This window comes from Ylistrum balloti, unplaced genomic scaffold (assembly GCF_031769215.1).
Source record: "Ylistrum balloti isolate Yb309-2 unplaced genomic scaffold, AGI_CSIRO_Ybal_v1 Utg370882, whole genome shotgun sequence".
Taxonomy (NCBI): Eukaryota; Metazoa; Mollusca; class Bivalvia; order Pectinida; family Pectinidae; genus Ylistrum; species Ylistrum balloti.
Window position 1 is genome coordinate 441805 of NW_026782502.1, and position 115886 is coordinate 557690.

A 115886-nucleotide genomic window follows, 5' to 3' on the forward strand; every position below is an offset into this window, starting at 1 on the left:
GGAAGGTCCAATGAAGGTCCGAACATCTGCCTAATGCAGTTTAAATCAATGGATGTCTCTGCGGTACATAATTATAAATTTACAATAAAAGGTGATATCAAATTGTGTCTTTTGTACAGTTGTCAAGATTGCAGATGGTAGACTCTGTTGATGGACTTTTAATCCCAGAGATCTGCCGAACCTGCATACCTTGTTTTGTTTCAATTGAATTGCGGCAAAATTCAGAATATACACAGGTGGTTGATGTAATTTTGATAAGGAATATACAAATTATAACATTTATTATTTAGCTATAGCGATGCTAATTCTATTTATTTATTGTGTGTCTTTTGTACAATCCTAGGGGATATGTCTGCGGCTGTTCTGCCCGATCAATATGGAACCATATGGTGGCAATTGTCAGGAGGTGATTACGAAAACGGATGGGAAAATATTAGATCTTCTATTTGAAGTAAACATTGGTTTTCTGGAAAACGATCCTTTTCTTAATGAATTTAATAGTGCCATATTAGAGATTGCAAAGGTGTTGAAAAATTGTATGACTTACAATGTTTATACACCGGCAAGACGCGCTGGCAAAAAGATTTTCTATGGTAGGCATGTGGCTTCTAATAAGACCTGTTCGATGGTTATGTTTAGATATCCACTTAAAAATTTATCAGGGACCAATTGTAGCACGGAATATTTAAGACATCTGGTGATGAGTGTCGCTGCAGATTATAACAAAACTTTATCCAATGACATTACAATTCAACATGTAAATGACGTCACAAACGCATCATGCCTATGTAATGTCTCTTTAAACAATCCTATGTATATAATGGAGCAATATTGGACTGAAAATCAGTCACCATGTCCCGCCGTTGAAGTTAACTTTCACGGCAACTTTTCGGATTATCTTCGTGACAATACAACTATGTTCAATATGACGGCTGTATCTGATACTTACTTTGATTTAAACGGAACAATTATTGATTCAACAGATGTCATTTTTCTTAACACTGGATTTTTTCTATGTATAAACACGTATTTGTCTAAATACCAAAGCATCACTCAGAAACACAACATACAGTACAGGAGGATCATCAATACAGTATGTACCTGTGTATCTATATCATGCTTGGTATACTGCATGGTACAATATTGTGTCATACCCTTCATGAGGAATGGTAAATCAGATCTGATTTTCGTTTTGATAGCCTTCCTACTGCTGGCCCAGTCTAGCTTCGTGACGATGTCATACTTGGACATTGTAGGTGAGTTTTGTGAGTGGCTTGGGATGGTTCATCATTTTGCATGGCTTGGGACTTTTGTATTTATGTTCATATGTTCCGTTCGATTAAATAGGGAACTGAAAAATCTAAAGAAATACAGTTTGTCAGAGAACGTTTTTAATACATTAAAATATGCAGGCATTGGTCTTATCACTAGTGTAATTATTGTTTCAACCACCAAGATAATGAATATGTATTTATCGCCGACAGAGACATGGTACGGAGGAAGAGTGTGCTTTATTTCGAATGTTTACGCTTTATTTTTTGCTTTCATTATTCCGATAGCCTTAATTTTGTTGGGAAACGTCGTCTTATTCTCTTTAATTATTCATTATGTCTCTAAAACCTCGATATCAACCTCATCGCATAAAGTCAAACAGAATTTGACTGTCTTCGTGAAAATTTCAACACTCATGGGGTTTAGTTGGATCATTGGAATAGTGGCAGTCTTAGTAGAATCAGAAATACTGCTGATAATATTTGAGAATATAGCAAGTCTACAAGGACTGTTTATAACATTTAGTTTTGTTTTTAATCGTCGTGTTTGGATACATTACAAAAGCTGGTGTCGGCGAAAAAATAACTCTTCTGACAAATCAAGCTCAGGTCGACAGTGACATTTTCAACGATTTGAATTTTTACAAGTACATTTCAAATGTTTAGAATTCTCACTACAAACATATATTGTGAAGACCGATATGTCTTTGAAACTTAGGTCTGTATAAATCTCTTTGTTTTTGTAAGTGCCTTTTGATTTTGTATGTTAGTACATATCATGGATTTGTTCCTAGTTATTGTATAAGGAAACACTAGAACGAGGAGGTGTGACAAGACAGGTTATCACATCCCTGTTCACATCCGATCGAGGAATCCAACGCCGGTCGTCTAGGTGAACGACGAGTATTCCCATCTTATACATAAAACACGAAGTGTAATCAACCTGTAAATGGCTAGGCATTTAACTTAAATTATATACAATTCGCAATAGTTTAATCAAACACTGAGGAAATGAACAAACATTTCGCAAATTAGACATCGTTATCAGATGACGAGCTGTTCAAATTGTCCTTCATTCGTCGAAGGCCTATGTCAATATACGGGGAAAGTGCAGAAACACACTTTCGACTTGGCGATTGATTAAATATAATACCATCACCTATAGAATATCTGTTAGTGAAGTCATCATTCATCCTTTCGCAAACCTTTACTTATTGCATTGGCTGCCCGTGCGATTCCGGTTACAGTACAAGATTTTGATGTATACATACAAGGCAATAAATCGAACAGCTCCTGAATATTTGCAGGAACTTGTCACCGTTTATCGGCCGTCACGATCACTACGATCGGAGACAGAGTCCTTGTTGTGCGTTCCGAACTCTCGGACTGTGACTTATGGTAACCGATGCTTTGGAAAGGTAGCGGCCACTTTGTGGAACAGCTTACCATCTGCTACTAGAAAGTCAAAATCTCTGGCCAAATTCAAGAGGGATATTAAAACCCACCTGTTTACGTCTGCATTTTAGACTCTCACGCAGACGTCCTGTATATACATACTTTCACCACTACTTACTTGATTTGGTTACTGTGTTACATATGTTGATTACTGTGTTATACATGTTCTGTAAATTTTGTAGTAAGATTATTATGTAATTGTGAAGCGCATTAGAGTATTTTGTCAAAATAGACAGTGCGCTATATAAATGTTGTATATTATTATTATTAAATCTGGGTAAAACAAGATCTACGGACGTCAATCTTCAAGAATTTATGTTAAAGATAAAACATACAAAGGGTCGTGAATGATTCAAACTAACATGATGAGTATATTACTATCAGGATGAAAAACACGCATGGTTTTATCACATTTGATATATAAGCTATCTTGGCTTTTTTCTAAATCTTTTCATGTAGTTGAATGTCAGGATCTTGTTTGAAGCAAACAATAGAAATTGAACTCAATTTGGGTTAAACATTGGACATAACCATCCTGGAGGTAGAACGACTGTCAAATCGAAAAAGGGGTAAATTATCGTTCTTCTATTTTTATAAACGTATTTTGACCAAGCTCGTTCTGAAGCATCCTTTGGCGAAAAAGAGCTAGGACGTAAATCTACAAACATTGTGAGCCAATCTTACAACCCCCGCCTCCTCTGAGCACAGTTTACGGAGTATAAAACGATAAACACAATAATAAATAGTTATAAATAGTTATAAATAGTTATAAATAGTTAAAAATCTAGAGCAACGACAGTTTTGATGAATTGGGATTCAACTTTATATAAATGGTGGGTCTCAATTCCTGGAGGCTGTAAAGTAGGAACACGAGTTATAAAAGAAAAGTGAAGGTATTGTGACAAACTTAGGTTCAAAACTTTCATGAAAGAAGGGTAAGCGGTCCTTGGGGCACGTAGTTTGAAGGATTGACTCAATTGGACCTATTCAGTCAATACTTTACATCCCTACATCTCGTGTAAAATCAAGGCGCTTTATGTTAATTTCTTTTTGTTATAAGCATTCTTCCGGAATCAATTTAGTATAATATGTGGTCCGAACCAAGGCTTTGATAGAAGGGCGGGGCTATTGGGCATACAGAAATAAGACTTTGAGTCCATCTTTTTTTAAAAAGGAATTTCATTTCGAATATCTCTGAGTTAAAGTGATGGTGCCCAATAAATTTGTTCGTTTATCTTTATCTATTTTTTTTTTTTTTTTTTATCTTTTTTCATTTATCTGAATATTAATTTGAATACTGAAATAATTTAAGGACATCGACATTTTTATTGTTTTTAAGATATTTCAAAATTTTCAAGAAAACTGTTTGGATATAATTCCTTCTTTTTACGTCCTCGATACTGCAGGAGTTACAATCACTTTCGCTCTCTCCATCCCATGTCATAGCAAACTCGAAGGTTCCATATGCGATACCTTGTGAACAAGACAAAAATATTGGTTTGATACTTTGATGTACATCAAACGAATCTCGAGGTCGCAAAACAGTATATTGTAATGGCTTTGAAGTTGAGTGTTGCTCCTTTGTAATCTTCAAAAGCAGCCTGTCATTGGTCAGGTATTTTTTCCCCTGGAACCAATCAAATTACTTTGCTTGTGCCTTCAATTTTTTGCATGAACTAATTTGACGTAATCATAATGCATCAAGGAATGCATGCCCACTGCTATTGATATAACTGCTTGTACAACCAATATACAAAAGATCGTAATTGAAAATTAACGCATTCCTGCACATGATCTCCATGGTTTTTATTTCATCGGGCAATAATCAATGAGTGAAAGTTTCGTCCGGCGTAAAAAGAATTTTCAATATCTAATATGATATTAATAAAATAAGGCTGAGCTCACGATGATGATGATGATGATGATGATGATGATGATGATGATGATGATGATAAGATGATGTAGACGTGATGTTAGTGATGAATGCATCAGCATGGTGGTGGTGGTGGTGGTGGTGGTGGTGGTGGTGGTGGTGCTGCTGCTGCTGCTGCTGCTGCTGATGATGATGATGATGATGATGATGATGATGGTTATGATAAGATGATGTAGACGTGATATTAATGATGAATGCATCAGCATGGTGGTGGTGGTGGTGGTGGTGGTGGTGGTGGTGGTGGTGGTGGTGGTGGTGGTGGTGGTGCTGCTGCTGCTGATGATGATGATGATGATGATGATGATGATGATGATGATGATGATGATGATGATGGTGATGATGATGATGTTGATAATGATGATGGTGGTTATGATAAGATGATGTAGACGTGATATTAATGATGAATGCATCAGCATGGTGGTGGTGGTGCTGCTGCTGCTGCTGCTGCTGCTGCTGCTGCTGCTGCTGCTGCTGCTGCTGCTGCTGCTGATGATGATGATGATGATGATGATGATGATGATGATGATGATGATGATGATGATGACGACGTAGACATGATATTGATAATGAATGATTAAGCATGATGGTGATGCGCTGCTGCTTATGATGATGAGGGTGATATAAGTATATCATGTATGTTAAAGTGAGAGCAAATTGATGTATAGTTGATGTACATGGTATGTATTTGAAAAGACTTGAAAAATTAAAACAAAATGTTCAGCTCAGCTGGTGCTCGTCTTATTGTTTCCAAAATTAACACTAAACAACTTCTGATGCGTCTACATATAATTGATGATCAGTAAACAAGCGATTGCTTTAAAATGCGATACATGTAACATGTAACATTGTTGGCATGTATAAATATCTGTATCGAATGATTATAATTGTATTTATGAAGCGAAACACTACTGAATTGTGTTATAAACATCACATTGATAACATTTAATAAGTTGTTTGAAGATTGTATATCAGACATAGTGCCCTTTAATACAACATAAATTAAGATACAGTAGAGCAAAATGATTAATTAAGCTGCATCATACAGCTGTTTCTTCCTTTTAGGACTCTTGATGCTAAATTTCCTAACGTTTGGTTAGAAGTATTTCTGGATTGATTTATTTCATTGAATCCCTTGAGGCAAATATATATTATCTTTCCACTTCTGTTTGGTTCAAACAATGGCGACCAACCAGGTGAGCGATACCGACCCAATGAGTCTCTCATATGTTTTATAGTAGCAGATGTTTTCATTTACTTTAACATCAATACAATACAGAATGAATACTGAACGATGTGATTACCACTTTGTTCCATCAAAATATAATGGCGATATTGCGTCCGTGGTTTCAATGTGACCTAAAGAATATTTTTAAGTTTACACAATAACGTGTGGAAATCATGAATCCAAACGAAATCAAAACAAGGATACCCTATGTTAAACTATCAAAGTCACATCCAAGAAGATGGTCTGTCGGCCACTTTGTTTTTCTGATTATTCTGAATCACAAGGGCACAACTAGGGACCAAAGGATAACTATAAATGAAGTCTGAAAAAGATTAATCCAGGACTTTTGAAAAAATGATAACTAACTTCCATAGAAAAAAATCTTAAGTCAGTCAGTTTGTTTTTCTCAACAGTTCAGAAATCACAAGGACACCACTAGGAAGCAAGGCGAACCTATAAACCAAAGTTGAGTAAGATCAATGTTGGAGTAGAAAGGGACAATATATACCGTTGTACGTTAGATCACATAACACAATGGAAAGTGGGGGGTTTAACTGATATTTCTAGCCTTCAGAAGACTGGACGTATGTTGGGAACGTCTTCACGTTAAACGCGTCCATTTATCAACATCCGCTGTTAAAATCATAGCTCTGTCTTAAATTCAAATTCAAAATGTTTTTTACTGATTTGAAACAGAGAACAATAACACCATTTGTCTCCAACACAACGTATTCTATTTAATCTGAACTTGTACACAACGTTCAAGCTATCATCGCGGACATATTCTGTTAAAAAATAATATAATGTTTCTTGTGCTTTTATCAACTTTTATTAACGTTGGTTTACATGAACAAATGATGTAGTGATAGCATATTCATATCAACAGTTACATGACATTAAGCCAACATTCAATATGAGTAGAATTGCTGAAAATTGATTAGTTACTGTCCCCAATGGTTTCACCATTGTATTTCTATGAGACAAATAATGACAGTTGTCTTACTCTCATTTTTCATATCATAGTTTAAGAACTCCAGCATGGATTTTCCTGTCTCAGTTCACATATTAGTGGATATATAACCCATCTGAAAGCAGATTGAGCTGAAAAATATCAACAACTCTATATCATGATAACAATAAAATGGTACATTCGCGATACATTTTACAAATAGTCGACCGTCGAATTTTCCAGCTGTTTGGATGAGGTACCAGTCCATCAACGCTTATGTATTTTCGGAGATGTCACTTGGGGCTTAATCTGTAGGTGGACGTACGTAGTAGCAGCAACACCCAAACTACTCAAAAGGTTAGTTCATGGACCGACCACTTTCGTCCCACTTTCAGTCAATATGCAATACGTTATGATAGCACTTCTCCCAGAATTCATCGTCGAGAAACGGTAGCATTTCCCTTGTGTCTCGAATGATATCTTCACTTTCACCTGCAGAATTCCAATACATCATCATGAAAATCAGGACATAAATGACTCACAGTGAGTCTGGGTGATGCACCTAAATTACTTTGTTGTATTGCTTTATGGTTCATTGACAATTAATACGACTTCATGCCAAATAAGTAAACTACGCTTACAAAAAATATTTCAAACAAAACTAAAACATTTTAACATCATAGTCTGCATTCAACGTTTTAATTTGTTCTGAAAACAAATGTATATGAACATTTTGAGGCTTAGAAAGAGACAAAGGACAAATAATGTGATCGAAAGAAAAGTCAAAATCTAGGACGAGAAGGTGCACTATCTCCATAATTCAATACATTTTGTAACGTCAATATATCAGATAATATGCGAAAAACATCAGGTACATGTGTATATTTTGAACCGTGCAACTATTTGAACAAATTAAACGTGACATGCTGGTTACGGGAACTACAACTTCAATAATGTCTACCACCTTCAATCTCGATTGCACAAAAGACCCACAAGTGAATAACATACTAACGACAAATGAAGCATTGGGAAAAGAAATTGAACATTTTGTCCAAGAAATAATGATGTTTAATAAAAAACAGTTTCATGTAAATGCGAAAGAATTTGAACATCAAAATTCAAATTACAACACTCGACTTTGCATGTATTTCGTAACACTTACCACTCAGCAACATGGTCAAGACCTCTAACGCTGTAGATTCTAACTCTGGGTGTGATCGTCTTCTTTTAAGAATGCACGTGACTGGATCCAGAGCCTCTGACCTTGAAAGGTCACACAATCTGATACCTGCACAAAGCAAATATTTTATTATTCTTTGTAATAACTTCCGTTCAATTTGTTTTAACATATCCCACTCTTTGTAAGAAATTTTAAAATACTTATTTTTTTTGTTTATTTTCCATTCGGACACACATTTAGGTTATTCGTTGTGATAATGAAAACTTTTGAAAAAATTATATACAAAATCTTAAAAAGCGTGAGAAGTACTGTTTCCAATTTGTACTAGTAGTTTGAGTAACATCGTCGAATTGTAATTAATGTTTGCTTTAAAACATTTTTTCTTTGTCAGCTGAAATAGGTTAATAGCATAGACATAGAATTGCAGGGTATGTACACATGACATTTGATGTATAAATCTATGTTCACATGTATAATTAAATGTGGCTATTAATTCAACAGTTAAGGAATCAGTGTCATATTAACTGAATTTTTGGATAGCTATAACGTAGCAGCTTTTGGGTCCGCTCAAGTGCATATCAGTGCTAATTAATAACCAGATAACGTAGTGGCCTCGCGCAGTCGTCACACCTGAGTGAAGTCAGCCGTGTGTCCTGTATCGACACCCATGTACAGTTAAGTTTCAATTATCTACAGGTAAGATTGACGAATAAAGTGAGTTGTTGTTATACGTACCTGCGTTCTATTGTTTTTTGAGTTTCGCATTACTGAACTGATTTTATCGATACAAAATCTTTGCGTTCTGTTCTGTCGTCGCCGTCTCATAAGCGGAAGGCGTTAACAATTAAAACCAAATACCAAACTATTTGTGAAGTAGACAATGATGAAAAGACTAAAAAGGATATTGCAGATAGCTTCGTAATTCCAACAACAACACTGGGTACAATTTTAAACAAATGAAATGTTTTAAGGGTGTGAAATCTCTACTTGTTGTATATAAGGCAAACACTAAAGCCTGGATGACATCTAACATGTTTACGGATTGTATTAAAACTCTGGATCGCCAAATGATAGCAAAAAAGACCCGTAACAAGATCTCAGACAGTAACAAAAAGCAATCTATTATTTTTCATTTTTTCAAGTAACTATTCGAGTTTTTCGGAAGCAATGTGAATTGTTGTTTATTTGGACATACTATGCATGTGTATATATAATCATGAAATAAGGCTCCTTTATTTCTAATGCATGTACAATTCCTATAACGAATTATGCGTGACTGTTTGCCAAAATTCGTTATTTGTGTATAACGAACTATGTGTATAACGAACTAAATTTCATGGTCCCTTGAAACCATCAATTGTTTGTCAAACTAAAATAATTGACAATTCAACTCTCTCTCTCTTGGGCCGTGAAGATAATAATAAGGGATTGAAGACAGAACTGGTATTTGCTCATACTTCTCAGAACTGTTTGATTAAATATCGATCCTCAACATCTTAGTCAAAGGTAACGCAGATCCGTGAGATTTCCTGGATATTTCCTGGATAATCTGGGACTTTGGGTGATCAGTTTAGTATGGAAGTGTTTTATATCCTACAGAACCGGATCTTTCATCGTTTACGTTTTTGTCAAGAAGGCATTTAAGGGAAAAAATTTTGTTCCGTCAATTTACTGAAATGTTTCATCCTCCAATATGTTACAATGATTTCCATTGCATAAACAAGGGATATCTAACGGTTTACCATTTAGTATCATATATATTTTATGAGCATGACAGAATATCTATCTTTAACGAGTACAGGACACAAGCAAAAACTATGGATACATTCTAACTTACTAATGAAATATAAACGATATGGGAAAATGAAAAAATTACCTTCCGTCACTAAAAGAAGCCAATCGAAAACATAAAACATAGCGGTGCCCAAAAAAATCTGGACAACTCACAGCGTTTTCTGACGTCAGATAGTTTACGTTACGCTTGATAAGAAGACGACGCCATTTTGAATTATGTTGTATTCTGTCATTTTATACAAACATCTTCCAAGAATCTCTATAATACCTGTCTTTATATACCACATTACATCAATCCAGAAATGATCATGAGAATCACTTGCTTGGAAATTCATTTAACGTTCGCTTCATTTGCTTCCGAGCATGAAAATCGGCGGATTTCTACGCAGTTTCTAGAAAGCCAAACTGGTTGATTACAACAACGAAAGTTATACCATCACTGGAAAAGAGATAGCACCATATAAAGTTCCTTATATCATCACAAACTGATCATTTAATATATTTCACTGGCACAGATTTAATAAAAAGGACGGACTCACCCTCTTTACCGACTGCAGACAGGATGTTACAGCTGTAAATCTGGAGTTCCACATTTTCGGGGTACCGCTTCATCATGCGACTAACAAACTCAATTTCCTTTTGTAATCGATTTGAATTTGTGATTCCTGGAATCCAACAAAACAGTCCAAGAAAAGATTTGTCTGAGAAGAGCGAAGAATATAATACTTTCATATCTCAACGGCATATAAAATTAATTTGCATTTCACAATGTGAAATTTGTATTGCAGTTTGCCTCATTTTGATGTTATATCGTTTTAATGATAAGCACATTTCTTACTGTTTTCTTAAGAATGAAGGGAATGTTACCGTAAGTATTGGAAAATGCAGGCTGTCAGCAGATTTCGATGACGTAACAATCTCCTAATGCAACCACGTAGTACAGAGTGTAAGATACATATTCCTACTAAGATAATTAATATAATCTAACATTCCATCTGAACTATGACCTCTTTACCATTCCAGAGAGACATTGGACCTGTGATCAGTGCTCAATTACATTTCCTCTTGTTTTACAAATAACTACAATCTGATTTTTATATTGACCGTTGACTTACCAGTGTGGGTTATACTGTCCAGCGCCATCAACCCAACAACTGCTAGCCCCTCATCATCAGGATGCTCGCGCAGGTTCGCCATCATCACGTCAAGACCCCCTTTTCTCAGAATATAGTCCTTCAGATTTTCTGTCAATATCAACTTTAACTATATAACATACCGAAACGTATTTACTGGCAATCATGTAGTTATCATTACTAAGAAAAAGATAAATGATAAACACAGTAATTAACTTCATGTTAAAGATTTAATTATTTGCTCACGAACTAAATACCAGGTACCCTTATTTTACTTCCCTTATATCTTTAAAGAATATTCGTGAAAATATTCGATTCTATAACTTACTTTCGTTTTATCAGTTACAAGTTTAAAATACGGATCCTTTGACATGACGGAAGTATCGGGCTGATAATCATGACGTCCATTAGTAATTTTTGGCAACATCCAATCTGCTTCTTTTTCAGTTGTAAATGGATGATTCCAATATATTAACCCCAGATTATATAATCAATAATCCAGAATATTGCATGCAATATGCGAAAGGCAATTTACCTCTAAAACAGACACAATTACGGTAAATGTCAATTAATTGGAAGGTTATCACTTTCATGACATATGTAAAATGACGACACATGGCTAGAAGTGCCCGTATTTACCGATATACCAATTAAAATAAGTTACACTGTTAGGTGACTTACCATTGTGCTCCGTGAGGTAAGAAATGGCACCACAACACACAGTTTGTATACTGCTGCAAGCATGAAATATCCTCATTACGTCAAGGACGAGGCTCACACATAACTCTCCATTCTGAACCGAACTGTTTTTGTCTACAAATATGAATAACCTTATCTATATATCAAAATAAGTTTAGAATATTCACATATACATGTACTTCCTTTCAAATAATTCCATATTGAAAATTAACAAATCTATTTAATTTCAGAGTAAATGCACGTTCACTATGGTTTTTGATATTCCTGACGGCCAAACTTGTAACACAAGATATAAAAAAATTTAGGTTGATGAACGTGGAAGTTTTACGGTCTTTATACTGACCTCATTGAGAAATATTCTATTCGTTTGCGTGACATCAGGCTTGACATGTTTGATGCTCATTAGTTTGCCTGCAGGTTCCGTTGTTGTACAAATTGTTCCCATTTATTTGAGAACTTGACATGAATTACTTAGATTGACCAGAATTTACATGGCCGGGTCAACAATGAAGAGAAAACACATATTTTGGATCATGATTGTGTTGATTTGTTGGTATTTTTCGTGATTTTTCTTTCTTTTGGGTTCTTATAGAAGGACAAACAGCTACGTATATTTGTAACTGTTTTACATATTTGCATATGATGAAGGCCATTTCATTATTTGACTCTGTTGTAACTAGCTCTAAATTTGGATTATGTTATACTGTGTTTCTTTTGTACACTATTAAAAACAGTAAACACAACAACAATAACTTACACATGGAAATGGCCGCTATCGTCTTGCATCCAGACATCTGTATCGTCTTGTCGTCCTTGAAGAAGGTCATGACGTCAGCCAATCGGTCTAGGTAGTTCCCTTTGGTAAAACGGGATCGACCAGTGTCTGTTTACGGAAGAAAAACGAAAGACTGTAACGTTCCTGATGACGTGATCGTTGATATTCAATGAGTTTGATTTGCAAGGTCTTACATTTTTTCATATGTTCTCTTAACTATGAAATTTATCATTCAGCGCCAGCACCACACGTGCGTGGAATCAGTGATTATTATGGTTTCGCCTTTATGTAAACGACTCTGTTTTACATTGATTATAAAATGAAATACGTTTATTATTAAGTAACAACATGAACTTCTATTACTTGTAACAAAAAGAAGTTAATCTTATTTCAATCTGTACGAAAAGGCCAAGGTATCAAAACTATCAAATATGGCGTTCCATCATATCGTAAGACAATAAGAAATCTGATTTTAACGCAGGCAGATTCAGAATGTATTCGCTTCACGATTTTTGAATGATGCTCCGGTATAACAATTTCACACATCGTATTTTTCGGGGGCTGAGCATCAACTTAAACTAAAGTAAATTTATGTACTAATGGATATCAATAAATAATGTTTGCCTATTTAATTAAAAAATGACGGAAATTTTGGACGAAGTTAAAAATAAATCTTACAATGCATCTACTGTGGAAAAAATGTAAATTGATGTAAATGACATGACATGTTTTTGTCCTAAAGATGGCTTACCTGTTAGAACGAGATTCTCGTAATAATGACAAACTGAAATGTGAAGATCGCTGTCGCCATGGAAACGGTTTAATGTTTCATAAAGAATATCCTCGGTGGCGTCTAGGCATGTCTCATCTATTCCTGATATGTTAAACAGAACGCAATTATTACAACGTCAATTTAAATAAACATTTTGTCCGAAGTAAATGAAAGTAAAAAATATCCCAGAAAACGAATGAGACATTCAGATTATATATTTGAAGAAGATTTGCTACATATTCTACAACCGAAAACAGTACAATAGTTGAGCCACTCATAATAAACTGTTTCTGTGTTTAGCAACCGCTTATTTAGATGTCTTTTTTTTTCAATATTTAACTTTACTTAACGTATATGACGTCACTTCCGGTACGTACCAGGAGCTAAAGGAACATTAGCAAGGATTCGGCAGGCGTAGCGATGGATGTCGTGGTGTTTCCGGTATCGGTAGATGATAGACTCCATAGCTTCAAGTCCCTCATCCTCCATAAAATAGTAACTGGCATCATCTAAATTACACACAAACATTGAATTATAAGCCGACAGTTTACCCTACTGCACTGAATGGTCATTTAAAAAATACTTAAGGTCGGGATTTATTTTGGTCCAGAGGTGTTACAATAGCTGCGTTGCCCTTAATAACTCATAGCACTGATGGTATCAAAGAAAACTTTTCAGCCATAATACCATTATGTGTATGGACTGTTATGTATTATTGTAAGGAATGTAACTTATACGTCATCTAGGTCTCCATGATGTGTTGAACATTTTCTTTTGGTAGGTTTGACTTCCTTGTGATCATTAAGTCTTCCTTGAAATTATCAATACTTCTATGTGATCGTATGTCACATTGGTATGTTCCTTAACGTATACAGGCTACCATGTAGTCTGAACTGAATTGGTATTTTAAAAAAAAAGATCATACAACGTGTTTTACAGGAGTCAAAATATGCAGGTTATGAAAATTGGGAAATATTCTATTTCTTTGTGTGATATGCAGCTGGACGTGTTTTTGATATTCGTTAGCTAGTTGGTTCCATTGTGGTATACCTTGTTCTCATTTGAGAACGTGGCATTATTTACTTGGATCGACCAATATTTACATGGCGGGTGTCGTCGATGAAGCAGAAGACGCTTACTATTCCGGAACTCCATGTCTAAGTCCAATTGCCGGAGTCTTCGAGTAAATTACAATTTTATTGAAATTGAGTCTGGATCTATGCTGACATGTTGATATTTTCTTTGTATTCTTCTGTCGTAATTTCATTGAATTTATGGTTAAATATTTTTTAAAGATTTTGTTTGTGTCATGACGTTTTTTGCCAATATTTGTTTGCCTTTCCAAATGGCATTACAGTTTCTATATTAATGGACCGATATCAACTCAAACTGCAAAGGCAAATTCATCCTACATCTATATCACGTTACAAAGAAAACAATAAGCGCTATCCATTCGCCACTTACCTCCTCCCATCAGGTTACACAATGTTTTAAGTCCACACAGCACTATGTCTGTAAGGGCCGTCATCTCCTTAATAGTTGCTAGCACTGCGGAAACGCCAGAATTAGCCGCCACCTTGGTTTTGTTTTCAAGCACTGGTTTAAAATTCATAGAGGTAGCATATTACACCACTGAAATCATGACACCTTGGAAACGTTATATTATGTGGCTATAAATTATGTATAGGGTTACTGCTTGGTGAATTGGTTTTCTTGCGAACTTAATTTCACTATTTTTCAAAGTTTAGAAACTTTTCAAACGAAACACCCTAATAGGAGAGGATGTGGATTTGTCACACAAAAGAATAGAGAGTTTCATTAGGACTTTAGCAATGATGTATACAGTATATATAACATGTATTTTATTTTGGTATAGTATTATTTTATAAGTATATATTTGTACGATATTTTTGTTTCGTCCTCCTAGGACTGTTCAGCGATGCTACGAGTCAAACGCACAGTTCAGAGGAAAATGCCGCACAATTTAAATATGTCAAAATATCTTTTAACATATCAATCTAAAGTGGGATATAAACATCTAATAATGGGTAGTTTGGTATAGGTTTGTTCACATTGTCATTCTGTTACGTTTACTTAGAGTGAATACCTACCGTCTGCCGTGATGTTTGTTAACGCCATACAACCGTACGTCTGTATCTGCTCGTGGCGATCATGTGTCAACATGGCGGATATGACAGCCTTTGATCCCCCATCATTCTCAATCAACTTCCGAAGTTGCTCTATATAACAGGATTTGTATGGTTAATGTCCAGCGGACATTTTAGGAAACAAACAATGAAGAGTATTCCGTATGCATCAAACTTAACACATTGTACTCAGCTAGTCAGAATATAGAATAATAAGAAGTTTGGAAGCGAGAATTGGTGTTTTGAAATAAATTGTCACTTTGATAAACAAATTGATTTATTTTGATAAACAATCACTTTAAATCAGTTCCAGAATTCACTATCTCAATTTTGATATGGTAACATTTACATACCGTTGACGGCAACATTTCCCAGGATTCGACAGCCATGTTCTTGCAGTTCCTGGCTATCCGGAAATGACGTCATTATATTAACAGCTGAACGCACGCCCCCACTCCGCACTAGTTTTTCCTGCATCTCGCCTGTTAGATTATACGTAAATATACGTGTAACAAGCGGTATCTCTAGGTAAGAACATAATAAACACAAATATTGAAATAAGATGTTATTGGAAATATTAATCAGGAATTAGTCGCATCGACTACTTGTGTATTGGTGGTTTAATGAACAAATAAAACTAGCGCTACATTATGATAAATGATGACCAGGCCCCACTTGTATAAAAACATCTCAACTTGAGATTTCCTCAAGTCGAGATTTTCCTCTGCTGATATCTCCTCAAAAACGGCTTGTATAAAATTTTCTCAAGGAACAGGAGGAAGTCCTCGGCTAGGATGTCCTGAAATTCCTTGAGGAATTTTCATATAAGATATTTTCAAGGAGATATTAGCTGAGGAAAACCTGGGTTTGAGGAAATCTGAAATTGAGATATTTGATACAAGTGGGGCCTGATGCCCTCTCATTTAATCTAAATTATATCTTAAGTTATCATTTAATCACAAAGTCCAATAGTTTTGACATTTGTTATAAAATCTTTCTTTATAAATTTTTACAACACCACATTGGCCAATCAAAAATATCGTTACTAAATAACATATTTTTTTCTCTTTTCGTGTTATGTGATGATAACTTAAAAAACTGGTGAATTATTATATTTTTCATGGACGATTGATAAAAAAGCAACAAATTAACTAACTCTATAGAATAAAAATCATCAACATAACATACGAGTCGGTGACTCATTTTTATTATGTATTCCACAAGCAATATAAAACGAAATTTGTTTATCATGCTGTTCAATTATATAAACTCACCTGACGTCATAACAATCTGACCAATGGCGAAGAAGATTTGGTGTTGTATTTCTAGGTTGTCAGGGAACTGACACATGGCGTCGGTTACAACAGTGAGCACTCTATGATTGATAATGTGTGTTAGTGTTTGTTCTGTAGGGAAAAAAGTCATAAATTTATCGTAACTCCAAATCAATAATCGTAGTAAATGAAAAATTCCAAGACCTGGAAAAATAGTTTTCAAAGATAGTTTTTCATGAAATCTACTAAATTCAACATTTTTTTACTGTATAGTTTTCTCATGTAACGTACCGGCATATTCCATAGGCGTTAGGGGTTATATATTGTGAAAATATGGTAAATTCTCATTGTCCAGAAAAACAAAAACTTAACAAACTGGAAAACACGATGAGCTGTAAAACATAAGCGCTTTCATTTCTTCTTCAGATATATGTATATATATATATTGTCCGTTTATTTTTTTGTCCGCTATCAGTGAAATTGGCCAAAAAAGTATATATCATTGCAGAGTGATAGCTTGTAGATGCCGATGCTAGACATGTATTACTTCAGCACTAGTCAGTGTGCTTGTTATATATATTTTTGTTCTGTTTTATTCATATGTATATATATTGCTAGTATTGTAACATTCTTTGTCGTTACCATATTACTTATATTAGATAGTGGAGAAGCAAGAGACTTTTACCATTTGCCGATAGGTTACTGATTGTCCAGCAGCCGTATTCTTGTAAGGCTTCTTCCTTCCGGAATCTCTCTAGAGTCATCAGTATGGTGTCTATACCGTTATTCTTACAAATGTCAAGACAGGATTCCTCTGAAATGGTATTTGACTGTGATAATTGATCCTACTTATACTTCCATACTTTTGATTCTGATTTAAACATATTTTATTGCACAAAAGTAGCAATAGGATTGGGCACAGATTTTCACACTTCTGTGATGCCCTTTCCAAACATAACCATAGCCATGGTGATTTAATTACATGCTAGGTTTGGATGGTGGAGGAAAGCAGTCGTTCCCGGAGAAAAAACACCAACTTGCAGCAAGTACTTGGTGACTGCGCATGTCGGCCTCAAACCTGCGACCCATTCACAGTCAGGGTCGTTTTGACGCGGATTTCCTTGTAGTAATTGATTGATTAACACACGTGAGACACGTCACATGCCATCCAGAGTAATTTGGGTTCAGTATGTTACCTGAGGACACACCCACGACAATCAGGGGCTTCCATAGAAAGAAAAAGCCCGGGCTTACACATAAAAAGATCCCTGCATAGAGTATGTCCAACAAAATTACAAAACTAAGGTTGAATAGAAATATCTAATATTTTTGATAAATAAAAAAATATAAGTAGAAAATCGTTGAATAATTAGGCCTAGTGCATTGCTTTCCGGAACTTTATACACGTCATACTATTCTAATTCTTACTATCATTTCAACGTTTCCGATTATAATGTTGTTTAAGTGCAAATTTTAAAATGAAGAAGGCTTCTGGATTACAGACGTCGATCAACAAGTTTTTAAAACAAAAGAAAGTCGAATCGAGTGGCCACACTAAAAGTGACACATCAAAAACCGAAGGTACATGTTACCAAGATACGGAAATTGTCATGGACATTTTCGCGAATCAACAGAACAGAAAGTTAGCTTTTATTTAGTCAGGAGTTGAAAGTTTGTCGTTAAATAAATAAACAAAATCTGTCTCAGAAAACGATTCAAAACATCTTTGAAATCATGAAATTCATTTTCCGTCCGGGGCCTTCGCCCCCCTGATCCCCCAACCAGGGCTCTGCCCTGGACCCGCTGGGGGCCTAGGCGGCCCCCGGACCCCTCGCCTAGGCTTACACATTTCTACTGAGCTAGCCACGCCCCTGACAGTGCAGTCTGGCCCGTTTCTCAGCTTCGTTAGAGATACAAGTCACAACGGGTATAAATATATACATTCAGAACTTCCTATCTTCACCGGCGATTGCGTAGGTCAAAGTTTTACAAGCCATCGTGGTCCCTGTTTAATACCTAACAAATCAGTCTGCATGCTTCCTGAATATTTCACCAATTACTTCATCACCGTCGAGAAAAGCATGATCCTGTTTCCTGGTTACATAAGCATGGGTCAACAAACTATTCGCTTTAGATAATACCACAATGTATTTATAGTGTTATTGCTATTTTGGTATGACGTCATTCAACCAATTTTAGATCCTGCGGACAGTCGTTTTGTCACGTTCAATAGTATACTGCACAATCTGAAGGACCAAATCTTTTATCTTATATCTGAATTAACATTGGTATAAAATGCAACAGGATTTTTTAAATGTTTACGACAGTTTTAAGTTATTATCAAGATATATTGTCAGTTCCGGGTCCAGGATTCCGGAAATGGGCGGGTCAATAAAATGTCTAACTCCATAGATAAATGCATTACGAGAATGAATAATTGTGGAAACGAAACTGTATTGTTGTTAGTTTTCACAATTTCCTGTGAATTATGTTTGATCACGGTTAATTTTCAATTGTTGGTAAGCAAACTCTGTAATCGGGAGTTTGGCCGTGGTATTGTGACTACTGTTATATTAAAGCGACAATACATGAGTGTGGTCCTGGTAAAGTCCTACGTAATTGTTCCCAGTATGTACCAGTCTTTTCCTGCGTCGCTCATGTTCGATTATTTACGTACCTACAGTAAGCTATACTATGCATAATGTGAATTTATTTTGCTATGAGATTTTAAAATGTTTGTTTTTATGTTTAAGCAGCTGTGAATCCGGTGAAACGACCCTAAATTAATTGTCGAGGAAACAATACAAAGAATAATGAAAATGAACAATAACATCCCCCCCACGCCCTCCCCGGCCCCCCACGTCCTCCCCGGCCCCCACCCTGCTTACCAATTTGTATGACTAAAAGATGTGAATTTAGTTACCGAATTTAGTGAGACACGCTAGTGCCCAGCATCCACATTCCTGCAGAGTATCGACTTCCGGTGCTGCTGCCATAGCTACTAAAACCGCCTCTACTGCGCCTGCGTTAACCACGTCCATGCAGATCTCATCTGTACCAAAAGACAATCACTTCTGTATATCAAGTAGCCTTATTTTGTATTTTTAAAATGTCTCTAATTTAACATTATTCACATAATAGTTTGCTGTTGGCTTTGCTCTTTGGTCAACTCACCATGGGCAGAAAAACATCCAAGAGCTCGGCAGCCGTTCTCTAAGACTTCGGCATTTGTCGGGAACCTTCGTAAAGCTTCGATGATGGAGTGAACACCGCCAACAAACATAATTGACTGAGCAACATCAACTGTTGAAGAAATAATTGTCAAATGTTATACAACAAATTTTAAAAGTGTTATTTGAATGATGCTAATCTTTTTTCATCAGTTCTTCTATTCAAATAACCGCTTATTTATCAGACAAAAATATATATGTACTATCTGTGAATGCTGATAATACCTGAGTTCCCATAATTATCAGGACCCAGTCACACTCCAGAACGTACCTACCTGTATTTACGAGATTTCCTAGGATAAAACAACAAAGTTTGGCAACATTGTAATCATCACGCTGACAAGACATCTTCGCGAGGATTTCCGAATGACCTGCATTCTTTACAATTTCTTCTGAAAGCTCTTCTGTAACACAAATACATAAATGACAAAGTTTTGCTTAAATTCGGTCTGGTCACTGTCTAGTAAGTGATACATAGATAATTAATTAAAGGGAAGTAACCATGCATGTTTCACCGAATTTACAAAAAGGTAGATAATCATTACAAAACAGAAATAAAAACAAGTATTTATTGAATAAATGTAACACTCATTCTCAACACTCCTATAACACTCGTACTCAACACTCCCATAACACTCGTACTCAACACTCCTATAACACTCGTACTCAACACTCCTATAACACTCTTACTCAACACTCACATAACAATCTTACTCAACACTCCTATAACACTCGTATTTAACACTCCTATAACTCTCGTACTCAAATCCTATAACACTTGTACTCAACACTCCAAAAACACACGTACTCTCCTAAAACACTCGTTCTCATACATACAAAGGCTATCTATTAAATGTCCACAGCTGTTGACAGGACGGTAAATAGTTTCAACCCTTATAGAACATCCAAATAAATTTACCAGTTAATGAGATGTTGCCGAGAATTTCGAGGACTGAAGTGAGGATGTGGGTATGGTCTTCGTGGGTACGGATGACCCGGAGGAGCGTGGATATTCCATTTTCACGACACATCTGTATACAACTGGCCACTGTGATGGACAGAAACGTTGTAAAACAATTAATAAAAACAGAAATTGGCACCATTTTATCTAAAACGAACACTCATAATTTACTTGACTTCAAATGTGCAGTGAAAGTCGCCTTGGTAAACCGGAAAGATGTTGTAACATCATTGTGTAGCTATGAAATCTGATTGAAAAATTACGTAACTTAAATTGCACCCTGTCTAACACAAACCATTGTTACATTATTGTAAGTAACAATGAAACGCTAAACGAATCATGAACGTGATGTAAATAACATTGTAACGTGCCCATTAACGTGACATCAGTAACAGCGAAACGTGCCTAACGAACCATATACGTGACGTAAGTAATACTGAAACGTGTCTAAATGTACCATACACTTGATGTAAGTAGAAGTGAAACGTGCCTAATGAACCATATACGTGATGTAAGTAACACTGAAATGTCTCTAAATGTACCATACACTTGATGTAAGTAGAAGTGAAACGTGCGTAGACGAACCATATACGTGATGTAAGTTAAATGTAATAGTGACACTTGAAACTTGAAAAGAAAAGATGTGTAGGTCTTCAACTACTGTTCTGTCGTTTGTGCAAATGGCAATGCAGTTATCATCCAGGCCCTGGTTACCCCAAGGTTAATTGGAGTTTTAAAAAAGTCAAATTGTTGCCACTGATAAAAACAAAAGCGATATAGGCAAACCAGCACCTGAAAAGCATTAGTCTGGCACCTCGACAAATTTATATCCAGGAAATCATAACTAACATTCTGTTTCATCAAAGTTTCAAAATTTTACTAACTAACGGTTACATCTGTATCATTAACCACAATGGTGCTTGAACGTATGACTTACCCGAGTTTGTAGATAAGGCAACTAGAGTTTTACACGCCGCCAGATGGAGCTCTGTTTTATCCATAAATTTAGACATTGCTTCCACCATGAAGGAGATAGCTTCCTGTTTCTTCATCAGAACCTCAATATCATCTGCAGAAATAAGAGGAAATTAAAAAATTCTGTTCAATGCATTATATGGAATATTAATATGCATTTGTTAAAATCATAAACATTATCATTAAAGATACATCATAAAACTAATGACGTAGGTCTATGTTGAAGAATTATGTATTGAACACCTAGAGGCTAAGTACGTAAGACTCAATGTAACGAAATCACTATCAATAAGCAATATAAAATGCATATATATACATGGACAATTAGGACTCTCGCGAATCCTTTAGAAGATATCGGGTAGGTCTCGGCGACAAATCTTATTTCAATTTTTCCAACATTTTACCGGTGCCGTTTTGTAAAAAGGCCCACCGTTGTTGTCCCTATATGTACGAATGGAAAGCCAGTTAATGATATAGAAGTAAATATTTACCGTCATCGGCGAACCTCTCCAAATCCACGCACGCCTGTATCTGACTCTGGTAGTTGTTGGACTCCGCTTTCATCGTACTTATGACGTCACTAATTGATTTTCTTCGGACGCCATTGTTGTTCGACACGGGCAATTTGTCTGCAAAGTATTAATATAATTAAAAATAAAACAACAATTCGATGGATCTTAATATTTCGCTGTTCCCGATTTGATTCTATAAATTGTCCGAAGAAACTGGAACAAGAAAATTATATAAAAAAAAAATGATAAACTACTTACGTTATTGAAGGACCGGATGAAATATCTCAAAATAAATCACAACGTTTTGTTTTCTTTTGCCTCTTTTAACAGCGAGGTTCATGGTTTGGTTTATATCTTATTGTCGGAACACCACTAGACTCTGCTCTATCGATTGAGTCCGGAGCAGAGTTTCGTTAGTTTTCCGACGATGACCTTTGACCTGTTACATTTCCATGTTTACCCATCGTAAATCATGTGACTGTAGACGAATGCTTGAAATCCTGTACAAGTCACAGACAAGTTTGTTTTACAAATTCACCTACCCTGGGGTGACATACTGTCTTGTGCTTTCTCGTTTTCTGCAACCAAGTATTTGGTATCGTCAACTGAAAAAAAAATAATTAAAATCAAATAGTCGTTTGAAGAAAGAAAGAAAAAAGAGAAAGAAAAAAGAAAGAAAGAAAATATGAATGAAAGACAGAAAGAAAGAGAGAAAGAAACTACGTGAATAAGACATCGTCAGCTTGACGGAAAACGAAATAAAATATTTGTCTTATTATTGCGAAACATATAAAAACAACGACAAACAGAACAGAAGAAAAAAATAAGCGAAGAGAAGGTCAAACGCGCAGGATATTAAGAAATAAAATGAACGTCCGACGATTACCTTTCACTCAGAGAGTACATTCCTTTCTGTACCAAGATTACGTTACCTGATGTGTTGTCGGAACCATCGGAATTCCAGTAATGAAATATAAAGACGTTTTCAAATTGCCATGATGACGTCACACACAGACACGTGACAATTCACTGATCCAGTATTGTTTTTTGTTTTTAAGTTTTTTGGGACATGTTTCGAGCTGTAATGTCGCTTAATCTCGAGTTCGTGAGATACGGAAAGTGGATGAAGTCGAGATTATCTCACAGCTTCTACATAATCGCCAAGAAGGCGGCAGCTTTATAAGTCTTATCTGATAATTTTAATCACCGTCTTCAATAGGTACAGTGTAGTCTGTTTCATCTCCAATTTCTCATACTCAATTTGTTGTAGATAAAACACTATCTAGCCCAATGCTGTGTATAAGTCATTTTATAACAAAACTGAAATAAAGCCTAAATTTCGTCTCTACTTTTTCATACTCATTTTTGTTTGCTACAGTTGACAAAAATGTGTAGTCCACTGTCGTTTATTAGTCATATTAACTTGGGGGGTAAACCTAAATTTCATCTCCGTTTTCTTAAACCCATTATGTTGCTACAGTAAACTATATTAAAACGGAATACACCAAAAAATCTAGCACGTTGATAGTAGAATATAAGTTCTTATAACACAACCAGTAGAAGATTAGAGTGTGACGATAACTACACGGTCACCTTCATCTTATAACACAACCAGTAGAAGATTAGAGTGTGACGTTCGGATGACTACACGGCCACTTTCATCTTATAACACAACCAGTAGAAGATCAGAGTGTGACGTTTTGATGGTTACACGGTCACCTTCATCTTATAACACAACCAGAAGAAGATTAGAGTGTGACGATGACTACACGGTCACCTTCATCTTATAACACAACCAGTAGAAGATTAGAGTGTGACGTTCGGATGACTACACGGCCACTTTCTTCTTATAACACAACCAGTAGAAGATTAGAGTGTGACGTTCGGATGACTACACGGTCACCTTCATCTTATAACACAACCAGTAGAAGATTAGAGTGTGACGTTTTGATGAATACACAGTCACCTTCATCTTATAACACAACCAGTAGATAATTAGAATGTGATGTTTTGATGACTACACGGTCATCTTCTTCAGACAAATGACCAGTGTGGAGCATACTAGTACTAACGTATCCACTAAGGATGAAAGATTCGTGACGAGATGGTAAGGAATCGACCAGCTTTTTCGGTTGTACTATAATCCTATGTTCACCAAGGTCGAGAAATGTGTGACGAAATGGTAAGGAATCGACCGACTTTTTCGGCCGTACTATAATCCTATGTACACTAAGGGTGAGAAAGGTGTGACGAGATGGTAAGGAATCGACCGACTTTTTCGGCTGTACTATAATCCTATGTACACTAAGGGTGAGAAAGGTGTGACGAGATGGTAAGGAATCGACCGACTTTTTCGGCTGTACTATAATCCTATGTCCACTAAGGTCGAGAAAGGTGTGACGAGATGGTAAGGAATCGACCGACTTTTTCGGCTGTACTATAATCTTATGTCCACTAAGGATTAATAAATTGTGACGAGATGGTAAATATAAAATACACCAGATGGTAGCAATGTACTAGCATATACATTAATGATCGGTTTGAAATGTAGTTCTTTTACATTAACACTTTAAAATATCGATACTAAGTATAGGGCGCAAGAACATAACTGAAGTGTTGAACATAATTGAAGTGATTAACATAACTGAAGTGTTGAACATAATTGAAGTGATTAACATAACTGAAGTGTTGAACATAATTGAAGTGTTGAACATAACTGAAGTGTTGAACATAATTGAAGTGTTGAACATAACTGAAGTGTTGAACATAATTGAAGTGATTAACATAACTGAAGTGTTGAACATAATTTAAGTGTAGAACATAATTAAAGTGTTGAACATAACTGAAGTGTTGAACATAATTTAAGTGTTAAAAGCTGGTAGATACTACCGTACCTCTAGAAACTAAGACTATGTTTAATTCTAGAAATGAAACTCGACCTATATGACTACAACCCGCTTACTCAGAATTAAAGATGTTATACTCCACACAATACTCCCCCCACTCTCTTATATTCCACACAATACTCCCCCTACTCTCCTCTCATTCAACTGTTCTCCTCACCCGATGTATACCACGCTACGTTTCTACATTGCGTGGACAGCAATGGGAAGAACTGGTCAACTCTATGTGTGTTAAAGCAAATCATATCTCGTTTTTCCATAGATCCGTAGCTGTATGGTTTAAGAATTTTTAGTCGGGAAGTTATGTCATTTTTTTTTTTGATTTTGCTGGGGGATGTTTTACCCAAATCATTCTAATCGATTGACCAGAAAAAATACAAGAAAAAATCTTCCTACCAGAGACGTATAATGCTGACCGTGTTCGTACATGTAAGAATTATATTTGTGAGGTACACGAAGAGAAATGACAGACGTTATTTTAATCAAATTTTTGTTAAACTGACCAAAATAGCACTGTAGTTGACGTGCATGTGACTCAGTGTCTGGATAATTCCAATAAATCCTGCGAGCAATATATGTGTTATGGAGATATGACAGACGGGTAACGAGGACCAAGTTCAGTGTGACAATAACACCACTAAAACGTCCAGGTAAACATCATTTATCAACCTCACGTGTTTCTAAGCTATGCGACAGAAAACTTTCGACAAGCTGTTTTATATCTGAAGATTTAGAAACCTGTTGTCGAGGTATCTAAATAAAGAAAAGAAGGAACGTATAGTGATTATGCACTGAAAACAACTAGAACGAAGGTTAAATACGTGTTAAATATAGCGTCCAGTTTTGATCTCGGGGATTTTCCGCATCAATCTAATTCTATAAATACGTCACAAAGTACACGATAATGCTACAAATATCCTAACTGTTGGTTAAAATAACAGAAATTCGCCCATTTAAAAAGGTGTTCGACTGATAGAACATTTCCTTATTTAGATTATAGTGATTAGGAAATAGATCAATCAATAAATGTGATAAAATATGAATCTATTAAGTGAACTTGTTATCATTATCTAAATAATAGAGTTGTTGTGATGTTTTTATTCGTGAACTTTTCACTACATTAGCAAAATATCGCATCACTCTACCACTGAACGATATGGTGAGTGGTTTAATACGTCATATTAACATGAAATACAAAATGGGAACATGTTTAAAACCATCAAAAACGAAATCTTATTTCAGCTATCGCCACTTTGTCTTTCTGGGTTATTTACATCGATCAATAACAATTTATTTCAACAGATTAAAAATCTTATCATCCTGTTATCAAATGAAGACTCATTTTTTGTTTTTTTGTTTTTGTTTTTTTTTTTTCTTCTTTTTTACGGATTTGGCACCTGTGTAATATACCATAAAGCGTTATTCATTGTCTGCGCCAAGCAAAATAAAAATTGTGACGTCATAATCATTAGGGACAATGACGTTACGTCATGAACTGAAAATGGCGAAACAAAATGGCTACCTCCTTTTAATCTTCTCTGCCACATTTGAACTTTAGAAGATGTCGTAGTGTAGTTTTTCTGAGATATATGATAAAAAAATGTCCTAAATTTTAACTCGTTTGCCAAGGCTTTCAAAAAATATAGCATATTTCTTAAAATAAATATCTCTGAGGGAGGTTTTACCGCAGAAGTCAACAAGTATCAACCACACTTCTTATGATTGAGCTATATGTAAGGGGCTCCATCACAAGGCCATCTCGTTTGATCGTCTTTACCAACGATAACCTTTGACCCTGGGAGCGAGTAATCCGGAAGATTATCCCTGTAGCAGATTATGAACTAAATTATCATCCCTATGTTTGTATCTTATTTAAGATTTATTTAAGATACATACATACGATACATCCCCCAACCCTCCCACAACCCTTTCCTTCCATCCGACCACCACATCCACGGCACTCCAGACAACAGGCTAAGGTTTCCCCTATTACAATGGCTATTTAGCAGACAAACACAATATCAATAGTATGATAACTGTCGCTATCACGCCTGATAACGAGATCCACAATGTTTTACTGTGTACCAGGACTAGGTGACTAAGCTGTATAATAAACAGAGAATTTTATTCAATTTATTAATCAAGTGTCTGGATTTCAGCATGGGAGCCCGCCCTGTTACAGCGCCTCAGGTAGAGCCCAAGTTTCCACAGTCTGGGGGCACTTCCTGTGATGTGTAGTTGTGATTCGTAACAGTTTTAGCTGTAAATGCATACATATCATGTACGGGGAAAATATTACTAACACCTTAGGTATATCCTCTGATAGATAATTCTGACGACCAAATGATTTTAAAACCTGATATTGTTTGTTTTATAATAAAACATTGTGAGGCACTAGAAAGGTAATGACCACTAAATGATTTATATTTTTCTTAAATATTTTATTGTAGACTAAGAGTTATTCTCTCAGTTTGTTTCTCAAAGCCAGTTTACAAACACTTTACATAATGTCAGGATTAGGACAGTCTCAAATAAAGCCTTCATTAAAACCTTATTCAGTACGTCATTATCAAAGAACTATATGAAAAGAGATCTTAACAACTTTCGGTCAAAGGTGTTTCACATTGTATTAGGCTCTTTTATCTGTTAGCGTTAGCCTTTAGTCAGTTAGCGTCAGGATTTACGTTGTCTCTGAGGAATGTTTTTACTTTGTCCAATTAAGGGGTCTGTTAGCATTACTCGATTGTGTCACAATATCTCAGCGAAGGCCAAGCTATTGTTGACAGGTCGCAACAGGTGCGTTGACACAGTAAGGCTAGATCCCATTGGTCAGTGGCCGAAGCGCTACTCAAAGTCATATGAAAAATATGATTTGATTGGTCAAGGAAAGTTCAGAGAATTCTGTATAGTTAGCGTCCTCGGCCGTTCTTGTCACTTTCGAACAAGACGCCGAAGAATAAAGAATTCCTGTTTTTGTCTTCAGTTGCAGAACCTTAATACGTGAATTTGGTGCAGCTTATATAGAGCTAATCCCCAGGTTAGCACCCCTGTCACAATACCTACTTGCATAAACAACGTTTTGTAAGCCGCTATCATGAAGCGTGCTACCGTGCAATTAAGGATTTCTTTCTTTTAAAAACACAAAATAACCACCAAGGGCACCTTATCATTAATTATTCTTATTGGCTAGAAAACTGTAAACGGAATAATGATATGACATAGTAATAGCAAAGTGCAGTGTTACAGCATTGTCCCTGTTATGCTTACATTAATCTTGTAGATAGTGTATGGTCCATACCAAAATAAACAGCTCGAGTGTCGATCGTACCACACTATTTATTGTTTACTGGCATGCACTGTAAAGAGTAATATTGCCAATTCCTCACAGATAACAGAAGTTTTCACATCAAGGTCGCCTGAACGTTTGAGACCAACATCCAGAATTAAGCGTTTTAGTGATGTTCATCTTCTTCTCACAGACACAGGGGAAGACGTCCCGTTTGAACGGTGCCATGTGTTATTATCCTGCAAACGCTTGAATGAAAGTGGATTCCAGCAAGTCTCGCTAAAGATAAAAATAACTTAATTGTAATATGTTTATATAACCACAGGCCAAGCAATACTCTCTGATTCCCTGATAAACGACTACATTCATTAACAACTTCAAAAATTTTTGGGCGGTGTGACCAACTATCACGCTGAACAACTCGCATTACAAACCTTTAGAAATGTACTTTATCCATTCCGTACAAGATACATAAGACCATAAAATTCCCCATTATACCCTGCTACCGTTCAGAACTGCGCATAATAACTACATTTTTTTTTTCAATTCCCAGCGAACGGTACTTCGTTTTAGACACGTGCTATAAGACATAGTGCCGCAGGAAAACTGATTTCTCTCTCTCTCTCTCTCTCTCTCTCTCTCTCTCTCTCTCTCTCTCTCTCTCTCTCTCTCTCTCTCTCTCTCTCTCTCTCTCTCTCTCTCTCTCTCTCTCTCTCTCTCTCTCTCTCTCTCTCTCTCTCCCTCCCTCTCTCTCTCTCTCTCTCTCTCTCTCTCTCTCTCTCTCTCTCTCTCTCTCTCGTTGTTCCTGATAGGATACAATCTACTTACAATACCATTCAGTATAATAAATAAACATTTGTATCTCTAATTGTCGGAAAAATTTTGCTGTGTTCGGCAATGACGAAAAACAGCTGTATTTTAACACATGCGGTATTTCGACAGCATTACTCTGTGAATTTACGTAAATATTACGTTTAGAAATATAAATAGTTGTTGAAATAAGCGATTTTACATGTTCTACTGAACAAGTTGATTTATGGAAATTCGAAAAAAAATCGCTGTTATATCCGAAGAAGTTTTGGACTATGTTTCCGCGCGGAGCAATTATTTTGGCGTCCGTTATCAGGCAACATTCAGCGTACGGTCAACGCCAGGTAAACACAGACTGAACAACAAATCTGTATAAGTTACAATCGCCTGATTTTCAATGAATGTTGCAGGATCAATAGAATACATAGTCAGTGTCTTAAAATATTAGCTGCATTTTCACTCGTGACAGAAAAATTAAAGTGTTTCACGAGAGGCTTTCTTCGCCCTCATCAAAATACAGCTTACGTTTTAAGATACTGAACATGTATTTTGTTTGTAAGTTGCCTGAAATATTTGGTATATCCCTTATAAAACGTTAAGACTATATCGGTATCATTTCAGTCTGAAAAAAACAAAAGAATCTTTTAAATTCCACTTGTCTATTCTAGCTTCCTCAAATATATTTCTGACACAACTTAATTACAGAGGCGTGTGTTTTTGTAGAATATCTGTAGGTTCCGTTGTTGTATACATTGTTTTGAGAATTGAGAACGTGACATTACTTATTTGGATTGACCAAGATTTAAATGGCGGGTGTTGTCGAGGAAGCAGAGGACGCTTACTGTTTCCGAACACCTGGTCTTACTCTTCTGGCACATTTCCAGGAGTCTGTAAGCCTTTCTTTTGCACGTATTTAGCCTAGTTTCATTACATTTGTGTTTGGATTATGATTCTGTTGATATGTACTTTGATAAAGTATTACAGGATTCCTATCAAAGATAACAAATATTTGTGTATGTGTCCTTTTAAATACCTTAACAAATACCTGAATATATCTTTCTGACGAGAGACTCAAACATAAAAAAAAAATTTAACTGTACATAAATATTGTAGTTGATGGTTATGCCTTCACATAACGAAGATATGTAAGAAAGTCGAGTTTTAAATAGCTTCACCTCTCAATCATTAACACATTGTAAAAAGTTTAACCTCGGGCTACGTGTATCATTTGACGACGCATTTACTTATACAAACTGGAGATTAATTATTCATATTTCGTGAACTAGTTAGCCGGACTGATATGAAAATAACATTGAAAGAATACAAGTCAAGTACGTAGTAAGTTCGTTGTGGGGATTTTCTCAAAACGATTTTAAATATTTTGATATTTTAGTGGAAAATTGTTTTAAACATTTTGAATTTATAAGTAATTTACAATTCTCATCATACATCATCTATTTGAGATAGGCAAACTTGGGGGTGATGGGTCAAATAAAGCGAGAGATAGGTCAAATAACGGAGGGATAAAGGGAGGAATAGGTCAAATAAAGGGAGGAATAGGTCAAATAAAGGGAGAGATAGGTCAAATAAAGGGAGGAATAGGTCAAATAAAGGGAGGAATTATAAGTGGGATAGGTCAAATAAAGGGAGGGATAGGTCAAATAAAGGGAGTTACAGGTCAAGTAAAGGGTGGGATAGGTCAAATGAAGGGAGGGATAGGTCAAATAAAGGGAGGAATTAAGGGTGGGATAGGTCAAATGAAGGGAGGGATAGGTCAAATAAAAGGAGTTACAGGTCAAATAAAGGGAGAGATAGGTCAAAAAAGAGAGGGATAAAGGGAGGGATAGAGGGAGGTAGAGATTTAATAAAGATAAATTTTGTTTTTACCCAAAAAATATTTTGGAGCAAATTAAGAGCATGTGATATTCTCAGAGAAATTTTATTAAGTTGACAGTGCGTTATAAAGGCCCATTAGCATGGCTATATTATGTAATAGGAATAACCTCTGTTAGCAGAATCATTGTATGCTCACAAACATATCAATTATACGTTTGTTTAAGCTTCATGTTTTATGTTTCTATTTAAGTCCACGAAATAGCCGTTATTTTATCTACTTATGTATTACAACCATTTGAAAATTGACACCTGTTTTTCCTATCGGCTGACCCTGTACTGCACTCAGCCTGTTTATAATAATACCATAACGAATCCAGTATGTTACCAAATGCTTGATTCGATGCATCACCCGCCTTAGCATATCTCAATAATCCATCTCCAATCCCATCTGCCACACTCCTCTGAATGTAATCAGAAAAATCATTGAAAATATTTGTATTGATTCTGTCTATATACGTAAAACAAGCCCTAATTAACCTGTGATTTTATATAGGTCTACTTAACTACCGGGAAACCGGAAATATGTAAATTGTAGCACTAAATCGTCCACACAGGGGCACGAGAATTCATCACAGATGACAGGAATGTTACAGTGTTAATCTTAGCGTTAATGATGAATACTTTCACATAACATACACCAGCTTAGTAATTACTATACATCAAAATAATACGTCCTCAATTTTCAAGGCCCTGCGTCTGTGCTGAAAATCGTTTACCGAATTAGCTCGTGCTGTTAATGAAGAACAGAAATTTACGATAGACTATCCACGCTGTTCTCTAAAGAAACAGTTTGTGTGTGCGTGGGCGTCTATAAAATTCAGCAACTTTGTTACGCTTTCATCTATGTTCATCCGCATTCTTAAAAAAATGTTAACAGGAATTTTATCACTGTTCATTTTTATGACGAGAGATTTTTGAAAGCCATTGTCTATCAAAGCTCTAATTGAAAAAAAAACGCTATCTGTTATCCATCATATTTATGGAAATTTAAGTAATGCTATCAATCTTGTATTGAAAGGCTTAAGCCGTATAAGGAGAGCGCCTAGATTTTATAATCAACCTTTCGGTGAGAAAATTTATTTTTTGTATAATTTTATTCTTTTCTATATTCGTAGGTACATTTTTTTATTTTCTTTGGATTTGAATAATTTTGTCATGCCGAGTAGAGTGATGTACTGTTGAACATGAGTAGATCACCTGATGTACAGTTGAATATGAGTGGATCACGTGACGTACAGTTGACCATGAACGCGGATTTTAAAATGGCATCATCCATTTCGAATACTGGGAACAAGACTATTCACTGTATATATAAGAGGATGTATTTTGTGCTATTGTCGAACCGACTATCCTTGGAGAGATCCGCTGATTCTGACAAGAATTCTTGTGGATGAAACAATTTGATCAGGAAGATAACAACAGAAAAGGACTTACAATATTCATTGCTGTGTCTAATTTTCAGTGTACTGCAAAATGAAATTCGTTCCCGATGTCATTCTTGTTACAAAGTGTGAATATTTGTTGATTTCTCAGTAAATGTCAGGTGTTCCCTCTTATATAAATTTCCCTTCGACGAGTAATTTATCAAAATCAAACACTCTTGTCTAATCGTTAAGTTAAACTTGAATAATTTAGATCAACCTTATGAAAAAATTCTAAATTCTCAGAATAACGAATTCCGTATAATTGATTAGTTCCTTTTGTTCTTATTTGTACAGTAATTTGAACACCATCTCTCACCTCTAATCTGTACAGTAATTTGAACACCACCTCTCACCTCTAATGTGAACAGTAATTTGAACACCATCTCTCACCTCTAATCTGTACAGTAATTTGAACACCACCTCTCACCTCTAATATGTACAGTAATTTGAACACCATCTCTCACCTCTAATGTGAACAGTAATTTGAACACCATCTCTCACCTCTAATCTGTACAGTAATTTGAACACCATCTCTCACCTCTAATCTGTACAGTAATTTGAACACCATCTCTCACCTCTAATGTGAACAGTAATTTGAACACCATCTCTCACCTCTAATCTGTACAGTAATTTGAACACCATCTCTCACCTCTAATATGTACAGTAATTTGAACACCATCTCTCACCTCTAATCTGTACAGTAATTTGAACACCATCTCACACCTCTAATATGTACAGTAATTTGAACACCATCTCTCACCTCTAATCTGTACAGTAATTTGAACACCATCTCTCACCTCTAATCTGTACAGTAATTTGAACACCATCTCTCACCTCTAATGTGAACAGTAATTTGAACACCATCTCACACCTCTAATATGTACAGTAATTTGAACACCATCTCTCACCTCTAATATGTACAGTAATTTGAACACCACCTCTCACCTCTAATCTGTACAGTAATTTGAACACCATCTCTCACCTCTAATGTGAACAGTAATTTGAACACCATCTCTCACCTCTAATCTGTACAGTAATTTGAACACCATCTCTCACCTCTAATGTGAACAGTAATTTGAACACCATCTCTCACCTCTAATCTGTACAGTAATTTGAACACCATCTCTCACCTCTAATCTGTACAGTAATTTGAACACCATCTCTCACCTCTAATCTGTACAGTAATTTGAACACCACCTCTCACCTCTAATCTGTACAGTAATTTGAACACCATCTCTCACCTCTAATCTGTACAGTTATTTGAACACCATCTCTCACCTCTAATATGTACAGTAATTTGAACACCACCTCTCACCTCTAATCTGTACAGTAATTTGAACACCACCTCTCACCTCTAATCTGTACAGTAATTTGAACACCATCTCTCACCTCTAATCTGAACAGTAATTTGAACACCATCTCTCACCTCTAATCTGTACAGTTATTTGAACACCATCTCTCACTCGTCTAATTTGTACAGTAATTTGAACACCACCTCTCACCTTTAATCTGTACAGTAATTTGAACACCATCTCTCACCTCTAATATGTACAGTAATTTGAACACCATCTCTCACCTCTAATCTGTACAGTAATTTGAACACCACCTCTCACCTCTAATATGTACAGTAATTTGAACACCATCTCTCACCTCTAATCTGTACAGTAATTTGAACACCATCTCTCACTCGTCTAATTTGTACAGTAATTTGAACACCATCTCTCACCTCTAATGTGAACAGTAATTTGAACACCATCTCTCACCTCTAATCTGTACAGTAATTTGAACACCACCTCTCACCTCTAATATGTACAGTAATTTGAACACCATCTCACACCTCTAATCTGTACAGTAATTTGAACACCATCTCTCACTCGTCTAATTTGTACAGTAATTTGAACACCATCTCTCACTCGTCTAATTTGTACAGTAATTTGAACACCATCTCTCACCTCTAATCTGTACAGTAATTTGAACACCACCTCTCACCTCTAATATGTACAGTAATTTGAACACCATCTCACACCTCTAATCTGTACAGTAATTTGAACACCACCTCTCACCTCTAATATGTACAGTAATTTGAACACCATCTCACACCTCTAATCTGTACAGTAATTTGAACACCATCTCTCACCTCTAATCTGTACAGTAATTTGAACACCATCTCACTCCTCTAATTTGTACAGTAATTTGAATCACTTACCTTTCCGTTTTAGTGTATTCAGTAGCGTGGTGTACATAACAACGTTGTTTCCCGTATATATCCGTGTTCTATGACGTGCTAACTTGAACATTATGACAGTCTCATCAACCCAACTCCCGCTCTCCTAAACCATCAACAGTAGGTTATCAATATAGTCTCGAGAATCAAATCAGGTAGTGTTCATGCATAATCCGGATTTATATCAATCATGTATATTCCGGGTTATCAGTAGTCCAGCATACTCCTGATCAATGCTTCTCCCGTATATTCCAGATAAGTAGTACTCACACATATTCCGGATGATTTATACCCTCATGTATTCCGGATAATCAGTGCCCCTGTATAATCTGGATTAATATTTCTACGGTACTGTACATTCCAGATTACCTGTTCTCATATACATTCCGGATTATCAATCATCCCTCGATTCGGATTACCAGTACTCCTGCATATTCATTCACTTTGTGGATTATTCATATTCCGGATTTTCAATCCCGAAATTTGTTTTTAACTTTAAACACTCCTGTGAAGTTTTATCAGTTACCGGTATACATTGCGCTCATACCGTTCTGCTTTACAGTTTAACGATGACAAACTACGTCTCGTCGAGGTATGTAATTTATTTAACAAGGCACGTACTGACTGTACTGGTTGTAACGAGACTGGTCTATTAATAAACATCATCAACCAATCAATTTCAGTTCTGTTATAGCAATTAATGGCGCGTGCTTCATTATAGAAATAAAAAAAATGCATGCACATCGCTCCCCATTATCAAAGCAGTTAAATGTTTTGGCTACATCGTACGTAGAAGATATAGATATGTATAAAACAATATTCTACGGAACTCAATTGGTGTCACTCATATCAAAGGAAACAAAGAATATCATAGTGAGTGTAAGATGACATTATTTCGAAAAATATTAACGTAATAATACAAACTTCTAAGTTATTACGATCAAAAGATATATAAAAAAAGTCGTAATAACGGAAATATAGAAGTTTTACTAACGCACGTGTTTAAGGCGTAATAACGGAAATGTAGAAGTTTTACTAACGCGCGTTTTAAGGCGTAATAACGGAAATATAGAAGTTTTACTAACGCACGTGTTTAAGGCGTAGTAACAGAAATATATAAGTTTTACTAACGCACGTGTTTAAGGCGTAATAACGGAAATGGATATGTCTTACTAACGCGCGTTTTTAAGGCGTAATAACGCAAACTTGATCTACAATAGCAGCCACTATTAACATTATTACCTCTAGATAAAACTAAGTGAAGAATTCAATATCTTAACTTTGTTTATATCTTATTGTTTCTTTTACCTTACACAACATAACTAAGAATTTAAATTCAAACATCACGAGAGAATTTTAAAATTTCGCTTAAGGGACAGGTAACTCCAAAGTGATATCAGTGTTCAGATCGCAACATAGCAGGGAGAATACACATGATGAATATGACTGAAATGTAATGTTTCAACATCTTATCTACTTCTCATCGGAAATACAAGTTATCACGGCAGCTAATTGACATTCAGACCATCTTTTCCATTACTGAGCACTGAGTGAAAGAAAACATGTCAGTGGAGTCTTAATTCAAACTATAGCGAAATATTAACAGATTAACATGGAGGCTCATGAAAATGTACAAAGATAATAAGACCTGGGCCCGTATTCATGAAACCTTTCTCATACTCAAGCACACTTTTTTGTAATTCACCTAAATCATATAAAATAATACAAATGTCAAATTTAAACCTTGAATATAGCTTTGATTTGAAGTCATTTCAAATTTTTTTTTAAATCTTCGGCAAAATAGCGTTCTTTATTAATTTTTAACTTAAACAAGACATGAAGCTTGAGCACAAAATTCATGCTTGAGCATGAGAACGGTTTCATAAATACGGGCCCAGGTGTTCCAGAAGGGAAAGCATTTTCTGCTTCATCGAGAACACCCGACATGTAAATTTGGGTCATTTCAAGTCAGGTTCCAAATTGAGAACAATGTAAACTAATGACCACACTTACAAACACCAAACACGTCCTCCTTAATATTACAGAACGAAACTAATGTTTTCTTATGAGATCGTTTTTTCAAAGATAACCTTTGGATGTTACATCTTGATCCGGAATTATGGACGCGCAGATACTGTACTAAGAATTTGGACTACCACTGGAGATCCTACTTATCTAATTAGCGATACAGCAAACTGGGTTTTGGAAGGTCCTGGGCCAGATAAACAGTCTCAAACAAGCTTGCTCTCTGGGTACACGGGGACAATTAGTTTGAAATTTACCGAGACTAATTTTTAGGTCTATCTGTAAAGTTTCTTACAAATACAACGCACTGACCAACACATAAAAGTAACCTAGAAGAGACCTCCTAATTATAACGAATAGCTGTGTATAAAAATTACCTGTCATTAGAGACCACCTGACGATAACGAATAACTGTGTATATAAATAACCTGTCATTAGAGACCACCTGACGATAACGAATAGCTGTGTATATAAATTACCTGTCATTAGAGACCACCTGACGATAACGAATAGCTGTGTATTTAAATTACCTGTCATTAGAGACCACCTGACGATAACGAATAGCTGTGTATATAAATAACTTGTCATTAGAGACCACCTGACGATAACGAAGAGCTGTGTATATAAATAACCTGTCATTAGAGACCACCTGACGATAACGAATAGCTGTGTATATAAATTACCTGTCATTAGAGACCACCTGACGATAACGAATAGCTGTGTATATAAATAACCTGACATTAGAGACCACCTGACGATAACGAATAACTGTGTATATAAATTACCTGTCATTAGAGACCACCTGACGATAACGAATAGCTGTGTATATAAATTACCTGACATTAGAGACCACCTGACGATAACGAATAACTGTGTATATAAATTACCTGTCATTAGAGACCACCTGACGATAACGAATAGCTGTGTATATAAATTACCTGACATTAGAGACCACCTGACGATAACGAATAACTGTGTATAGAAATTACCTGACATTAGAGACCACCTGACGATAACGAATAGCTGTGTATATAAATTACCTGACATTAGAGACCACCTGACGATAACGAATAGCTGTGTATATAAATAACCTGTCATTAGAGACCACCTGACGATAACGAATAGCTGTGTATATAAATAACCTGTCATTAGAGACCACCTGACGATAACGAATAGCTGTGTATATAAATAACCTGTCATTAGAGACCACCTGACGATAACGAATAACTGTGTATATAAATAACCTGACGATAACGAATAGCTGTGTATATAAATAACCTGTCATTAGAGACCACCTGACGATAACGAATAGCTGTGTATATAAATTACCTGTCATTAGAGACCACCTGACGATAACGAATAGCTGTGTATATAAATTACCTGTCATTAGAGACCACCTGACGATAACGAATAGCTGTGTATATAAATAACCTGACATTAGAGACCACCTGACGATAACGAATAGCTGTGTATATAAATAACCTGTCATTAGAGACCACCTGACGATAACGAATAACTGTGTATATAAATAACCTGTCATTAGAGACCACCTGACGATAACGAATAGCTGTGTATAGAAATTACCTGTCATCAGAGACCACCTGACGATAACGAATAACTGTGTATAAAAATTACCTGACATTAGAGACCACCTGACGATAACGAATAGCTGTGTATATAAATAACCTGTCATTAGAGACCACCTGACTATAAGGAACAATTATAGATAAAATCTATCTTTTATTAGACATCTGCTGCCTTTAAAGAATACCTGCAGATAACAACTACATGTTGTTAGATAATACTTAAAGAGACAGAGTGGCCTAAGGAACCTGTGAATAGAGACCACCTGTCTGTAAAGAGTGACTAGATAACGTACACTGAGGACAAGATACACACTGGGGATGAGACATAAGTTTCGGGAAGGATTAGGAAGGCACACTTAGCTGGAAAAGTATAATTAAGATTTGTATTATCCTCAAAAAAATTATCTACATTTTTATCCAAATCACAAAAATGAAGATTTCCTTTTATCTATATACAATAAACAGACGAATATTATTACAAAAAGAATACGGAAATCAGTTTCGTTGAATTACAGATGTGAAATCCGCCACTGATACGGTAAACAATACGATGTTATAAAGGCGGGCTCATCCAACAGTGAAATGTCGATATTTGCGTTAAATAATCATAAAATAAGTATACATTACATGAGTTGAATGTCCTTCCCTCTAACACCAGGACTGGGATTCCTCTTGACATATTGTCGATGCTTCTTGTTTGATAGTAAAAGCACTCTGATCATCTTAAGCGGTATTTAAGTGAATGTCTACTAATGACGTCATAATTACGTGACCATCTGCTGCTGGCGATCTATAAAATGTTAGAACGTGGGCACGTGACTAAGCGGTTCATCATCGATATTGCTAAACGGCGTTGTCGAAGACGATTTAATTGGTTAAATTAACACGTCTTGGCGTATCAGAATAACTCTCTGTTGCACGAAGGTAATCACATCTATAAATGTTTGTTTCCGTCATTTATATGTGATAACAAGAGATTCTGTTTTGATCGAGATTCCGTCGCATTTGACCATGTGTAGACAACAAATTTGTTTTTCTTCACGTTTAATACAATAATTTGTTCTATATAAATAGGCCGCTGTTACATATATCGGTGTAATGCATTACATTTGTGAAAACGTTTAGTGGTCATCCATTATTGCCGCCTTTTGTTGACCTTCGAAACAATGCTTGGTAATGTCACTAAGTTGTATCGTCTGTATGTAACGACACTGTGAATGATTTCATTACATGTAATTGAAATACATTAAAATAATATTTTTCTTTACATCCCCTTCGTAAATATGTTAATTCCATGCGAACATGCCAAGGTTCACTTGATCACGGATATCGTACTAACTTTAGAGAAAACCGACACTATATCTGGTGGGCGGGAACCCGGGAATAAGGGGGCGGAACACTGAAGACAGGTTGGCAAGATCAGGGAGTACCGTATTTCACCGCAAATAAGCCCCTCCCACAAATAAGCCCCCCCCCCCCACCACTTTTTCCAGTTTGCCAGGGATAGGGGGGTATTCGCAATTAAGCCTCCCCCCCCTCTTTTTTTCAAAAAAAAAAACAACACGTGCGACGATAAAGCAGTACTTACATTTAATCTCCAGGTGTAATTATTAAGGGTTTGATTTAGTAGTGTTCACAGGTGACCACTTTTTTGTTATTTAAACTGGTGATAATTAGCTAACAATCACAGCGACTGAGCGAGAGGGCCTCGCTCAAAACACGCTAAAACAACACAGTGTCGCTTTGACGTGTTGAGAAGACTTTGACACGTTGAGACCTAGTCATGTCGTCAAATAGAGAGTAAAAATCCAACCATGACACATTTTTTTTTTTTTTATAACCGGAACAATGACGTTAAGCTCAAACAAACAAAAAACAAAACAAAAAATAACCATGACACAAATTAGCATGCCTGTAAGCAGAGACGTATATACCACGTGATATATAGGTCTCTGCTGTAAGTGGTGAAGGATTTTATTATTTATCATGGAAAGATTGCGGATTGTCAGAATTATAGTGTAGGGATATACGGATGTAAGACGTATATGAATTTACGAAAGGAAAATACGTGTCCGATCTTTGAACAATATCTAACATACATTGCTGCATGTGGTCACATACTATTTGTAAGAAAGTTGTCTAGTTTTATAAGAGTTGCATCCCCTTATTGAAAACTTCTCACCATGGTGTGTACTGATGTTGCTCGTGCGCACTATTAATAATAAAAGTTGACGCCAGCAGCCATTTTGATAAGTTGTTCTTTTCTTACACTGTTGAAGGGTCTAGACAAGGGGAATAACTCGGACATCACTATATCAGAAAGTACAACTACATATGATGGTTAAATGCAACGGGCCAAATCGGGCTCATAGTAAGATTTTTTTATGGAGTACGCAATTGAAATTAACATGATAATGATGCACTTCCTTTATACTCAAGAAATTCGCAATAATGCTATCAGCTGACTCCTCCTCCGATAACGACAGAGATCTATCTGATGCGCCCGGAGACAGATTTCATTCTGCCACACGAGTTATTGTAGACATGAAGTGGGTTTTTTTATTAGATGTGGTAAGTCAATGGAAAATAAACCCTTTCATAACGCCCAGGCCCCAGTTGCTCAAACGTTAGAACTAATAGTAGTTAGTGAAAAAAATTAAATTGCTGCCACCGAAAAAAACATGGGTGTCTAATGTAAAATTAACACCCAAAACATATCAACCTGACCTGTCTCAACAAACCTTTACCTATGAAATAAAAAAAGAATATTTGCAATTTCAAATTTCACTACCACTAGTTATTTCTTAGCAGCCTTTAACAACTGGTTCCAGATGCTTAATTTCAAAAACGCAAAAATAATAACCCACGTATTTACCGTAATTTTTTTAAATTCACTTGAAATATCGTTTATCGTAACTTTAAATGCCAATGCATATTCTCGACTTCAGTTGAGTGTTCGCCACTGTAAGGAAAACTTGGGTTCTGCCTCCTTGCCGAGACATATACCAGTCTTAAAGAGGAACCTGAATGCTTTGTCATATATGTGTCATTAAATCAAATAGCCTTTGCTCGTTCATTTACCGCAAAAATCGCCGAAAACGATCCACGCGTTCCAAAGTTATTGTCGAAAACGCTAAAAACACACCTGAACGAGATCATCGAATGGCACTGTAACAGAGCTCTTCAGTAGTGACGTCACAAGTGGAAGCGCGCGTTCTGTCCCACTCCGGCAGCCATTAGTTTTCCAGCAGAAGTCAGGTTATATCGTTTCGTTTTTTTGGCCTACTTGAATGTTATTCGACTAATTTATACTATGATTGATGGTAAAGTAACAGTAGTGTCATCATCATACCAGAGACATATATAACACATGTATATGTTATATATGACTCTGATCATACAGCTGTTGCGTTCTTCCAGGACTCGTCAGTGATACTATGGACTTAGCTTTTGAAGCCTATGAAAAGGATGAAGAAAATCCTCATTGATAATCTAGATTTGGAGGTGCACTTTATCCATAGTTCAATAAATTTCGTAATATTGATATAAATCTGATAACTTAAAACTTAATAGGTGCCTCTTCCTGCTGTCAGGGTTTGGGTTTCCTGCTGGAGGCCTACAGGAATATATCGCTGTCTTCCAAGAAAAGACTCCAAAACATACTTAACTAACGTAATTACATCGCTAATTGAACCTAGATGCTGATAGTACTTTACACAATATAAAACCAATCGTCCGCAAACTTACACTTGAACAGAATATTCTATTACACATTAAAATTAAATAATTATTTATAGTACATGGCATTTATACCTTCAACGTAGGAAGCAACAAAACTGTCGTAAAAATTGTATTTGATCTGAGAGACAAGTGTGAAGTGGCATCATTTAGCACAGCTTGGTGCCTGAACTATAGAGATAAATAACTACACAGGTAAACACAAGCGCCAGTTATCTTCTTGTTTAATCCTTGTGTACACACACTGTCGGTATATGTAAGCTATACAGTCACCCCATTTACGTCGCCAGAGAATCGACGTACGTCGATTTGACTCTGCCCGGCGACGGAGACGCAAAACCGTCATCATCATCATCATCGTCATCATCATCACCCCAATTGGTAATTGGATGTATCCCGAGTTATATGTGTGTATATATATATATTGCAGCATGCACAAAACACAGTCACAGGGACCTGAGAATATGTTTCATTCTCAATCAATGTTGAGAAAAATCTTTTGTGCCGTCGTCTATAAATTTGTGGAATAAAGTAGATAATTCTGTCAAAGCCTCTCCGTCTTTAAATACCTTCAGATTTAAACTTTCTCCCGTTAACTTTTCTGTTCCAGATTATCTATACTCTGGTAACCGTTTCCTTTCTGTTATACATTGTCGAATAAGGAACAACTGTAGTGGATTACGCTCAGATTTATTTAGAGTGGGAATTTGTCAATCTCCAAATTGCTCTTGTGGAGTTGTCGTTGAAGATGCAAGTCACTATTTTCTTTCGTGCCCTTTATTTTCTAATTGTAGACGTATATTGTTTGCTACTTTATATGACCTAGACGTGATTTTAACGTAGAAACCTTATTATGGGGTGATCTTAACTCTTATTCATATCAAACTAATTGCGAAATAGTAAAAGCAGTTCAAACATATATCCAACAGTCCAAACGATTTGATGCTACCTGAATCTTTACTAATGCAGTCGTACATGAATCTCTCTCTCTCTCTCTCTCTCTCTCTCTCTCTCTCTCTCTCTCTCTCTCTCTCTCTCTCTCTCTCTCTCCCTCTCTCATCAACTCCTGATTTTACAGCATTATGGATCCACAAACTGATTTAAACATGAAATCTATAATTCTGTATTTTTATGTTTATTGTACGAATATATGTCACGTGTTGTAATATATTATCTGTACTGTATTTGTGGAGAAGAGTTTATAAGTCGTAAGAACTTGTCTCTTATCCATTTGTCTTTTGTTGACAATAAAATATGTTTAAATCAATCAATGTTGCGATCCATTTTATATAATCGATATAGAATTGATATAAAATCCATAGTATCTCTTTTCTCTTCTTTTCTTTCTATCCTATCATCTCATCTTACCCTCCTTTTGAAAACATGATTTAAAAAGTACAAGGAGAATAAGACCAGATGTTTCGGAGGGGTAAGTGCCTTCTATTTCATTTGTCAATACATATGATTGATATCACGTTCTCACTGTAGGTAGCAGGTATACTAATAGTGTATGCGAAGATGTGTCCACCAATCCTGTCCCCAGCCCTAATCATGATCATTCTTAGAATGACGTTTCAAATAAATCAATTGCCTATAATTTTCTTCTTCTTCTGTTTTGTTTTTTGTTTTGTTTTTGTTTCGTTTTGTTTTGTTTTGTTTTTTGTTTTTTGCTTTTTGTTGGTTTGTTTGTTTGTTTGTTTGTTTGTTTGTTTCGCTTCCTGCCATATTTTCCATTATGGTACTCCCTGCTTACGCCTGTTCTATATGATCTGGCTGTTGCGATGACTTTAAATCTGTCAAAAAGACAGAGATGAAATAACCTTCGTGAGATGTTCGCTTTATTTGCTCCTTACAACATGGGTAACAGTAGATTTACGCTGCTCTTCTATCTCGATCTATAGTGATGTATCTGTAGACACCAAGGCAGTTATGACTTCCTTACAACAAATATTCTTCAATGTCAATCCTAAAGTGGAAAATGATTAAGCAGACAGGACGGTTCTAATTCTCTGGTAGATGTTCACATTCCTGGTCAGAAAAATGGAATCCGTGTCTTATAACGAGTGGTAACTAGTGACGAACATTATCAGGTGGTCTCACAGAGTTACTGCCCTTTGTTTCACTCTGTCAGTATATGTTATAGCGGTAAGCTGACAGTCGATGGAGGCCGAAAATGGTACAATAAGACACAGTTTTATTATTTGCTTTGTACTGAGTTTGAAATATGTATGTGTTTATCCTTTTAAAGTTTTTAAAGGTATTACTGTAAACAGACATGTATAACACATATATGCTGTAAAATGAAACTCATATTTTAGGTAACACACGTGTGTGTGTTTTATTTAACTACACGTATCTACAACGTTAGATCACTTATAACTAAGGTCTACAATATTTCGATAAGTGAGTTCCGATTACACTCAATCGATAAAACCGCTGTGAAAATTGTTTAGATACGGTATTTTAAGACGGCGGGGGAGAGTTTATCTGTTCCGAGACTATTTATCATCTCGGCCTATCACTGAGGTACGGGAAGTGACGTCATTGTTCTAGGCCAAAGTGTGAAATAACGTCATTGGATAGTTCTATAAAATGTCACGTTATCATATGCGTTGATTAGTTACAAGTCAGTGCCATAATAGATGTGACATTCCTTTTCACCGGCGATGACTAATACCCGTGACGTCATAAAATTAAGTGATTTCTGTCTTTCTGTCTAGTTTCATTCATTAATTTTTCCTCAGATAAAATTATCGTACATATAATTACCCGAGTTTGATAAAGGTTTTCTTTATTTTTAACTTCCTCATACCGTCATTTTACTGAACCAACAAACTAGATTCACACTTAGAAAATTTATACAAGAAACCCATGTATAGGTATGTCGGCACTTAAATGAAGCACCCCATGACTACACCGATAAGAAATATTACTGACATATATCACCGCCATTTCACTGTATATATACTAAACTTGTATTTTTAACATTTTTATTTTCTAAACTGATACATGATAATTATAAAATTATGTTGACGTGGTAGCTATATTGAATTGAATTTCAGATAGTTTCGTATTTTCGTCAAATCTAGCTATGCTTAATTTGTCACGCGGCCTCGTTTTGAATTTAATTAGTGCGCACGCTTTGTACTACTAGTCTAGTGTTCGGGGTAAGGATGCTATGTGAACAGTTTCACAATATCACATGACATTCTTCATTGTTTTCATTGGTTCATTGTTTACATTTATACACAACTTTCCGTGAATGATCTTTCCTCTGTTTCCTTGGTGTTAGAATATAGGTAAAATATATAAATTACTAATGTGCGCTGAGGATGCAAGCGGTTTACGTAAATACACAGTACAAAATAACTGTCCTTGGACTTATTTACTATACATGTTTTCAGCTAGATTGGATTATTATACGACTTACCTTTGGATTTTTCGGCACCCTTCCCATATTCGTCGGATGACGTAAGAATATCCGGCTGGTTTCTTGATTTCAGGATCGCAACTGTTTCACGCGTGCCCAGAAGTATCTGTAGAGCTGTCTGTACGTCCTCAAGATATGTAAATCTAACGGCTTTGGAACCGTTCCGAACTTCTTGAACAGGCAGGTCTAGTTTGATCTTGACTTTCTTCCACTGCGATGATGTGTCTTTCAGAACTGTTAAGATTCCATTCCTATCTTTTGTCGTTTCTGGTATTGTGACATCATGACTTGTACGCCGGTAGAATTGACATTCTGAAAAGCTATTTTCTCGCCTCAGAAACTGAGGTACCGCGAAGCTCGCACGACGAAGCGAAGGTCCTACTGGCTTTCTTTCCGAAGAACCTTTCCTACTGCTAACAATAGATGTCCTCCGTGAGTCAATGGACTCCACTGAGTCCCGACTTTCCTTTTTTCTGTTGAAGCACATCACCGAGTTTCTTCTCAATGTCATTCTTGGACATTTGTCCTCATCGTCTACAGTTTCCTTAATGTCGAAAGGGAGGTTATCTAGCACAGCAAACGTTTTCCTTCTTACTCTGAACGGTTCGATTCCCTTGGTCAAAATTTCCGTATCAGTTTTCGTTCCTTCCGGTATTGAGCTAGCAACTTCCGCTTCATCCGACTCGGATATGATAGAATATCCTTCCTGTATGGCTTTCACTCGATCCATTACTGTCAAACCGGCACTGCTAAAAGTACAGTCCGAGTAGACGTTACTCGATAAGTTTGAACTTTGACCTGACATGTCACAAATTCTAGATCCTCGTGTTCTATCGATAGCAGTAAAGTGATTCGCATCATGTTCGGTTTTCTCCTCTTTCGTCTCTTTCAAACATCTCAATAACCCATTTGAAGTTGAGATGATATCAGCATTTCCGTTATGATGTATTCTGTTCGGCGTAGAATCTTTAATACCAGTCGTTTTGAACCACTCTCGGACTTTATTTTCAATAGTACATCCCACAGTGTTGCTTCCCAAGTCGTTCCCGCTTTGACAGGTTTCCGATGAGGTCTTGAGGGTAACGTACGCGCTTTGTGCGGCGTCCATAGTTACTTAGTGCCGGCCTCGCTATGCTAAGCCAGTGTGGAGTATAGCTGTCAATTATCAAAGGAAAGGCGAGTTAAATTAGACAACATTGTTAAACTGCCTCGTAAAATATTTCACAGGATTAAAATACTAACATTAGCAGCGAACAAATAGTGTGGCAGCGCAAATGTTGACACTGTACAAGGAACACGTACTTTCACATTACACATATATTTAATTGATGGAAAAACAAGGCACGGTTCAATGAATAAAAAAAAGACAATTACCAGATGTTATATTTACCGATGTGGTCCGCGAGAAAACGTTCTTTGAAACACATACTGAAGAAAATTATTGATTATTAACTACAATGGACACATGGAATTTTTTTTATTTATTTACATTTCCATGGAAACCGGGACGGTGACATTTCGTCGTCAAGATGGCTGTTTTACTTGCCGGATCGACAACGGAAGATGGTTTAATTCACATGTGTATAGAAAATATTAATATTAATAAGCAAAAGCATAGGACACATGACTTGACATGGTATGTATGGTCGTGAAAGATCATCCGGTCATTATAAATGACAGAATGTTACAGTCAAACATATATATTTCTCTGTCATTTATGCTGTCCATAATTGCCATATCATGATGGTTAAATACAATAAATAAATATAATAGGGACTACATGTAGCTGTATGGTCATCTATATATCATCTATCATTGTGCATGATGAAAATTTCCGTCGGTAATTACTATAACGAGGGGTCCAGACAGAGGTACTACATTTCACCTCATCTATTCATTTTTTTTACTTTCTGCTGAAATGTTGGTAATTCTGTAGAGAAATTGAATCATAACAATGGTATTTCTGTGGCAAATATTATCGTCATACCATACTGAATTCAAGTTTTGGTCGGAAATCTATGGAGGCTTGAATATAAATTCTGTCCCAAGAGCCAAGTTGTAATGGGAAGTGAAACTCATCTCTTGGAATAAATTTCTTTCCAAAACAATATTTTAAACTATGAACTTATTCAACTATTATGCATGTTGAAAAAGTTTTCGTCGTTAATTACTATTTAGGGGGAAAAAACACAATCCAGGACATTACATTGTGCGTCTATGTAAGTTAGTTCAACCTCTAAAACTGGAAATTATGGTCACACTAGAAAGATAAAATTTCACAAAATAAAAAGTTCATAATTTTACTGATTCCGGGTATTTTTGTAATTTCTACTATATGTTGATATTAACTGATTTTCATAACTCTGTCTGTTTCACATACCTGTTTACTCTCAGGAATAGTCAGCTTCAAAATGATAAAAAAAACATCCGAACAAACTATATCATTACAAGTGTTAGAAAAGTGTACAAAGGTCAGGATGGAGAGGTTGTGACGTCACCTAATCTGCCCAGGAGGCATTATAGCGTTATCTCTAAGTTGAACACTCAGAGTCACTGTTTGGAATCTACGGCGGTAGACGAACCTTTGGATCAACAAAACAGTTATGTTTTATGGAGGAGGGGTATTGTCGTGATGGAAAAAAATTAACGTGATGATGAATAAACACTACAAAATGATCACGTGACTTTTGTACAATCTTCTAAATTACAGGTGATAGACATTACTGACAGTTAGTATATGAGGTTTACCATAACCTATTTCCTCGTTTTGATTCTTTCGAAATGTGGAATGGTTTAGAATATGCTTGACTTTCTGCTAAAATTTACAGATATAGGGAAATAAAAAAAATCATTTGAATTATGATACTAGTGGACCTTTTCGTCTAGATGTTGACTTTTCTTTTGATCACTTTGAATTTTCCTCAGTCGCCTTCTATGTTTAACGTTTAGACACTAAGCATCAATGAAGAGTCCTAGAAGGACGAAACATCTGTATGATGTAGCATTAATGACGAGTCCTAGAAGGACGAAACATCTGTATGATGTAGCATTAATGACGAGTCCTAGAAGGACGAAACAGCTGTATGATGTAGGATTAATGACGAGTCCTAGAAGGACGAAACAACTGTATGATGTAGCATCACTGACTTGTACTAGAAAGACAAAACAGTTGTATGATGTAGCTTCACTGACTTGTACTAGAAAGACAAAACAGTTGTATGATGTAGCATTAATGACGAGTCCTAGAAGGACGAAACATCTGTATGATGTAGCATTAATGACGAGTCCTAGAAGGACGAAACAACTGTATGATGTAGCATCACTGACTTGTACTAGAAAGACAAAACAGTTGTATGATGTAGCTTCACTGACTTGTACTAGAAAGACAAAACAGTTGTATGATGTAGCATTAATGACGAGTCCTAGAAGGACGAAACAGCTGTATGATGTAGGATTAATGACGAGTCCTAGAAGGACGAAACAACTGTATGATGTAGCATCACTGACTTGTACTAGAAAGACAAAACAGTTGTATGATGTAGCTTCACTGACTTGTACTAGAAAGACAAAACAGTTGTATGATGTAGCATTAATGACGAGTCCTAGAAGGACGAAACAACTGTATGATGTAGCATCACTGACTTGTACTAGAAAGACAACACAGTTGTATGATGTAGCATCACTGACTTGTACTAGAAAGACAAAACAGTTGTATGATGTAGCTTCACTGACTTGTACTAGAAAGACAAAACATCTGTATGATGTAGCATTAATGACGAGTCCTAGAAGGACGAAACATCTGTATGATGTAGCATTAATGACGAGTCCTAGAAGGACGAAACAGCTGTATGATGTAGGATTAATGACGAGTCCTAGAAGGACGAAACAACTGTATGATGTAGCATCACTGACTTGTACTAGAAAGACAAAACAGTTGTATGATGTAGCTTCACTGACGTGTCATAGAAAAAAATATCAATATTCCTGAAATAGCTTTTTTTTAACACTTCACATTGTAACATCATGAAAGAGAGTGCATGACATTATTTAATGGCATAAGTCAGTTAATATATATCAAAACCACTGAAAACGCACAAGAGATGTTTAAATACCATATTTATCCGGCAATAAGGCCATGCCTGGTAATAAGCCCACCCATGCCTTTTTCATAGTTTTCAAAAATTTCAAATTCTATGTCCTATATAAACTATATCCCTGAAATAAGCCCGCTCCCAATTATTGATCCAATATCAAACACTGGCCCCTTAGCTTATTGCAGGATAAATACATTATTTAAAGTTGTCTGTTGCTTACAACCTGTTGTTACCTTTTCGCTCATGGCTTATACTATAGCGATATGATAATTATGTAAATATTGCCCCTCACATTAATAATTGATTTTTCCTACAGACGAAAAAGCCCAAAAGTTGAATTGGATAATGAGGTGATGTTCGACAGCGACAAATCTGTTACAAAGGAATTAGCAACACTAGATCACAGCTACAGAAGTACAGACAGTAAAAGTGAAATCGGGTATTTATGAATTATAATGCTTTCAAGTCAAACTAAACTTTTATTTTAGATGAGTAGCAAAGAATGGAGTTTTTAGTGCCAATTTATATGTACCAAGTATATTAAGCCAATGATTTTTTTTTTTTCAAAGTTCGAGACTTGGAAGAGGAGATTGCTTCCATAGAAAAAGAAGTAGAAATGCTTAAGCTGAGAAAACCAAGAATGAAAATACAGGACATCATTCATGACACAGATAAGGTTAGCCTTTAAATAATTATTTTATGCTCGATTCCTCCATACCTAAGGTGAATTTTTAGTATTTTAAAGCATAATGTTTTGTTACTTAGCAACATGAAAGACATTATTTCGCTTTTGGTTTCCATAATATGTTAGTACTATAGTATACGCAGCACATATCTACCATTTGAAATATTTGGATATTGGCCAAGTTACCTTATGGGATACCACAGCATCCATCATCTGCCATTTTATCCTATAAATCCCTTCTTCTCTTGAACCACAAAATCAATTTCCACCAAAATCCTTGGCTAAAGGAGATCAAATTTTGTATAAAGAAGTGTCTGAGCCCTTAAGAGGAAATTTAGCCAATTCTCTAAAATCTTACTTGTTTGGAAGAATATGGTCTTCTCAAAAGTAGGTCACTGTAACCTTGACTTCGACCTTTGACATCCATAAAAGTACGCCGGGTGGGGGACTGTAATTCTTGAATTATCTTCTTTGTTTTGGATATTCACTGGCATATTTTGTTCTGCTTTGCGGTACTCTTTTTATTTATATTGATAGATGTTTCTGTACACTTCACTTCAAGCTGATGTATCTAATGTGTTAGCTGACTTACTGAGAAGAATGTCACCATTTAACTACTATGCAGGATGGACAGTCAATTGCTTTAGCATGGAAGACCAGCAATTAATGACTCTCATGAAATTAAGGCTCAACGGTAGGGATTTAGATTTAGCAGAGAGATTTAACACAAGCCGTGCAACTGTTTCAAATATCATCAATACTTACATTTCTGCTCTACATGAAATTTTATATGATAGTGTCTTGAAAGTATACCTAGTCAGTTAAAATGTAAGGAGTCTATGCCAAAGTATTTTAAAGACTTTAGTTCTGCCAGAATAGCAATGGATGCTACAGAAGTTATTCAAGATGTTCCATCAGACATGAATTGTCAATCTCTTTCCTATAGTAACTATAAAAGTAGGCATACTGTCAAACCTGTAACGTGTAGCTCCAAAAGCAGCATTGGTATATTAATCTGATTTGTACCCTGGATCAACTTCTGATGCAGCCATTATAGAACATTCCAAGTTACTTGATCAACTAAAACCGGGGACATGATACTGGCTGATATGGGTTTCAATATTTTTGAAAAACTACATGCTGGTGTTTCATTAAATATCCCTCCTTTCCTGTCAAACAAAGGTCATTTTACCAAAGAGGAGACAGAACTTTGTTTTAAGATTGGAAGAAGTAGGATCCACGTTGAGCGAGCAAATGAAAGAATAAAGAATTTTGAGATTTTAAATCACATACCAGCACAATACAGGCATTTATCAACAAAACTTTTCAAGTTTGCTGCTGTCTTGTCAATGTTCAGGCTCCATTGTTAAAAGAAATTCCAGATAAATATGAAATTGTCCAGTCTTGAAATGTCGGGTGTAGATCTGTCTGTTTATCTATTTATAATTTAATATTTCATGCACATTCTACTATTTTCTCAGCTGTAAATCTTGAGCTCAGCTATTAAAAGGACATGCAAGCTATTATTTCCATACCAGCATTAGTGATGGGTTATCGGTGGCTTAAGGTTTTTGCTTGCTGTTCTTTAAGCATTAAGCATAAAAAGAATTCACTTAAAACTGTTTTCTCATGAAATAAAGAAGGCAATCAAATTTAACTTCACACATGAGTTTGAGACCATATGGTACTTTATACGTGTACATGTATTTATACATATGTTAAGACATATACAGTAAGTCATGACAATCATTCAATAATTTCTTGTACTCTCGAAATAATAACTATTTATTGTTTCATAACACTTTCACTGGAACATCTTATCTTACTGATCATTTATCTGTTGATCTGTAGATGTACATTATGTACATTTATCTGTAGATGTAAAGAATTTGTTTAGATCTATCTATGGATGTAAAAATATGTTGCAAATAGAGTTGTAGTACAATCTGACATTTTTTAAAATTTAACTGTTTTAATTACAGTGATGGCAAGAACGTGTTGAAATAAAAATCAATCAGAACAGAAATAGTTGGTGTCCACAGTTGATCTTTTGTTATCCTTATCACCTGAAAGTCTTTTGTTGTCCAGACAGCAAGGTTACAACACTGAGTCCCTGTCAGGTACAGCTGGCCCTGTATCTGGTGCCAGTAGTCATGTGACTGTTTTAGCACAATCTTTCCATCATCTGACATTTCTGAAACAGTACACATATTGGACTTAAAACTAAATAACAAATATTGGAATGATAAAAACACTGATCTGAGTAATTTCCATTATGTACCACATATGCATGGTCATATACAGGCTAATATATACAGCCTATGAATCAAATCAATATAAACTTTTGTTAGAAACAGTCGAAAACCGCTGAGAAAGTTTCGAGTACCGGGTAGTCGTCTTTAGAACATAAATTATCTCGGCAAAAGGGAGTCATATATCTGTAACTTGACAGAAATTTAACATGTCAATCTGATACACATCTTTTAAGTGGTTTCCGTCTGAATATCTCCTTAAAATGAACAATTTAGTCTGACTGTTAGCAAAGTTACAGAGCTTTTAAAGAAGTTCTTAGTTACTTCTTACCTAGGAAAAGCTGTTTGATAGATTCACACGCCTCTAATATTGTCTTGTCTCTGGCTGTGTATGGGCATTTCACCTCAACTATGGTGATGACGTTAAGTGGTTTCTACACTGATGATGGATACTCCCATCGTTCTTAAACTCTCCTCGTACAAATCCATCAGATGATGCACTAAGTACCCCAGACTCATGCAGCCATATACCTGTATATAAGAAAAGCATGATCAAATTACTAATTCAGGTACAATTTTATGCCTAGCAAATATTGTGGTTAATAAAAAAAATATTTCAAAATGAAACCTTCTACGTACTGACAGTTAAGTTTAAAGTGTAAGTAAGACTTTTTCATGTGTACTGATCAATACTCCAAAACAGAGGCCAAGGTTGATAACTTTTAATCAAAATATGACAGACTTGATACATTTAATAATGTCAGCCAAAGAATTAGATTACAAATTACAAACTGCATACACATTGGTTTTAAACTTGCCTGTCTGCACCACAGTTACTCCTCCTTTCTTACAATATTCTTCAATCCCATTTTTTTTCATGAGCTACACCCCATTAATAATATACATTAAAACAGGCATAGCTGCAAACTGTGTGAAATAAATGCTAGTAGTGATTCTTCTGAAAAATGTCTTAAAACTCTTATTCATTGAACATGATAATGACACAACATTTTACATGATTAACCTTTCAGTTAGTTACTTTCATACAACACGAATCATTCAGAAAAGAATAAAAATATATCTATATAGTAAATTGTTCTACCTATTTCAATTTGCTGCAACAAGAATTTGTCCAAAATTGGATGCAGTAAAGCGCAGTTTCCTGACTGCTGCCCAAAGGGGATTTTCTCTTTGGCCAATGGTGGCATAGGCTGTCTCTTTCACCTTTTTCTGCGATACAACCAAGTGTTGACTCAACCATGTTTTGGTGTCCTTAGCTGAGAGGTAGTTAGGGTTCATCAGGCAGTCATCCATTAGGGGCACTGGTACTTCCTGAATCCCTGTGTCATCAGCCAGAATCCAATGTAAAGCTGCAATAAAATACTTATATATAAACATAATTAATGAAAGCATTAAAAAGCTTGCAAAAGATGTGTTTCAATGTCTTTCCCAAATATTGCCTTCGTGGTGTATGGTAAAAAGATTTCACATGTATACATGAGATTAACACTCAATGTTAACCCCCCAACCCCACCCACGTAACAGAAAAAAAAAATCCTTAAACTTATGTGAACAGCAATATTGAAGCAAAATTGGTATATTGTGAACATCATTTCAATGGCAGTATTTTAACTGCATATTGCAACATAACCTTTATCAAGTATGCTCTAATGATATAAGTTACACTTATCTTTGAAATCAATTCTTTCAAAAAATATCTACATTAGTTAAATTGCACTTTAATTAAGGAATGACATGTATAAACTCTAAACATATCACATATGAACTTCAAAACCGAACTGATTAAAAAAAACAAAACAAAAAAAACATGACCATGTAGCTAATTACAGTGTAGTTTTTGGAGGTGCTGACTTGGGGTGTTTCATCCAACTTCACTTTACATCAGTTTTACTTCCACTTTTGTAGCTAAAATAAAAAATTAAAAAAAAAGATTAATAAAAAAATCCCACTTTAATTATTATCTACATTTTTGTCACATACGATAAATGTACAAACATACTGAATCCACTTAGTCTTTATTAACTTATCTATTCTTTTAATCATATGCTTACCCAATGCAGCTGCTACATGATGGCATTTATATTCCCCAATCGGGCATTGACGTGATGTTGCCTTAACTGCACCATTGTCTTCATCATCAAGGAAGATCTACAAGGGGAAATATTGAACTAATTATAAAAATCAAATCTGGTTATACAGTTTTTATCAAAAGTTCTGTGTGTCAAAAAAAAACTGGTGATGAAAAATATTTGTCAAAACACACTGACCAATTACTATTGAACCGATATAAATATGTTTTTCTGCCTACAGGAACTATTGTATATTTATGTAGTACTGATCAGCAGATTAATGACCTGATAACATGTATCGGTGAATAAATGTATAGAGTTCCAGAAGGCGATAAAGAAATCACATCTGCCAGTCTGAATTCTAAGTCAGATGTGAAAGAAGTTACATAAAACACCAATATTTATCTGATATATAGTTTTTGCGAACTATAAATAAAACAGCGTAAATCGTGAATTTGAGAAAATACTAATAACTCATCTGAACACTGTATGAGGTGTCTTTCATTGATGCTTGCATGCATGCTGATACCACTCGCATCTCATCGTTATGAAACGAAGCACTCTGCCACTTTCGACAGATGCTTCGCTTTTCCGAGTGAGTTTACTCCGGTCATTGACATAGTTGGCCCAGTAAGAAATTGCACCCTATTGTCAAATTGCCAGTCTAGAACATGTCATGATGGCGTTTCCGTTAATTCCAAGTATTGGATATACTTTAACACTTTGCCAGTCTAGTCCATTATAACAATTCCTTTCACCGTTTCCGATAATGAAAATGAACTAAAGCGCTTGCTGGAAAAGGTATGAAAATGTACTTTCGAACTTTCAGTGAATATCAAATGTTTACTGTATCAAGAAGGAAAATCGATATTAAATCATCTGTGATTGATTTTTAAAAAATATTTTCCTAATTTTTTTTTATATAAAATCAACGGGTATAAAGAATATAAGAACTTTGTTTTTCGTCTTTTTTCAAAAAAATATTGAACGAAATGAAGAAAAAAGATATAACATAATCAAGAGAAAAAAGTCGTCTTCAGTCAATGTCGGGTGTCAAGCTTAGGATCACAATTCTCCTGCAGTTATCTCTCCTTGCACATGCTAGTAATTATTTGTCCGCCAGGTGTCGCCAAAGTTTAAAATGGCGACTGAAACCAATCAACAGGTGTAAACAACTATTTCCAGGTGTTTTTAAAATGGAAAATGATGAAAAAGTTGTGTGATACGTAGTAAAAGAAGGATGTCACTTTCTGCAACTGACAGAAAGGCATATTGGTCAGATCAAAAGGACAGGTAAAAAACAGTTGAGAAATTTAAGTTACGATCGCAACTTGTTGTTTGATCATCGTTAACGGTCACTGACTGAGGTGGCCGATCTTAAGGAAATCTGGGCTGTAAGTCTTTTCACAGGAGTTCGTGTTCTGGGGTTAATATACAAGCTTTAAAATTCCCATTTCACCCTGATTTTTTCCCGTTGGATTTTCTCTATATAATTTACTTGCATTGTTTTGTGTCCCGAGTTACCTGTAGCTTTGACCTAAAATTTCTGTCGTAATAATGATAATTTGATATCCATGTTCATATTTATTGTGCTTTGATTGATGTTTACAGGGCAAAGTCAATAAAAATGTAAATATCAACAACGGCATAATCAATAAGAGTAATGAAATTAAATAATCATTTTAGAGACGGAAATTTTAGGTCTACATATGACTCTTCGTCAGTACTGAGAAGGTAGCCTTATAACGCCACAGGCTCATGTGCTTGTGGACATGAATAGGATTTTTTACTATGAAAAAATATAAACCATTTTATAACTTCCAGATGCTTAGTTTCAAAAACGCAAGATATAATTTTGATAACCCATTCAACCACTACACATTAGTGATTTTGGGACTAATATTTGAGTCCTGGACTCCTGATTTCACTCACATTTTAATTGAACTCGTTAAAAAAAATTGGAAATGGCACTCTGGACTCACCAGAATATATCACATAACAACTATATAGGGCATTCGCAAAAACTGTATGAAAAGCATTTACGATTAGACATTAGAAAACATTTCTTTAGCCATCGAAATTGTAAATTTGTGGAACAGCTTGCTCCAGCATGTTATAAATGCTACTACAGTCAGACAGAAATTTTATTTGATGAACAATATTAATTTAATCGAAATAAATTCACGGAATAGAGCCAGAAGTAATATTAGCAAATTTTTTTCATGAATTGTTAAACTTTATATTGATTAGCAAGCCTGCGTACATCATGTATTGTAACATAAGAGATATTTCTTAGACCTTAAGTCAGGCGAGACGTTTATTTGACCACTTGCTATAAAGAGATACAATTTGTTTCTAATGAGACTTTCCTTAGACTACTAGACACATGAGACTTTCCTCACACCACTAGACACATGAGACTTTCCTCACACCACTAGACACATGAGACTTTCCTCACACCACCAGACACATGAGACTTTCCTTAGACCACTAGACACATGAGGCTTTCCTCACACCACTAGATACATGAGACTTCCCTTAGACAACTAGACACATGAGACTTTCCTTAGACCACTAGTCACACATGAGACTTTCCTCACACCACTAGACACATGAGACTTTCCTCACACCACTAGACACATGAGGCTTTCCTTAGACCACTAGACACATGAAACTTTCCTTAGACCACTAGACACATGAGACTTTCCTCACACTACTAGACACATGAGACTTTCCTTAGACCACTAGACACATGAGACTTCCCTTATACCACTAGACACATGAGACTTTCCTTACATCACTAGACACATGAGACTTTCCTCACACCACTAGACACATGAGACTTTCCTTACATCACTAGACATATGAGACTCACACCACTAGACACCTTTCCTCACACCACTAGACACAAGACACATGACACAAACTTTCCTTGACACCTGAGACTTTCCTCACACCACTAGACACATGAGACTTTCCTTAGACCACTAGACACATGAGACTTCATTTAGACCACTAGACACATGAGACTTTTCTCACACCACTAGACACATGAGACTTTCCTCACACCACTAGACACATGAGACTTTCCTCACACCACTAGACACATGAGACTTTTCTCACACCACTAGACACATGAGGCTTTCCTTAAATCACTAGACACATGAGACTTTCCTCACACCACTAGACACATGAGACTTTTCTCACACCACTAGACACATGAGGCTTTCCTTAAATCACTAGACACATGAGACTTTCCATAGACCACTAGATGCATGAGACTTCCCTTAGAACACTACAGGAATTTTAGTTGGAATTTTTCAAGCGAATCCAGAAGGCTATCTCCAAAATTTTGATGAGTTCCATTGCTAAGACATATACTGGGTCCTCAAAACATGAGTCCTACTAGAAAATCATGAGTTCAGGACTCAAATATCTGTGTCCCAAAAACTGCCACTAGACATAGGAGACTTTAATTAAACACTACATATCTGAGAATCTACTTCATTCAATGACGTAAAGAAAATTGTTGATACTGACTGTTACCAACGCAAACTCTAAATTTTACACTCTTTGGGGAAAAAAATTTGTATTTTTATGAAGAGACATAAGCTCAAGACTCCAGTATACATGTATTCCATTTCAGGACACATGTTATTTCAAATATTAAATTTCCTTCATGTCATTCCAGTTTAAATAGGATACGTTCACGATTAAGTGACAGAGACTCTCCTAAACGCCTGCGAGAGTCCCCCGTATATCAAAGAGATCACTCTCCTTATGGCAAATACAGGAAGCCTACCTCACCAGCGTACCTGCCAAGGTTTGTAGAAACCAGTTTTAGTGCTCAGTTAGATATAGACCTGGACTTTTTAACATTCCCAAAAATCATTTTGTTTCTTTTCCTGCACTTAAGGTAATTTGTATATATATTATTATATATAATATAGATATAAAAACTTTAAAGACCATCTTGAACTTATGACTCATCAGATTTCTTTTTGAAAAGACAATGTAATGGCTTCATGATTGATGTTGTGTCATCAAACACATCATAATAGAAAACAAAATGGCCAAATTTTACCGTAACCTGTCGAGACTTGATTTCATAATTTTGATCAATTGATTTTGTTTCTTTTCAAACAGAATTGTATCAGATGATTATAACTGATCTATAAGCAGTACATTGAAGGTGTCACCTGCAAACATTAATGAATATGTATAGTATAATATTACAGCTTTCAGTTAAATCTTCTACACTATATGGGTGACTACTCATGAATTTAACTTTTCCATATTAAAGTTGAAAATTATTTTTATTTTTATTTGAATTTTTTTTTCTTTCACGAATAACCCTTGACTGTATAAAAGGTGAAGGCTAAGTATTGTACATACTGATCAGTTAACTGATTTGATGTTGGGTATGTTTTTAGACTTGACCGTCATGATCGGACACCTCAAGGTTACAGAGATGACCGTGTTAGAGGTAGTAAATATGGAATTATTCCCCCTGTGCACCATCGTGAGAAAAACAAAAGGTTTGTTATTCTCATTTAAACTTTGACACCTTGTTCTAAATTGATATTGTAAACGGATTTGTTACAATAAATTCACAACGAGAACTAAAATTTTGTCCTATTTTCTTCCTACTCTTTATTAAATTTGTTATATAAAACTTCTCTTTTTCATTAGATTTTGGAATGTGACTCGAGACAAATTTTACATAAAGTATGAATATAACAGGGCAAAAATAAACTAAAAAAAAAAAATATTCCGTTTCAACTTCAGATAAAATGTTTCTACTAGGATTTTTGTTTTAATATAAAGAATTATAAATGCATTGGCACAAGTCTCTAATTTATCATCCTTAATTATTTGTTAATTTTTTATTTTGAATTTGTTTTATGTCAATTTGAAGGAATTACAGGGAAAAATTGATGTCTGCTTTTTTTATTTTGTTTAGCCCGGCCGTAGACTATGACAGTTGGGGAGAGGAAAGTGATGATGAAGATGACAACTACCACCAACAGCCACAATATTATATGCCCCAACCTCTTCCATATGGATACCCAACCTATGTACCCCCTGGAGGGGGCCCCCAGCCTGTGGTGTTTGGACCCCCTTTCCCTATGTATTATCCCCCTCCCCCGCAGTACCGTGGAAAAAACAGACGCAGTAAAGACAAACGCCGACAAAGATCACCAGAACACAGTAAATCATATAGAAATGAACCTCCTCTTCACCACTCAATACCAGGACATGACCCCTTCTCTACACGGCGAGAACCATCAGTCAAGGATGATGTCCTGAAACGCTATAAGGTTTGTCTCAGTTTAACATTTTGTTATGTAATATAATGTTTTTCTTTTAAATTCAAATAGTCTGAAATTTCAGCATCAATTTATTTTAGTTCTTATCTGTACAGTTGCAGAATTAGACCTGATTGAAAAAAACTGGTCAGTAGTGGCCAGCCATTTCTTATACATTATCTGACAATTTTCTCGGGTTGGTAGTTTTGCATATCTGAGTTTGGAAGGAATGTCTGTTGCTTCATCAAGAGAAAAATTGGGAAGCAGAGTATAAGGAATACTTCTCTATGGTAATGTCAAAGAAAATAGGTTGAACAACAGCCTCATAAAATATACAGAGCAAATTGTATTTTGGAACATTGCATGTTGTCAAACATCAGTGATAATGAAAATCTGATACATATGTCCTGAAATGTTCTTTTTATGGGGAATTTTGAAAACTCATGCCACTCCATGGTGGCATATATTGGATATTAATGAGACTCATCAAAAGTCTTGAAATATTAAGTTCTGAAATCTCCCTAAAATTTTATAAAAAGTTCTTTCCAGTGTATATACAGCAGATCCCTCTAGACAAATAGCAGCATGCTACAAGTGATTAATTAAAAAAATCAAAAGTGAATCTACATCAGTCAACTGATGGTGAGTTCAAATCATTCAGGGAAACCATTTGTCTATATTTCATTTGACAGTATATACACCCACGCGACAGTCCATTTACTCCCCCGGCTGGCGAGTCTTTAGTAGAACAAAGATACAGAGGAGATATTGTAAGTATGAACAGTAAAATCCTGACGTTTTAGATGTTAGATGATGTAGGGGTTTATTTTTCATTTTATTTGCAGCTTTTGTACAAATTATTGTGAGAAAATAAAACCAGTTCGATTGAGATCTTGTGTAATTATGTTCTAGCTAGAATTCTTCATTACATTGAGAACTATCTTCTTTTAGCTGCAAAAAGCTGGAATACTACCTAAATAGAAATGTCTTTGAAAAGAAATTTGCTTTAATGGAATCAACATCTAGTCAATCAAATATTTTGTAAGAATATTTTTTTTTTTTTTTTTTTTTTGAAAAAGTAACATTGCAAAAAGTTAAAAAAAAAAACACACAAAGTGTTGAAATATAAGTAATTAAAGTTCTTGAGTTAATTTTCCTGAAACAGCTTCAGATTTTAAAAAAATCTTGTTGTAGTGTTTAATCATTAAAATTAGATATGTGGCTTGAGGTGTGAAACTTTCCATTCATTTGATAAGCCTAATGGTTGACTTAAAATTTAGATTGAAAATGTATACTCCCATGAGATACTGAAAAATTTTAACAATATAGATTACTAGAACATCAATGTTGTGCTCATGGGTGATATCTACAAAACATATTTTTAAAAAAGTTTGCAAATTTATTTCATTGGAACCTTTAAGTTCAATTTCTGTATCTTTTTTTAATTTCTCTATTCATAGAAGTTTTTCCTCACCTTTTAAAAATAATGTTGCGAAATACTCAGCACCCTTCGAGTGTTAGAAAGACCTTACATGGTTTCATGTAATTTTATCACTTGTTGTTAGTTTAAGAACTGTTTGAGAACCATGCTGGCTCAGGATCTCTGTTATACAGGTAAATAGAGCCTTGGAGGATTGATAAGATTTTATGTCTGAAACCAGTCAAATGGCTGACCGTCGGCCATCAAATTTCTGGCAACATGCAGATTTGTTCAACATTTGATTTTAGAATAAAGCAAATTACGTGTACAATGTACATAAGAAAGGTCTATTTACGAAAGAACAGACAATATTGCTGTTTACAGGCTGATAGAATTATGGTTTCTAAAAAAGATACTTTGACAAAGTGCCACCTATTTAAAAGTTGGTTATCTCCCTTTGCTAGGATGACTGCTGTGTCCAACATCCTCCATAAATGGAGAGTATTTACCTTATTGAAGAAATGTTTTATGTAATATTTTAACAGATATGCTATTTGGCTTTAAAGTGTTATGCTATGTCTCATTCAAAACCTTCTTTATTTAATATAGCTGCTAAATGCTGAGCTAGCTTTATTTAAAATTATGGAATCTTGAAGTTTTTTTTACTTCAGCTCGAATAAGTGTTTGAATCTTTTTGTTAGTACTTAACCCTGTGTGTGGTTAACAATGCTAATTTGGTCCTGAAGCAGTCTTAGTTCACTGTCAGTATTGATACTGGTTGTTATGGATACCTAGATCATGGTCATTATGGATACCTAGGTCATGGTTGGTATGGATACCTAGATCATGGTTGGTATGGATACCTAGATCATGGTTGCTATGGATACCGAGATCATGGTTGTTATGGATACCGAGATCATGGTTGTTATGGATACCTAGATCATGGTTGGTATGGATACCTAGATCATGGTTGCTATGGATACCTAGATCATGGTTGCTATGGATACCTAGATCATGGTTGCTATGGATACCTAGATCATGGTTGCTATGGATACTAAAGAAACTTAAGGATGTCTTAAGATTTTATTTCAGTTTTTTTCCTTTTTGACATTCTTTACTATTTTAGTTTATTTAGATCTGAATATTTTCAGGAAGTGAAACCTGGAATTCTCTTATAAATGACCTTCCTTATTGGTTATGGAAATTGTTTTCCCTGATACAAATCTTACTTCATCATTTCCTGCAATTATTGTCCTTATTAACAAACACAAAACAATGAGATAGCTCTTTTAATATAATTATATAAATAATTCTTGATCAAATCTTCAAGGTGGATTTTGAAAAAGATCAAACTGTACACTACTTGATGGTCTTTCTATGTATACAGCCACTGTATATCCTGTTGACTTCCCCTACAGAGTTAATACCATTTTTCAACATCTTTTCTGGGCTGGTAGATTTTGTATTTGTAGGGTGAGTGCTAAAATGTGGCTATTTCTGCAGAATAGTGTTTGAAGAATGGAATTGTACAGTCACCTTTTATAGTACTGAAACACTTATATGTAAATAATCAGCTGTGAAGATACAAGTAAACTTACATGTAATCAGTGTGATTTCAAGCTTTATTGAACATCATTTGTGAGACATCTCTGTAAATTTGCATTCATAGTCAGTCTTGTTGACTGAGGGTAACGTGGGGGTTGAATTTTTTTGGAGGAGTCCGGGAGGTAGTCTGGGAAAGGATGACAGCGGTACCGGTCTTTAGAAAAAATAGACTGACAAATACATTGTAAAACAATGGAACTAAATTCAGTGTTATATTCATTACTTTGGTATTCAATGGAATTTCTGACACTTTTCATCAGCTGCACATGATTACTATATTCTTGAATTGTTCTGATATCAGATGTGGTCCCTTTTCTATAGTAGAGTCTATTGGAGTGATCTGTAGCCAATGGAATGTGGTGTTACATTTGAGTTGTCTGTAGCCAATGGAATGTGATCTTACATTTGAGTGGTCTGTAGCCAATGGAATGTGGTGTTACATTTGTTTTAGTAGCATGCAGATATTTAAGGAATTAAACTTTTTGTGTCTAATTTGGGAATTAAACTAGCCTAGGGTGTTAAAAGTAATACATGACATTGTATAATGACGTTGAAATGGTCTTCAGCCAATGGACTGTGGTTTTACATCTATTGATGTGCTTTTCAGCCAATGGGATTTGGTTTTGCATCTCTTGATGTGGTCTCATAGCCAATGGAATGTGGCATTACATATTTGGTGTGAAAATTTCATCAGTCAATCATTTTACTGTTTTCAGGATTCGTTGAATTATTTTTACTTCACTGACCACCCATTGTTTGCGGAGGACACGGTTGATTGGTTGACTAACGACCTCCTGGAGGACATTATTCCTGACCTTCTAATTGAGACTTTTACTGACTTTTCTAAATTGGTTTGTACCCAAATTAAACCAACTCACTCAGTAATCTTGGAATGGCTTATAGCTTAAACATGTGTTTAATCTTTCCTGGTGAACTGTCTAAACTCTAAATTAGCTAGCTCCTGTCTCACAAAAATCCGAAAATAAGATAACCTTTTTATAACAACTGCATCGGCCATAGATACATAAATGTATATGATTTGATGATAAAATAAATGCTTTGAATTTACAAATGAAATGAAAAAAAACATTAAAACTAAAGCTTATAATTTGATTTTGAAAAATTTGAAGAAGACTATTGTTGTGATTTGAGCAAGCTTATATAACACAGTTCTTTCATAATCATTTCTGACTTGTCTTTTACTAACGCTTGTCAATTATATCTATACACCCTATACATACTTATACCAGTTATCTTGAATACACCTTTCATATCAAAGATATAATGTAAAATCATATGTTTTTGTGGTGCTGAATTTTTGCGGTTTTTCAAAAATTTACTATGTCATTAACACTTGATTTTGAGGATAAAAAAATCTACTTATACTAATTTAACAGTTTGTGGAAAAATGAATTCGTGGATTTAGAGTACACAGGAAATCAATTCAAATGAATCTCATTTAAAAGTAAATGACTTTTTAATGAATACTTGTCCTATACTAGATGGTGAATTATGTATTTTTGTTTGGTTTAAATTTTGTGGTTTTACAAAATCTAAAAATTTCAACCTTATGAATTCTACTACTTGCAAAATCAGTACATGTTTATTTTTTTTATCATTTTATTTACATATAAATTTGTGTATGAAGAGTAAATACAAATTTAACAAAAATAAAAACTCCACAAAACATGACAATTTTACAGTAACTAGGTAATTGCTGACTGACAGATCTTTAAATTACTAACTATCCTCATTCTAAATTAATTATCCTCATTCTAAATTAATACCAAACCACCGTTTAAACCTGATATATTCTGTCTTATCTCATTAATACATTGTATAGCCATGGCACTGTGCATGTTGCTTGATTGATGGATACTTACATGTAGATAAATTCATTATATACCTTTATAAAGAATTGCTGAATGCTGATCCTAAACAATCTAATAGCTTTATCTTTTCATTATCAGTTATAGAATCTTTGATCAAATTTCAGGGACACTTTGCTTTTCAGAGATATTTGTGGTTTTTTCCCCGTTTCATTCCTAATGCATGTGGTCTGACACTGTAGTGTTGTGCTTCTGAAAATTCATTTCTGTTGTAGAAAACAGTGACAGCCTCCATATTAAGCATTGAATGTAATATAACATTAAAGTTTATTATTTTTAGAAGTTCTTGACTTTTCACCCTTTTTTTTAATGGTGACAAAAAAAAATTGTGAAAAAAATATACATAAATGTATATATATACATATATATATATACATATATATAAATATTATAGTGTTATTAATTGTTAATTTGCTCTCTTTAATTGTACCTATGTAATTATGATAACCTGCGAGGCATTCCGAATATGAAGGTGCATATTGGCTACTTAAGATATCAATATTGACCAATTCTGGTCGAAATTTTGCATAGGCTGTAAAATCCATACATATGCAATATAATGAAAATTAATTAATATAAATGTACGTTGAAAGCAGACCATGTACAAGAGAACTATAATCAGCTGTAAAACAGCCATTGAAAATTGCATCTTGTATCATTGAGATTTTGGTAAGCTATGAAATTTTCGAAGGATTTAAAAAAAAAAAAAGTTACACTGTACAAACTGTATACTGCCAGCTTACATATATAAGGAGTAGCCTTATTGGTTTTTGTCCTACAGAGATTGCACTGAAATATAGCTGTACTAATGGTAGTTTCTGTATGTCATTAATAATATAAGTAATTATTACATTTTTGTTTTTACACTGCATTTTCGTTAGTTGAGACACGGTTACATATTCTGTGAATTTTATTGATATTTCAATGTAAACTGCATAATTTCTCATATTGCACCGCTTTGTTCTATTTTCAATAAAAGAGATATTCTTTTTACATCACATATTTTTAACCAATCAAAAATAGTATTTCTTCAGTGCCCGTCATTTTTGATTGTAAACATGGAGGCAGACGGCTGGCAAGATGTCCGAGGAGAAGCTTCATAAATATGAGATTGACGGTTAAAAATTCAAATAAAATATAATAAACAATGACTGTTCTATTACCGGTTTAATACGGGAAACCAGCCTTAGTCGATATTTCTTTTTGTACTCCATAAATTCTCATATCAAATAATAGTGCAATATTTGTAAAGCATTGCTTATGCATGAATTCATTATTTTCATTTTGGTTATTTGTTCAAAGTTGATAATGCACTAAAATTTGATTGCTCCATATTAAGCATATATACAGTATGTCTCCCTCACATGACACAGATTCACTTTTCACTGACATACGGACCCTATATATCAGTTTAATTTATAAAGGATTTGGTGATAGAACCAATGCCGATCAGATTTGTAGGTAGAATAGAGGATTTGTTTACTCCTCCGCTGGATACCAGAAAGTATGCACAGTGATTGTGCAATAGAGGAAATCAAGTTAGGGAATCAGTTACAACAGCTTCACAGTAAGTTGATTCATTTTGAACCATCAACCAGTTTCGCCCTCTCCGGGATCCATCAGGTCCTGATCAGCTTACTCGGATTGATTCCCTAACCATGATTTATAAAAGAACATCTCGTGGTAGACTGGTAGGCAAATATCTTAAAGTATAATCACTGACATCTTATTTAATGGATAAACTACGTGATATTTTTGTGTATAACACATAATATACATATGTATGTAATTAAAAACCTGTTAGGTCAGGTTTGGATAATGTAATGATGTCACTCATCCACAAGTGGATATTGTGACAAAAAAACAATGGAGGTTCTAGATATAGTACTGAAACAACCTGTTAACTTTGAAATGACCGTTTTCAAAAATATTTTCCTGAATAATTGAAAATCTGATAAAAGGATATTAAACCTGATTCCATCGAATGTGTAAATTATAAAATACTTTGGAAATTTTTCATTTTAGCTTGTCAAAGTCTTGCTGAAATCGAAATGTCTAGGTCACTTTTCATCAATAACATATCAGATGGAAACACATGTTAATCCTTAAAACTGGGATAAGTTTTGATAGCGTTTGATTTCAGTAGTTTTAAGCTTATCTGCTTTAGCAGTGCGTGCTCACTAATCATATGCTAGCTGTCTTAGATAGGAATATTTCCTAGAAAATCATAGATTAGGTCACCCTTACTACAATGAACTTATCACACAGCTGTATATACTAAGTTCTGCTGCCTTATGTACACCTTCATGTACTGCATGTCACCAATTTGTGGTAAATTTAAAAAAAAAAGGAAAACACATTCATAGAATTTTTGTGCTTGGAATAATTATGTAGACTATACCTATAATATATATCAGAATAACTTGTTGCACTTCCTGTAAACAATCTTTCTCGATAAAGGAATGTACTTACCTGGTACATATATACCTGGTATGTGAATCATCTTTTAGAGATAAGATATTGGTGGGCTTGAATGACTTTTTTATATAGAAATACCATTAAAGAATTATTTTGTAATTAATTCAAAACTGTAATTAGATGTTAAAAGTTACAAAATGTAAAACAATAGATACAGGTATAATGTTCATTGTTTATGTAGCAAGTTTGTCTAAATGTCAAGGTCACTATTGATAATCAAAAGTCAAGCCAGGTACAAATTTTGTTTGGTTCACATTAGCATGCTTCTGACTTTACTCAGAAGTCTAAAATTTTGGACAAAGATACGTATCAACTTCAAAATAAATTTATACTTTTACTGCACATATTACTTGTCTTTTTATTTTTAACCACTCGCGGAATAATTGAGATGTTTAATGCAAATATAAAGCATTGTGTCTCACAGACTCCCAGTCATCCACTTCATAGTGTGTCTAGCAATCTGGCTGAAGAGATTGGAAGTGAGGCTGTACAGGATGAAATCGAGGCTGTGGTGAGGGAGGCCGTCAATGATATGGTGAATGAGTAAGTAGTAGAAGCTTTATATGACTGTTAATTCAAGTCTAAAAAGATCCAGATTTTAGAGGCAAACAAGTAAACAACATAATTATAGGATAACATTTACGATTTGAATTCAGGAGTTGTAGACTTGTTTTAAAATTATGATGATGATGTTGAATTTAAATACAATAAAATTTTGAAAAATCTAGTACAAAATTGAAATTCATTTATATATCATGAGCTAAATGTTTGCCCTTAATTTCAGTCACATGGGCAGTAAGAGTGGAGAGGATTGGTTGTCAGCCATCATAAATGACCGGATAGCTAACAGCGTGTATGACGACCTTTTTGATAATTATGTTGACAACATTAAGGATGAACTGGTAATTACTGTGAAATCCTATATCTCTGTGAGGCTCGATTTTCATAGTATCAAACTATTTCCGGGACCACTTGATTTAATGGATAAATATAGCTTGATAACTTGATGGAGAGTGCTTGTGATTTCATCGAAAATAAATCCCAAACGAAAATAATTGATTTCTTGGTATACTCATAGTTATACTTAACGATGTAACTTGTTTGTTATCGGTACAAATATGTCATAGCTTCAAATTTATCATATGATTTGCGACATCACTAGAGAAAAAGATATTGTCAGTTAGGATATCACCAATATAGATTTTGTATTAGTCTTGTGAAATTCTGTTTTCATCAATGTTTAAAAGATTATCTAAGTTGTGATAAACAGAATCTGGCATTTGTTTCTGTTTTTGATATAATGAGGTTTATGAAACTTGTTATGTTTCTGTTTACCTCGTTGGAGGCTCAGTAAATTCAAATGCTTTATCATTCTGAATATGAAAGGACATTGGTGTAAGATCTTTTGTGTCCAGTTTATACCTTCCAGGAATTTTATTTGCATATATTAATGAAAGACGGCTAAATGCATGTAATTGTAAGAACCTATGATAAAACTTATTATATCCATGGTAACAGATTTCCAATAGCTGGACAGTCTGAAATTTTTACTTTCTGTGTTGATGAGAGAAATTGAAAATAATTCTATTTACAGATAAGAGAGAATTAACATGCTGTAAATACATATATATATATAAGTATATATTTTGACATTCATTATAAGTGAAAGATTAAACAATTTTTTTAATTTCAGTATAAGCCAAAAACTTAAACAAATTTTTGACTTTCAGTATAGATAAAAAAAATTGATCAAATTTTGACTTTCAGTATAGATAAAAAAAATTGATCAAATTTTGACTTTCAATATAAATAGAAAAATTTGATCAAATTTTAAATTTTCAAAAAAATCAAAGATTTCTTAATTTTAGTAAAAATAAAAAGACAATTTGATTTGCCTTGTAGATCACAGCTATTATACAGGAGGTTGTCATAGAAGGCTACTTGGAAGATGAGATCATTGAAGTAGAAGTAGAAGAGGAGTCGGCAGAGATTGCACATGACATTCTACACCGCTTTGATTCCAAACTGATGAGGAAGGAACTGAAAGAAGTAAACATTGGTTATATCCAACACAAGTTTGACAATATTTGACGCACAATTCCAACTGCTTGGCCATGCCTAATATGCTTTGAAATTTTAAATTATCTTTTATATCTTCAGAAATATTTGAAATTAAAAACTCACATGAAAAAAATTTGAATTTTACTATTTGAAAGTCAGAAACACAAACATGTTATTGATATTGAAGTGTGTTATAATGTGTAATGTTTGTTTCAGGTGTCCAAGAAAGCTGGTGATAAATTAATGGATCTGTTTATTGGTGAACAACTTTTATTACTGGTGGCTAAACAGGGCAAAGTTTGGGGCGAAAATGACCACTACAACAAAATTATGGATGGTAAGTATGTTCAAGGACACTTACATCATTGACCACTACAACAAAATTATGGATGGTAAATATGCTCAAGGACACTTACATCATAGAAAATGACCACTACAGCAAAATCATGGATGTAAATACAATCTGGGACATATACATAGAAGAAATTTTCCTGATATTTAGAATTATATGTCCCTGCTGAAACTCACTGTATGTCTTTAGAGGCTACTGACTGTAGGACAATAACTGCAGGTTCGAGGCAGTATTCAATATCTTGTGCAGGCATCTGGGAGGCGAAAAATTGGTCTGCTATATTTCACTACATGATCATAAGATGCAATAAAAAAACTGCCTCCTTGGGAATCCTCGGTTTTATTCTTTGTCTTCTACAAATGGGACAATGAAGGAACCAAACCAGATGTACATTCTGCCTCCATCATGTCGGATCTTTTCCTTTCCTTCCTGGTGATCTCTCTTTCTTTGCTTTGTCTCCATTCTAGGTGTTGCTCATGATACCCAACCTCAAATGACGTTGTTTGTTGCAAGGAGATTAAATTCCCTGCAAAGAAAAGGGAAATAATTTTCATGAATTTTATTTTAAATCGGTCAAATACTCTCATGAATTGTCTCCCTTATTTTCTTTCTAATTTTCCAGGGGGAGATATTGTTGATTTCTTGGATTATCTTGAATCACAAGTTTATAATTTATTTTCTGTAATCGATAAATTATTAAAATCTGTACTAGAACTATAAACCAAACAACAAAACAAAATATAGTACAAGGATACCCCACCTCAAAATGACCCTGTATGTCCATGGACATATGAACCACCACCTAGTACAAGGATACCCCACCTCAAAATGTCCCTGTATGTCCATGGACATATGAACCACCACCTAGTACAAGGATACCCCACCTCAAAATGACCCTGTATGACCATGGACATATGAACCACCACCTAGTACAAGGATACCCCACCTCAAAATGTCCCTGTATGTCCATGGACATATGAACCACCACCTAGTACAAGGATACCCACCTCAAAATGACCCTGTATGTCCATGGACCTATGAACCACCACCTAGTACAAGGATACCCCACCTCAAAATGACCCTGTATGTCCATGGACATATGAACCACCACCTAGTACAAGGATATCCCACCTCAAAATGACCCTGTATGTCCATGGACATATGAACCACCACCTAGTACAAGGATACCCCACCTCAAAATGACCCTATATGTCCATGGACATATGAACCACCACCTAGTACAAGGATACCCCACCTCAAAATGACCCTGTATGTCCATGGACATATGAACCACCACCTAGTACAAGGATACCCCACCTCAAAATGTCCCTGTATGTCCATGGACATATGAACCACCACCTAGTACAAGGATACCCCACCTCAAAATGTCCCTGTATGTCCATGGACATATGAACCACCACCTAGTACAAGGATACCCCACCTCAAAATGACCCTGAATGTCCATGGACATATAGACCACCACCTAGTACAAGGATACCCCACCTCAAAATGTCCCTGTATGTCCATGGACCTATAGACCACCACCTAGTACAAGGATACCCCACCTCAAAATGTCCCTGTATGTCCATGGACATATGAACCACCACCTAGTACAAGGATACCCCACCTCAAAATGACCCTGTATGTCCATGGACATATGAACCACCACCTAGTACAAGGATACCCCACCTCAAAATGACCCTGTATGTCCATGGACATATGAACCACCACCTAGTACAAGGATACCCCACCTCAAAATGACCTGGGCTATCCATGGACCTATAAACCACCACCTAGTACAAGGATACCCCACCTCAAAATGACCTGGGCTATCCATGGACCTATAGACCACCACCTAGTACAAGGATACCCCACCTCAAAATGACCTGGGCTATCCATGGACCTATAAACCACCACCTAGTACAAGGATACCCCACCTCAAAATGACCTGGGCTATCCATGGACCTATAAACCACCACCTAGTACAAGGATACCCCACCTCAAAATGACCTGGGCTATCCATGGACCTATAAACCACCACCTACAAGGATACCCCAACTCAAAATGACCCATTATGTCCATGGACCTTTAAACCACGACCTAGTACAAGGATACCCCACCTGAAAATGACCTTTATGTCCATGAACCTATAAACCACCACCTAGTACAAGGATACCCCACCTCAAAATGACCTGGGCTATCCATGGACCTATAGACCACCACCTAGTACAATGATACCCCACCTCAAAATGACCCTGAATGTCCATGGACCTATAAACCACCACCTAGTACAAGGATACCCCACCTCAAAATGACCCTGAATGTCCATGGACCTATGAACCACCACCTAGTACAAGGATACCCCACCTCAAAATGACCCTGAATGTCCATGGACCTATGAACTGCACAGCAAAACAAAATGTTGGTCAGAAATCTTGAATGGCCTTCAAATGTTTTGTCGTATTGAATTCACTATGAATGAATAAGTAAGACCTGGTATGTATTTTTGTTGTAGATTTCATCCTTAATAGACTTCTGGAACAGTATTACTTTGTCAGGGACGAGAGACAAAAGACGCTGGCATCCAAACCAATGAAAAAATTACACGAAAAAGCTGTTTCTGATGTGGTAAGGGCTTTCAGATGTTGTCTCCTGGTTACATTTTGATGTGAATAGGTCTTTGTGTAAGATTATCGAGTATAAGACAATTTATTATTCAACTCGTTATAATACCATAATAAAAATTCTAAGACTTTAACATTGCAGTTGGGCATATAGTGATACCATGTCTGCGCTGTCTAGTTACAAATCGTATGTGTAGAGAATGTCTCATCATATTTAATCTTTAGTTTCATAACAATGCCTCCTTCACCTTATCACGTTCTTGTTTGTAAAAGAGAATTTATATTATTAGGGCATTTTCTAGTTTTTTAAAGATATATAATTTCCCATTAAATATGTTCTGGATTATAAGGAGCCCACTACAAATCATGTTCTGATACAAATGATATTGACCATATTGTCTAGATCTAGCCAAGTTGGACACAGATTCTGTTTACAGTGTCTTTTATATGTACTTTAGATTTGAATCTCAGTCGAATTGATAGCAATAAATGTAGTTTGATTGCTGTTCCATTATATGTGTTTCCCTCCTGTTACAGGCTTTAGATGTGCTGTTACAACAAATGCACGCCTCCCTTGATGAGGATCTTGCAGATGTTGATGAATATGAACGAGGGGTTGATGGCAATCAGTCTTCACCAGCTACGCCCATCATACCAGTACCATCAACAAGGATACCTCTCAGGTGAGAGATTGTCCCAAGCAATAGTGTAACCTACTGAAATAACTGTAGGTTTTAGTTTGCAATAAAGTTCGTGGAAATTATTGTGTAAAGACCCATTTCTCTGCAGTAACTGATTATTGTACACCTTCTTTAAAGAAAATAAATTTTTATGTCATTGCATTCTTTCAGAGAAGCCAACTGCTTCTTCATAATTTTATCAGCATAATTTTAACATGATTTTTTATCTATCTTTTTCATAGAAATGGCAGTCAGAGATAAGTTATGCAGAAATTTGTATTCTTGTTATTTTTTTGAAATTTTTTTTTTTTTTCTTTCAGCTGATGAAACGGAAATATTTTCAGTGATCAACTTGATGATACATATCTGTAATATGTGGAATTTCCGGAGATGGTGCTCAGTTTATATTATAATCTGCCACGCCTCAGTAGACGGTGCTTTGGACATCAATATTATTCTCCATGATAGAAGGGATTGTTATAAAAAGTATTTATACATCAATAACAGCCCCTCACACACAAACACCAATGAAAAAGCCTGGAAGCTGAGAGCAAGATTTTCATCTGTTTGTAATTGTTTTTAAAACTAAGGGTAGCCATTCTTTGTAAAACTGAAATTAGCAGTATCAACAACGAAAACATTTTCATTGTTCTGTAGTAAGCTATTCTGATCTCCCAGAGTTACTGCCCTTTGTTTCACTCTGTCAGTACATGGTGATAAGTTTGACAGCTGGTGGGGACCGAGAATATGATAAACCCATCCTCTATCTCTTCAGTTAACTGGAATGTGTTGGCTCCCAAGGGTTTTTGTAGAATTGATACAGTACACTACAGTTATAACAGATCTTGTTTGTGATGCATTACATATAATGGTTCAGTATAATAAACATTATTGGTATTGCTTGTGTGGTGATTAATCTGTCCATTAGTTCTGGGACGAATGGCTCATTTTTTTTCTAAACTGTCTCATTAAATTTGGAAAATTTTAAATGCTATATATATATATATATATAGAATGTCCCATTTTTTCCGCGTATCCTGATGGAAAATGTGGTGACATTTTAAAATGTAGATAAATGACTACTTTAGTTCTGACAGTCTGTAAGATTGTATAAAACAGAGAGCTGTATATTTATGACAAGGATTACATATTGAATTTAGTCTTCACCTCAGTGACAGTTCTGTTGGAGTTTAATTGCACACATTTTTACTCAGGTGATTGATGATGTAATGTCCACATTTTGTTTCACAATGAAATAAACCAGGAATATTGGACACCAAATGGGTTTCCATTTTCAAATAAGCATATCAATTTGTAGATTTTCTTTTTGAAAAAAACTGAAGCCTGTCTGATGTCATATATACTTTTTGTAATATATGTAGATTTGAAAATGAAAACACTGGTGTCTTGATATTCTTGGTGGATTTCCTACACAATGTAAAACATTCAGAGAAGATAACATTGAAAGCAATAGATATCACTGGTCTTTATTTTTCACTTTCCATAAAGGACGTCAGCAGTGAAATTTAATAACTGGTTAGGATTTCATTATAGATATTTGTGAACATTAATGGTAAAATATTCGAGAATCCTTGTATTTAACAAGAGTAGAATCTCACTGAAACTTATTGCAGTGGAAGTTAAGTGATTTATGAACTTTTGTATTAATCTGTTCTTAAGTACTGTTATATATATGTAATTAAAAAAGATAAAAACGTTTTGTATGGTATATATAGAAAATCATACACTTGATATATGAATATTTATTTGCACTGTCAGGTGTTTGATTTTCTTAATATATATGTGTGTGTGTGTGTGTGTGTGTGTGTGTGTGTGTGTGTGTGTGTGTGTGTGTGTGTGTGTGTGTGTGTGTGTGTGTGTGTGTGTGTGTGTGTGTGTGTGTGTGTGTGTGTGTGTGTGTGTGTGTGTGTGTGTGTGTGTGTGTGTGGTTTCAGGCTTTTCAAACTGGTCTGCAAAACCACAAGGTTCAGATGATATTTGAAATATTGATACAAATATACCATTCCTGGATTTTTAATCAATATATAATATCATTTCTGGACCCTCCGGCCTTCTATATGTTGTCAGCGTTATTTTACCAACATATCTAACAGATTATTAATTTAGATCTTTTGTGTGTTCTTTGAATTTTGTGCTTTAATTCTGTGTTGTTTCCTTTTTTTTTAATTTCTTAATCTATAAATATCGATTACATCAATAGGTATTACACCATATTTATAAATCATCAATATTTATTGTCACACCAGTTCTGGTCCTGGTAATAGATTTATAACTTTATAGTTCACATCAAAATGTTCCTTCACAGAGTTCATTTTACAGGGTAGAATAGTGGTAAAAAATGTAGATTTTTACCAGAAAAAATTAATTCATTGTATATCCAGTCTCCTGGAGTCAGTTCTCATTCCCTGTATTGTATGTCTACCTGAATCATTTAAAAGGAATCAATATATCATGATGAGACGCCACATGTGAAGAATTTATTGAGTATTATACATGTAAAACATGAGAAATTTGCTTTGAAAAATATTTTTTGTCTACCAGCTGCTCCTGGCCAAATTTTTCTTAACTCATATCTGGACACAAGAGATACGTAATTATGTGTGGATCACTCACGCTAGATAACAACATGTATTCCACCATTATCCTACCTTGAGGCACCTACAGCTAGTGACCCAGAGTTTCAGAAAATCATGTAATATATTTATATCCCAGAAAGTTGTCACAGTTTTCCATCCCAGCATTCTAAGTCTTCGTTAGTTGGTAAACTCTTGAGAATTAATTATTCTAAAGATTCACTGTGAATATTTTGTAAGTATTGAAATTTAAACTACTCATCCTCTTGTTTGGATCAATTATTATCAGATGTAAAACTACCTTCTCTTGTTCCAATAGGCGATTTTTATGATGATGTGCCTCAAGGTAATGCCAAACTGTACCTACAAGTTTTAAAAAATAAATTCTTATCAAAACTTTACAGTTTCTTAGGATAGGAAACCACATGGCTAGTAATTTACATTCCTTTCCTTCATAGACAGAGTTGTTTTTAATTTTTATGATATTTGGAGAATTTATTCAGTAATGAAGATGTTTTAAATTAATTAATGTCATTTTGAATTTTTTTTTTATTATGTTGAATTAATTTGTTAGTCAGCTTGACTGCGATATTGGTTAATGAACTGTGTCAAAATGTCTTTGTCCTGTGCCAATAATTATCAAATGTTTAAAATTGTTTGTCAAAAGGTTCAATTATCAAAAATGTCCTGTTCATATAGAGATGGTTTAATTAAGAAATATCAGATTGTTACTACAAGTCCTTAAAATGAATGAATGACTGTAATACAAATGTCGATGTTGAATACTGATGTATTTATCTAAAATTGATTGTACCTTACCAGGAAGTGAGATAATATTTTGGATAAAAAATGACAGACATTTTATTTATGCAAATCTGAACAATTTATTGTTACAATTTTACTTGATTTCCTAAATGTCACATAATATTCAGACAGCAAAGAGATGTACATGTTTTTATTGATCCCACCCACTCGCCCCCACCTCCCCACCCCCCAAAAACAAAATAAATAAAAAATTCTGAACATTACACATGTGACTATGTACTACAAGAAAAATCCTTCAAGAAATCTTTGCTACAGATGTTTCCTTTTAACGTGTGTATGTAATGCCATGTTTAGGTTTTTCATTCGATTTTAAAACAAAGGGATAAAAAGGAATGTTTTTATGCTATTCTACAAAACGGGGACAATTAAAATATTGGTGCCGTGTGCAATCATATGTATTTTTTGGCATTTCTGTCATGAGATTTTTTGGTGTTTTTCCTTTAAAAATTCACTGATATTGAAATGTAGTCTGGCCAAACGCTAGACTTTTTCTGTTTTTTTCTTTTTTGATTTTTCTTTAAAAATTCACGAATTTTGAAATGTAATCCGTCCATGCGAAAGACGTTTGATTTTTTTTTTATTTCGTTAAAAGTTCACTAGTATTGTAATGTAATCCATCCATACATAAAACGTTTTATTTATTTATATATCTGTTATATGGTAAACATTTATCTATTTATTGGAGGCCCGATCCTAGTATATACAACATAGTCCTGTACACATGCAAACAATTGACAACCCAGAATTTTAAAATAAGGATTAAACTTTAGTATAATACTGCAAGCATTTATATACACAATGTTACGTTATAGTTTCTCAGTTACAGTCAGTAGTGTTTTTACATATCTACTTATTCTTTAGATAAATAAAATTTTTTTTAAAAAACTCCCGATGGAGCGGGAGAGAGCCAGAGTCCTGTTTTAGTTGTAGATCGGATCGTAAGAATTCGAAGATGGACACCCAACAGTATTCAATACAACCCCATCTAGGAAGGTAAATACACATGACAGAAGTTATGAGCATCAACATCTGGATTTCATCGTTTTATCATTGGTTTATACATTTCAGCTGGCTAGGCTGATTCTGATGATGGCTAGCCTAGCTAGCTGAATCTTTTATTTCAATCATGAAACCATCCAGATGTTGATGCTCTGTCTTCTGTGTCATTTGTATTCTTCAGATTGATGACAAAATTACAAGACAGAAGTTACGTTACCATTATCATAATATGTATGTGAATATATATCACGCAAACTTTGTTGACTGTGATAACAATTGATGGATTAAATAAAGTATTGAATAACTTAAAGACAAATGTTGTTTCTTAGGTTGCCTGAGCCGAAGGCTCATGGTGACCTATTGCCATCATGATTTGTCTGTCGTCGTGCGCCGTGCTTCATTAACTTTTCATGTATTCGACTTCCTCTCAAGAACCACTGAATGGATTTTGACCAAACTTGGCACAAAGCCATGGGAAGCCGCTTCAAGTTTGCGAAGAAAAAGGGCATGGCCCCAAGAGGGGGGAAAAGGGGGTAAAATTAGGTAAACCAACAGTCAGATTAAGTTCATATTTGATATTTAGGATCCTTATGGCAAGGTCTACAAAGTTTGCGAATGAAAAAATAATCGGGTCAAAAACTGCCCCACTAGTGGGCGCTCAAAAGGGTCAAAAATTAAACTTTGACTGATTTCAACCAAATTTGGTAGACAGCATCCCTTAGTGAAGGACATATGAAATTATGTTGAAAAAGGTGATAATGTCCCCTTTGGGGCCTGTAAGGGGTGTAAAAGGAGGCATATGTAAAAACCTTCATTAAATGACTACTTCTCAAGAACCAGTGGATGGATTTTGACCAAACTTGGCACAAAGCATCCCCATGGGAAGCCGCTTCAAGTTTGCAAAGAAAAAGGGTGTGGCCCCAAGGGGGGAAAAAGAGTAAAATTGATAGGAATGTTCTACACAAGGTCCTGGCAAGTGTTTTAACTTTTTTGGGGCAATTCAAAATCCAAGATGGCCACCCTGGCCTCTGTTTGGCTAAGACATTTTGGACTTTCTCTCAAGAATCATTGGGTGGGTCATGTTCAAACTTGGTACAGATGTTTTACACATGGTCCTGCACACGTGTTGTTACATTTTTGCAACATTTTAAAATTCCCAGAATATTGACATATATTCCTCAGGTGACCGTTAAGGCTCCTTGGGCCTCTTGTTTTAAATAATAATTTAGGAATTTGTACCGAAGTGTCTTTATCTGTCTTACTGTCAGGAGATGGTTGTCTTTTCTTCCTAACTGAAAGTCAGGCAGGATATAAGGATTATTCTGTGTGTAACACCTAAAGTTCTCAACACTCAGTAGCTTCATTTCTCAAGGAATTTTCATCCAGTATCACTCACTGATAAAAGACCAAGAAATCTTGGATTAATTAAAGAGTTTCAGTGATGTAGCTATGGGGTCAAAGGTTACAATTTTTTTTTAGAAAATTTTTTTGTCAGTTCTGTTGCGTCTTCATTCCCTACTGGGATAATGTGATGACCATGGGCTTCATTTTAAAATGGCAACTTGTGTGAAAGTAAATCCCACCAAACTTCAAAGGGGTGGAGCCAAGGTCAAGTGAAATTCAGTGGGTATTACCACAGGTAAGTGAAGCATTGCACTGTTAGTATGGGTACCGGTATCTATGGTGATTAAACAATTAACATATATACAAGTTAGCGATTTATCACAACGTACGCGAGCGCTAGCAGCTAGTGGGTTCGTTTGATATATTGTCGCCTAGTTTCCCTAGTTTCATCAGGACGAAGCCTCAACTTCAGAGGCAGAACAAATAGGCAATATATCTAACAAACACACTTACTGGTAATGTTTTAATATAATCCCTTCATAACAAACATGTTATATTACTGAAATCCCAAAAATATATTAGCCACGGAAGAAAGTTGGTTTACAGTAATTAACTACATAGCAATATCTTGCTAAGAGATTGTAGGGTCAATGTCAAGGTCACATTTTTCAAATCCTTGTCATTACTGAAGGAGTTTCTTTTATTGAGGGATTAAAAGGTCTCCCTCGTCACACTGAGGCATCTTTTATAGTGCATCAGGCAAGGTTGAAATGGCATGGACAGTCACACTATTTGTGATGTTGTGTTAACAGAATATTTTCATTTGTATCCATCTTTATATGTTAATATAAAATGCATTATATTTACTGCTGGCCAAACACACCACCAAAGTTTTCATCTGGAACACTCTGGTGTAATAAAATCAGTGTATTTTTATCTAAGCACTCTGAAGAAGGTTACACTTATTAGCACGATCTTAAACTCCCACAAAAACAGCAAGAATAATTTTCATATTAGCAGTAATATACTTTTCTGATACACACTAGTTTCCAAGTGTAGTGTGTATATGCTGGTGAGATTTTCATGGAAAAGTGTTTATATTACTGAACATGCAACATGTACATATATGTGTACTACACTAGTGAAGTGAGCCTTCTTACTGACCAAATGTTCTCCATATATCAAATAATGTTCAACACTTTTAAGTCCAGTGTCAGGACGGAGAAATTTTGGTGCAGACTTTGAATTAGCCAAATGACCGCAGTACAAAAGGCACCGATATTAGAAAAACTGCTAAAATAAATACAAAAACATGGTTTTTTTTCAGGCTTCAATTCTGTCTGATTCTAAAGAAAAATTAATGGGTAAGTGTTAATAAAAAACAACTCCTGAAACAAATACATCAGTAAGAATGTTTAATTCTCATTCTTTCTATAAAACTAAATAGGAAAATGTGAAATTAATATAATGATTCAATGCTTAAATTTTACTATCTTTCTTCATTCATTTATTGGGATTGTCCACACACGAACCAAATCACATTGGTCGCTTCGTAAGCTGGTGACAGATGAAACAGCTGGCTGGTATATTTAATGGTGAAATACAGCCCACGTTCTTTTTATGGCAGAAATCACAGCCTGCCGTTTTTTTATGGCAGAAATCACAGCCTGCCATCTTTTATGCCAGAAATCACAGCCTGCCATCTTTTATGCCAGAAATCACAGCCTGCCGTTTTTTATGCCAGAAATCACAGCCTGCCATTTTTTAATGGCATGGAGAGTATTTTGTGACATTATCTAATTTGTAAGGCATCTTTTGAAAATTGTTACTAGTTTAGAAATAAAACTTTAGTCAGGACATCTAAAGGTGATAAATTTTCAGCCAGATCATCTTTGTTTTATTGATGTCCTACCCTCCTTGAATAGAAGAAAATAAAAACTGCTGCTAACCTGTATTTCCTCCTCCAGTTGAAGAAAACAAGAACTGCTGTTGACCAGCCTTTGAACCAAACCTTGTTAGCACAAACAATAACCATACCACAATTACATATCAAAAACAAGACAAAATTGGGGACAAGTTGATTTGATGCCTGAACATTTGTTGATTATAACAGTTAAAATATTGTATAATCTTATCAAGAGAATTCTTCATCATCATCCTGTATATAATCCTCAACAGAATTATAGTGTTCACCTAAACCAAATGCATGTCTTAGATAACACACAACAATGCTGGGCTGGCCATCAAACTCCTCTCCTACATGGACTGACGGACCCTCTGATTGCACCACTCTGATTGGTTGTTTAAGAGTTTGTGATAAGGCCCTGACCTCTAGTTGACCTCCCCATGCAGTTGTGTGAGCAGTGTCTTGGCAGTATTTCTCAAAGTCATCCTCAGTAAACATGTCACCATTATCTTTTGTAAGGAACGGCAGGAACTCGTCTTTGTTTTCTGAATACAGAAAATTGAGAAGAGAATCAAGACATTTTTTTTTACAAATATATTACGAGTGCTGTTAACTTTAAAGTCCGATTATGGTTACAGCCAGAAGCAATTTCACTATATGCAGATATAAAGTCTAGTACATGAGTAATCTATCAAGTATTAACTGTAACGAGGACCATTACACATGTCTCCAAAACATCCCTGCAGTCATAATGAGGACCATTCCAAAAACGAAAAAAAACCCTTTCACAATGCCCCTTATACACAATCACTCATGTTGAATTCCATTCAATAGATTTTTGAGATACCTGTCTGTAACCCCTCCGGTGACCCACTTGGTTTTGGGGACATAATAATTAAACGTTTCTATTTAAACTGTTTTCTTATCCATTTCTGTTATAAGTACAATATTTTGACTTTTGACATGTGGGGTGATGATTCTGATAGCAAAACACAAAACTTATACAGCAGAGCCAGTGTGGAATAAGTGTTTGCATTGATTTTTAGGTGTTGTGCCTTGAGAGTTAATAAGAGGATGAGAAGGGTGATTTGAAGTGGAATACGTAATCATCTGTCGACCAGAGAATTTTATACATACGTATCATGCAGTTTAATTCTCATGCAAATGAGAACTTAGCATTTCCATATGATTTTTTCTTATTATACAAGTATTATACTCTTTGTAACAAAAGATGAATTTTATTTTCTGGCAATAGTATTGCAGCAACATACCAATTTTTATATTTAATCTAAAAACAAACCTTTCAAACAATCACCAGAATGAAAAATTTATTACTGGAATTGTTTTAAGCATCGTGTATAAAATGTGTATTAGTTTGTCATTTCCCTTGACCTTTTGTTGACCTTGAGGATATTGATCTATGACTTGTTTGTTAAAGAGAAAGGAAGGATAATTTAAAGAAACCATATTACAAAGTCAAAAAGAAAACAACAATCGTTAAAATTTCATATAAACCATTGCATGATAGTATTTCAACACAGAGAATTGTATTTAATACCAATTCAACAACAAACAGTGGCAAGCACTAAATTAGGTTCAATCTTGTAAAGATTATAGCATAATGTAACAAACATAACAAATGGACGGACGGACAGACAAAGCCGCTCTCTCTTCGGGAATCAAATAAAACTACGATCAGAAATCAATATCTTCTGTTCAATATTTCACTACAAACTGATGTATGTACCTTTCATATACTTGGCGACCTGATTACGCAGTGCTTCGTTAGAAGAGCCCTTCCCAATCTTTTCCAGCTGATGATTGACAGCATTATACAAACAGTTTCCATCAGATTTAATGTCAAAGATTTGCAGATTTTGACTTTTCAGTGCTTCTTTTACTTTTAGCAGTTCTATATGTCTGGCACCCGAGAGGTTCTGAATGTCCTGTTGTTTAATTTCTTCTTCTCGTTCACGATCCTTTGCCAATTTTTTATTACGTCTTTTCTGTGCCTTTGATATTTTTTTCTCCTCTTGCACATAAGCTGCACTGGCTGATCCAACAGAGCTGGTTGAAATAGACTCAGCATCGTTCATGTCCAAACCTCCAAGACGTTCTGCCGCCTTAAATCAAACATAGATCCTAATTAATTATTACCATAACAGAAGTGCACAGGCTTAATAGCTGATAAATATGTTTTTTCAGTGTCATTTTTTTCCTTTTGCATAGATATGGCAAATGAAAAAAAAAAATTATAAACCAAACATTAACATTAATTTTTAATTACTTTCTGAAATCTAACCTTTCAAAAAATTATCACCAGAACCAAATTTCAATATTTAATTTTTTTTTCACTTCAGAGAAACATACATCCTTTAAATAACATGTTAATGCTAGAAGGTAACACGGTGTTAACCAATGTACACACACGTCATTATTTCAATACCTCCGATATTAATTGATTCTGTGTGTTTACTGGACTTGCACTCATCCAGTTGAGCAAAAGAGAAGATCTCCCTAACAAGCAGTGCATTGTGGCTAGTATAAACCAGGATTATATCACCTCTAGCCATGCAGAATATTGCGGCTTCTATTTTACCATGTTTACACATGTAGAAGGAAATTTATTTTGTGAGAATTCTTCCTCAAATTGACTTTCAGATTATCTGATTTTGATATTAACAAAAAAGATGTATAATGGTCCATTCATCATAAAATCTAATTCACATACCACTGTACAAGTACAATGAAAGACCTACTGTACTGAACACTTTAAATCTACCTATTTCTGCCATTATCTTATCTTACTGTTTTTGGGACTTGAAAATTTATGTTAAAATGTGCTAACTTTGCTATGTTTATTCATGATTTAATTCAGAATATGGGGAAATCTACTGATTGTTGACAAAACGGTCTACTTTGAGAAATGGACAGTCTTTTGGTCAGACTTTAAATGAAGGATGGGTAAGACATAAAGATTACCTGAATAAAATGTGAATGAAGAGGTTAGAATCCTTTTTAAGACATTGTGATATGAAAATATGTTAAGTAAAATATACAAACTGGCTCTGTTTTGAGAAAATTTTGAGGGAATTTTTCTCATGTTTGCATTATATTATTGATGGGGAATTTGTTTGTAATCAGAGAGGAAAACATACCACTAGGAGAATACTAATGTTTTCCAGTAGTAGAGCTTGTCTAGATCAATCCCTAATATTGGTAAAACATGCATAAAGCCAATTAATACTGATATGCAAATTCTTCAATGTGCTAATTCACCAAAATAGGAATGATGTGCTAAATTAATTAAGTCAACAGTAACTCTTTGATGCTAGATACTATTACTCACATTTGACACATCGGCTGTTGCTGCCTTCAGTTTCTGTGATTCTGCCTCCTGTTGTTCATCTAGATCATGCTCCAGTTTGGCAATCTGCTCCATTACTTCCTTCTTCTTCTTCTTGTCTCCCTTTGGTACCGAGTGTTTGAGTTTTTGTATTTGTGCTTGTAAATCTTTTCGCTCTTTCTTGTGTTTTTTAGACAAGTTTTCTTCTGGGTCCTCTGTGTCCGACATTGTGCTGGAGTCACACCTGAAACAGTCTAGACAGATGACATAAGTTGTTAAAAGTATGAAATTGTGGAATTTTTTCATTTGCATGGTAGACGATCAAAGAACTCCAATTAATGTGCTGTCTTTTCACCTAAAACATTGATAATACGTCTTATAACACACAACTTTTTGCTACCATGCATGTAATAAATACCATGCTAAAACTAAATTTTGGTAACAAAGGTAGCAAAAGGTTTTGACCTTCACAAAAAGGCAATAAGCTTAGGGATATAAACCAATCTTTAATTACTGATTATAATTGCCAAAGACTCTTTAATACTACACAAGCATTAATAACAATTTTTCTGTAAGTTTGTCATGTCCCAAAACTTGATGAAGCATCATCTTATAATCACAAAAGGTCATTCTCCATTCCTGTTAAGGTACTCGGTAGTAATATGAATTTTCTCTGTTTTGGAACAGGGTGGCATTTTACACATACTTCTTTCATTTCACACAAAAATCAATTAAATTTTGAAAATATTTCATTTATCCATGAAACTTTTACTATACACAAAGTACTATAGCGAAAGATAATAATAATCGACTTTACAACGGGTTATTATACTGTTAAGTAAGAGGTTAAAGACCCTCTACAGGTAAAAATCACTGGTAGCCACTGGTACAGCTCAATGTCTCTGTTAGGCCTTGTGCAAAATAGTTTAACTGCAGTCTAACGTTCGTGAATTAATGATAATATTGTGTATGCTAGTATAGGTGTTACAAAAAACCTGCCAAATCAACTTATTTGCGGAGCCAACGCAAATGATATATTTGTTTGAAATCTTTAAAGTAATGCACATAAGACTAGAAAAATATCTGAGTACACACATTAAGCACCAAGCCAGCAATTCAAGTATAAATTTAACTTACTCAGTTACCTATCAGCTGAAACGTGATTTTTGACCGGAAATAACGGAACAGAGAGTAAATTCAAAACAAACAAAAATAAATTTCCGGAAAAAAGGGATGCGGATTCACCCCCGAGTTTCCAGATTTCCAATAAATCTTTTTGCTCTTATTTTTCTTATGGATATTTTTCTTCAGAGCCAAGCAAGCTTTCAAGGTCACAGAGAACAGACATGAGCTGAGAAATACACCCATCATTTTTTTCATATCGTGTTGTTTTTTCTTCATGCATTTAATAAATATTACAAACTTTGAGTCAGAATATTCATGGATTGCAAAAAACTAAAACTTAAATAGAAGGTTTCAAAAATAATAAATTTAAAAAGATTAAAGGGGTAATGATATATATGTAAATTATGGTTCCCCTCGGGATTTGGACCGTTTTATGTACCATTGGAGACAATATTGCAAGTCAACGATAGAAGGAAAAATAAAGAAGACTGATGAAGAATAGAGGTAAGCCATTGTGTAAGTATTTTTCATAAGATTAGATTACATTGACATGTTGGTATTTCTTTTTAACCTGACGCTCATTTTCACCTTTGAATGTCTTGTTTGCGTAATGCTTTGTTTCACATACCACGAACTGACTAATGTGAATGTCGGCATCGAACTGACCAATATGAGTGTCGGCATCGAACTGACCAATGTTAGTGTCGGCATCGAACTGACTAATGTTAGAGTCGGCATCGAACTGACCAATGTGAATGACCAATGTTAGTGTTGGCATCGAACTGACCAGTGTTAGTGTCGACATCGAACTGACCAATGTTAGTGTCGGCATCGAACTGACCAATGTGAATGTCGGCATCGGACTGACCGATGTGAATGTCAGCATCGAACTGACCAATGTTAGTGTCGGCATCGAACTGACCAATGTGAATGTCGGCATCGGACTGACCGATGTGAATGTCAGCATCGAACTGACCAATGTTAGTGTCAGCATCGAACTGACCAATGTGAATGTCGGCATCGGACTGACCGATGTGAATGTCAGCATCGAACTGACCAGTGTTAGTGTCGACATCGAACTGACCAATGTTAGAGTCGGCATCGAACTGACCGATGTGAATGACCAATGTTAGTGTTGGTATCGAACTGACCAATGTTAGTGTCGACATCGAACTGACCAATGTTAGTGTCGGCATCGAACTGACCAATGTGAATGTCGGCATCGGACTGACCGATGTGAATGTCAGCATCGAACTGACCAATGTTAGTGTCGGCATGGAAATGACCAATGCTAGTGTCGGCATCGAACTGACCAATGTGATTGTCGGCATCGAACTGACCAATGTGATTGTCGGCATCGAAATGACCAATGTTAGTGTCGACATCGTGCTGACCAATGTTAGTGTTGAGAACTGACCCGTGGGTAACATTTGAATTTAACTAAATTCAAAAACCAGTTTTCTTTATTTGTCGGGCTCAGTGGTGAATATTTTGTGACATTTCAACTTAACACGTTTTGGTTTTAAACTATCAATACAAACCATTAGTCACTACTACGCAAGATATCATATTCGGTGTGACAATCATTTAGCCATCCAGTACTGTTTATTTTGAAAAGATGCGTTATATCTTTTTATAGCAGAACGCTACTGTATGTTAACACAGGGCGAAAAAAATTAACTGTATATATGTCCTTAGTAGTAACAGTAACCTGTCACTAACACAATCCCGCAGTAAAATTTCGTTCCAGTGTGTCACTCACATTAAGATCGTGGCAATTCTTATACAGTTTGCACCGAGGTTTGTGATTACTAGGGCGGAACACATAATTTAGGTACGTTCACGAAAGATGTTCTTACATTCAGATCAAATCAGTCACTATTGTTGATGGCATTACCTAAATATGTCACACCATCAACTAGGATTCGTTGTGTGTTAAACGTTTTTATTGATACCCCTGTTTTAGGAATGAAACCACCTCACATCACCGACCGTCGGGTCGTGTCAGTACTTTACATCCGTAGCTATATGTGGCGCCTGGACTCCCGAGGACGTTCAGAGCGACGTGGCTAATCTGTGGTTCTGCCCCGCACCTAGGGGTATCCCTAGTTTTATTACCCTACATACTCACTCTCGCACGACTTCCTCACCTGTCACACCTGGACACGTACACGTCTCAAGACAACACCATATAAGGACAGACACTGACAATACATAACAGGTAACACACCAAATAAGGACATACACGTAAATGCATTGACAGTAACGAATACAAATTAAACAGGTCGTTTACAGACACTAACTCCTATCTACCCTGTGACAAATAGGAACAGGGTAATTATACTTTTCAAGAGATGCTTTAGAAAGCATCGATTTTATTAAATGGCCAATCAAATTACGTCTTTCGAAAAGTGAGATTAGCATTGTGTCGTGACACAAGAGGATACCAGTATACACTTATTAACAATACTGCAGAATCAAACTGATGACCACTATATAAAAACAGAGATCTTGAGAAAAATAACTAGCCATTGTCATACTTCAATATATGACTATTCTCATTAATGATTTAAGTGATTTTAAGGTCAAATCAAACTTTTTTTTTACCATTTTCTTCAGGTTGGTAATGTCAGTAGAATAGAAGTTCTTATAACACAACCAGTAGAAGATTTGAGTGTGACGATAACTACACGGTCACCTTCATCTTATAACACAACCAGTAGAAGATTAGAGTGTGACGTTTTGATGACTACACGGTCACCTTCATCTTATAACACAACCAGTAGAAGATTAGAGTGTGACGTTACGATGACTACACGGTCACCTTCATCTTATAACACAACCAGTAGAAGATTAGAGTGTGACGTTACGATGACTACACGGTTACATTCATCTTATAACACAACCAGTAGAAGATTAGAGTGTGACGTTTTGATGACTTCACGGTCACATTCATCTTATAACACAACCAGTAGAAGATTAGAGTGTGACGTTTGGATGACTACACGGTCACCTTCATCTTATAACACAACCAGTAGAAGATTAGAGTGTGACGTTTGGATGACTACACGGTCACCTTCATCTTATAACACAACCAGTAGAAGATTAGAGTGTGACGTTTGGATGACTACACGGTCACCTTCATCTTATAACACAACCAGTAGAAGATTAGAGTGTGACGTTACGATGACTACACGGTCACATTCATCTTATAACACAACCAGTAGAAGATTAGAGTGTGACGTTTTGATGACTTCACGGTCACATTCATCTTATAACACAACCAGTAGAAGATTAGAGTGTGACGTTACGATGACTACACGGGTCACCTTCATCTTATAACACAACCAGTAGAAGATTAGAGTGTGACGTTTTGATGACTACACGGTCACCTTCATCTTATAACACAACCAGTAGAAGATTAGAGTGTGACGTTTTGATGACTTCACGGTCACATTCATCTTATAACACAACCAGTAGAAGATTAGAGTGTGACGTTACGATGACTACACGGGTCACCTTCATCTTATAACACAACCAGTAGAAGATTAGAGTGTGACGTTTTGATGACTACACGGTCACCTTCATCTTATAACACAACCAGTAGAAGATTAGAGTGTGACGTTTTGATGACTACACTGTCACCTTCATCTTATAACACAACCAGTAGAAGATTAGAGTGTGACGTTTGGATGACTACACGGTCACCTTCATCTTATAACACAACCAGTAGAAGATTAGAGTGTGACGTTACGATGACTACACGGTCACCTTCATCTTATAACACAACCAGTAGAAGATTAGAGTGTGACGTTTTGATGACTTCACGGTCACATTCATCTTATAACACAACCAGTAGAAGATTAGAGTGTGACGTTTTGATGACTACACTGTCACCTTCATCTTATAACACAACCAGTAGAAGATTAGAGTGTGACGTTTGGATGACTACAAGCACTAGGGATTAGATTTTGGGTATGTTACTAGAAAAGCGCGTAATAAATACAAAAAAAAAAAACTTATATCACCCGGAAGTGTTTTTTATTACCCGTACATCTATTATATCACCCTTAATTTTTTTTATATTACAAATGAACATTACTCCATGCAAATGGGCATTACCCCTAAGAATCTAGCATTATAGGTCCGTGTACTTTTTGAAATTGAAACCAGATTATTGTGTCACTTTTCGCTACCATCCGTTTGCTATGATATTGAAAATGTAGTTCTCATACAAGCACGTTAAGTATTTCAAACTTCATTGAAAGCTGATAAAAGTCCCTGTAACTAGTAACACTTATATGTTGGTTTGCTTTGAATTGTACATATAGCAACGATATGGACAAAGACCACATGTATATATCTTAATGTTGTGAATGGATTGATATCAATGAAGATTTCTCTTGTACAGTACCTATGTATACATATAAAGCTTTGTATGCATAGTTTGCTATCGAATATTGAATTCTAGTCAGTGTGGGAAAGGTAAAAGATGAACATACATTATGCATGTAACAATAATACATCAAATACATCGTCCCCTATATTCATTTCTATTCGGACGAAGGAAAAATAAAATTTCGCGTTTGCAGGTGCAAGCATTCGAGATTGTGCAAAACAGGTTTTGGTTTGTGTCCTATAAGTACAAGTCTGTTTCTTTATGTAATGCCACTGACTAATATATAGATGAAACTATAATGTTCGTGGGAAACTTATCAGTTGTTGAATTTGTATGAAATATCGTTCTTCCGTGAAATCGCTGGTTTTACGGATAACCATTGGTCGTAATTTACGCCGATGTAATAAAAATTTTAAATGCTGTCCAATAATTGAATTTTGAAATATATACACCAAGATCACGCTCACAGAGCCAGAATAAACATCAAGCATTTTCAAAATAGAATAAACAGGATATTTCTGATATGGTTTGGAAAATTGCAACATGTAGAAGCCCCAAAGAAGTATAAGGTGCTCAGCGTAACAGCCGTATAGGTAAGTAGCATTGTTAAATAAAACCTGCATTTCAACGAAAGCTCCATTTAACAACTGGACGTGTTTTCCTTTACACACGGACTTGAAACAGACTTCGTTTTAAGTTCGTGTTTCAAAATCATAATAAAAATAATAGTTAGATAAGACCAAAAACACGACGGTCCTAAATCGTTATATAATTTGTTTGGTGTCACTGCGATCATTCTGTATGTTAATACTCCAGTTACAGGGAAAGACCAGAAAGGAAATAACTGATACGGTGCTATTTTTGTAAATAAACATTCTTAGATCATGGACCGTGATTTAGGACAGCACAGGTAGCCGTCAATCTATCTCGGTCACGATCTAAATATAGACCCGACTATTATGACCGAGTGTGTCCGTACCGACAGTCACGTGACCATAAGATGTAGGTCGACCGGTGGACAGACAAAACGGGTACTTTAACTGGAAAAGTGGGAAATCCTCGGCCAAAATGGCAATACTAGATCCTTTGAGGGTAATGTTCATTTGAGAGGGGGTAATATAAAAAATTACGGGTGATATAATTGATTTACGGGTGATAAAAAAAACCCTCCATGTGATAGAAGTTTTTTTTTTTTTGAGGGGGGTATTAATTACCCGCTTTTCTAGTAACATGCCAAAAATCTAATCCCTATTGAAGGTCACCTTCATCTTATTACACAACCAGTAGACGATTCGAGTGCGACGTTTTAATGACTACAGGGTCACCTTCATCAGACATTATACAACGTTTTTGCTAATTTTTTGTATAAAAATATTTCGCGTTTATTTAAGTAGAATATTTAACTTTCAATCAAAGGCATCGTGTAAAAACGGGATCATATGAGAAATGTCTGTTTTCTAAGTAACTGCTTGCATATTACACATCACCTCTACTATGTGAGACAAATCACGTGATTAAATTTCTCATTCGTGCGTATTGAACTTTCGACTGCCTAACAACAGATATCGAGACATGTTTGAGCGGCGCCATATCAATACAGGAATGTATCATACAGAGCTATAAGAAGCTACACCCAAGGGGAATTCTTTGGCATTAGTTTTTATGCTTGTTTACTGATCACGAGCTGTGAACTGTGAAATCCCCTCTTCACCGGCCGTGATACACTCACATCTATCTATCTTTAGCCATATTCACTTCTGACCGCTCTAACAACAACCGATTTTTTAACTTGAAATTTATTAAGCTTTCTGCTACTGTTTATTTCTAAACGATTATCTATGTACTTTTTAGAAAAAATGATTTATAAGCACAGACTCGCTTACTCGAGCATCTTTGCTATAGCGTTGCTAATAGATATAGGCGATTAATTATCCGTCTGTATTATACGTCCCTGCTGTTGTTTAGATTTAGGTTTTAAGAGATCAATCGAGTCATTAGTTTGCTGTCTCCGGGTCTGTATTGTGTCTGTAATCATGTGTTTGTATATTGTTATGTTATATTTTGTAACTTTCCTATATCGGATGAGTAAATTAGCAAAGAACAAAGACCTTTAACTGGAGGTGATGATTTGATTGTTTCTAAATATTGTATTTGTGTCTTTTATTCGTACTGTTTTAGCGATCTTCACTCCGTCTTGTATAATAAATATGATGAAACGACAAAAAAAAATATCATAATTGTAACAGAATTTAGCAAAACCCAAAACCGTGGCCAAAACCCTCTCATGCGTGTCTGTAGAATGTACAGTACTTTGATTTCACACATGGATGACTATTAAATCCAACTCCATTTTCCCCCGATCGTAAATCTCTGAGTATTAATGCAGCGAAAAAAAGAATAGTTGCGCTTGGTCAAATAAAATGAAAACTGACGATTTCGCATTTTCATCTTATTGATGAATCAGTAAATGATTTAACTTTGCATAAAGACCCCACCTGCTCAGGTAGGAGCGCGTTTCTCACAAACCTACTGCGTTCGTTCCAGCGAGGGTGTTTCAACAGCAAACTACTGCGGGATATCCTTACTGACCGGAAGGACAATGACAAGGTACAGGAATATTTGTTCTTTAATTGTATATTACTAACTCTACTAAACCGTGCTTAGATAGAACTTACTTGTATATGAGTGAAGTGATAAGGTTGGAATGCAGCACTGGGTTTGAAATTACAATTTTTATATAAGATGACAACTTGATGTATTGGTAAGTTGTGAAAGCAGATGTATAACTTAATGTTAGCATTCATACAGAGATATACTTGAAAATTTACTTTAAAAACAAACAAACAAATTATATAGCTATAGTATCAAACCAAAGTGTGTGAATATATCTTATTAATGGAATCAAAATGTATACATCATAATCAATGACAAGGTTGTATAAAAAAGACAACGTATTTCAATTTAGTTTGTTAATTAACACGATATAGCATGTCCCTCACGATCGCTGTAAATAAACTGTTGCCGTTTAGTACCAGTCCTACCTGTACACCACTGTAAATGTGTGTACCTCAGTTAAGAAGATTTTTTAAATTCGTAGATGGAAAGACGGAGTTTCATGGTATCCAATCAAACCAATATTAAATCAAATGGAATTTTATATATATTTTATTTAACTTTAATCAAAACATTACAATTCATAACAACTCCTGATATTGCGTGTTGTAAACGTTTTGATGACTGTACATGTGTATACATATCGCTTCGTTTGGTCATAGAAATTTCTATTGCGCCAAGAAGCCATTTCAGCAAGCCTAGGCAGCGATTGCTTACGACGGAACATATTCACGTAATTGTAGTGAATCAACTTCGCAACTAAATTATTCAGAATATTTCAAATAAAAGTTTTACACCTTTAGGTAGAAAGGTGGCTGTGCCCACCTCACTATTCTTCGTTTTGAATAATAATTTAAAAAAAAGAGACAGGGAAGTTTCTCCAAGCATCTTCTGCAAGTAGTAAATATATCTCATTGCGAGTGACCGGTTTGATTATTTCAGGTTTTCAAGGAAAATTTGTCAGAATTATTTAGGAGTATATCACCAACAACACTGTTTGTAATATTGACGAAGTATACATTATATTAAACGGAAACTATCACCCAGTCAAATGGGCACAGCCCAAATATGGTTGTGAAAAAAATTACTAGTGTACCACGCATGATAGATACTTAGGTCTTAGTCCATATATATACATTAGAACATTTGTGATGTCCGCTGAAGGGCCGAAGGCCGTACAACCCGTTAAATATATCAGAATATCGATCGAGAGGAAGGTTTGTTTACCCCCCGAGACTGACCACCGAATATGTGTATACACAAACTATATCAGTGAGTTATGGTCATGAACTATACATGCTCAATAGCATAACACACTACACTGCTTGACAGCACAAATGACGTTTTCACACTAAAGCGTTTACGTTAACGCAGAGTTTTAAATTGTGGAGGGCGGTTAAGCCGCGGTTAAGCCGGGGTGGGGGTGGGGGTGGGGTGGGGGAGTGGGGAGGGCGGGGGAGCTTTTTCTGAAAGGAAGAAGCGGAGTGAAAGGTAGTGTAATCTAAGCGTTTTCATTTCAATAAAAAGGGATTGGAGGGGTCACGTGGTTAATCAGGATATATTTGTCATTTTACACAGAGTGAATTTGAACTGAGGTACACAATACACACACACAAATAGAGAGTGTGTGTGTTGGCCGAAGGGAAAGAAGTAAAGAGGGAGGCACAGTGGTATTGGTTACCTATGTATTTCATTGTAAATGTGTTGTTTATCTATATGTTACGTTGTCTGTATGTATTATTTATCTATATGCTACGTTGTCTGTGTGTGTTGTTTATCTATATGTTACGTTGTCTATGTGTGTTGTTTATCTATATGTTACGTTGTCTGTGTGTGTTGTTTATCTATATGTTACGTTGTCTGTGTGTGTTGTTTATCTATATGTTACGTTGTCTGTGTGTGTTGTTTATCTATATGTTACGTTGTCTGTGTGTGTTGTTTATCTATATGTTACGTTGTCTGTGTGTGTTGTTTATCTATATGTTACGTTGTCTGTGTGTGTTGTTTATCTATATGTTACATTGTCTGTGTGTGTTGTTTATCTATATGTTACGTTGTCTGTGTGTGTTGTTTATCTATATGTTACGTTGTCTGTGTGTGTTGTTTATCTATATGTTGTCTGTGTGTGTTGTTTATCTATATGTGTGTGTGTGTGTTGTTTATCTATATGTTACGTTGTCTGTGTGTGTTGTTTATCTATATGTTACGTTGTCTGTGTGTGTTGTTTATCTATATGTTACGTTGTCTGTGTGTGTGTTGTTTATCTATATGTTACGTTGTCTGTGTGTGTTGTTTATCTATATGTTACGTTGTCTGTGTTGTTTATCTATATGTTACGTTGTCTGTGTGTGTTGTTTATCTATATGTTACGTTGTCTGTGTGTGTTGTTTATCTATATGTTACGTTGTCTGTGTGTGTTGTTTATCTATATGTTACGTTGTCTGTGTGTGTTGTTTATCTATATGTTACGTTGTCTGTGTGTGTTGTTTATCTATATGTTACGTTGTCTGTGTGTGTGTGTTGTTTATCTATATGTTACGTTGTCTGTGTGTGTTGTTTATCTATATGTTACGTTGTCTGTGTGTGTTGTTTATCTATATGTTACGTTGTCTGTGTGTGTTGTTTATCTATATGTTACGTTGTCTGTGTGTGTTGTTTATCTATATGTGTGTGTTGTCTATATGTTACGTTGTCTGTGTGTGTTGTTTATCTATATGTTACGTTGTCTGTGTGTGTTGTTTATCTATATGTTACGTTGTCTGTGTGTGTTGTTTATCTATATGTTATGTTGTCTATATGTGTTGTTTATCTATATGTTACGTTGTCTGTGTGTATTGTTTATCTATATGTTACCTTGTATGTGTGTGTTGTTTATCTATATGTTACGTTGTCTGTGTGTGTTGTTTATCTATATGTTACGTTGTCTGTGTGTGTTGTTTATCTATATGTTACGTTGTATGTGTGTGTTGTTTCTCTATATGTTACGTTGTCTGTGTGTGTTGTTTATCTATATGTTACGTTGTCTGTGTGTGTTGTTTATCTATATGTTACGTTGTCTGTGTGTGTTGTTTATCTATATGTTACGTTGTCTGTGTGTGTTGTTTATCTATATGTTACGTTGTCTGTGTGTGTGTTGTTTATCTATATGTTACGTTGTCTGTGTGTGTTGTTTATCTATATGTTACGTTGTCTGTGTGTGTTGTTTATCTATATGTTACATTGTCTGTGTGTGTTGTTTATCTATATGTTACGTTGTCGTTGTCTGTGTGTGTGTGTGTGTGTTTATCTATATGTATCTATATGTACGTTGTTGTCTGTGTGTGTTGTTTATCTATATGTTACGTTGTCTGTGTGTGTTGTATGTTACTGTGTGTGTGTTGTTTATCTATATGTGTCTGTGTGTGTTGTTTATCTATATGTTACGTTGTCTGTGTGTGTTGTGTTTATCTATATGTTACGTTGTCTGTGTGTGTTGTTTATCTATATGTTACGTTGTCTGTGTGTGTGTTGTTTATCTATATGTTACGTTGTCTGTGTGTGTTGTTTATCTATGTCTGTGTGTGTTGTTTATCTATATGTTACGTTGTCTGTGTGTGTTGTCTGTGTGTGTTGTTTATCTATATGTTACGTTGTCTGTGTGTGTTGTTTATCTATATGTTACGTTGTCTGTGTGTGTTGTTTATCTATATGTTACGTTGTCTGTGTGTGTTGTTTATCTATATGTTACGTTGTCTGTGTGTGTTGTTTATCTATATGTTACGTTGTCTGTGTTGTTTATGTATATGTTACGTTGTCTGTGTGTGTTGTTTATCTATATGTTACGTTGTCTGTATGTGTTGTTTATCTATATGTTACGTTGTCTGTGTGTGTTGTTTATCTATATGTTACGTTGTCTGTGTGTGTTGTTTATCTATATGTTACGTTGTCTGTGTGTGTTGTTTATCTATATGTTACGTTGTCTGTATGTATTATTTATCTATATGTTACGTTGTCTGTGTGTGTTGTTTATCTATATGTTACGTTGTCTGTGTGTGTTGTTTATCTATATGTTATGTGTGTGTTGTTTCTCTATATGTTACGTTGTCTGTGTGTGTTGTTTATCTATATGTGTGTGTGTGTGTTGTTTATCTATATGTTACGTTGTCTGTGTGTGTTGTTTATCTATATGTTACGTTGTCTGTGTGTGTTGTTTATCTATATGTTACGTTGTCTGTGTGTGTTTTTTATCTATATGGTACGTTGTCTGTGTGTTTTTTATCTATATGTTACGTTGTCTGTGTGTGTTGTTTATCTATATGTTACGTTGTCTGTGTGTGTTGTTTATCTATATGTTACGTTGTCTGTGTGTGTTGTTTATCTATATGTTACGTTGTCTGTGTGTGTTGTTTATCTATATGTTACGTTGTCTGTGTGTGTTGTTTATCTATATGTTACGTTGTCTGTGTGTGTTGTTTATCTATATGTTACGTTGTCTGTGTGTGTTGTCTGTGTGTGTTGTTTATCTATATGTTACGTTGTCTGTGTGTGTTGTTTATCTATATGTTACGTTGTCTGTGTGTGTTGTTTATCTATATGTTACGTTGTCTGTGTGTGTTGTTTATCTATATGTTACGTTGTCTGTGTGTGTTGTTTCTCTATATGTTACGTTGTCTGTGTTGTTTATCTATATGTTACGTTGTCTGTGTGTGTTGTTTATCTATATGTTACGTTGTCTGTGTGTGTTGTTTATCTATATGTTACGTTGTCTGTGTGTGTTGTTTATCTATATGTTACGTTGTCTGTGTGTGTTGTTTATCTATATGTTACGTTGTCTGTGTGTGTGTTGTTTATCTATATGTTACGTTGTCTGTGTGTGTTGTTTATCTATATGTTACGTTGTCTGTGTGTGTTGTCTGTGTGTGTTGTTTACGTTGTCTATATGTTTACTATTGTCTGTGTGTGTTGTTTATCTATACGTGTCTGTGTGTGTTGTTTCTATATGTGTGTGTCTGTGTGTGTGTGTGTGTATGTTTGTGTGTGTATGTGTTTGTCTGTGTGTGTGTCTGTGTGTGTTTATGTTACGTTGTCTGTATGTTTATCTATATGTTGTCTGTGTGTGTGTGTTGTTTATCTATATGTTACGTTGTCTGTATGTGTTGTTTATCTGTATGTTACGTTGTCTGTGTGTGTTGTTTATCTATATGTTACGTTGTCTGTTTGTGTTGTTTTGTAAATGTTTCATTGTCTGTGTGTGTTGGTTATACAGATAACTCTTTATAACTTTTTCTTGTTTCTAGCTTTTTCCCAACGATGAGGATGAAGACAGGACTTTGTGAAGAAGAAGATGATATGTTTAATATCCACGGCCATGTTGGCAATCATAGTAGGTCGTCGATCCTGGAAAGTTTGCGTGAGTAGTACAGACTAACAACACAAAAGACATGTATAGAGAACGAAAAAAACCCACAAATAAAATAAACCTTTAAAAAGCATATATAATACAACATTTACACGCTTCTTTTATACAAAACCTGATGCCCTTTTGAAACATTTTGAAAATCAAAAGGTGTATGACTCATGTTGATTGCTTCTAGATTCTCTACAGCACCGTATGGTCTTTTGTATCACACTGTGTAAAGGCGAACTTAAATCTCCTGCGTATCCGCTTGGTTTAGTCCACGAATCACTGATGAATCCTAGAAGGACGAAACAGCTGTGTGATGTAGCATTACTGACGAATCCTTGAAGGACGAAACAGCTGTGTGATGTAGCATAACTGACGAGTTCTTGAAGGACGAAACAGCTTGATGATGTAGCATCACTGACGAGTCCTAGATGGACAAAACATCGGTATGATGTAGCATCACTGACGAGTCCTAAAAGGACGAAACAGCTTGGTGATGTAGCATCACTGACGATTCCTAGAAGGACGAAACAGCTGTATGATGTAGCATCACTGACGAGTCCTAGAAGGACGAAACAGCTTAGTGATGTAGCATCACTGACGATTCCTAGAAGGACGAAACAGCTTGGTGATGTAGCATCACTGACGATTCCTAGAAGGACGAAACAGCTTGGTGATGTAGCATCACTGACGATTCCTAGAAGGACGAAACAGCTTGGTGATGTAGCATCACTGACGATTCCTAGAAGGACGAAACAGCTGTAGGATTCAGTTTGATAAATCATTCAGCACTACTGTATTAACAATTAGGCTTCAAGTGAGTCTGCATTGATTGACACAACATACATTGTAGATCGCATCAAATTGGAGGAAAATAACACCAATTTGTGTGACATACTGTTAAGAAAGACACTGCGAATAACAATTAACATAAATATTGTTTGATATAGGTTTTTTTTATAGAATCTAGTTGTATTTTACCCTGTCGACGGTACGTGGAAATTCTTTTTGAATTGTGTTGATGTGCTTGTTTGTCGCTATATAGATTTATTATACAAGATAATTTTCATGCAAATTGTGTTTTATTTTTTACTTTCATTAATAAGGTATATTTTATTCATGAAATATGACATGGTTATCCTTAAATACAATCGTATTATGTATAATCTTTAAAGTAAAATTCGTATTATATTCTCTTAACATAGGCAAAATCATCAAATCAAGGACTGAAGATAAAACAAAAGAAGTAGTGACCATTGGAGATTTCGGAACCGCCGACGGACGTGCTTCACTCTGCCTTATCAATGATATGATCTGTGAGTACTGTACAGGAAGCCCGGGGATGATAATCCTTAACAAGGCCTGTGCTAAAATTAAATTTTACAAAATTATATATCATTACTTTGATTGTGAAATGAAAATACATATAATTATTATCACTATAACTTCATTTCAGATACGATAAAAGCAGGTCTGGGAGAGAAACAAGCCATTGTTTTGTGCTACAACGATCAACCAATGAACGACTTCAATCGACTTATCGAAGTTATCCGAGGTTGTATGAAATATTACAATGTCCAATGTTTCAAATCTCTAACGCCATATTTATATAATGAAATAGAACTCCCATTAAAATACGATGACAAACTTTTTACATCTGCTGATGTATTTGTTTAAATATTGTATTCCATACGTTATTGTATTAAAACTTTAATTTACACTGACAAGCTTTAATGTTAACAACTGCCAGTTCAGTGTAATTTCCGTATTTGTGACCCTGTTGACACTTTGCAATGTTCTCTTGTTGTGAATTAATTAATCAATCGCAGGTACCTCTTTAAGACTACTGTATATATTGATTAATAGACCTGTTTGACTTCTCTTCAGGGTACACGTCACAATACTCAGTTGGTAGGAATTCCCCTTTTGAAAAGCGAAGGAAGAATTTCAATCTTCTATATTAGCCATTTGATTGGTTAACATCAATGAATATGTAATATGGAAAGTAATGACAATATGTTTTGTAAACATTCTACCGTTTACTAAAAGGAAAGTCCCTCTTTCCAAGGCTAAAATGGCGCTATGTACTCACAACTTATACATAACCAATGTTTCTAAAGAACACAATAACACATACCTGTGACATTTGGCATGCAATCTGTCTTAGATAGACGGTATCGGAATAATGATCATTGTTCATCTTTCAGGGAACGGACAGAAATCTGGTCTAGCTCTCGGCAGTGACATATATCCGGTGATCATCCCGAGATGTATGTATGGTGTGTGTCTTCCATATAATTCCATGGACTTGGCTATATCCAGCGTAGCAACACATTATTTATCAAAGCAGTATGTAGTCAATTTCCTTTCGGTTAATTAACCTGACAGAATTTCTTCTCGTTTATCTTGTACACAGACCAAAGTTTTGAGATGACATAACACTGCATCCTCGACTTATGAAGTTAACATGTCGCAGTTAATTCGATATTCAAAGGCCTGTTCCCATTATCACGATCTTCGTGCAAGATGTCGTCAAATGACAGGAAAACTCGTAACACAGTGTTTAAAGATATACAGGTTGACGAGATTTATGGTCCTCAGAATGATCTCATTGACAAATATTCTATTTCTTTCAATGATACGAATATTAACATGTTTGACACTCGTTAGTTTGTTGGTTCGTGTCCTCTTCCGGGACACCTGGTCATATTCTTCTTGTACTTTTTCTCCATGTTAATCTTACTTTTGTTCATAGTTTGGATTATATATTTATGATGATATTGAAGTTGATATTTTAAAATTTGCTTTTGGATGACGTCCTTTCGTCATCAGTTTATGACACCTGAAGACAAAAGCAAAAGAAGAAAAAAAAAACAGAAAAAAACTGTCAACAGAATCTCAGTTCAAATTAGGTGAACATATGGTAAAAATAGGACCTGACATCCAAGTTTTGTGTGACAAAGAAACGTATCAAGGTTTCTAATTGTCAATCATTTTCAGAGTTTGTCAGATCAAAAATGGCATAAGCCTTGGTGAAGCAGATGAGGGTGAACAACTGTTGATTAGAGAGCAAGCCAAAGCTGACTGGAGGACATTTGTGATATCAAGAGGACGAGAACTAAAACCAGGTATACTCACTTTTCAATAATGGCATCAAATCGCATTGACCTATCAAATTAATAAAATAATGTTTTATTTTTTCTTTTAAAATGTACTGAATTCTGAAGTATCATTGGTCCCAGTGTTCCCTTAAGGTTAAATGTGTGATCATTTTGGATCATCTTTGAAATGAAGCTGAACGTGATTGATGCTCGTTAGTTTGCCTGTTGGTTCCATTGTTGTATACCATGTTTTCATTCCAGAACGTGACATGATTTTCTTGAATTGACGAAGATTTACATAGCAGGTGTCGTAGAAAAAAACAGATGACGCATACTTTTCCGGAACACCTGGTCTTATTCTCCTTGTACTTCTTCAGTTGCCCTAGGTTTATAAAATTTGAGTTTGGATTATGATAATATTGATATATTGGTATTTTCTTGTTTTCTGAAATGTCAATAATATGCGCCACTGCTAACTTTGTATTATAAAATGAACGTTTACTTCATGTATGGTAAATTGATAGGACCAATCTTTTATATATTAACTGCTGTATCAGGTGGCTACCTCGTTACCATGAACGTATCATCAGACGAGCATGACGATGAGGCACGGTTTGTGGAGAAGGGAACTACATGTGTAGCAAGTTTCGTAACTGATATGGCAAAGGATGGTGTTATCACACAGGTAGGTATCTGGTTCTTATTTCTACTGCAGTAGGTGGATGTTGTTCAACTAGAGGTTACACTCTACCTGTTCTAGCTGCCTTGAAATCATCAATGTTGTTCGGTTAGTTTCCTGGTTGATGTTTGGGTTTGTTTGTTTTATTTTTTGTTATCATATTTTTGAAAGGATTGAATGCATCCTTTAATCATTTCAATTCTCGTCTAAACATAAATGGTGTAATCTATCTAGTATAGCATTTTATCATGTTTTGATTGGATAAGAGGATGAACTTTGACCGAAAGGGCGTTTTATGTTATCAAGGAAATTAAAATGCGCAATAGTGATTTTTATATTTATTTCTAACTCGTTTATTTATAAATCATGATATTTTCACACATTTTTAAAAGTTGTTACCTATTGCGTTTCAGTTTTTTTTCAAAAGTTACAAAAATACTAGCATTAACATGTCAACATAATCATTATCCAAACTCAAACGCTTCACTGCAATGTACCTTTTTACTGATGAAATTCTTTATAAGACCGTTTTTAACGAAAGACCACATTTTGTTATCCATAAACAGAATAATGCACTAATACTAAATGAAATGTCACAGACGACCTTGGTTACCATTTGTACTTGTTATTTACAGGAGGAATATCGTGCTACCAACTTTAACAGTCACTATCTAAGAAAAGCAGCTGATTTCCAGGAGCCATTCAACAGTGATTTACCAGAAATAAAGGAACTTGGATTGGAACTAGTTTCGATGAAGCCAATTAAACACTATTTACAATACCCTACCTTTGATATTGTCAACAAAGGTAAGGCATAATCATACGATTTTATCGTTATATAAATGTTTTTGTTCGGATATGCACTTCAGGTAATCATCTGATAAATTGTGAAATTTTTAAACCATTTTCTTCTGTGATCTATCCTTTCAGGTTTTTATCATGAATGACAGTACTGAGATCATATTTCGAGCTGTTTAAGACAGCAGCTAGCAGCCATGTAGAAGTACTGAATGAAGGTCTGTTTCAGTTGGATCTCACTGCAACAGTTTGAAAATGCGGAGATAGGTTTCATTGATGAATGCAGATTTTTTAGCATAGTTTTTTTTTTTCAAAATAGTGGCAAGCGACCATATTAGATTTCTTCATTTAAAGTTTGTGGACAGCTATATTTGGAAACTACTTTAGGGATGACTTTGAGATTTTATGAACATATTCAGTAAGCGTATTTATGCACTGGTATATTTTTAGGTTATTCGACTTCAAGAAAGCTGCAACCAGCCTTCTTGAATTTAGCTCGATATTCATGATCTATGACCACTATATAAGCAGTATGCATAGTGTGGAACCTTCTGCATTTTCACCATTGTCAAAAATTCAAAATGGTTATCTGTGGCCATTTAAGATTTTGGCAGTTAAACATTCTGATAGTTGTTTTCTCAAAACCACCTAATAGATCTAGAATTTCTGGAAACACTATGAACATATTTTCAATATTGATTTCTTAATGTGATATTCTGATATGACAGAACATCACGAGAGCGTATAAACAAATTCAGTAAGGTCGACAATGGACAGTAAGAAAAGAATAGCGACTGAGAGATAGACATTATGGATTTAGACAAAGTTTGTCAGCGGTAAGGCCTCCCTTATATTCTAAATTGTACATGTTCAATATCACTGGGAAAATGCCGATGGATTGAAGTTAAGATGTGTCAGAGTTACCGAAAATAACACAGCATAATCATCTTTGTGAAAATATATGTTGAATTTTTTTATTGGAATTTATAAAAAAAAAAAGAAAGAAAAGAAAACATCTTCAATGACCCGTGCTTATTTCCAACATTTCTTGATATTACAGATTACGTGGAAAAAATGGATTATTCCCAGAGAATAGTTTCATCAATCTACCCTTGGATGTATCACGTGCTACACGGTGGATTGTCTGAATCCCGGACCGAGGAGGAGAAACAGGCCGTTATAGATAATTACTTTGACCGTTTAAGGGAGTACGTGTTAGCTCATTCTGATCACAAACCTTACGTTATACACACAGAAGTTGTCATCAAGAAAAAGAAGACAGCATGAACAAGGCAATGTCCACGTGGCTGGTGTCAATATTCCTAAATATAGATATGATATCATTTAAACACATTTTTACACCAGTTGCTCTTGCATGATTTTATATTCTCGTACCGTTAAATCCCGTTGTCAGTTTATAGCCATTATTGTACATTACTACTCTCGAGATTGATCGGCGAAAGGCAATGGCGGATAGACTGTTATCTTGTTTCTGAATAATTCTGGTAGCTATTACTCCAGAATACGGTGTCCAGAGGTGCAATGTCCTCACACTGCAGGAATATAACATAACCTCTACAAGGCTGCATACCACCCCACCCGAATAACATTGTATTGACAACGTGCACTGCAGATGTATTTGTGTAGAACGTCAAGCGAAGAGCATCAGGTTGGTCACCAGCAGTGTATGAAACTAAATACCTTCCTCGATTTGGCAGACACTCATCACTAAACGCTAAACACCAGGTGTTACCAAGTGATGTGTTAGGAAGATACTTAATGTGAGCAAAAAGTTGAAGTGGACGATTTAAACTTCGTCTAAATCAAACTGAATCATTTCGGGAAATAAATGACCGAGTAAAGAGGCCAAGACAAGTTTCTACATTTACATCGAATTGCCGTACAATACAGGAAGTTCAATGTAACTCATAACGTTATATGATCATATCTAATTCATATTTCCTTTTCAGTCAGAGATAAGGAAAGAACAGGTAGGTTGAAATGTGTGTAAATAATTGATATAACAAAGACAAGGTAACAATGACTATATAATTACTCAGCAGCGTCACACGGCAACTGAAACACCAGAATGGCAACTAGGCATCGAACTTCACAAAACAAGTATCTGAAAATCGTTTGGGAATGTGATACTACTTATTTGAATTGACCAAGTGTCGTCGACCAAGCTGAAGACGCTTATCCTTCTGAAACACATCTGGTTTAATTATTGCCTTGTCAAGAGCCGACATGGTAATCATTCTTTTGTTCATATCTTGTATTTTTATCGAGTTGGACTTTGAATGTTGTTTCTATTCCTAGTAGTTTCGTTTTATTCTTTTTCTTTAATATCAAACAAGTCGTAAAACATGGTGTCCGATTGGTACTGAACTCTTCACGGAAACATTGAAGTTGAATAAAAGCAATATGACTTTATGATTACATTGGTGTTCACCTCAATTTCCATATAAGCTATAATTTACTATACAGTCGAACCGCGTTATATCGAAATCACATTACCAGTTGATCCTGTTTAATTCGAAATATTTCGTCGGTCCCGGTCACATTTCCCTGTAAACTTCGAACCGATTTAATTCGAATACTCGATTAACTCGAAGTTTTCCGACCTTTTCTCAGACTTCGAGATAACGAGGTTCGTCTGTATATTGCGGAAATTGCCTGATTGATTTATTGCTTGTATCTGCGAATACTGAAGACAAGTACTGTGAAAAGGAAACTTGTGTCCAATTATTCTGTAATAATTTATTTTAAATAAGATATGTTTAAGTCAAAGATAATAAATGATGATACAAATCATCAATATCATGGTAAAGATTTCAAACAAGCATACATACAGCTATTTGCATAAAGCTGGCATAAAATTGTGTATATCAATCCAGATGAGGTATCTCATTAATATTAACACGACACGGTATCTATTTCGGAGAGAGCGTGTATGTATATTCTGAATGTTTGTTTCGTACATAACTCGGTCCAAATTCATCATACTCTGCCTTGGTCACCCATTGGTCATCACAGTTATACAACGACCCAACAATAGAGAGACCTATCCAGTTCCTGGAATTGCCTGGTGTGAAGATAACTCGTGGTTCACATCCAGGGTATGTGTTCATCTTCTTCAGTTCACATAGAAGTCGTGTTGAAAGCCCTGTAATTGATTTACAAACAAATAATAAAGTCATTCATTGGTAAATTTCAGTGCAAGATATAAAATTCATGTCCCGGAACATCACTCTGCCAATACCGAAAGTATTGGTGATGTCATCGGCAACGTATGGCTATAGTGACGTCACAATGTTTTGAATATGTAATCGTAAATGTGATTGGCTAGAATCCTCTCGATATTTACCTGTCATCTCTGGAGTACCTCCAGTTAAAACGACACGCTCCATCAACTCCTTCCTAACATTTATCGGTACGTTGTTTAAACAGTTCCTGATAGCATTGTGTATTCCTGGATTAGACAACCCTTTAAAATAACAAATTAAAGCTTTATATTATTTATGAACGGCAAGACAAAAGTAAATGTGGTTAATGTTGACTGGTGACCCTGTGAAGTTCTGATAATAGTAACTCATTCCATACATTCCAAACATACGATACAAATTCCCTCCCGGTTCCATCTTGATTTAAGCGCAATAAGAACAGAAACAAGTTGTCTGAAGTTTGATCAAAATTCCTTATTGAGTTATACCTCTAGAGTGTCAATAAGAGTTTTCTTAAAATAGTAACGGTGACCTTGACCCTACAGACTAGTGGCACCTATTCGTCCGTAGTATAAAGGTCCTTCACATTTATGCTAAGTTTGATAGAAATTCTCACAGAAATGACACTAGAATGCTGACATTTATTTTCTAGGATAAATAATGAAGCTTGATATTGACCTTCGATCTTGAAACTCAAACTCGCATGCAATGGAATCTGTCACGCTATTTTAGCATTTTACCTGCAATTGACGGATCGAACAACACCTCTGCGCAGGTCCATTTTTCTGATGTCATTGGCATGACGTCACCACCAGGCAATGTGATAAGTGTTTTATCACGGTAAGAAACACGGGTGTCAGCAGTTTCTTTAGGTAAGGGTACATCCGAGACGTAGCAATACTTCTCTTTTATTTCTCGCAGAAGTTCGAGCTCACCTGTCAAAAATATTTGTGATAGTAAAGTGAAATATACCTGCATATCAATCAAGGAATACATCTTTCAATAGAAAAAAATAAATAAGTAGATACAATTTTACGATCGGCTGTAACAGATAAGGATAGGTTCATACATTTAATAGTTTATTATCTATAAGTCGATTGGTGTCGCCTTCTTATTGGCCTTCTTCAAGACAGCGGGTATCGAGACGAGGGGTCCGTTCCACCACTGTAGGCATGACTGCGCTGGCTTTGTATCCCCTAACTTGAAACAATTTGCATCACGATTAATTTTCGCCCTTGTCCATGAACAGGAAAGGCGAATTCAAGATGAGGGTGAAAATTTGTAACACTTGTGCAACTTTTTTATAAAATAATTAGAGGGCGAAATGAACATTAGGCTTATCCGTGTTAAATGGTACAAGGACGAAAATATCCCGGTATATAGTAAACATATACAGCATAGCCTACCACATATCTAAACCACGTCATACAAATGTTTCGTCCTTCTAGGACCCGTCAGTGATACTACATCATGCAGATGTTTCGTCCTACTAGGACTTGACAGTGATACTAGATCACACAGTTGTTTCGTCCTTCTAAGACTTGTCAGTGATACTAGATCATACAGATGTTTCGTGCTTCTATGTCTTGCCAGTGATGTTACATCATACAGCTGTTTCGTCATTCCAGGACTTGTCAGTAATTCTGGGAGCCTGATGGTTGATTTTTAGTTTGCATTTAGTGCATCTAGAGGTGAACTTGATATAAGATGTTCTAGACACTGGAGCAAGAAACAAAAAAACACTTGCGGAACGTCCATCGAATTTTATATTGAATGCCTCCAGAGCAATTCCCGAAATTTTAAAACTACCTTTCCGAGCGCTCCTAATGGGGTACACCTCGATATATTTTGCAATTGTGCGTGTGTGAGTGTGTCGTGTCAATGTACTGAAGTTAAGCGACGTCGAGCGTGGCCAGCACCTGGATGGGTGACCGCTCCACTGTTTTCTTCGTGCACCAGAGCTTTACTGGGAATCAAATTTAAAGCGTTATCAGCATATAGGACAAAATACCTTACTACAAATATAATAACTAAGAAAACTGGTCGTACCTGGGGTGGTGAAATTGTACCCTTTCCTACTTAACTGGGCCTGGAGGTACATAGTCACATCGTGTCCTCCCATCTCAAGTTTTTGTGTGGCCGAGGGAATACGAAATTCTGTTTTAACATTAAATACAAAAATCAGGGGTTTTTCAATGTTATATAATTGTTTTCACCTACTCTACCTAAGATACCAAGTATGCATTCCATTGACTTAATCCAATTATGAACTAATGGCTTAAAAGTTTAATTTTACACTTTTGCAATATCGCGAAAATTTCAACCAAAAAAAGTTATATTAATGTCAAAGATATAGTACTTCTATAAAAACATTTTTGTTCCATTGACTACTCCATATACACTTACTGTCGCTCACCGCTGACACGGTAGTTGTACCGTCACCTATACACACACATAGTGCTGATAGGTACCCATGAGTTAGCATTGTCATTGTGCCTTCATCAGTCACACAAAGAGATGGAAAATTATACTTCTCAAAGAAAATCTGAAATGTTTGAAAAATCAGTAAGAGTGAAGGTGCTTGCTTACCTACTATCGTCAAAGAACTTTTAAAACCATTAAATGGAATCGTGAATTATAAAAATCATATCACAGAATTTATAAATCGATAAAAACGAAACAAGGCTTATGATATGAACAAAATGTACAAGACTAAAAACAAAAGTTTTCAATGACACCCGCCATCAAATTCTAGGTCAATCCAAGCAATGTCATGTTCAAAAAGTAAAAGTCGATTTAATAATAACACAATTGCATCGCGCAAATTTCATATCGCACAAATAAACTGGAACAATAAACCCATAACTTTCATTTACCAACATTTCTTCAAACTGAATCACTTTTTTAAAAATCTTCATAAACGTCATCACACCTGTGCTTTCTTCTCGGTTTGAGCCATTGGAGACAACAGATGTTCTGCTGTAACAAGCTGCCATATTTCAGGATTAATTTCCATCTTCTGGTAAAACAAAAAGTCCCAAATCTGTTCCATGGCGTCCCAGTCGTGTATTACTCCGCGGTCTATCGGAGAGTGCAATGACGTCACGTCACGCCAATCTTCCGGTACACCAATGAACATCTCCTTGTTTGAAGCATCTTGATTCTGTGAAAAACGAGGTCATACATTTAAGTTGTCAAGCAGCTCGAAACATGACCAAAGATAAAATTAATTTGTCTTTCTCCGCGAGTTTTTATTTTGTAGTTTTCAAAGATGATTTACAAGAAACATACGTCAGATAGCCGGCATCCCAATACCGTGCGGATATCATGGTCGGGGTTCTCTTCTCCTGCCTGCCCTATCTTGGTCCAGCAGCCTCCAGTATCTAACGCCAGAATATTTCTGTCCTGTTTATGAGAACGCATGTGTCAGTCTGTGAATTATTCACCATGTTTAATTAGTATTTTAAGAGGAGGGGGACGGGTACATCATCACCAACCACAGACACAAGCTACAGAAAATAGTATTAATGTGGGGTAAAATAGCTATTCCTGATCGTTGAATTGAATTCTGGTGATCTTCAAAAAACGTCCTCAAATCAAAACTTCGTTGTGTCTAATTTCCAAATCAGTTTTGTGTCTTGTAAACTCGTATACAAAATCATTCACCTCATCAATACTAAAGTTTAAGCGATGTTTACCCAGAGTATAAAAAACCGTCACGGTACTTTGATTCAAGCTGTAATCTTGGCTCTAGCGGACACCTGTGTAGTATCAGAATCAAACAATTTCTAACATTTCAAGAGTTAAGTAGAAAAAAAAAACATTTCTTTTAATAGATTTGCAAGCTTAACATTAAAACTCATTTCATGTGAAATCAGAGACTATTCAAAAACGAGTTATATACATCTGGTTAAATATTGCTTCGTAAAACCTTGGTCCACTAAATTTAGACATGGTGTTTGGAAACCGGAATCAGCTGATAATGAAATTCGAGTGAGCTCCCTTTAACCGCGTTGAGCCATGAAGTCAAATTATCATAGCCAAGATTAATGCTACTGAAATTTTCTTACAAAAACAAACGACGATATGGAATATATTATACCGAGGCTAGCGGATACCTACAAAGACATCACGTGTTTAGAACAACTGGTTAGCGCTATTGATTAGTCACGAACAAAAACAAATAAAAAACTCACAAAAATATACCAAGACGTTAAACTTGTGAAGAGGATTGTGTATGTGTGCGGAGATACTCACATCATCCATCAACGTTGAATGCTCCCACTGTCTGTGGCAAGATTCCCACCTGTGATTACTTTTCAACTGTAACTGCCACACCTTCTCATCAACATCAACTACATCATGTATCTATTTATAGTCTGGTGTAAATATTAAGCGAATCTGGAACGGACAACGGAATCACTCAAATCGATAGAGCATGGAACGGATCGCGTAAAATGAACGATACTATGTGTACGTACGGTTAAGATACAGGGATTGGATATTCTACAATGTCCGTTCTATTATAATATTACATAAACATACATAATTTCTGTTGTTTTAGGAGTGAAACACATCACATATAAGTGCGTCCAATTCCATCCTGCCCAGAGAAATAATGACAAATAACAATCACATCGGCTGGCTTTCGTAATTACAATATTGTTTTTATGAATAAATCAAATCATCTACTTCCAAAATTAAAATAGTTCTAAGTCCGTGATTAAGCCTCATCCATTAGCGTCGATGGTGTATGCAATATTTTAATCAAAGGGGATCTCTTCGACACAACATTTTGTTTCTGTGGATCTCTTCGACACAACATTTTGTTTCTGTGGATCTCCTCGACACAACATTTTGTTTCTGTGGATCTCCTCGACACAACATTTTATTTTTGGGGAAAGACTTGTCACAATATATTGTTTTTGGAAACGGATTATTTTGCGTTTTGTGAAACATGTATAATAGACTCAATACCGAACGTAACAAGAGATCGCAGAGGGACCCACCATTGTTTGATCTTTATATGCTCTTTGAAAGTTGAATCTTTCCCCTTCTCTGTTTTTGCTCTTAATGTTAAGAAACTTGAACATTCATTTGCAGAATTAGCGATGATAATCTTTAACTTCCACATCCCAGATTGTAGCCTGTCAGTTCCAAAATTCAAAGGTACAACTTGGGACAAAGGGAATCTACATATGAAATTTGAGAGATCTATTCAGTACTTTTTAAGACAAATAGGGATATCAAACTTGCAAAGCTAAAACCGAAGATGGCCATCTGTCAGCCATTTTGTTTTTCTGACCAGTCCCAAAATCAAACAGGCAGAACTAGAGACCAAGAGAAGCATATGCATGGAATTTGAGAAAGATCTATCTAGTACCACTCAAGAAATAGCGATAATAATCTTTCACCGTCAAAATATATGATGGTCGCCTTTCGGTCCTATCATTTTTCTGATCAGTCCCAAAATTCAATGGGCACAAATAGAGACAAAAGGAAACCTACATATGGAATTTGAAAGAGATCCATTCAGTAATTCCCAAGAATTAGCGATAGCAAACTTTCAAAGTTAATATCCAGGATGGCCACCTGCCAACCATTTTGTCTTTTATGACCAGTTCCAATATTAGATGCAGACCATGGGGAACCAACATTTGAAAATAGAATGAGATCCATTCAGTATTTCTCAAGAATTAGCGATAACAATTGTTTACGGACGGACGGAAGACAGATGGAAAACAGACCACGGGTGTAGGACGATTTTGAATAGCCCACCATCTCATGATGGCGGGATGAAAAGGGACTTAAGGACAATAAACCACAAAAATCAAAGCACACACAAAACAGAGTTGTATATTCCCCATTGTTTTATTATGAAAACCCGATTTTTTTTCTCAGAATAACTGAGACTATCACTGATTTCAGCACTACTTAAAAGTGTTGTACACAAATATACCTTTAATTGGATGCTTTTACAGTACATCTATATATAAAACAACGTATATTTAGCCTAAAACTAGAATACTAGTACAATGACATAGACAAATCTTTACCTGGATAATAAAGAGTGATATAGTCACTCATAGTTACATTTAAATAGATCTATCATCATTTTGTTTAGAACATTACCCTTAATAAGTAAACGTAGTCTATATGAACACCATGTCATTGCAAAATTGAAGGCACAAGCGGAGTGATTTGATTGGTTCCAGAAGGAAAAACTGACCAATCACAGACTGAAACGTTCCTCTGAAGATTACAAAGGAGCGACACCCAACTTCAAAGCCATTATAATATACCGTTATGCGACCTCAAGATTCGGTTGATGTACATCAAATGGTCAAACTAATCTTTTCCGACTTGTCCACAAGGTGTCGCACAAGGCACCTTCAATGCTGCCATGACATCTTCCAGAGGTGCAGAGAGCGAAAGTGATCATAACCTCCATAGAGGCTGTCTGAACAGTACACGACTGAAAGTTTTTTCCCCATGTTTCTAGTTATCTATATTTATCGTAATTTACACCATCCTCAAAAATGTCAGAAAAAGAACAACTTGAAAATTAAATCTTTTACAGTATAACCTTAAAGAGTTATCAAATTATTTTTGGGGTAAATCCAAGTTTCTAAAATCAGTAACACATTCAGGTGAATTTAAGAAGTACTTTAAAATCACATTTTTGAGATGCCCGATTTTCGTCATTTTTCAAAACACTCACTTTTTCATTGACACCTGCTTTCAAGGCTAAATATAGATACATCTTGTATCTATATCTGCTTCAATTCAACAAATTCATTTATAACGATTTTAGAATTTCAGTGACACATTAATTTGTGGATTAAGAGAGCCCATAAAATGAGCAAAAATAAATCCACCACAAATATTAATAACTTTGCAGTATGATTTTTAATGTAAGATAAATATCTGCCAAATTTTTAAAATTCTCATCAGAGAGATAAGTGCCTGAACAATGCTTTTGGCTCGTTATTACACCTTGCACATAGCGACATATGACAGAAAGTAAAAACAAATTAATGTATATTTAATCCATACTTCTAGATAACTTTACATTGATAAAGTGCATGCTTTACTATAACAATGAAAAACACCTGCTTTTTCCACAAGTAAGGATCAAGTTGGATTTTATTCATTTAGATTCTCAGTATTTACACAGAACATAACAGATATTAAGGTTTATGATTAACAGGTTGTTAGTAAGGATATGTATTTCTGAATATGATGCTTCTGAAAGAATTTGTTTAACTGAAATAAGGAAAAAATAATATTTGTCATCTCATAAAGTTTTAAGCTGCTATTTGATTAAAATGTAAGAGAAGGGGGCAAAATAAAGGTTCATGATGTTTGATATTTGTGAAGGAATGTTTGCCTCTGTTATTCAGGTGTACAATTTGTATGAGGACACAAACAAATTAATTAGAAATACATCTTTTAGCATGAATGAGACAGTTTCCCTGACCCTCAAATTTATACCGTTCACAGGTCCAAGGATTCCTTACATATGACTTGGTGTATAATTTTATGGGGTCAAAATGCAGGTTTTTCAGACTTAGTGAAAAGCCTGAGATGATATATGTATCCTTGAACTAAATCTCTGTGATGACTGTTTGAGTTATATGAAATCACCTACATTTTTAGATCTCATAATGTATAACTCAAATTCCATCTTTTTATGGACAAAAAAAAATATTTTGACACTCAACTCATGGAAGAATTATTCATTTCTCAATACAACAAATTTCTTGTGTGAAAAAATCTAATTGTCATCAGGATTTATTTGTTTATTTTAAAGTCACCTAAAAGTTAAACCACAGAAATTTGTTTCAGACTGAAACAAAGGAAATGAGACAATTGTAACCTTCACTAGAATTTCACTTTCCTTGCAAAGCAGTTGTTAGAAAAAACATGTTCTTGTCAAATTAACAAGAAGGGAAAAAATGAGCAATGCTGGAGGATGGTGGTCTCGCTAAGACTAGCTACATGTTGGTGGGATATTTTGCCTGCATCCATTATTTACTTATGTTACTTATGTTATTAGTTATGTTACTTATATTACTTATCTTACTTATGTTACTTATATCAACAAATCACACTAAGAAACTAACGCCGTGTGATCAGTAGCAAAATTACAGCGTAATAATAGCATCGTTCAAACACAGAATACAAAAGGAAAAACAGCAATAAACACTGTAGAATCTAGCAATCTGGAAGTCATCCAACTCAAACACCCTGTCATTCTTCTGTCACATTCAACCTCAATTAACTTGAATACTAGGATAACTTTGAGTTTCCCTTTAGTCCCTCTGACCACAAGTACTTGTGGACTCAAGAGTACTTAATAATGAAAAAAAAACCCACAATAGCTTTATTTCTAGTTTTTATATGGTGTTTGTTTTTTTAAGTGTTATTGGAATTGAGTCTACAAGTGGCTGTGCTGCTGACTTCAAGATAACAAGGTTCAACTATAAACATCACTGGCATTAGTATATATGAAATGATTAATATCGCACACAAATCACAAAAACCAGAATTATAGTTGGTAGACTCACTATTGTCTACCTGTAGCTATTGTTACATATTCTTACCTTTCTGAAACAAGTTTTGTAATATAAACACTTCACAGTCTAAATATACTAATCATTAATTTGTTTGGTTCTGAGGACCAAACATGTAAACAACGTTCCACAATAAACATAAAGTATACAGAAGAATTACCGTGTTGGACTCACTCCTTTGTACTCATTACCTGGATTTTTAGTGAGACCTCATGTATACTAATGGATCCATGGCTAGTTCATCAGGATTTCCACTGAATTGTGCTGTCTGGGACATTGTGCCTTCAACCCCAGTAGTGATTAATTGGTCATTTGAGATTTAGGTTCTTCTAAAGATTTCCCCTGCCTTGCTTACACAGTAATAAAAGATAAGCAAGCCTTACAAATATTCAGGATGCTCCTGCAGTTATCATGTTTAGACTGACAACAAGAAAAAAAGGGATCACAGCAATAGCTTATCAATAAACTCAAACTTCTAAACTGAGACTTTGATACGTCACTAAACCACAGAGCAAAGTTTTGCCATTCTCGGCCCCTATCGCCTGTGAAGCATATCGTTAGATCATGACAGAGAGAAACAGAAATGTTGGAAGATCAGAATGAGCCTCATAGCTTTTATAATGATATAAAAATCTACACAAATTATAAACAATTTCTTTTAATATACATTGTTATGTAGATTTGCATTCAATTATGAATAAAACATACAAATTCGATCCATATACATTTATAAGTATAGTCATTTTACAGTAAAACTACATGAAAAAATTACTAAATGTAAATAGATCCTATGGCATCAAACAAAAATATAACAAATCCTTACTACCTAACAAAACATACAAAGGATTTGGAATAGAGTTAAGGCGATATGCTACTTTACAATGTTTTTGTCTTATTTTTGTATGTATCGAAAATTTAAGAAATATGCTACTTAAATTATCTCTAGAGTATATACTATAAAATCATTCATTTTCGTAGGGAATTCATTTTCGATGTGTTCACGGGAACTCTTAATCCACAAACCATATGTATATAATGTATCGCAATTAGGACAAAATGATTTATAAAGCTCCATTCCCCCACAAAATCAAATGTTCATGAAATAGTGAAGTTTTGAAAAAAAAAACAAAAAAATTGAATCCCACATAAATTTATGACTTTACAGTAACTTTAAGTTAATGCTGCCATCACAGATCATACATTTTCCTTCTTAAATGAACTCTTTTGGAAGTAAAGTAGCATACACCCTTAAGTAGAGATTTGAGAAACATTTTTTCTCACTGAATCACAGAAGGCTAAAGGAGACAAACTATAATCCATCTATTATCATTTCAAATTGATATCCGTTCTATACCACCATGGATATTCAAAATAGTATTACACTTTGATTAAATAATTAATTACACACTGCCTATAAATATGAAATCTTAAATATAACCTCCACAAAGATTTGGTTTATTATATAAATGCAAGTAATATGTCAAAATGATTATGGCTATCTGAAATATTTTCTCTATTTTTCTATCACATACCCTTATAACCTCCACATCCTTTCATATAAAAAAAATGATAATGAAAGAAATTCATGAGTATGGCTGGACACATATTTCACTTTTATAAAACATATTGATTTTGTCACTCAGCAAAAACATTATCACAGATAAATCATCGACTAACAGTAGATGGTATGGTTTGATTTGATTAAGAAAATGTGCTATTTTGTTGAGCAGATCCTGCCATTGTTTCATTACATAATGGTGATGTCTTCATGATAGTGTCATTTGCAAACAAAAGAAGGGACATAACTCTGTATTTGGTGTCTTTCCAT

The 115886-nt window shown here is 35.2% G+C and overlaps 4 protein-coding genes and 3 pseudogenes across 4 annotated transcripts; 3 read left to right on the forward strand and 4 right to left on the reverse strand.

The window, feature by feature from the left end:
• Window positions 1-7224: 7224 nt before the first annotated feature.
• On the reverse strand, window positions 7225-46715 carry LOC132559268 (uncharacterized). The gene is made up of 21 exons (XM_060223886.1): window positions 45608-46715; window positions 22828-22890; window positions 22265-22402; window positions 21736-21867; window positions 20757-20885; window positions 20113-20241; window positions 19782-19910; window positions 19531-19659; window positions 17293-17421; window positions 16608-16739; window positions 15687-15815; window positions 15298-15426; window positions 14651-14782; window positions 13564-13695; window positions 13166-13288; window positions 12397-12522; window positions 11622-11753; window positions 10923-11051; window positions 10347-10472; window positions 7996-8121; window positions 7225-7325 (listed from the first exon to the last, which is right to left on the reverse strand). Exons 1-21 carry the CDS (start codon window positions 46713-46715, stop codon window positions 7225-7227), a joined length of 3603 nt encoding a protein of 1200 aa, XP_060079869.1.
• Window positions 46716-49742: 3027 nt separating this feature from the next.
• LOC132559269 (uncharacterized) lies at window positions 49743-51405 on the forward strand (annotated as a pseudogene).
• Window positions 51406-52362: 957 nt separating this feature from the next.
• On the reverse strand, window positions 52363-55266 carry LOC132559271 (uncharacterized; annotated as a pseudogene).
• Window positions 55267-55968: 702 nt separating this feature from the next.
• On the forward strand, window positions 55969-73598 carry LOC132559286 (uncharacterized). Its single transcript, XM_060223900.1, has 13 exons — window positions 55969-56021; window positions 58420-58551; window positions 59162-59266; window positions 59692-60049; window positions 60730-60807; window positions 63779-63913; window positions 67854-67972; window positions 68214-68331; window positions 69332-69478; window positions 69707-69827; window positions 72358-72470; window positions 73004-73149; window positions 73467-73598. The coding sequence occupies exons 1-13, from the start codon at window positions 55969-55971 to the stop codon at window positions 73468-73470; spliced, it is 1629 nt and encodes a 542-aa protein (XP_060079883.1). The 3' UTR covers window positions 73471-73598.
• Window positions 73599-80310: 6712 nt separating this feature from the next.
• Window positions 80311-85337, reverse strand: LOC132559245 (deubiquitinase OTUD6B-like). The gene is made up of 4 exons (XM_060223863.1): window positions 85298-85337; window positions 84164-84414; window positions 82562-82937; window positions 80311-81359 (listed from the first exon to the last, which is right to left on the reverse strand). The coding sequence occupies exons 2-4, from the start codon at window positions 84386-84388 to the stop codon at window positions 81043-81045; spliced, it is 918 nt and encodes a 305-aa protein (XP_060079846.1). The 5' UTR covers window positions 84389-84414; window positions 85298-85337; the 3' UTR covers window positions 80311-81042.
• A 6895-nt stretch (window positions 85338-92232) lies between these two features.
• LOC132559257 (uncharacterized) lies at window positions 92233-103560 on the forward strand. The gene is made up of 9 exons (XM_060223876.1): window positions 92233-92291; window positions 97574-97686; window positions 98886-98996; window positions 99137-99235; window positions 99888-100029; window positions 100681-100808; window positions 101339-101466; window positions 102096-102267; window positions 103319-103560. The coding sequence occupies exons 1-9, from the start codon at window positions 92284-92286 to the stop codon at window positions 103543-103545; spliced, it is 1128 nt and encodes a 375-aa protein (XP_060079859.1). The 5' UTR covers window positions 92233-92283; the 3' UTR covers window positions 103546-103560.
• Window positions 103561-105072: 1512 nt separating this feature from the next.
• On the reverse strand, window positions 105073-109831 carry LOC132559254 (actin-3-like; annotated as a pseudogene).
• Window positions 109832-115886: the final 6055 nt, after the last annotated feature.

Bases quoted from the DNA above. Each gene is read 5' to 3' on its own strand.
- LOC132559268 (XM_060223886.1), bottom strand. From the start codon at position 46,715: ATGGACGCCGCACAAAGCGCGTACGTTACCCTCAAGACCTCATCGGAA. The intron at 13,289-13,563 runs GTACGTACCGGA...TTAACATATCAG, and splicing joins TAATGTTCCTTTAGCTCCTG to GAATAGATGAGACATGCCTA. The intron at 10,473-10,922 runs GTAAGTCAACGG...GTTGGATTCCAG, and splicing joins GGACAGTATAACCCACACTG to GAATCACAAATTCAAATCGA.
- LOC132559286 (XM_060223900.1), top strand. From the start codon at position 55,969: ATGTCACTTTCTGCAACTGACAGAAAGGCATATTGGTCAGATCAAAAG. The intron at 58,552-59,161 runs GTTTGTAGAAAC...GTATGTTTTTAG, and splicing joins TCACCAGCGTACCTGCCAAG to ACTTGACCGTCATGATCGGA. The intron at 68,332-69,331 runs GTAATTACTGTG...TTTGCCTTGTAG, and splicing joins ACAACATTAAGGATGAACTG to ATCACAGCTATTATACAGGA.
- LOC132559245 (XM_060223863.1), bottom strand. From the start codon at position 84,388: ATGTCGGACACAGAGGACCCAGAAGAAAACTTGTCTAAAAAACACAAG. The intron at 82,938-84,163 runs GTGAGTAATAGT...GTTTGATTTAAG, and splicing joins CAACAGCCGATGTGTCAAAT to GCGGCAGAACGTCTTGGAGG. The intron at 81,360-82,561 runs GTACATACATCA...TTCTGTATTCAG, and splicing joins GGTCGCCAAGTATATGAAAG to AAAACAAAGACGAGTTCCTG.
- LOC132559257 (XM_060223876.1), top strand. The intron at 97,687-98,885 runs GTGAGTAGTACA...CTCTTAACATAG, and splicing joins GTCGATCCTGGAAAGTTTGC to GCAAAATCATCAAATCAAGG. The intron at 99,236-99,887 runs GTTGTATGAAAT...TTCATCTTTCAG, and splicing joins ACTTATCGAAGTTATCCGAG to GGAACGGACAGAAATCTGGT.